General features: G+C 47.1%; 2 protein-coding genes across 2 annotated transcripts; both read left to right on the plus strand.

Moving 5' to 3' along the window:
• The first annotated feature begins 21636 nt into the window (after positions 1-21636).
• Positions 21637-112241, plus strand: LOC144152025 (sodium-coupled monocarboxylate transporter 1-like). Its single transcript, XM_077683217.1, has 17 exons — positions 21637-21822; positions 30832-30905; positions 34748-35149; positions 39849-39914; positions 44212-44263; positions 51030-51097; positions 52272-52429; positions 76482-76622; positions 81633-81762; positions 89819-89907; positions 91988-92097; positions 94171-94238; positions 95928-96014; positions 99883-100055; positions 101905-102008; positions 111292-111392; positions 111468-112241. Exons 3-17 carry the CDS (start codon positions 34811-34813, stop codon positions 111555-111557), a joined length of 1776 nt encoding a protein of 591 aa, XP_077539343.1. The 5' UTR covers positions 21637-21822; positions 30832-30905; positions 34748-34810; the 3' UTR covers positions 111558-112241.
• On the plus strand, positions 61677-63038 carry LOC144152400 (uncharacterized). Its single transcript, XM_077683668.1, has one exon. The coding sequence runs from the start codon at positions 61677-61679 to the stop codon at positions 63036-63038; it is 1362 nt and encodes a 453-aa protein (XP_077539794.1).
• Positions 112242-113604: the final 1363 nt, after the last annotated feature.

Here is a 113604-nt window from a genome sequence, read left to right on the forward strand (position 1 = left end):
TGACGCATGCGGCCGGCTCCACAATGGTAGGCGCTATCAAAGAGTTTTCTTGCACAGTCAGTGACAAAAGAGACTAAAATGCAATGTAGATTTAATGAAGTCTTTGATATTCGTTGGGTTTTCGCCTTCAAACCGCGTAAGAAGACCTCAGTGCCTGAGGAATATTCTCTGGGTTGTTCCCACTTTCAAACAGCTTGCTTCAGTGTACGCCCCGGTTCTCACAGCTTCGGCGGTGAGCGCGCAGTACAGGAAATACGAACCCCGGGACGCTCGCTTTCCCCCCACAACGCTGTTCCACCTGCCGAACTTGAGGACCCCACAAGAGGGCGCGCGAGCAGGTGTGGGAAGTGTTCACCGATGCGAACGGGTTCTGATAATGCTAGCACGGTACACGCCAAAAAGGAAGCTTTGATGATTCCTATATTTTCTTTCCAGCCATCATCGCATGGGTGTAATTTCTGTTGATTTCGTGTGGCAAAGTTGGTCGATTAAAGGTGTGCTACCACATTACGTGAGGGGAAAATTTCCGCGCTATGCAGATAAACCAAGAACCTTTGCTTTACTTTCAGTTTCAGTTCAGTTTCAGTTCAGTTCAGTTTCAGTTCAGTTTATTCATGTAATACTTAGCCGAGCGATGACTTACTTAACCAACCGATCACTTGAAGGTACCCTGCAACACTTTCGATAGGCGCTTTCACTCTTCCCTTCGCGTCTATAACCATTGCGAAAGCTATAGTTACCGCCATCACGGAGCGAACTGCGTGATTGGTTCGTCACACCAGATACGCCTTCCATTTCTGCTTTGTTTTTGTGGCTTTTTTAAGTTGCTATCGGAAACCGTTCATTGCTGCAACTGTAGGAAAACCGGCTAACAAATGCTACAGGGACGTAGTTCGAGCCGTCGAAGAACGTCAAGACCGGGAAAGAGAGAAGAAACTTTTGAACGAGTTTACTAGTTATTTGATGGGAATAGAGCAGTAATTTTTGGCTGAGGTATACTTTGCGACCCCCTAATCCAAGTACTGGGTGTGTTGGGTGACTACGTTCTGCAAGCATTTAGGATTTCAAAAAAAGTTGAAAGAAGTGTTGCAGGGCTCCTTTAAGACTAGGGGGGTCAACACAGAAACGTCAGCACGTTTGCATGTTTTAAAAATACCAATTTTGCAGGCAGAGGCAGACGGGAGGATCGTAAATCTCCCGCTTGGTATGCGCCCATAATTATAATCGTAATCATGGTGCAGATGCTATTCGTGCGACAAACTGTTATTCACGTTTCGGGCAGCTGTTGTATCGATGTCCGTGGCGTCATTGTTACGATGTGGCAAGAATTTGCTTTTTGATGGCATTTAAATTCGGAGTGTCGGTAAGTGTATGACTGCCGCTTAGCGCTCTCGAGTGGTTAGGTCGATATGGTCAAGTTACGTTGCTTTGCGAGTCGTCCAGCATGAGGTGACAAACGGAAGAGGGCAGAAATCCGTTCGCTACTCTTTTGTGATGGCAATTGCAAACCAAACTGAAGCCCATAGCCTCTGTGAGCGCCGTTATGCATTGATTTGCCGTTTACTGCCGTTCTTTGCACGTGTTCTCCTCGGATGTTCGTCGGGAACTGCAATACTTGGAGTAGATCCGATAACGACGACTACTCTTCGTTTCGAACAGCAGGCGGAGCAAAGCAATGCCGGTTGGACGAGAACAACATAAATTGCTACGACTTTGTTTTTGTGTGTCTGGATTTGATAGCAGTTTGACGGAATCACTTCCCGTACAAATGTTGTTTCGAAATGTGTATTCAAACAGCGGATTTAATTGCAACTCAACGAATTACAACACTAGGTCACGTTTTTTTCTTAGCTTGTTGCTTAAAGGGGCACTGACACAAAAAGTTTGCGTCTTGTTTTTTTGTTGCGATAAGTAGCTAGTGACCTACATATCACCCGTAGAAACCTCATGTGCTTCAGCGTGCGATGGTTGTTGAATTAGAGGCATTTTCAATGCGGCCAGTCGCAGTTTAGTTTTCAGCGGGTGCCGCGAAACGATGGATTTTGGGTGAACAAAGCTGGCCACGGGACCGTCGGAGGCATATCACAGAGCAGAGCTGCCGTAGCACTGTCGAATCTGCATCGCCGGCAGTTTCTGCGAATGTCCCCCCCCCCCCCCCCCCCGTACTGATCTCGTGAGCCGCTTAATTAAAAAAGTGACCCTGGACGTGACGCAGGCGCTGCAAGTGCAAATTCTACTGCGGCTAAAGAACAACGCGCGACGCTCGAGACAGTGGGGCTCTTCGATTTACAGTCTCGGACTCACCGCGGACTCCCCGAGAAGCAATCCGGCATTCGATTTTCCCAACTATCCCTATGGCTTCGGGGAATCCTCGGACTACCCGCAGACTAACCGCGGTGAGTCCGAGACTGTAAATCGGAGAGCCCCAGTGGGTGGCAAGACGCACACTGGGAGCAGCCGGCCGGTCTGCCTACAGGTCCGCCTACAGATGTGTTCGGCTTAGCACTGCGGCGGATATTCGATTGCCGCTCTCGTAAGCGGTGCAGATGACAATTTTTAATGCAACCCGCCAGTGCATCATTAACTGCTTTCTTATATAAGCTGCCATGGTTGGGACCTGGGTACAATTTCGTGCAGCGGTAACAAGCTATCACTCGAGCTACCTGCCTGCGATGGCCTCCGCCACTTCGCGGCCGTGGCCGCCGCCTGCACAGAGACGGTGGGGCTCGCTCAGTGGGCTTTTCGTGTCTACGGGCATTTTCGCGTCCAATGTAAACATAAAGTAATAAAAACGGAGTGCCTGGAATCGCTATAGAACTTTGGTTGCGGCCAGCTGCCCGATGAGCCGGCGAAATCATGGCGCCTCCGCCGCCAACGATCGGGTCGTTCGTTCTCGAGAGCAGAAGCTCCGCCCTCCGATTGGAGCGGCGAGCCGGGCGAACCGGCGATAAACGCCGGCAGTGCGGAAGCGGCAAACACAAACTCGTGACGTGTTTGGATGTTGTTCATTTACAAAATATCCACGGGATGTCGATTGCGGGTGATCCTCTGCTGGCTGCTCGGTTGCATTTCGCACACTTTAAAATTTATTTTAAATATGTTCTAGGCTGTATTCGCCGCTGATATTTTGCAGATGATGTATGTGTGTTCACACCAATCTATCTCCGACGTTATCTCGCCTTCAAAATTTTGTGTCAGTACCGCTTTAAAGGGACACTAAAGTAAAAATAAAAGTTGCTCTAGATCAATAGATGAACTCACCGAGAACACGAATATACCATGTGCACTCTTACGTGTAGCTTTAAAAAAAAATAAGGTAGAAAATAATGAAAGCGCGAGTATACATGTGCCACCGGCACTAGCTATACTACGCAACCTGCGCTGAAAGTGCTTAAACCGTCTGGTGTGCGGAACGTTTTATCTGGATGCCACTGGATGGCGCTACTTGTCCATACTTGAGGCCGCGGTACCGCTTTTTGAAGAAGTGTGCGAGCTACGCACGAGCGGTTGTTTAGACTCCATAATTTTTGGGTCCTTGAAAGGACAGTATGTTTTAAATGCAGAGAATTTCAGTAACTCACGATGTCACCCGCGTTGACGTCCGTAGTCCGCACCTCCCTACTATATAAAAAAAAATACTATCCGGCGCCCGGTTTCGATCCCTCGACCCTGCGGGCGGAACGCAATGTACATGGTGCTCTACCCACCGCGCCACAAAGCCGACACAGAATGGGACGCTACGAACGCGCCTTATATCGTTGACTCATTCAAATTACTGCTGACGAGCGCTCTCTCGTCAGAAGTTGCCACAAGTGCAACAACATTAACGTAACGCAAACTACTTAACGTCGTGCGCCCCCGTAAATGCTCTGCATTTGATCGTGCCCCTCGCGAGGGGGATGTTTCACTGCGTCTTCTCTCGGTCGCGGGACCCGTGGCGCCATCTGGCGGAGGCGCGGCACAACTCGTAGCACTTCGAAATTTAACATACCGTCGCCTCTTCTGGGCCTATAGCAGGGGTGGGGTACAGCTAAAAAAATCCAGGGCATCAAATGCAATGTGCAATGTATACAATATCATACCCCGGGATGATTTTTGTGTTCGCATTTAATTTGTTCATGACTGTACGTCAAAATTGTCTTGGCACCGTCGCATTCCTCCGTCTACACACAAAACATTTTTTTCTTCGACAAAGCGTCAGTACTGATCACGGGTCCAATGAGGATACATTTTGCTTAGTTCTTTGGAGGTGGAAAGGATGTCGCAGTTTGGGAAAGCCCGACTGATTTCATCGGAAGTGACCAAACCGCGCGGTACGTGGTAGCGTTGTATTCGGTTGCTTCTGTACGGCTATGCATCACCGCTGCCTCTCCTGCTTCCGGTTTATTGCGGCGCTAACAGCGACTGCAGCGGCCGCTGCTTGCGCCCAATTTGATTAGTGTTTGATTAGTGGTTTATCAGTAATTAAGGCATCTTTCGGCATCGAATCAATGCTAAAATGGTTGGTTTCCTTCAGTGTTCCTTTAAGCGCTTTAAGAAAAAGTAAGCTGGAAAGCAGGGCTGTTTCGGGCGTCGCGGAGGAATGTATAGTGGCGGTGATAAGACAAATATCTTCCATCGATGTTCTGGGCTTGTAAATGACTATAGAAATAACTGTTACTGAACGCTCAGGGTTACCTGTTTGAAGTAAGCGATGTATACAATACAAAAACTGGGCGGGAAACTAGATTTCTAAGAACAAAATCAAACTTCTCCTCTTTAAAGTTGAAGACACCACCTCACCTCCGAGACACAGACACACACACAAAAAAACTGTTGCATTTAGTTCTCGTTGCAAAACGATGAAGTAGGCTGCGTATAGCAGTCAGAAAGTAAAATGAAGATGAGGGGAGTGACACAGCGACCAATAAGGTGGAAACGATTGAAGAAACATTAACAAAAGGCGGCATAATGTAGAAGCTGGCCATTTGCTCGTATAACGCGCATGCACTGGAGGTCGAAGCTGTCAATGAATAAATAAATAGCATGCATGAAATATTTCAACTAAGGGAAAAGTTCCATGTCGATTTATACACTAAAAATGTCCGCCTAAGAAACAGTACCTACTGGGATAGGTTGGATTGCGAGGTTTCAGCAGTAAGAAAGAAGGAGGTGGAAAAAGCACCCACAAAAATGAAGAGAGGCAAAGGAGCAGGTGGAATCAGAGCAAGAGCGACTGTAATTAACGATGTCGATGATGTTTTACTAGGAAAGCTAGCAAAATGTTTCCCAGACTGCCTCGTAACGCTGAAGTTTTCGTTAGGCGGGAAAAGAATGCCAACATAATTCATATTCCTGGTAGGGGTGACGCCAAAGAGCTACAGAATTACCAGCCTACCAGTTTACTCTCTATTGTGTGCAACTTTTCTACAGAGACGTAGATACCCGCACAAGTGACGCCTTGAGTTTCTACGAACTCTGGAAACATGCTGGATTTAGGAAATGTTAGTCAAAAACTCATCACACGCATGATATTAGCCTCATACTGTAGGGTAAGCTCGCACGGCGACCCGTAAACGTTCATGGATTCAGTCTTTACGATCGTCGTCGCGGACCACAGACCATCTCAACCCGCAGTGCCAGGCCACAATTGCGCAAGCGGGCTGCCCGGCGAAGCCGACGCGTCTTCGTCGAGATGTGTTGCTGTTGACGTGTAGCCCGAACGTATTGAAGGAGGTTTTTCTTAAGTGGCGGGTGCGTAGTGGCGAGCTCACTCGCACAGAGTCTAGTAGCATACCTTTTTACAGCGAGGCTGTATATGTCTGCAGGTTTTCCCGCTCAATTTAATCCAATCGCCATAAAATTTAATCCAGGCGCCAGCGAATTTAATACAAGTGCCATCTAGTTTAGCCCAAGTGCCATCTAGTTTAATCCAGGTGCCAGCGAATTTAATACAAGTGCCAACCAATTTTGTCCGCTCGCCAACCAAAGTATTCCAACTTTCAGAAGGTTGTTCAGGAGTGTTTTGTGCGAAATGAGGCGCAGCTTCGCGGACTTTGTTGCACGTGGCGTGGTGAAAACGTGGTGTTTCTCGATCCATTATGTGAAAATTATCTTATGCGTACAGCTTAATGAAAATTTACTAGCACGAGCAGGCACGGAGAGCGGTCTTGTTTGATCCGTTGGTGCCGTGTGCTGATCGTCTGTGAGATCGTCAGAAGCATCGTCTGCTTGTTACGCCACCACACTCGTCACAGTAATGTTACGCGAACAGACGATACTTCTGACGCGAGCAGGCGGCATTATAATTTGGAAATATTTGACACTGCAGAAAAGCATTAATTTATCTAAAATCAGAATGCACAGGGCATTTAAGTAATGCGTTTTTATCAAAGCAACTTCAAAGGCGAGAAGCAGACGATACGTCTGACGTGAGTTATCGACAGCGCTATCGCAGACGATCAGCTCACAGCACACGGCACCAACGGATCAATCAAGGCCGTTCTCCGGGTCTGTGCGTGTTAGTGTTAGCTGCGTGCGTGTTAGCTGCCATGTAGAGATCGCGGTTCGTCGATCCTTCGTGTGCACAGTTGCTGATAACGAATGGGGATGTTATTTAAACTTTCGAACTTCAGTTCTTATTCAGCCAAAGCGACGCAGATCCCGGTGCGCTCAGCCTGGCGCGGCTGATAGCTATCGAAGCTATTACGGTGTGTGGAAATTTGAAAGACGGCCGAAAGAATTTCTTCGCGGGCATTGTGCAGGTAGCGGCAGTTTCGGCGTAGACAGTTTAGTTCGTTCGTAAGCAAGCAGCGGAAAAAAAGCAAAAAGAATTAAGAAAAAAGGCTCAACTAGTCACCGAAGGGGTTGTTCGACATGTTCGCTAATTTGTGCGTTTTAAAGGGCGTGTCCGTTTACAACGAACTACTGATATAGCGGCCACTTATCGCGACACATTCGAGTTCGTTATAAGCGGGTTTGATGTAATACCAGAATATTTGAGTCACTCAACATTTCCGGATGACATCCTCTTGCTCAGTGATGCAAGGATGGGTCCGCAATGAATGTTTCCTGAACTGTACTCAGGAAAGCTTGTCATAGGATAAAAAAAAAACGTATGCGTAGTACGAAAGTAAGGGTAAATATTATGCCGCGAACCATGCATTTGGTTTGTTTATTTATGTTTTGCTTTTACCGCCCCGCTGCGCCAGTCTGTTTTATCTTTGTGCCAAGGGAAGCGCGTGTTCCATTCTTTCTTTCTGTGCCGCATGTTATCTCTTCTGATAGGGAGAGCATTCCGATCTAACGTGAACGGCCTAGAATAATCTTCTTTGACCTTCAATGTTCTAAATGTGAATAGACGGTTCGAGAACCATGCGCGCCGAAAGATAAAAAAGCCTGCAGAGCACACGCCGGGGTATTCGACTCTCGACGCTCGACTACGCACGTCGCTTTCTTGTCTGCTGTTTCGCCGCCCTTGTATTCTTTGAGTTGTTAGAAGAGCACAAGTTCGCTCCAATAAACTTATTTTCTTTGAAGACAACTGCGTCGTCTTTGGCTTCGTGACATCTGGTGGAGGTGCTGGGGTGCGCACAAGATATTTTGCAGATAATTGACCAAGCAACACCACGTTTTTACAACACCACGCGCAACAAAGTCCGCAAAGCTGCGCGTAATTTCGCACAAAACACTCCTGAACAACCTTCTGAAAGCTGGATTAATTTGGTTGGCGAGCGGACTAAATTGGTTGGCCCATGGATTAAAGTCGCTGGCACCTGGGTTGAATTAGACGACAGTCGGATTAAATTTGATGGCGCCTGGATAATATTGCATGGCAATTGGAATACATTGAGCGCGAAAACCTGTAGGTTACCCAGTTCCAGCGCCCGTGTGGAACGAAAATTTTAGGACTTGTGTTCAGCGTGTGAAAAAAATTCAGAAAAATAAAAGGCCTTGCGCTCCCCCCTTATATTTTGATGAGCTGTCTTATTTTGCCTTTGTAAAATGTTTTCCCAGCTATTTAATGATGTTTGGAGGTGAAGCCTACTTTAAGAAAATTTGGGTAAGCTTGGTCATTGTAAACTGGCTTTCCCACATCGTGGCTTGCGCAGGGAAGCGCGGCCATTTGGTTACAACCCCACTTTATACCCCTGCGGCTTCGGGCCATCCTTTCTTAATAAAGTTTTCTTCCTTTCTTTACTCCTTACTCCTTTCCACTGCAGCCCGATCTTTCCAGAATCATGTATACAGGTTGCCACGTGCGGTGTCTCTCTCCCCCCTGCAATTTGTATGCGTGCATTTGGGGCGGGGGGTTCACACACAGGCAGGCTTCCCGCGTTGACCGTCGACACACCCGTTCTGCTTTTGGGAGATTCCAACGTGGACGTCTCACAGAAGGATGCGACTTGACTGCTGCCCCCCGTGGTCCAGCGGTTCAGTTTGGTGTGTTATACAGACAGTAAGATGCTTACGCTGCGGGAGGAAAACGGACAGCCCCATGCCTGCCCCCTGGAATAAAACAGTAGTCCTTCCATGTTTCATTCAGCCAATTGGCTAGAAAGTATGCTCAATCGCAGACTACAAACAAACGTGTTTTGCTTGGTGCAATCTTTGCACTGCACCGAGATTTGCCGGTCGTCTTTCTTCACAGAGTGAAAGGGCACCAGTTTGTTTAGAGTGAGCTGTACCGACAGCTTGTATCCTGTGTTGGGTCAGGGCTCCGCGGGGAGATATTAAAAGTACGGAGTGGATTCGCCTGTATGCTGGGTGGCGTCAGTCAGTGGCGGCCGCGTAAATTATTGTGGAAATTGTTTCTAACGTTGCTGAAGTTGAGGACAGGCCTTGCCTCATACGTACGAAGGGTCCACTATTACGTCTCTCTTGTAGGTAAGCAGTGCCCGATAGACCGGGATGTTCGCCTGTGGTAGTAACTCGGAGTTGAGAATTTGGTAACGTACTGTGCGTGCGCGCGTGTGTGTGTGTGTGTGTGTGTGTGTGTGTGTGTGTGTGTGTGTGTGTGTGTGTGTGTGTGTGTGTTTGCGATGGTAAGTGCGTCAGTAGCCTAGCGCGCACATGTTTCTTGTTTGCGCATTCCATGGTGTGTGGCTGTAAGTGAGCTGTCTGCTCTGCTTGTGTTCTATAGATTCATTTGTTTATCCGAACTTGACTACACGGGAGCTCTCTCTCGTACGTACCACTTTGACACACATGCACACGCATGGGTATAACGACCTTGCAAATCTAAACAGCGACCGCACCTGTGGGATGCGCAAGCGGCATAAGGCAGATGACATAAGGCAGAGGAACACAGAGCACTTACAGGGCATATACAAATAATGCACGGCGGCGACGATGGTTCATACGAGCGCGAAGTTACATGGTCGGAAGGGCGTTACACAAGTGGACTCTGTCCAGATATACCGAACGTATATTAAGCTTCCTACTTTTACAACGAACACTTCCAACAAGATCACGGTGAAGAAATGGCGCATACGAAGTGAAAAACAAAATCAAAACAGCCCTTAAAGCATGAGAGAGGGAGCGTGGTGGTGCGTTCACCGCGTCAATTTAATCGCGACGGAGATATCGCCGATATCGCGAGAGCCGCCCGCAGATTTCGCCCGCCGCGACCGAGGTCACTCACTCTCCAGGCATTTCGCCATCGGCAGAATGGTAGTGAGGAAGTAAAAAATAAGGATAAATTTTATTGTTGTTATTTTGGAAATGAGCATCACTAAATTGTACGCCATGGCAAAGGTAGTTAGGTGTGAACAAATTTGGAATCATAAGCATATGCAAGATGCTACAAATAAACATTACATTACAAGATGTAATGTAAATGTAAATATACATTATGATGTATATTTACACTTACATTACATTATATACACAAGATGTAAATAAACATTACAAGATGCTACAGATAAACCTTGAACTCCAACGAATTTGTGTTGAGGCAACTTGCAAAGCCCTGAAACGACAAGATTTGTTTGGACAGGGCGGATAAGCAACCCACGTGATGTTTGGTAAATTTTTTGCCAAAGTATTGCATGGTACCGGCTTCACTAGGGAACCAGGCTAGACAGTACTGATACTTCTACATTCCACAAAATAGGTCAGTGATCTTGCAGACGGAAGATGCGGCTGTTTCGGGAGCTTAGTATATGAACACCGCGTTAGTTGCGTGCCTTTTGCTGCTCCAAGCTTTGTAAATATTGTTTCCGTGATAATTTCGGGAGACGTGTTTCGCAGCCAGCTCATAAAGTGAAGGCTCTAAAGACCGCGCAAGAGCCTGTCGCAAGAGCTGCATATGACGATGTCATGAATTAAGAGGGGCCTTCAAGCATTATTTGTGGCGAAGAGGTCCAATCTCTTTCCACTGAGATGATGTTCTAGGAATTGAGGACAGTTGTAGAAACAAGGGAAAGGTCTGCGAGTATTTGTTAACTGTACTATGCTTCTTCCGCCACCTAACACAACGAGAGGTCCCTAAAATACATTGCATGGATGCGCTAGCACGTCTTCTGACTTCGCTTCAGCCGCCAAGATGTTTTCCGTTGGTTCTGGGTGTCCACCAACCGCAGTCCAGAGAACAAAAAATAAGTTTGACAGCCCATAGGTGGACGCGAACTAGTTAGGGGGATGGAGGGCAAAACCAAAGAAATATTGGATTTTTTCGATAGAGTGCCAAAATGGGCTGACATTCCTGGAAAACGTGCCCACGAAGTGGCATCCTTAGATGCGCACGAGAAGTGATTTAAAGTGGCGCTAAACGCACCCTCATGTGTCTCTGCCTAGTCACTGAAAGTGCCGTGTTATGCGCAATGGTATTTAGTTTTATTTTCCACTAAAAGCGCGTAATACGTATTTTAAACGTACGTACTAATATAGCGCATCGTTCATTGGAATGTTCTGTACTTCAGTATATGTCGCGATGGCGCTGCTTTAGTTGAAATACCCTTGCGCATGCATTGAGCAACACTCGTTTACGTCCGGTCGATCGTCTACCATCCTACTTGCGCGCACGTAATTGGTTTCTTTTTTGACAGATTAGAGCCATCTGAAGTGCACTGTGCTAGTAGCATTGTCTCGCTTTTCTAAGAATCCGCGAAAGAAGCGACAATTAAAAAAAAAAGAAAATGAAACCACAACTCTGGAGTGGGATTTCTCAATACACCATTTTCGCTGAGAAATCGAAAATTTTGTCTTCAAATTTTCGACTTTCCAAAACCATATTATTGAGAGCTGAATATCGGTGCCTTTTACACTGGAATGCATATTAACTGGAATGCATATGTTCACACAGAAGTTTGTCTTTTTATTCACACTTCGTTCTGTAGAAAATGATTAAAATTTGTTTGTGCGATGTAATTCTTTTTTAAATCAAAGGTTAATTACCCCAATATTACTATGGTTCAGAAGAAATCCTGAGGCATTCAACACAAATACAAAATGCTTCAGCTGTGTACCTCTAAAAAACATTTCTGTAAATGTTCCTCGAGTTGTGAAAAAAAAACGGTAAAAAGCTGTAGAATTTTATTTTAAAAACTACTAAATATGTTCGTATGAAATTTTGCACAGGGCTAGTCTGTATTTATTATACATTCCCTCCAAAAGTTCTATTTGATTGCCCAAAAACGAGCGAAGTTAGCCGCAGACGTAGTTGGACACCTACGTTCACTGTCCATCTCCCGTTGGACAGGGATGAAAGCCACGTCGCGAGGAATATTGTTGCATGAGAAGGAAGCAAGGCAAGTCAGTTGTAAACAAACCACCATACTCACGGTGCGTTAAGTTTCCTACATTTGGTGTGGATGAATGGAATAAACTTTATTTAACACGAGCTTAAGGTGCTGATGTTAGGGGCGCCTGCCCTGTGGGGGGTCTTCTTTAGTGCGGAAAATCCAGGTCCTCGTTGGCTGCTCTTGATCTTCGTACCAGGTCTCGCTGGTCGGAGAGGTCTGAGCTGGTCAGCTGGGCCGCCCACTGCTCGTAGGTGGGGTTGGGGATTGGGGAGAGGCTGGGGGTTTGTGTCAGAAATATTTTTTCGAGAGTATCATACCGAGGATTTCTACGAACGCTGAGATTAACTATGTGCAATTCCAAAACAAAAGACACACCCTATATCACGTGGTTCTGTTGTGTATTTCTTGAATTCTGCTTTCCTTTCGAGAAACAAACATTTTTGTTTCGTTCTGCGACTAATAAATACTCCTGCAAACCACTGCTTTGCTCTTCACAGTGTCATTTTCTGTCTCTTGATTAGAAATTCCTTCATAAATATGCTTGTCTAAGTATCGCCTCAAATTGCTTTAAGTTGCATTCCTCAAATTTATTCATCACATAGAGAATCGCTTTTATTATGTCGGGTAGCCTGTTGAGGCCGCATCTACTCATCTGCAGACAGCTTCATCTCGCCCCTAGGAGAAGAGTGTCATTACTCCAATAAGAAGGTAGCGGCTTTAGGGCAACGTGTTATTTCCAGGCGTCTAGAAAAAGAGCACTAAGCATAAAGAGGGCACGCTGGTATTGTACGGAGGGCTACGAAGTCTTTCTGTTTTAAAGGTTCTCTACATTTTCGTGCAACCCACTGTGAGGCGCATTACTCCGAACTGCCTTACTAGGTTCAAAGAACTGCTTGTTTTCCTGGCGAGGCTACCCTCGAATTCTGAGATGCACGTTCTTGTATACAGGCGAAAAAACAAATATTCTTGTCGGAAGCACTAGCGTCACTAAATAAGCGTAGCTTATTTAGTGACGCTAGTGCTTCCCATAGTCTGGATTATCTTTCTCGAGCGACGTACGACTCAACCTCGCATGGGGTATGTGCAGTGTGCGTGGCTAAAAGCCATCTCGGCTTGCGCGCCTGAGTTAAGTGACTTGCTGTTCGTCCCCGCAACCGCGCGCGAGGTGAGTGCCGAATTTACGACGGGCAGGAGGAGGCAACCCATCGTCTGTCAATCGCGGTTCAGACTTGCAACGCATGTTGTGATGTGACGTTGTGTTCGTTCGAAACGCATTTCTGGATTGTTTTGAAGTGGAATAAAATGTATCCGTCAAACCCGGGCATTCGGCTCAGGGCGTTCTCTGCGATTGCACGAAAGTGCCACGGGGCTTCAACGCTTTCTTTATGAAACGTACTCAGGTAAGAGAATATCCATGTCGTGTTATGGCCGTGTTGCATTCAATACGAACGGTTAAGCGTTTGTTTACACTTGTTTCGTTTGTCGTAAAATGTCCAAGCACTTCGACACTCCGCTGGCAGATCAGCGGGCGAGCCGACGCTGAGCAGACGACTCATCTCTTTGCCGGAAGTGCGTGAAAAAGCCGCCCAATAGCAGGATGTCTAGCTCATGACGAACATCTGGGAATCGATGATGTAGACATGTGAAGATGGCGGCGTCCAAAAACACGAAGGAAGGGTGAGAAAAAAACGACAAACTTTGCAACAAAAGTGTGAGCTTTCCGCTGCGCGTAAAAGAGTAATACTTGGCCCAGATGACCTTGACGACCCAATCTAACGATTGCGCTACTTCATTTAGTGTGCTCAAAACGCCTTTCAGGGCCCCTTTAACCCTGAGCCCTCCACTATGGTGCGCCTCATCACCTGCGTTGCGTCGGCGCAGTAAACCTATCAATCAATCAATCAATCAATCAATCAATCAATCAATCAATCAATCAATCAATCAATCAATCAATCAATCAATCAATCAATCAATCAAGCAAAAATTTCTACTGCTCGCAAACCTTTACATTTTAGCATGTTTGTTGTAGTGGAGACGCTTACAGCGCACAGAATCAGTGTCCTCACACACCGCACAAAGTCACCATAGGGAGGTCGTTGACAATATTGCCGCGAACCATACATTGGGTTTGTTTATTTGTGTTTTGCTTTTACCGCCTGGCTGCGCCGGTCTTGTTATCTCTGCGCCAAGGGAAGCGCGTGTTCCATTCTTTCTTTCTGTGCCGCATGTGTTATCTGTCGTGATAGGGAGAGCATTCCGATCTAACGTGAACAGCCCAGAATAATCTTCTTGGATCTACTATGTTCTCGATGTGAATCGACGTTTCGAGAACCACGCGCGCCGAAAGATAAAAAGCCTGCAGTGCGGACGCCGGGGCATTCGATTCTGCGACGCTCGCTGACGCAAGTCACTTTGCTGACCGCTGCTTCGCCGCCTCTGTATTCTTTTGAGTTGTTAGGGGAGCACAAGTTCGCTCCAATAAACTTGTTTCTCCTGCAAGACAACTGCGTCGTCCTTGTCTCCGTGACATCTGGTGGAGGTGCGGGGTACGCACCCTTCATGCCCACTGCAGCCTCGGGAAGCCGCCAAGCCAGTCCAACAAGAGCCAGCCTCCGCCTGCAACATTTACCACCCGAGTTCGGTTTGATGCCAGAAGGGCCAAAGAGAAGGAACGCTGCAACCAACACCATGGTACAAGAAACAACGTCGTCAATCATGCTGCAGCAGCCCCGGGAACCGCCATCGTTCCGGGGAGCCCCCGCTGAAGATCCAGAGGAATGGTTGGAGAAGCTGGAGCGCGTGCGGATCTTCAACAGGTGGGACGATGAAGAAACCTTCCGGCATGTTTTCTTTTACTTGGAGGATGTAGCCCGAACTTGGTTTGAAAACCACGAGAGTGCCTTGACCGACTGGACGCAATTCAAAAGCGAGTTCCTTAAGACCTTCACGACCGTGGTGAGAAAAGAACGAGCTGCGATTTTACTGGAAACTCGAACGCAACACCCGAACGAAGGAGTCGTAATCTTCGTCGAGGAAATGAAGCGACTTTTCCGCCGTGCGGACCCTGGAATGACGGAAGAAAAGAAACTACGGTTTCTGATGCGAGGTGTGAAGCAAGAGCTCTTCGCGTGCCTTGTTCGCAACCCCCCCAAGACCGTGTCCGAATTCGCGTCTGAGGCCGCCGCGATGGAGAAGACGCTCGAAATCCGAACGAGGCAGTACGACCGCCCGATCAATGCGCTGGTTTCGGAGACGCTTGGTGCCAGCGCTATCAACTCCGACTCACTACGCGACACTATCCGCGAAATAGTGAGGGAGGAGCTGCGGAAACTGCTCCCGACGCCGCCGCAACCACAAGTCGCTTCTCTTACCGACGTCATTAGAGAAGAAGTGCAGCAAGCGCTGGGAACTTCAACGACGCCAGTAGCACCTCGCGAGCCGCAAGCCATGACCTACGCGGCTGCTGTACATCGCCCTCGCCCACCTGCACCCTATCGTCACGAGGCTCCGTACCGTCGTCCCCTCTCGCCGGCCCGACCACCTGCGGCGCAACCCCCTGCCCCAAGGAAGACCGACGTGTGGCGAACGTCGGACAATCGTCCGCTGTGCTACCACTGCGGAGAGGCCGACCACGTCTACCGTCGCTGCCCCTACAGGAGGCTCGGTTTGCGAGGGTTCTCCGTCGACGCACCCCGCCCCCGAACTGGCCAGCGCCCATCGGAGATCGAAGAGTACCTGTCCAACACCAGCCGTCGACCAGCCCGTTTCAACCGTTCGCCGTCACCCTACCCATACCAGTCGCCGAACCGCCGTAGCAATGCTGAGTTCTCACGTGGAAGGTCCCCCAGCCCACGCGGGGGAAACTAAAAGCAGCAACTTCTGGAGGTAAAGTTGCACGATCGCGGAAAAATGAAAACCCTCCAACGACGCAACGACTCGCGGAAGACAGTGACTCACAACATGCCCTCATCCCGACGACCCGACACAGACCTGACGAGACTCCCGTACACGACGACAGCTATACGCCGCGACGCGCACCCGACTGGACCCAGACGTCCGTTGAGAAGACGACGACAACGACGATGCACAGTGCCCGACCGTCAACACGTACAAGCAGAGATACGACGCCCCGACGAACCCGGAACTCGAGGAAGACTGCATCTGACGTCAAGGTGTCCATCGACGGCTTTGACGTAGTCGCCCTCGTAGACACGGGAGCTGACTATTCGGTAATGAGCGGACCATTTGCGTCTAAACTGAAGAAAGTTATGACCAGATGGGACGGTCCGCACATACGCACAGCAGGAGGCCACCTCGTGACGCCAAGTGGAACGTGCACATCGCGCGTCACCATAGACGGCACAACGTACCCTGCGGCGTTCGTCATTCTGCCTAACTGCTCCCGCGACGTAATTCTTGGAATGGACTTTTTGATGGACAACGGTGCAATAATCGATCTGCAGACCAAGTCAATAACTTTTTCCCCCAATCACTCCATGACGCCGGAACCGAACCCCGAACGACGTGCTGCTGTAAGGATTGCCGATGATCATGTCACCCTGCCACCCCGCGCAAGCTTGATGGTCGCAGTCTACTGTGAAGATGCTGCTCCTGACGTCGACGCTATCGTAGACACCGATCAAAGGGTGCTTCTCAACCGTGGTGTGTCGGTCGCAAGAGGCATTGCGCGCTTCAAGGAACACCAATCCCACATTTTGGTTACGAATTTCACCGAGGAGTACCAGCATTTAAACAAGGGCGCGGCAATTGCATTCCTCGAAGAAGCGCAAGAAGCAAGTGACGTGATCGCGGTCGCCGACTTTGAACGCACACCCGTAGAAACCTTCAAGCTCCCGCAGCCTTTCGACGTGAATCCGGCGCTACCGCAAGAACAACGGAACAAGTTATTGGCTTTGCTGCGTCGCTATAGCGAATGTTTTTCGTCGAGCGCAAAACTACGTCAGACCCCTCTAGCGAAGCACCGAATAATAACCGAAGATGGAGCCCGACCCACCCGACAGTCACCGTACCGCGTCTCTTCACACGAGCGGGAAGCCATCCGGACTCAGGTCGACGACATGCTCAGCGACGACATTATACAGCCCTCGAAAAGCCCCTGAGCTTGCGCCCGTCGTACTCGTAAAGAAAAAAGACGGCACATTAAGGTTTTGTGTTGACTACCGGCGACTGAACAAAATCACGAAAAAGGACGTGTACCCCCTCCCCCGAATCGACGACGCCCTCGACCACCTCTGCCACGCGAAGTACTTCTCATCGATGGACCTGAAGACCGGCTACTGGCAAATTGAAGTGGACGAGAGAGACCGAGAGAAGACTGCATTTATAACCCCAGACGGCCTATACGAGTTCAAGGTGATGCCGTTTGGGCTGTGCACAGCACCAGCGACGTTTCAAAGAGTCATGGACACTGTGCTAGCTGGCCTTAAGTGGCACACCTGCCTCGTATACCTCGACGACGTAGTGGTATTCGCCCGGACTTTCGACGAACACCTTGCAAGATTGGAGTCTGTACTCGAGGCCATTCGTACGTCGGGGTTGACGCTGAAGCCTGAAAAGTGCCGTTTCGCATACGAGGAACTCAAGTTCTTGGGCCACGTCGTCAACGCCGCGGGAGTCCTACCTGACCCGGCAAAAACTTCAGCTATCGCGAACTTCCCTAGGCCGAAAGACAAGAAGGGCGTGCGAAGATTTCTGGGGCGGTGCGCATACTACCGGCGCTTCGTCGCAAACTTCGCACGCATTGCAGAGCCACTCACGCGCTTGACGAAAGACAGCACCCCTTTCAGCTGGGAAAACGACCAAGAAAAAGCATTCTCCGAGCTGCAAAAACGCCTGCAAAGCCCGCCCGTGCTCGCTCATTTCGACGAAAATGCCGAAACGGAAATGCACACGGACGCCAGTGATATAGGCTTGGGTGCCGTCCTTGTCCAAAAGCAAAGCGGCTGCGAAAGGGTAATCGCCTATGCCAGCCGTGGTCTGTCGAAGGAAGAGAAAAACTATTCTGCTTCTAAGAAAGAGTGCCTGGCTATTATATGGGCGATTTCAAAATTTCGCCCATACGTGTATGGAAGGCCATTCAAGGTTATAACAGACCACCATGCGCTGTGTTGGCTCGCCAATTTGAAGGACCCCTCTGGCCGTCTTGGGCGGTGGAGCTTGCGCCTGCAGGAGTTCGACGTTACAGTCGTTTATAAATCCGGCAGGAAACACTCCGACGCCGACTGCCTGTCCCGCGCCCCCGTCGACCCACCACCAGAAGACTCTGATGAAGACAGCGCGTTCTTCGGGATCGTGACGGAGAGCGACCTAGCCGCCCAGCAGCGTGCCGACCCCGACTTACGCGTCATAATCAAGTACCTCGAGGGATGCAACGTTGCCGTTCCTAGGACCTTCAAACGCAGCTTACCAGCATTCAGCCTGAGAAACTCCGTCCTCGTGAAGAAGAATTTCAGCCCCGGAACAAGAGCGAATTACCTTCTCGTCATCCCCGCGGACCTTCGTGACGAAATTTTGGAAGCGTGCCACGACGACCCGTCTTCCGGACATCTCGGCACAGCCCGCACTATTGGAAAAATCAAGGCGAGGTACTACTGGCCCGGCCTTACCTCTGACGTCACCCACTACGTCCGGAGCTGCCGTGACTGCCAGCGACGAAAAACACCGCCGACAAGACCCACCGGACTTCTGCAACCGATCGCCGTCCCATCGAGACCATTTCAACAGATTGGAATGGACCTTTTAGGCCCGTTCCCTACGTCACGATCACAGAACAAGTGGATTGTCGTAGCGACAGACTACATGACGCGCTACGCAGAGACCGCCGCTCTTCCGAGGGGGACTGCACAAGAAGTGGCAAAGTTCTTTATAAGCCAAGTTGTGCTGCGACATGGAGCCCCGGAAGTCCTAATCACCGACCGCGGAACGGCATTTACTGCGGAGCTGATGCAAGGAGTATTACGCTACAGCAACACGGATCACCGAAGAACGACGGCGTACCACCCCCAAACGAACGGACTAACAGAACGTCTGAACAAGACAATCGCAGATATGCTGTCAATGTACGTTGACGTTGAACATAAGACTTGGGACGAAGTGCTCCCGTATGTCACGTTTGCGTACAACACGGCTATCCAGGAGACGACGCAGCTGACGCCGTTCGAGCTTGTCTACGGTAGAAGGCCAACTACGATGCTCGACGCCATGCTTCCGCACGTAGAAGACGACGACCTCAACGCCGACGTCCACGGATATCTTCAACGTGCGGAGGAGGCCCGCCAGCTCGCTCGAGTTCGTATAACGGACCAGCAGCTGGTGGATGCGGGCCGCTACAACCTCCGACGCCGAGACGCCGAGTACCAACCAGGGGATCGTGTGTGGGTTTGGACTCCCATCCGACGACGCGGACTCAGTGAGAAGCTCCTGCGACGCTATTTCGGACCCTACCAGATTCTACGACGTGTTGGCCAACTTACCTACGAAGTGGTCCCTGATGGTGACTCCGGCACATCACGACGACGCAGGCGGCCTGAGGTCGTCCACGTGGTTCGCCTAAAACCTTTCTACGGACGATGATGAACTTTTATTTTCATTTTTTCGGACTGTCGCTTATGTTAGCATCGGGTCGATGCACTCTTAGAGGGGGGGTAATGCCGCGAACCATACATTGGGTTTGTTTATTTGTGTTTTGCTTTTACCGCCCGGCTGCGCCGGTCTTGTTATCTCTGCGCCAAGGGAAGCGCGTGTTCCATTCTTTCTTTCTGTGCCGCATGTGTTATCTGTCGTGATAGGGAGAGCATTCCGATCTAACGTGAACAGCCCAGAATAATCTTCTTGGATCTACTATGTTCTCGATGTGAATCGACGTTTCGAGAACCACGCGCGCCGAAAGATAAAAAGCCTGCAGTGCGGACGCCGGGGCATTCGATTCTGCGACGCTCGCTGACGCAAGTCACTTTGCTGACCGCTGCTTCGCCGCCTCTGTATTCTTTTGAGTTGTTAGGGGAGCACAAGTTCGCTCCAATAAACTTGTTTCTCCTGCAAGACAACTGCGTCGTCCTTGTCTCCGTGACAATATCAATACTTTTTTTTTCTCGTCGTCTACAGAATCTGCTTTTCTGGCGTTAGTTGGACTGATTTAGCAGCGGAAACAGTGTTTACCCTAAGAGCACCTGTTTGAAGCCCTTTGTGCACTGGTAAAGCGCCGCTGTACAAAAGCCTTCGTCAGAAAATATCTTCGAGAAAATGTCATGCTTTTCGGCATATAACGAGACCGGAATAATTTCGCTTGCTTACGTTTGCATTTGAACTTTATTGTAGCAGTGGTGACCACTGCCAATATAAAATATTTAGCAAAACGCACGAGATGAGAATTATTTATACCAACAATTGCATAAGATAGGAAAAACAATTGGCACTTAAGTCTGCTTACGAGCTTTGAGGGCGAAAGCCTAACTAAATCACAACTTTAGTACTGCTAGTACTGCGTCTCTAGTTTAGCGTATTTAACTTTAGTACTGCGTCTCTAGTTTAGCGTATTTTGCAAAGTGAACACATTGCCCATCAAAGCTCTCGATTTCATGCCAATCGTCAAGTGGGTGTGTGTCACAAAAAAGGAACAATAACTGGAAAAAACAACTTTTTGTTCTATGGCTTGTAACGTGCTGGAATAACGCCGTGGTAGTTTATTGGGCTTGTACTGTGGAGATCCGGGTTCAAATTTGACCAGATAACACACGTATTCTGTTTGATTACTCTTTGCAGCGGATGCCATTTTCCTGACCGCGCAACAGGTGGTTTTTCGCAGGATAGGGCGCTTGAGGCTTTCACCTAAAAAACGTTAACCGCGCCACTGCCCCTGCACGAAGAGTGACAAGGCTATCTGTTGTGACATCGAGAAATCAAAATGCTTGTTTTATTGTTGTCATGACACGGCCCACTGAAGCTTACTTATCCGTGAGTTTCTGCAAGAAACTGCAGCAAGCGACTACCTGTCTAAAAATTGCATTCTAGTTGTTGGCACAACCGCGTTAACAGGCTCTGCTATTTTTTTGTAGATGACGTTGCCCACACGGCCCGTGCGTTTCTGGCTGTGATTGATCGAACACGAAAATTGTACCACTTGACTTTTGCGGAATGTGGCCTTTTATAGATTTCAGTTAGGTCGTCCACATGAAAGGAAAGGTCTCTGGTTAGCCACTCACGAGAAAAACTTTCAAACGATGTTGTGCTTCGTACTAGGAAAATAAATGCTAGCACAATACACGTCAAGGCATATGTACTGAGAAAATCTAAGGTGCAGGACCAATATATTCAAATTTCACAAAGTAATATGAAGTAGTAGGGCTGGTGGCACATGTGGTGTGCTGTGGCAAAATTACATGACCTGATATTTTATGCATGAATCAATCAATGAATCGCCGCTTGTTAGCTATACCTAGCAGGCTATAATCAAAACATGTGTGCGAACCCGTCGCGGTGGATCAGTCGCTATGGCATTGTGCTGCTGAGCACCAGGACGCAGTCGATTCCCGGTCGCTGAAACCGATTTTCTGATGCAGGCGAAATGCAAAAACGCCCATGTGTCCGAAATTTTGGCGCATGTTAAAGATCCTCAGGGAGTCAATATTAATCAGGAGCCCTCCCCTACGGCGTGCCTCATCGCCTGTGTAGCGTCGGCGCGTTGAACCCTACAGTCACAAAAAAATGTGCCCGAAGTGGTGGCAAACGTTTCCCTCGCCATGACTTCACAAGCTTTCGGAAACTGTGTGGCACTGGCTGAGCAGGTGTTTCCATGGCTCTCAGCAGCTGTTCTTGCGGAAATACGGCATAGGGGCATGTGGGCCTCAGGTTCACATAGCAATGTATGTTTCTGAAAAGTGGTGTACGAGTAACATGAACGCAGAACAACTGTTTAAATGCTCCTGAGGGAGTAGAGGCTCGCCATTTATTCCTTTGTTGGCAGTGCAGGAAGACTGGTAGCCCTGTTTTTTTGTTGTGCCGTGACATTGGAGGCTGCATTTTCGCATCACAGTGAAGAAAGCTGCATGTCTGCGGCATTGCGGCCCTCCTAATTCACAAGGTAATGTGGCAGCGACGAGGAAGACAGAATTTCCTTAGGGGAAGTAAAGGCCTGTCTAAGGCGAACTATCGCCAGGATAAAAAAAAACACGGCCACACTATCTGACCAGGCCTCTCCTAGCCCGTCTATGCTAGTGCAAGGTGCATACAGGATTTTCCCATTAGACTTGACAGACAGTATTAGAATTAGGGGTCCCTAACGAAATGACTGTGAGTGAAGAACCAGAAAGTCATTTTTAAAAAGTGCAAGATCTGAGTTTAGGAAAGCGGCTTAACGTGTTAAAACATAAAAACAAATCGCCTGCTCATCTTTACGGCGACAACTACGGCCGCATCGCGGATACTGAGTGTGGCTCGTACACCAAGCCATTTGCAAACATTACGCGACTGTACAGACTTCATAATGTTACGTTTTTCGGGCAAGCAGACTTGAATGACGGACGAACGAAGCATTTTTGACGACTCCCATGTCAGCACTAAGAATTACGCTTGTGGTGCCTGCCAAGTACTCACCAGATAAAGCCAGTGAGTCATCACCATCACACCTGTTCACTTTGGCAACAAACCTGTATTGTTCAATGCCCGAAAACCCTTTTGTACAATCACAGAACACATTGCTTCAAGCTGGTAGGAATATAAACAGAAAACATTACGTCAATTTAGCCGAGGAATAGATACTACGACGTGCTTCCACACTGCCATGTAATGTCGACACGTGGCTCAGGCTTGCCAGTTTTCGGTGGGAAAGTAGTATTTACCTCGCCCCTCTTGTTTATGCTGATTTAGAAGCACGCAGCTGAAGCCGATCTCACATACCGTGCGGGAAACGGAACGGCATTTTCCGCATAGTCTCCTACGATGAACCGCTAACACAGATAGCCGAAGCCCAGTGGTACCACAACGCGGCAATGCCTTCAGGGCCAGGACTCAACAGGAGTACAGATGGTGTGGTTACGCGCATGCAGTCACTGGTAATGATGTGTGCTTACTGGTAATGATGTGTGCTTCACAAAGTTTGTTGTGTCTTTTATTATTTTACCTTTTGCGGTGGTATGATGGAGTAACACGTTTGCTAACATCAGAACATGTTGCAGATCATCACGTTTTCAATGTACGAAGATCCTAGCGAAGCAACAAGTGTACGCTATTGTGTTGATGAAGGAGTGCGCACAAAAAAGGAAAACGATACTTCTTGACAACAACGTAGTTTCCTAAAGGAAACGGACTCGCAGTTCATCAGCACAGAAACAAGTGGTGAACAGTTGCTAAGGCCACTGATTACACGCACGATTCTTTTCCGCCGCTACCATTCCAGCCGCCTCTTCCAATGCATAAAGAAAAAATGGGGAATCAGATGCAGAGGTTGGAATCGACTTAACGCGAAGCTGTCATCTGGCCATAACTGCGTTGAAATGAACTGGCATGCGACATTTTTTGAGTGTTATTGTGCATGGAATAGTTTATTTATTTATTGAATACTGCCAGACTGCTCAGGCAGGAGTGGGAATACAAGTTTACGTTCACAATGAGGCAATAGTTGAATGCATACATTTAAACCAACGCAGAAAAAATATAGACACTGATTGACAACATTTGTCGAAGAAAAAAAAGAAAACAAAAGTAAACACAACAATAAAGCGCAACAATAAAGCACATACCTGCACAGAATTTTACGCGCATGAAACTTTGACGCGCCACCACCGAAAAGTGTGCCGATAACAACTATTTGCAATTAGAAAAACACGGTACGATGACAAAAAATGCCACACAAGGAATAAATTTAAAAAAATGTGCTCGGAGACAAACTTTTACACATCGTTGAGGGGAAAAAAAGCGGCAACAATGGTCACATGAAAGAGAACCCGATGCACGTGAAACTATGTTTTGAAAGGCCCGGTTTACAGAAGGAATATCACTACAGCACAAAAAAACACAAAAATGAAATGCAGCGATTAGCACTCAGCTGTATAAAACATACCATAAAGGAAGAACTTGAACAGGAACACAGTGACAGCACTCAAATTGAGAGGCGTTTTATGAATATTTCCACAGTAGGGAATTCCATCATACTCTGCGGTAGGGAATGCCAACTAGCGAGTGTTTCAGGAAAGAAGGAATATATAAATACGTTTGTGCGAGAAGAAATATCTGTAACTTTTTTCGCGTGATATGAATGCGTCGGGTGACGATCGGTCATTGTGAGGTAGTTAGCTTTGTCTATGCCCACTTTATCATGGTATATTAAATAAAATAAATTTAGCCTGTCGCGGTGACGTGGCATTTCTAATTTTTCTAAGTTTGCGGTAGGAAGGAGACTCGATGGGGATATGCGCCAACTATAGGAATTAAAAATAAATCTGACGGGTTTTCTCTGTACTCGTTCTAGTTTGTCAATGTTCGTTCGTGTATACGGGTCCCATACAGGCGCATATTCTATTACGGGTCTAATGTAAGTTTTGTAGGCTAGCAACTTCAGTTCCTTCGTTTAATTCCGTAATGTTCGTCTCAAATAGCCGGGCTTATTCATTGCCTTATTTGTAATGTACAGCCGGTAAAAGGCTTGTCTATAACACAGCGTTCGTAATCTCAGCCCTATCCTGCCCCACTGGAGCGGGATTTGAATAAAACAACTGCGGAATTCTGAAGTATTAGCCCTTCGCTTTTGCCTCCGACATGTTTGGAACGAGTATGTTTCGGTAGTTTTCGGCTGTAGCTGGTTGAAGTTGAAATCGCTGTTATAGACAAGCGTTTTACCGGCTGTACGTCGTATGCTCAGTCTACCGCAAATCAGAATTGAAAACAACCCCTTAATGTTTGTAACTGGACACTATGTCTAAGAAACAATTACCGACATGATATCTAAAATTTAGTGGGTGTTTTTTGCGGGTTATAGTCATTGAAACAGTTTTTTGGATTAATAGTCGTTTGCCACTTCAGGCACCATTCCTGTATATTGTTCAGTGACGTGTTTAAAGTTTCTTGATCGTCAGCAGATTCGACTTCAGCACACAATGATCGGCAAATAGCTTAACTTTTATTGGTATGTTGCAAGCGATGTCGTTAATGAAAACTACAAACAAAAGAGGCCCTAACACGGATCCTTGAGGGACTCCAGATCGAACTACTGCAGATTTGAAATTTAAGTCGTCAGTAGGAACACCTTGTTACCGATCTGAGAGATATGCTTCAATCTACGAAAGTAATAAATTATTTTGTAAAATGCAGATTTTGTAAAAATAAGATTTGTTAAAACGGTGGGCCGTGGGCAGTGGTTTGAGAAATACGCGACATAACGAGAAACTTTAAATGACTCAATCTCCGTTGCAAAGGAGCAAAGAACATAATGCACGCAAAAACTGTGCTCCCCCCGAGCCCTCTGCAAGTCGGTGCTCCGGCACAACCCCTCGGACGCGGTTCGAGTACACGAGCGTCATCTCAGATACTCTCACCAGATGTCCTCCTTCAAGAGGCTGTCGTTCTCCGCATACGCGATAACCGGAGGTTAGCTGCGTGGGCTAGTGTAAGATAAAACAGAGGTGCACAACAGGCTAAAAAGCACGGCCAGCTGCAGCAGCCCTCTCAGGAAATTGCGAAATAGCCCAAGAAACCTTAGCTTTAAATTTCTTCAAGTGCATCTGCGTAAAGCGGTTGGTTAAGAAATCTCAATAAAGGGGAGGAGGTGTCTTGTCACACCCATCTATTCCAAACGACTTCAATTTCAATTTCAAGTCAATTTTAACAACAGAGCTGTTAAGGCTTTTGGTTGCACCGTTCATGCGCAGAAAATATACCAAGAAAAAGCCGAGCGCACGTACCCACCTAGGAATCGGGCGTAAGGACTAATGCGCCGCTACACGAAATTGAGAAATAAAACTGAAGCATCTGAATGAAGAAAAAGCATTTAATCGCAATCTAGAATAGGCACAAAATTCGGAAATAAGGGTTCTAACAAAAAAGTATTTGCCCGCATTTCCCCGCATTTCCCCGAGGGGAAGAATGTGAAAGTGCGAATGCAGGAGTTGAATTTGCGCGGTTCGGTAATGTTCGCGAAAGAGAGATCACACAGAGAGATCAGAAATGGACACGTTTTAAGCAAATCTACAAAAAAAACAAAGCTTTTTAGTCGAACGGGCGTGGGTTCTTCCAAAACACGTAAAACATTGCTTGTTCGTAAGAATGATTCTTTCCAAGGGCTAAATTAGCCCTTCTCACGCCCGATTCCTAGCCAATCCCCCACGTGGGTATGTGCCATGCACAGACACCTATTTGTGTTGTCGTTGTACTTGATTGCTAGAGCGGATCTCAGCTTTGAAATTTCGTGTCAGTACTCCTTTAAGCGGGTGCATTAGCCCTTCTCACGCCCGATTCTTGGCCAATCGCCCTAAGTGGGTATGTGCTAAAGAAATTAGGAACTCTTCTTGGCCAATCGCCCTAAGTGGGTATGTGGTGCGGACGGACGGACGGCGGTGGACGCGTGATTCAGATTACTTGGCCAATCGCCCTAAGTGGGTATGTGCTAAAGAAATTAGGAACTCTTCTTGGCCAATCGCCCTAATTGGGTATGTGGTGCGGACGGACGGACGGCGGTGGACGCGTGATTCAGGGTCGCTTAAGAAGTGCATTCGCACTTAATAATTAGCTTTTCGAAGAGGGAACAGATAAAAGCTAACAGGATGGGCGCCTAGTCTCAGATACGTATCCAGGCTTCCGCGTGGGCATGCGGACCGTAAGCGGATAAAAAGAAAAGAATACCTCCATGGAGGATTTGCCAGGAATCGATCGTAAGGGGAACTAATGGGCCCGCTACACAAAACTGTAAATTAAAAACGTAAGCACTCGAATGAAAAAAGAGCGTAAACTCACAAGCGAGAATTAGTAAAAAACTTCAGAAGTAAAAGTTGGAACAAAGAATGAGCTAAGCGAAATCAGTCTCAGATATGTAAACAGGCTTGCGCGGGGGCTTTCGCCACGTGAGGGGCTGACAAGAAGAAAAGAAAAAATACCGAGCACCTGTGCAATAAAGCGTTTGAGCAAACAGCGTCGCCGGCAAAACTACTCTTGTCTGCTCCTGATGTCATTCGCTCGGCGCTGCTAGGAGAAAACGTGTGCTCATAAAACTCCCCACCACTGAGGCGGTGGTGCCAGAACTCTATCGGATTCTGTGCCGTGCACATGGGGGATGGGATGACCAACGAATATACGGACGCCAGAAGAAGAGGCGACTTATCAGGAAGCGTGCCGCGGTGCCAGGAGAAGACTGCGGTGGCAGGCGATGCAGTATACAAAGGATGAAGTGGCCACTGTAGAAATAAAGCACTCATATAGTTTCCGTTGATTTAGTATTCTGCTGACCAGCGCGATATATATACACAAGAAAAATTGTTCTCAGGGACATATATAGCACTCGTCGAGTTTCTTTTAGTGAGACGAACACAGATCTGCTGTGACATCAAGTTTCCGCTGTTGTGCAAGCTGGATTTGATTTTTTTATTTGCAGATAAGACTTGGCAATTTGAAAGACAGAGCCTGCTATAGACTGCTATAGAGTGAAGTTGCAGCGAAAAACCGAGAGCGTCACCTGGCGGGAGCCGTCGGGTGGCCGGCGACGCTTCTAAAAAGGTTCCACTTAAAGCCGGCTGCCGCCCGGAACCGGCTCGCAAACGCTTGGGGGTGCAGAAAGGGAAGACCAATCTGGGCTGTCTACTCGCTGCAACTGCTTACAACTTCTGCTGTGTAGCTTCTGGTGATTTTTAGTCGTACGGACTACAGTTGCGTTCATAATGTACTGGATTTTGCGAGGCTGGAGAAGGGTAGCACGAATGTGATTTATGCTTGAGCAGAAGCAGCCGCCGAATGACTACAAGCTATTGTTGTACTCACTGCTTCAATGCACGAATAGAGCGTTTGCTCAATTTCGGAGCAATCGTTGGTAACAGTGCAAATTAAGAGTGGTACAAGACACTTCAACATGATGAAAACACAATCAAAGCCTCGATTTCTGTCGCTTCACGGTTCTGCGAAACCAAACGAGTTCTCCATTGCGTGGAGACCGCATAGCCAAAGAAATAAGCATACGCCCTTAAATATGTATTGGTGAACTACTTTCATAAGCAATTATTCACACTCTAGCACGTATACGGTATGCAAATCTGAGGCACTATTGTTGTTTCATCCCCATTTTTTCAAGCGCGATGCCAAGCTGACAAAATTGACACTGCAGCACTGAAGTTCGTTGCTTTTGAACCGCATGGGCTGTACGCGTACCAATGGTCAACTTTACGCTTCTGACACATCAAGGAACACAGAAACAGTTCACAAGCCGTGCCTTCTAGTATGTTTCAGGTAGCTAATCAGTCCAATACGTTATTGGCAAAGAAGCCGTGTGTAGCAAAGTACCCCACCGCATGAAATGTTCCGTATATATGGAAGCCTGCGAATAAGAAATTCGTAGCTTTGCTGATACAGCGCCGGCATAAAAACCTCGACATCTTCTCCCACCACATGACAATAGACTAGGGTATTAAGTTAAAAAACAGACATCGTGTTGATCATGGTACGACTGCTAGAAATGCCAAATAATGGTTCGTATAAATTCTGTATATACGAAGTATACGGAAAACATGCAGATAAAGTATTGTGCCGTATTTTGCGTTTTAGTTGGAACACAAACCCAAAAACTGTGTCAAACATTTTTATTCCATAAAATCATTTCTTCTTTCTTTTGTTTGTGGACACATTATGTGCATTAGGTATGCCTGGGTGCGTAATACTCCACCTGAGTTCTGCATTCCCATACTTCGGTATATACAGAACAATTTAATAGGGGCGAGGCGGAAGTCTGCATGCGACGTGGTAGAGTTGAATGGCATTCCATTCGACAGGTTTCTCCGCTACGATTTCTTGTAATTGTAGTCGACTGAAAGCTGCGCGGGCGAAGGACTCAAGACTCCGTGGTTGCATCTAAAAAAATTGCTGTTGTAACATGAAGCACTGATCTTACCTCTAAGATCAAGTTGCACGAAAACCTGATGCTGAACAGTATGCTTTATCAGCTGCTTCTAGTACCGCCTTTAGGGACACAACTGGAGCTTTTTGAAGCAGTGTACAGGAAAGAGCTTACAGTTTTTCAAGCCTTTCTCAGGCCGTGGGAAACAAGATGCCAGAGAAATCGCTCGGTCTACCTTTCGGTCCCCAGGTTTCGCCACAATTGCGCATGCGATTGGTACGTCACGGTGGTACCAACCTTGGATTTGTATAGCTGCGTCACCTAAAAACAAGCATAGAATGTCACGTTCAGCAATTATACATCCTCTTGGGGTGTTGTGCCGTCAATGGCCAGGAACAAAGGCTGCCTAGTACCCGCCTTTGCGATACGGGAGCCTGAAATGTGTGCTTACTGTCCCTCACATTCGCTCGAAGCGTTGTACAGCTCTGGAAGAACCAAAGTCACTTGTGCTGGAACTTAAAAGAGTAGTGGCACGAAATTTCGAAGCTGAGAAAATTATGTAAAATGCTTCTTTTGTATGTGGAGATCTCCCAACAATTTCGAACAGTAATCTTTCAGTATAACATATTGTCACGTGACAACGAAGAGATAGCATATCGGAAGGGGTCTATTTACAAAGCAGACACCGTAGTCACTGGCACAAAGGCAGGTTGATGGCACGGAGCCTGTCCAGCGGGAACTCGGACTTCGTCTGCCTTATGTTCTTTCCATTTGTCATCGACAAGTGTTTTTCCACCGGAGCACATGCCCAGACAGGGAGAGATTGGTCACATGGATATACGGTTATGCTTCGTGTATGTTTCTCGGGAAGCTGGCCATAGTCTGTAACAACATTTAAAATTCACTTTAATCTTCGCCCGCACGAGAAAGCCCAGAACGGGCCTACGTGATATTATTTGCTTCTTGCCCCAAACTGCCGACGTCGCGGCTCCCATGACGTACCCGACGCGCTGGCTGCGCTTGGCGCGCGCTGCAACGCCGTGTGCACACGTCATGGTTTTGGGACTGACGCCGTGCGGCTTAGGCGCGTGGGGATGGTAAGGCCCTCGTGCGGTCTGGGTGAGCGCGCGCGTCCAGACCGGCAGTGGTGCAAGAAAAATGGTGGCTTCACGGGCGCTCTCCTATCATGGCGGCTGCGCGGCGTTAGTTTTTTTTTGTGAAACCGAAGATGACACGAATAAACGACGCCGTAAATGATTGTGTACGCTGCGATCGACCGTCTAATGTGCCATTCTATTAGTGGGCTAGTAGGCCCCCATAGCAGCGTAAAAAAACGTAACACGTAAATTTAGTGTCAGTACTCCTTCAAAAGCGAAAAATGGCAACAGCTTGCACGTATGTACCGATGGTTTCGTTGATACAAAAGGAGTTCGCAGCCGCTTTTGTAATACCCAGTTAGAATATTTCGTTGGTTCTTAAGCAGAAGTCTGTGCGGTTTCATCTACCGGAAGCCAGTGCGTTGCCATTGAAGCTGCGTTGAAGCTTCATTGAAGCTGCGGCGGTTCAGTCAGCGCTCGCTCTCGTTCGACTCCGCGTGGCTTTGCTTGACGACTCCGTGCTTGACTTGATTCTTCCGATGAAGACGTGATGGAAGCGACAGTCCCTTTAGCGAGTGGGCTTACACAATCCAATACCAGCGTCAGCGCAAACGCTCAAGGCAACGTTACGACCAACTGAACCCCCCCATGCGTCGCATCACATCAGGGTTCTCTCGCGGGAAGATGGGCGTAATTTTTTTGCATGAACCAGCAAGTCCAAGGGGCCTGGTAAGGGTTAAAGCCTGCTTCTTCCGCTGAGTAAGAACAGCCTCACCGCGAACACCAGCTTGACTACACAAGGTCAGCCTTGCCCCACCCCCTTAATACCCCTCGTACGGTGTAGTTGGTCTCAATAATGGGTTCATTACGAATTGTTACAAGCACAACCTAGACCGGAAGGATTTTTTTCAGGATCTCCACATGCTGAGTCAGCCACGCACAACAGCCGAGTACATTATTATTTCAGGGGAGACTTGACATTGCACAATACTGGATACTGGATTGCCTTGAGAAGGTTCTTGCAGTCCACAAGGTTAAGTGGTGAGTGGTGACGTTCTCTATATTTGATACGATATTTTCTCACTTAGGCAAAGAGCTTCCCGGCAGTTTCATGCAAGGCTAGCTCCGCCTCAGGAAACCCTTATCTACTTAAAAGTAACATCTATATTAGGTAAAGTCTACAGCACGAGGCTGCACGCTGGCGAGCAGTTAGCTTTATTTGGCGGCTGCACCACGGAGCAAGAACGTGAGCCGTTTGCAGTTGTACAGTTTCCTCAAACCTGTCATCTGTCGGTATCCTTACCGGTGGGAAATGCTGAAGGAACAATAGCGCAAAGGACGGGACGAATGAACAGAGTACAACAGACTGCCGGTACTTGCTTAACATTGCCTTTGCTTGCTGTGACGAAACAACTTTGTCTCCATTTTCGGCTCCCTGCGAGGCTTATGTCACACTGTACTTCCCTGCTGACAAACTGAAGGAAAAAACGGCATCGCCTCTGCAGCAGCAATAACAGTGACACGGCAGGCAACCCTCGAATAATGAAGGTCAAAATGTGGCATTTGGTCATGGCAATAACAGGAAGCAAGTACGTGACTTCTGCTGTTCGTGTTACACACGTTCGTTTTTTTAGTTTTTTGTTGCTCCAACTCTTTTTTCTAAGCCTCCATGACAAATCTGCATTCGCCAGAATTTTGTCGTGCAACTGCTTTTGAGCACACCGCACAGCTGCTTCTACCGGCTGCTGTTTGTTATCGGCGGACCATTCCTGGCTTACACTAGATTTCAGTTTTTATTTGACCTATAATCAGGCTCTGTTGTCACTGAGAAAACATTTCAATGGAAACTGAAAAGTTTCCGGAAACCATGGATGTAGGGTATGTGCAAGGGAGTGGCCGTTGGGTCAGAAGGTCACACTGCCAAAATGAAAATATAATGAGCTGCTGCCTCAGCCCTTCACTGACGGAACAATCTCGAGTATCAGATCTTACCCGGCGACACCAGTGTGCATGACAAATCTGAGCTGAATGTGTCACCAAAGTTCGACTAGTTCGAGGCCCGTTTGGTGTAGAGAAAAAAGAACAAAACACTTTTCAAAAAAAGCCTGGCTAGCTTGAGAAAGACGCTGCAACTGTTTATATAGCTAAACTCGAACTGTATATGCACACGAACTTGGTTAATGTCGTCAACATGAACGTGTTGTCCCCGTTTAAATTTTGAAACAACCGCCACGATAACCGAGTGTCTAAAACGCTGTGCTGTGGAGCTCAAGGCGGTGTGTTGGATCCGCGCCGCGGCGGCCGCTTTTCTGATTCATGCGAAAAATTAAAACGCCCGTTTGTCGAGATTAGGGTGCACGTTCAGGGTCTCGCGGTGGACGAAATTATTCCGGAGTCTTAACTAGCGCGTTTAATAGCCTATGTATAGCACCGGTGCGTAAAACTCCTTAATTTGATGCCTTGTAGCCTATGGTTTAAGGCCCAGGTTCAGGCTTTATTGAAAAATATTTGCATACAGGAAAAGAACAATAGCAATTTACCGAAGGAGGTCCCAGAGTTTACAATGCCGAGGGGACCTCCTGTGCGAAGTACAGAAGAAACGCGCACACAGGCAGGTGAGCGTTACAGAGATCAGTGAAGCGATATTTGGCAATGAACAAAAAAAAACATAATATCAATACAACATAATTAAACAAAGGTATATTCAAAGAACGGGTTAGACATAATAAAACAAGGTTCACTGTAAATAATAGTCATTCATTAACCGCAAACTGTTGACCACAAGTGATTTTTAAGGATTTATGAAATAAGCATGCAGAGTTGAGGATGGACTTGTAGAAACCGGGAAAGACGATTTCACCTGAAAAAATGAGGCTTCCAGTAACGTTAAGCTATACGACAGCCTTACAGAGGCCCTCGGCAGAGCGAAGCAAGATGTCGGGTGTCATTGGCTCCGTAAACCAGCTACTGCGTGATTTATGGGCAGCAGCCAGTCCAGAAGTAATAATAAAAAAGGATGGGCATATCTGCCTAAACATGGATACATTGTTTTTCTAATTGCTTTCAACAGCGAAGGAATGGGTCAGCTTATCCGGTATTGCAGCGTCTGGCATTCCTACTAGAAATTGCACGTTCACACCAACAGCAGTGACCGGATGGTTGTTACACGTGGTAAAGCTGATCTTACTGCCTGCCTTGGTAGCGTTCGTACTCCTGCTCACTTGATTAGCAGTTTTATATTTGCAATGTCTGCTGAATTGGTGTTTCCCCAATTAGTTAACTAGTTCAGAGGTAAGTGTAACTATCTCTCTTTCATTTCAACGCTCGTGGCGTGCAAAATCTACGGAGCAAGATGTATGTACTCTAATTTACAAGAACTGTCCAATTGTATGGCTGTCGTAATGTAAGATTGCGCCAAACAAATTGTGTGGAATCGGTTAGGAAGTATGGATTGCCGTTTTTTCTGCGGTGATTTGCAGTCAAAATCGTTACCTCACGATGTCCATTATTGCTAATCAACATACTTCGTTTTCCTTTCGAAGTACCTCTTAACTGTAGACAAATATTTTAAGATAGGGATTTACAGAAGATAAAAGCCTTTAAAAAAGAGTGACCTATTAGATGCCGGGAGTTTTGTTCTGATAACACCGATGCTGATATAGGCCTAAATAAATTTGCGATATTCTTTATCCACTTATGCTATACATATTTTACTTAAAAAGGTTTGAAAAAGCACCAAATGGAAGAAAACAATGAGTCACTTGCGACTTCTATGACCCAATGAATATCACAACAGACTTGTTGACTTCGTTCTCAATTCCAAAATTGAGGGCGCCCTCAAACAACTTAAAACTCTGGGTAATAAACCGAACGCAGATGCCAAAGAGTTTAACTCTGAATAATATACATATTCTTAGGAAATATGGAAGAATATTTAGGAGTAGCAGGCAACTATCGGCACTTCCGTGCACAGTAAGGGTCTGTTAAATTATTAAATGAAATGGTAAATTACTGAAGTTTAATATCAGCCGCAACATAAAACCCGCAATGACGCCTAAAAACTTCACTCTCCCTTACCTGTTTTCGGACAAACCCTGAAATTACTTTTTATACATTGTTAAACATCACAGTATCCAACCGTTTTTTCGGACTCCCAAAACTCGAACTTTCCCGACGTGCCGCACCTGATTTGGTTACATGGTTGGATTACGTCTGATTTCAACGCATCTCGGTACGGCTTTTCAGCCGATAAGAAACGTTTGTTCAGATGAAATATGCCATCTCTATGGTAATGTGAATGGGCAGTGCAACGGGAAGTTATATCTTGAAGAATACAGTCTGGTTACATGGCCAAAGAGAGAAGAGAAATAATGTTTTTGTTCAGGTAATTGTTATCGTTTTTTTAGGTAACCCAGACTTCTCAAAAAAATAATAAAAACTTTCGTACAACTTTTGTTCTTTAACGCTCAGATATTTTACTGCCGTTCAGTCAAAGCCCTCTGAAAAGCGAAGGATCAGTTTGACGAACGGGTGAAAAATAAATAGGTGTCGCTCCCTGACGACGCCATATTTGCCTTTTTTACTACATCTGCACAAAAGAACCAGCTCTCTACAGAATTGCTAGCGCGGTCGAAATAGCTAATGCCCGACTGATATGACAATGTGACGAAAAGCGCATGGTGTATAGTGAAAAGGAACTCTAACTTACAGGTAACAAGAAAAATAGGCACTATACCTCGATGATTTTGCAGAACACTATTTGATTTTATTTTTAAAAGAGTAGGGGCAGTGAGTAGATGAAAAAAAACAGCCATGATTTAAGTTTCCTTTTATTGTGTGGAAAGCTGCGCTCACAACCTGTTTATCAATGATATATTTTGCAGGTCAATTGAGAGGTTCAGTAGCTCCCCCCCCCTTACCCAAGGGAGCTGCGGAACTCGGGAGTAATGGAAGCCATCGAATACGTGCTTTTTGGAACTCTGGTATTGGGAAATTTTGCCCTTGGCTTGTACTTCTCCGTCCGAAAACCTCCTGCTGGCGCTGCAAGTGCATCAACGGCAGAGGATGTGTTCCTGGGAAGCCGTCTGCTGAAGTTCCTGCCCTTGGCTGCTTCATCTGTGGCCTCGCTGTTCTCATCAACGGGACTGATAGCCTTCCCGGCCCATTACTATGCCTACGGAATGCACGTTGCTTGGTGCGCCGTGACGGCCCTATTGTACGTGCCTTTGGCCATGTACGTGTTTGCACCAGTGCTATACAAGAGCGGCGTCACATCAATATTCGAGGTTCGTATCGAACGTAAAATCTGCCGTAATACACTCCGCATGTTGTGCCAGATGTCCTAGAATTTCATTCCTGAGAAATATTATTTCACAATAGTGCCATTTCTTATCGCTATAAAATAAATGTGTGATAAAACCTTCGATATTTACTATTTAAACCGTGAGCAAGTGAGCTGTCAAACATTTCTCACCAAATACAATGTTCCTGCTTCAGCGCAAACTCCAAGACGATGCGTAGAAACGTTTTCACTGTAAAAAAAATGCCGGCTTGGATCGAATTTTGGAATGGTTGGCCTATACGCACAATAATTTCTTGGGGCGAATGCATATCGGCCAACCATTAGGAACTAAAAAAATCGATGCCTGCATTACTGATGAAAAGGTGCTGGGTGTGAGCAACAGAGTCAAAACTTCATTGAAACAACACAAAAAATCTCCAAACTCTCAGCGCAAGTTAATCTTCGGTTGGAAGATGCTAGCTTGAGACTTCGGAAAGCATCTTGACGCCGTGGGGCACGCAGGTGGGTCTTGACTTCCCTGGTTGCTGGTTGTTTTTGTGATTTTGGGTGTTATATATTTTTGGTGGTTGATTGGTTGCCTGTTGTTACTAGTCGAACGGGGTGAAAATTTTCATGTTTATTTGGGAAACAGAAACTATAAATAGGCTAACTCGTCTCGCGGGTGTCACAACTAACTTGAATATTACGCTCAGAACTTTTGCGACACGACAAATTACCGGATAGTAATGGCGAAGATTTCAGTTATAACTCTTATAACTCTTCATCGTAGCCAGGCAAAAACATCGAACTGATGACATGCGCTCGTCGGCAAAGAGGTGCAGCCCGCCTTACGTAAGTGTACAACGCCCATTAATTTGAAGCCAGCGAACCACCGGATTTTCAAGAAGAGAAAGTATTCCACCCCTCATCTTTTGATACAAAAGGTGCGCTTCCCTGGAAGGCACTTGGATTTATTTTTGTTACTGCTTCCACGTTCTATTAGCATAGAGATCCGACATTGCGTTTAAAGTTGTGCAGAATAGTGCCGCCCTGAATAACAGTTATAGAAAATAAATTGCTCGATCAGTGAAACTCACCAGCTCCCTTTTTGTTTTGAAAGGAAGGCTTTCAAAAATACCGAGCATCGCTAGATATTACCGTCGTATTCAGTCTAGTATGTTTGGTAGAGATTTAAATGCTTCTTGGTAAATATATAGCTGCGGCGTCCTTATGACAGCAACAGCAGATTTTTGTAATTAGAAGACAAAACGTCTGTTGGAGAGTGCAAACATAAAGGCGACGTTTGAGAGATCAAATTTGCTAAATTGTTGTGGAAGAGCACCAGGACGAAGTATTCTAAGGGAGCCGCTGTATTGTCCGGGCAGGTTCCTTGATTAACGACTGTCCTTAAAACCGGAGCTTATGTATGAATAATTTAAGTTTGGGCTGCCAGAAAATTGGTAGGGCTTTTACAAATCATGTGTCGTATTACATAAAGAATGTGAACAACACTGCAAAAATGTTGTCTGGGCGAAGTATGTAGCTCCTGGTGAAACCCAGGGAACAGATCGTTCCTAGAAGCGTCAATATAAGCTTAATCTGAGCCTATGTAATGCCAATGCTTCATGCGGTTTCGCAGGGAAAGCGTCTGACAGCTCTTTCGTTAAAACGGGGGAAGGTAGGGGAGGCGTTGCCTAGAGGGTTTTAGTGCAAAAGAGTTGGAGCGCCTGCCAGTAGAAAAGGGTACAAGGAGGCGCTGGTTGAGTCAAAGATCACTACGCGTTCGCACCTGCAGCGGTGACTATGTCGACCAGCATGTCTCTTCTTTGCGGTACAGGTTCACTGCGTGCTCTCGGTTTCCTAAACTAAGCTTCCGCTCAGAAAACTCGGTTTCGCTGTATTCAAAACGGCAAAATACATGGCTACGGTTCCATGTATGCACATATGTCCTAGACGCAAAACTTTTCATGAGATGACCGGGGTCAACGCTCGAGGTGATGATGAATAAACTTTATCGGAGACCAGGTGCTGATGCTAGGGCACCCGCCCGGTGGGAGGCTTCCTTAGTCCGGGATGCCTTGGGTTATGCTGGCCATCCGTGCCCTCTCCACCAATCATAGCTGGTATGGAAGGTCGGAGATGGTCAGCAGCTCCACCCACTGCTAGCGCTCGAGAGAAATAACAATTTGCTGATTCTTTATACCTTAATTATCTGTCACCTATGTGCCGTGTCCTTAAAAGAATCTACCTTTCCAAAATGGAATGCATCATGACATTGGACATGATGACCAGTGACAAACATTCTGGCGCCTATACGAGGGCCTATGCCGGCGCGCGAGCAGGCGCACGCCCGCGCGCCCCCACTCCTGCCTGCCCCGCCTCCTTATCCCCCCACACAAACTTCAATCAAGAATTTTGCCAATTGCGACATACAGTCCAATCCCGTTAAAACGATGTCCACGGGAACCGCAAAACACTTCGAATTAACCGAAATTCCACTTAAACAAAAAATACAAGAGCAGCCTTGTTTCTAGTCCGCAACAAGTCTCTTTTCTTGATTTCATTAGGAATATCCACTTTGGACCCCAAGTTGAGGGCGACGCGTGTTGCCATGATAGTTAAGATTTATCTGTAAAATCGAATCCTGAAGCGTGCGCCACACAAATTGCTCACACGGTGCACTGCGCAGCATAAACGGGGGTTGAGAACCTCAAAAACAAAAACAAAAGCGATGAATACGTTGGCGCGAACCTAAATTGTCTTGACGCTTTAGTATGTGTGCGCTGCCTCAGTGTGCGCTGCCCCTGCCAGTTGCGGTGAAAGGGAATTCAGTAAAGAACAGGGTGCTATTTTGTCGCTGGAAAAGTTTCAATTTTATCGAGAAAGGACGGTCACGGTGAGGCTTTTTTATCCGAAATAACCTCCAGACAAACGATGTAATGAATCTTAGCTTCGAATTACGAACATTTTCATTTCGATTATATGCAAAATTTCCGCGACTAGCACATAACTTTTAGTTAAGCGAAGGTCCCAAAGAGGCGACTTCAAATTATCTAGAGTCGACTGTACAGACAACGCTAAAGTCAGTGAAATTCGTATTAAATTTTCTAACGTTTCGGTCAGTGACTGGTTTTTGTCAAAGATGGTAGTAATGCCAGCAAAGACACTTGCCAATAACAGCGGTTTCTACTTCAACTGGTGAAACCTAAAATGTGCCGAGTGATGCTCTTCTTACAAATGTTGGGCACTAAAATAGTGATCACATTCTTCAGAATTTTGCAGTATTTCTTCCTAATTGACATAGGCCTGAACGATAAAAACCCTGAAGTACGAAAACTTTTGTCTTGTCGTCTGTACTTGGCAACTAAGTTTAAAACATTTCATCGTGTGGGCTGGGCGGGAAAGGAAAGAGCGTACCTTAAAGCGTAGGAGCTGACACACATACAGGCATTAGGGAAATAGGAAAGGGAAGGAGGGTTTGGGCGCAAGGCTGACATAAAATGGAGGAATGAGACCCGAACGCGACAGAAGAGAGGTATGCCTAGCGTCACTAAATAAAGGCTTTTAGAGTATCGGCACTCTTCGCCCTCATTGCTGTGTGCCACCGGGATTTTCATTGGTCAACGGGCACCACGTGATATTTGTTTACAAATGGACGCAGTAATTTTGTTTCTGGGCGCCTCTCTCCTCTCTGTCTCTCTCTCTCTCTCTCTCTCTGCTGCGCGGACCCACCCTAGAACTGCCGGTCCCATTCTGCCCGTTGCAACCAGCGGCGGTTTCGTTGGCAGAGATAGCAACAGTGCAAGCCAGAAACAAAACTGCCTTCACATGCTTCTGTGTGCGCGAAGTGGCGGTACTCATAAGCGTGGCTTATTTAGGGACGCTAGGTATGTCTTGAGAAGACAGATAAGCGTTTATTTCACCCCCCTCCGTCACCCCCCTCCCTAAAAAGGAGTAACGGATGATCTTCGGTACTCTAACGTTGATCATCCAGGGTGGGTGGCGTCCATAGTACCAAAGAAAAATAATTAGTAAGTACATGGGCGGATGCAATGTCGTTGCAGTGACCCTTTCCAGAAAGTTGCCATCCGGGGCGAACAGGAGCAAAGGAGGCGTTTGAGGTTAAGTTCGTGGCTCTTTACGGAAGCACTGCAGGCGTTTCCGGTGATCATCCAACCCGGAAATTCTTCAATGGTGGCAAGGCAGAAAAGCTCAAACATTAAAGCGGAATAAAAACGCATTCAAAATCTGTAAACAAATGAAAAAAAGAAAGAAAGGAGCAAAGGTAAACAAAGACGCCAGACAAACGCAAAGGAAATAAATGGAAAAACAGATAGGGAAGAAATATAAAAAAAGAAAAAGAAGAACTGGTTGGGTCGATAAGAAAGCAAGAAGTGGCACGAATGAGGAACTTTTTTGTAAACGCATGCCAGATGACTAACAAATGAACGCGAGAGAGGAACAAGGTAACATTATCTACACAGGACGCAGCACGCGAAAACCAAAAACACCAATAAAAATAACCATATTATTGGAAAGATGTGGCTGCCCATACCGATTGGTGTTATACCGTTTCGGAAACGTGTGCGCATTATACAGAGAATAGCGAGGCACCAGATGTTGTCAATTAAGAAAACGGGAAGTTTTGTTTCCATTGTACTTGTTGGTTTTCTGCTACAATGCAATCTAGTCTTTTTCCACAGTACATCCGCCTACGCTTCAACGCTGTGATTTCTTTGACTACCTGCGTTATCTACATTTTTCTAACGGTAAGTTAAGTTTTGTATAACTCGTGCCGCTGCTGTGCTTATAAAAACGGTAGCTTGCCTAGCACGATTTCCCTTCTGAGTGCTTGTATTGTATTGTTATGAAAATTAATATGCGGAAAACCAAAGTAATGATGAATAACCTCGGGGCAGCACAGTGGTTTGAGATAGATGGCGAGGCAGTGGAAGTGGTAAGCGAATATATCTACTTAGGCCAGGTTGTGACCCGGATCCCAACCATGAGGCAGAGATAATGAGAATAAGAATGGGGTGGAGTGCATACGGTAGACATTCTCAGATAATGAATGGTAGCCTACCATTGTCCCTGAAGAAGAAAGTGTATGACAGCTGCATCTGACCGGTACTCACCTACGGGGCAGAAACTTGGAGGCTCACTAAGAGGGTTCAACTTAAATTGAGAACGACTCAGGGGGCAATGGAGCGGAAAATGATAGGTGTAACATTAAGGGACAAGAAGAGAGCGGAGTGGGTCAGGGAGGAAACTGGTGTTAAAGACATATTAGTAGAAATTAAGAAGAAGAAATGGACGTGGGCAGGGCATGTAATGCGAAGGCAAGATAACCGCTGGTCATTAAGGGTAACAGAGTGGATCTCTAGAGAAGGCAAGCGTTGCAGGGGGCGGCAGAAAATTGGATGGGAAGATGAGATCAAGAATTTTGCGGGGATAAATTGGTCGCAGTTAGCACAGGACCGGGGTAATTGGAGATTAATGGGAGAGGCCTTTGTTCTGCAGTGGGCGTGGATAGGCTGGTGATGATGATGATGAATGTATTTCGGATGAGCTCTTTAAGAACTGGGGCTGTATTTTCGGTACCTAGCGCTTCAATTTCACAAAGGCAATGTCTGAATGAGTCAACTTCTTTTAATATGCGAATTTATGACAGCACGGTGTTAAAGACTTTATGTTCTTTCTAAAATTACTTGTCGCATACATTAGACCACTGATCTATTTTGCGCGATTGCCTCGATTACCGGCACACGTTGAATGTGAAATCATGCAAATATCAAATTCTGCGTTCTATGTCACATACACAAGAAAGCTTTCGATAATAGTCGAATGCTTTCGAAACATTCCTTTCATAAGTTGTGCGGTAGTCCAGAACAAGACAAGTATTCCAAACATTTGCATCCCGCTAAGAGATACTGATCGCGCATGCCGTTTAAAAGGCCTGGAACACTTATGCCACTTACACCTAAGAAAAGACTTGAAAGATGCTTCATATCAAGATCACTTAATCTTTTCTGATTTGTACATTAGTATTTTTGGGTGTTATGCTGGCAGCATTGATTAATGGATTGATTATGAGGTTTAACGCGCCGACGCTACACAGGCGATGAGGCGCGCCGTAGGGGAGGGCTCCGGATTAATTTGGACCACCTGGCGATCGCTAACACGTGCCGAAATCTCGAACACATCGGCGTTCTCGCTTTTCTCGTCCATCAGAAAAGCGGCCGCCGTGGCATTGAGTCAAACCCGTGTACTTGGTGTCAGCAGCACAACGCCTTAGCCACTAAGCCGCCGCAGCGGGTGTGCTGGATGGGTACAGAGGCCACACCAAATAGCTCCCTGTGAAGAGCGAAGCACCGAAATGACCTGTTTTTTCATTTGTTGAAAAATCTGTAACACGTGTGCACGGAAGAATTGATAGCTGTCGGAAAGTGTAGTGCTATCTTGTATTTTGCAGAACAGAATATTGATCACCTCGGTTAGAAATCGGTTCATTAAACAATCTGCCGCATTTCTGGAAGTTTAGAAACCTTTTACAAAAAAGGAAATTCCTTTATCAAAGGGCCCGATGGAATATCGGAGCACATTTTGATTACCCACGCTCATGCGTCCAAACATTTCAAGACTTTTTATCGCGCCAGTTTTTAACTCCAGCCTGTACTCATCTCCTATCATAGTGTGCGCAATCTGCTTGCCTTTTCGTTCACGCATTAAAGTATCTATACGGTCGTTTTTTTTAATACAGCCTTTAAGTGCGGCTATAGAAATGCCCGGTTATTTATTTATGTCTCCCTGCATTTATCTGTGGCACAGAAGTGTTGCTACTGGGGATTCCATCATGTCACGCAAGCTACCGTTTTGCGTGATCAAGTACATTAGCAGCGAGAAAAGCACGCGTACTCTTAAGTTGCATGTATTTTCGGAATGTGTGGCTTTTGTTGTTGGTTATTTACTCTGCCGCCGTAAAATCTACATTTTAAACATCGTCTGGACAGAAATGGCGCATAGATGCGCTATACGGAACATTATACACGTAAGCATGGCAGTTGCATTGAATGGAATTACGCGTACGCAGAAAGTTAATCTGAATCTCAAAGCTGGAAACTTGATTTATTCTGGGATTTAACGCGCGGACGCAACGCACGCGATGAGGCACGCCGTAGTGGTGGGCTCTGGATTTAGTTTGACCAGCTGGGGTCTCTAACTTGCGCCGAAATCTTGTAAACACGGGTGTTTTTGCTTTTCGCCTCTACCAGGAAAGCGGCCGCTGTGGCCGAGAATCGAGCCCCCGACCTCGTGCTCAGCAGCAGAACGCTTTAGCCACTGAGCCATGGCGGCGGGTATCTGGAAACCTGTGTTATTTATACCATTTATAGCTTAAACTAAGAATTTACACCTAACTAGGAGTGGTGATCTATAGCTACTGTTAAGGTTATTTCACTAGTCCTTCCATATAAGAAAATCACTGTTACTAATATAAAATCTGTCAGTTTAAAACATTTCGTACAATTTTCGTACTATATTAGAATAAACGGTAATTTTTTTCGGCAAAACACGTTCCTTGTCTGTGTTATAGTTCCCCATTCCCCGCCATGGGCATGTTCATTGTGACCATAGTTCCGCACTTTCTCACACCGGGTGCTGCCTCGGCATGCATAACCCCTCGCAAATCACTTTCGCCAGTGCACGCTCAATCATGTGCACAACGTAGGTAGAGTTCCGTAAAACACTGTTCTAACGCGAGCCGAAAAACAGCTATTTTTATAAAGCAGAAGCTCAGTTTCCGTCTGCCGTTTTTTTGCGCGCAAGGCCGCCTTGTACCAAGTAATATTTGCATGGACATAATCATCCACAGTGCCCAATGAAATACTGCAGAATTTGAAATAGAACAGTAGATAATGTGCTCAAAACGAGTTATTAATAAAAGCACATCAAAGGTTAAGCTAGAAGCTGCGGGCCACCGTGTTGTCACTCAGGAGAGTAATTTTGAGTGCATTTCCTAAAAGTGCCCCATTTGAGCGAATGTAAGGTACGCTAAAGCATTTTCCACACAAGAAAAAAAAATACACTACTTGCTCGAGCGTGGTTATAGAAGACACGCGGTACTTATCGTCGCCATTGTTATTTACGGTGGTAAAACGTTTTCCTTGTTACAGTCATTACCCCTGTCCTAGGTACGGGTGAGGCCTACCTCCCAATGAGAAAGTTTTTGAGGGAATATCATTCACGGGGGAAGTGTTATCTGAAGTATATTTACAACCTCCCTCTTCCGGTGGAATGCATGTATCTTGTATTCGTGGACGACAATGTACAAGAGGTGCATGGTTTTGCTTCTTGTGGCGTATTTTTAACTACGCGTATTGTAGAAAGCCGGCTTCTACCACAAAAAAGACGCCAATAGAGGGTGTTGAACATTTCGTAGAAGAAAATTTTGAAGTTGGGAAAGTCGTCTTAGAAATTTGAGTTGATGTTTATCCGAAAACAGCAGAAATTTATCGAATGCCAGGGGAGACGGCCCACACAGGGTAGTAAAGGGTAGAATTAAAAACTGATTCAACCGTTGCGCGATTTCTTGAAATATAGAACACTGGGTGAAGTTCAGTCATCCATATTTGATTGCGCTAGCAGCTGCGTCTTGAACGGTTCTTGCGTTTTTGAAATACGCTGAGCCATCTGGGTCAACCTACTCTATTCCTTACAACAGCCGAGGCTTGCAATACAGAGGGTAAATTTCTTTCGGGCAACAATACTGCAAGTAAAGTACGTAAAGCTAATCTGCATACTATGCACCGCTAACTCTACGCTACTTTGTGTAAATTGCACTTAAAGCGGCCACTATCGCGTGTTTTTGAATAAAGCATATCAGCACTATTTTTTTGAAATAGACCCTGCTACAGATACTCTAAAGTTCACCTATTTCTTCAAAGATGTTAACACTACATTTATCATCGTTCAACAACGTTCCTTCCGGCGTCGAGAAACTGAATGCCGGTCTTTTGTGTATGCAACCGCATCTACAAACGCAATTATACTGTTTCTTTATTTCGTCAGCAAAGCATTGGGGCCATCTCTATTTTGGCGGCGTCTCTAACGCTTGTTACAGGTACGTATATACTATCCATGTTTCACTCATCTTCTTCGACCAAAGAATTCTCGTTATACTTCGAATCCGTTTATTGTGCGTAAAGAAGAACCTCATTACCGTAAATTAAGGGCAACCCACAAAACGAAGACGCAGCACTGCAGAGCAGGGCCTCATGTGAAACAAAAGTTTGAATTTGGTTTCTAGGCCACCATTCGTTGCTTGGGAAAGTTTCTATATGTGGAACATATAGGACGAGGTAATTTAAACCTTTTGACCATAATTTGTGGAATGTGCGTCCAGGAAGTTTTTTTGGGGGGCGATGTTCTTAAGATATTTATTACTTCTTTCAGTTTGCTCAAAACACTTGCATTAACCGTACTCAGGCCAGCGCCCTTTCCCCAGCAGGCTTCACTAGGCATTCCAAAGATAAAGGAAATGGGGGGGGGGGGATAAAAAAGGCGTATCGCAAGAAGCAGCAGCAATTAGATAGTTTGCTTTAACACTACATGTCAAGAACATAGACCATTACAGAATGTTGAAACATCCTTGCGTCGTTAGAATCCAGAAACCGACAAGGGGAATTCATTTTTGTATTTGTAACAATCCCACAATAATGTTCACCATTAAACTGGGATGCGGGACACAATATTTCAATGTACAATTTGCTCCAGATTGAAATAGAAAGGGGCAGAACAAAATCTGTCCCATGACAGCAAACCCGCATGAGATGTTGAAGCGCAAACTAATTTCACTTATTGTTGACTGTCAAGCTACAGATGACATACGTTTATTTTCCAAGAAACACTTGCTCAGCGATGTTTAATATAGCTTGCGTACCAATGCACATAAGCTAGACCTAAGCCCTTGGGCCTAAGTAAAGTTAATTGGGCCAAGCCAGGAAATAACTTTTAAGCTTGTAGAAATGATAACCAGGTAGTGTCCTAGTGTAACGCTTATCCTTCTTCACTTTGTTACTCTAAACACGGGTCACGAACAGATAAGTTGAAAACATGAATCAAACAACTTATACCTCTCTATATGTCTGTATTGGACGTAATTTGTTGCATTCTTGTGCACAAATAGCATGTTCTATTTTCGTTGTTTTAATTTCTTCACAAGAAAGGAAAATGTGCGTAGAAAGTCTACGTTTTTACTGTTGAGCTTTAGTATTGTTTTTATTCATTACGGGATTATGCTTTTCACTGCTTTTAAACGCTCTAGAGCCTTCTTGATCAATAATATTTACTCAAAACTACGCCTTTATTTGTCAATTACGACAGTCATGTGGCTGCACACTGCTTAAAGCCTGGTGCCCGCCCCGTCAGAAGACAAGGACGCCTTCTTTTACCGCTCGTGATGGGGAGTTCCCATTTTTTACTCCTGTCCGAAAAAAACCTCTGCTACTGATTCTTCTATGGACATAAAAAAGTGTTTCTCTAGGCTGCGAGGAAGCTCATTTATTTTTGAAAGCGGGATGATAGATGAGCGTCATGGTGTTGATCGCGCTGTACTTGTTACTTGTAAATAGGGCCATTTTTCGTGCTCATCATTGAACACCATTATTTGACAGCAGTCAGTGTTAAGCAGTGGGTGGAATGATTTACTGGCCTCGTTGTGCCGATATGGGACATGATGCCGTCCTTCGAGAGGTAGTCGTATTGTGTCACTTGGACACTGGAACGGGCGCGCTGTTTCAAGGCAATGGTTACTCTGGAATCTTGGGTGGCAAACGGACAGACTCACGATCGGTTCACGTCTAGGTACACGCTGGTAAATTACAAAAGTATCCGCGTTCATATGTTCCGGACCTGAAGGGGGAAGAAGAGGTTGACCACGGTGATGACTGTACCGTGTCGACCAATGATAAAATGGGGATGTCTGCAATACAGCTCTCCTGGGTAACTACCTTCGCAGGACAGAATCTTCTTGGACTTATTCGTCCATAGCTATGATAGAAATATCTGAACAAAATGAAGAGCGATAAAATACAAAGGGGAAGAAAGAAAGGTTTGGAAAGAAACGTGAAACTAAGGTTTATTTGGAGCCCCACCTCTGATGCAATGCACGTGGGCTACCAATCGCACTCAACCGGGGGGCAACTTAGTTTCAGCACTGCAGCCTTGAATGTTATGTGGACACCTAAATTTAGTAAAGTGGTCGTTTTCTTGTTTAAAAAAAGCAAGTGTCCACAGCGGAAGGAATGTAACCCTAGTTTTGGTACTCAGACGTCATTCGCGTAAGGAACGCCGTCACCGCGGCGCGTGAGTCTACAAGGTAGTGCCTTACAAAATAAAAATATGGTTGAAAACCTTAAATGCAGCATGTAGAATAAAACAGGGGAAATAATACTTCTGCCTCTATATAAACACGGGGAATAAAAGATCGATGCAAGAATAAAAACCATCAGGAATACTAGTTTAAACGAAGTTCTTTTTAGAGATACATGGCGGAGATTTTGGAGGGTCGCTGGCGTTTGTTCGATGATGGGATCGGCTTTAGACCGGTGAAGTTCCGCAAGATAAACAAACAATTTTCGTCAACAATGGTGGTGTAGTTTTATGCGCAAGAAGAAACCAACCATGACACAAACCTCAAGACAAATGACAGATGAAGAAAAAGAAGAAACAATGCTCTAACTCTGAATCAAAATCAGAAATAAAACATTGTATGTTAATGGCAGCCATGCCCTGATACTGTTTCTGTATACTCAAAATGCATGAGCGTAGATAGATACCAGAACGAGAATTTAGTTGCACTCGCGCATTCAACAACAGGTTTCCTTTATGCCATTAGGCACAAGACATTCGGCTTATAGGATACATCAATAAGCCACATATAGCATATATCTATAGGCTGTAAAACGAGTTTAACGTCTCATGACGTCGCTGCAAGAATTGAATCATTTTAAAATCAAGGAGCCTATTTTAGAAGAAATGCCTGGGACGTTATAAGAATTTGTATGGCGCAGACACCTCCATTACAAAGCTAGGGTATTACTGCTAAGAAATGTGGCCGGAGAAGAACCCACATTTGTCGTAAGCTTACACTTTGCTTACATTGCAATATGATATATCGGCCGGAGAATTCATTGACGTCGCCGGTCTTTAATGTATGGGAAACATTTCAGGGCAAGAAAGTTTTGCCAAGTAATACTTGCAGGACACGCAAGAACTGATAGACGTGTTTAAAATATGATGTTTGTTACAAAAGCTTAGCAAATCGTTGAAAGTGTCGTTGAGCCGAACTGTAGTACTGATCGTTAGCTTAGATAAAATGTAGACCACTTCAAGAATAGTGCTTGTATTACACCTTCAGAATGATACAATTGATAAATAAATATGGCGAATAAATTTGTCTGCCGTAAGTACGCTATGATAACCACAAGTTGGCTTTCTTGACGATCATATGTTTATGCAGCCCTTTCAGATAACCAAACAGTAACCCTTACTGAAGCCTAAGTTTCAAGAACAATTTTGAAAATAAAACAAAATATCATATTTACCATCTATCCTAAAATATTTAACGCATTTGGTTATATTCAGCAAGGCACGGATGTGACAGCGCGCTATAATAAATTATTAGGTATTTTCGCTCTTGTAATACTTTTTGAGCTAACCAACTAAAACCTAGCTCGGAGTTTCAATTCCAGTTTAATATGACAGATTTTAAGTGTACAGTGGGGGCTGGATAATATTACAGAAGGAGGTTACAAGGTGTGGCCCCACCGTTAGATTTTTAAATAAATGATGATACAACAACAAAAAAAAAACACTAGTAAACGTATCCTTGTAGGCAAGTGTATGCAATGTAAGATTTTGCACACTAGTGCATGATTTTCACTTCATTTAGTTGTGAGCGATACAGCTCATTTTCATCTATAAATAATATGGAGTTCTTTTATTAGGAACAGAAGTAAAAAGCATGAACTATTTTGGCTGCATAAAGGGTGGACAGGAACACTCGGTGCAGCTTATTTCGTGGGTTTGGACCCATCGTCACAGCAGCGAGATGGAGCTATTTATATTCTTTGCTGAGCTTTCGTCATTCTCAATTGTACTCATAATAGATGGCCGAACTGAGTGGAAAATGATGTATCTTGAACCATGGAGCAAAAAAATCCCCTAATAACTTTCTGGGCTACCACGGGGCGGGAAATAGTGGTGATTAAAATACTAATCTTCTATGAGCTGTGGACTCAACTCCGGAAGGTGTTATATGCAGGAGATAAATAGATTAATATCAAATCTAACGAAAAACCTACGTAAGATAATAGTCTTATCGGTCTGACGAAACAACGGCTCGACAATATGAGGCGACAAGTTGATAGTCGGCTAAGACACCACGAGTTGAAATTCGTGTGCTGAAAATTAGGCAGCATATCTCGGCCCCACATATTTTAACTAAAAGGGTATTTTAGTGGTTTGAGATACTTGCTCAGGTTACACAAAGGAGCGAGCTAATGGTGGTGGGGATATTGACGACAAAACAAGGGAACAAATTAATCCAACTTGCGAATATTGATTGATTGATTGATTGGTTGATTGATTGATTGAGCGTTTATTACCACTTGTCACATGAAGTTTACGCACACTGATTGGACCCATAGCCAGAAGGTAGTGCAGGGTCTAATAAGAAAATAATGGACAGAAGCGGGAAATTTCAATTACACGTAATACAGGTATAGCTGTACAGACATTCTAAATATCACTTCCGCGTAATTATGAGTGTACACTTTTACACATTAGAGAAATATTTCTGTACTTAAACATTCGGGTCACAGAAAAACAAAACTACACGTGCGCATACAATCAAAAAGTTCCAACAGAGCACTTTGATGACACACCCAGAAACATGAGAGTTAAAATACAAAAAAATCACGATAGCTATCGTGGGTTTTATGTACAAGAAAAAAAGGCTAGGTTTACAAGATTCACCAGCGTATAATTGTACAAATAATAAGTGTTTAGCACTAAAAAAAGCAGTTACAGCCTGCTCCAGAACTGAAACAACCAAAACTGATTATGTCAGTTTTGATGTTTAAAAAACTAAATTGAGGTTTGTCAGCATGCATTCTGACAGACATGACAAACTATATTCGTGTAACCATCTTCGCCCATAAAAATGCGGAAAACAAACTGGTATCACTCACAACCGGGAATCAAAACATTTAGTAAAATTATCCAGTCTTCAGAGTTAAAACATACTGGTTTTAATATTGCTTCTTCGTGCCTATTTTTGGCTGTCTAGAATTTTTTACACAATTTCCTATGCTTGCATTTTGAACAGGCTGTAACAGGTTATCGTCGAAGTGACCTCATGCACTGAGTTTTTAACGTTGACTTTGTGAAAACCTTTCGCAAAATAATCCTTCAGTATTGAAAGCGGTTACTTTTAAATTAGATAATGTGGTAGCATCTATGAATTTGAAATGTCTGCGCCTTTAGAAGAAAACACACCTTTACTAAATGGTCAGGCTTACAAAAAAGCAGTTAAACCTCTTACGGGTATATTTATTTCGTGTTTTCCTCCGCATAATCTTCAACAGTCACTTGAACCATACACTGAAAAGCGAGAACAAGTGCTGAAATTATATATTCAAATAAAATTCACAGCAATGTGAAAACGCAAGCACATCTTGAGAGCAGTCCATTTAGTTATACCGTAACCTCCAGAGGTGTTTGCCGAGAGGTGTTTGACAGGAACTGGTCGAGAGGTAACAAAACCAACAGGTATTTTAAAGTACTCGTAAACAAAGAAAGTCGAAGTTGTAGTCGAGCATTTAAGAAAAACAATGGAAGTCGTGATGTTTTATTTTCTCCGTATATATTTTCTCCGTATATTTCCCCCGTATATTAGTGCCAGTTTGAGAGTAGTACGATCACTGTACTGAACATTCCCTAATATGTTTTTTTCTTTTCTGGCTAAAGAAAGCCCTGATTTCTCTAACAAGCGGTACAAATATATTGAACAAAAAATTTTCGATAAAAAATTCTCCAAAAAAATTTAAGGCCAATTCGCCCCGCGAGTGTGGATGACCAGCAGAGCTTCCAAGTTATGTTCACTTGCAGGGCGCTCCCAATGGCGTTGTTGTGCCCATGGTATGCGCTGATCGTCATACTTGAACTTGTGGACACATTCATGAATAATGCCAGATTGATGTACGTGTGCAGCCGGGTGGTCGGATGGGCCGTATCGGTGTTCCAGCGCAAGCGAAATGTCTGCAACAGGAAATGCTCCAACCGTTTTCTTTTTCCCTACGGCGCGTAATCATTGAAATCACTGACTACGACCAAGGGGGCAGTGTCGCACTGTAAGCGCAATTAACAAACGAAATGGTTGTTAATACGCCCTTTATAACGTATGGAGTGGGATAACAGTAATGTCTAAGAGTGCATGAGATGTTTTGTTTCCGCCCCCAACGACGTCGTCTCCTTGCCGCCTGACACAATCAGCTTCACGATTCGCTCCCGCCTTGAGCGGTTGAATGGCTTCGACCTGCCTCCTGCTCGTTGGGGCACTGTTCGTTCACTTTCTCTAGCACAAAGTTGAAGCGCATGCTGTAGAGCGCACCGTGCTATAGAACGGATGGCGCTTCTGGGACACCTGTAACCTCGGAGTTTGGATGTGAAGCCATCAAAAAATGTATTGAACCTAGTATAATACAGCACCGCTGTAAAACGTTTTAAAAGATTTTGACAAGGTCATTGGCCCACTTGCAAAAGTTTGTGCCTTCTGTATGTTTTGCAACGTCTCAAGTTCAAGACAATTTTCTGTAAAATTTCAGTATTCAAAGCACCACTTTTTTGGAGCATCGCGTGCATGGGCTTGTCAGGAACCATCTACACTGCCCTGGTGAGAACATGTCAAGATTGTTTGTTACAAATTGAAATTTTCTGTACCTTCAACGAGAATTAGCTGCTTTGGTCGACACAAAGCATTGCCAGCGTAAATAGTTCAATGTTAACTGGCGATGCATTACCTTTGTGCGTTAGAAAGAGGTAATGTAGGCCCTATGCATGGCGGCGTAATACTATAATATATCTTGGCGTTTATCAACCGTTGAAGCTTTGCGAAAAAATTATTTTACCACTACCGGCTTGTATGACATGTGCCCCCAGCGCTTATAACACCATGTCGGTTTCATTGAAAGTGTCATTTAAAATATTTTTGTAATTTTCCAGAACCGTGACGCTTGTCTCTTATATATGCGGTATTTAGGCCTACTTTGTAAAGTCTTTAAGGACTCAGGGTCGCATTGGTGCAACTGCTTTTAGGAGTGCCCCCACTACTATTGAAACGATGCACGTTAGTTTCCCATAACTCCTTTCGGAAATACACGATTGCACCGCCGGATACGTATAGGAATGTTTTAGGAATGTCTCGTAACTTCCTTGTTTAAACCAGCGTGTCATTGGTGGGCGGTGATCCGCATGAAGAACAGAAGCTGAACCTAAATTAGGAGAAGAAATTTTTGAAATTTGTCAATAGCCCTGCATATTCTTTGAAAAAACTTGATTATATGATGAGTCTCTTCTCATAGCAAAACCAATTTCCGGAGACGGGATGGAAAACATAAATTATGTATGGAATTTCGTTTTTGTAGTTTACAAATGTAAACAAAAAATTGCTGCAGCGTGCAGCAGTGGTGCAAGGCCGCAGAAATAGCGGGGATTGGGGTCGACTCCGCTTCCGATTTTGCCATGTTTTGCCAGGGTTTGCTAGGGTTTGCAAGGCTTCGCTAAGTTTCGTTAGGTTTTGCAATTTTCGTGCTATGCTTGGCTAAGTGTTTGGGGGTGAGGCCATGTTTATCCTAGTTTTACAAGACTGTTTTATTCCTTGGTATTCGTACACTTTGTGCGTTTTTCGCTAGCCATTTCATTTGCCCTGGACGCCTTATTCATAAAAATTTTTGTACCTTTTCGCATTGTAACGGTGCCATGTGCTATGCTATACAGTACAGATAAAAATGCTAATTTGTACATTGGATAAAAAATTGTAAGAGCGTTCTTCGTTTTGTTTTTCCTAGGGAGGACTTAGAGGTGTTGTCTGGACGGACTGCATGCAGATTGTGATTGTTCTTGTGGCTCCGACGGCATTTATTTTTAAAATAGTGGTTGACTGCCTATCACCAAACAGTACAATACAGCCCCTAGCTGACTTCCAATTGAAGAAATACGTTGCCGAGTGAGTAATTACTTATAATTCGGTTTTGTAGTTTGTTTGGTGGGCAAATGTATTTCTGATTTATGGGAATTTTTTACATGCACTGGACTGCATATTGTTATAGAACAACTGATAGCACATTTGACGAAACAAGAAAAACTGGTGCTTTTTCTGCTAACTTTGCTCCAAATGCCATCGCAAGCCTCAAATGTCTTAGGCACCCCTGGCGCTCAAATGCGTCTCATATTTCTCAAACCAAACTCTCACGGTGTTCCCCTCCTTTTTCCTACTTCTACTGTAAACACGGTGAAGGTTTGCTCGTCATTTCAATCTTCCAGCATTCGTACTGCTGGCGCGTGATCTATTGGAACTTTTTGTTACTGTTGTACTTGGAATGCCGCATTGAAGTGTATGCTCGGGGACGAGGTTTTTGTGTTTTAGGTGAAAACATTGTTTTTAGCGCGTTTGTTTCAATTTGCTATCAGAAAAATGGAGAGCTATTTTTATTTAATCAAACACTGGTAGTACCAGTTCTGCACTGTTGGTAGCCTCAAATAGTTTAATGGTGTCTCTTTGCTCAACAATGTCGGAAAGCATGAGATGCAGTACAAGTTTTAGTGGCTGAGAAGGGTTTTGCAATTAAAATACTCGTTCAAGAGATTATATAACTTTTGCTTGGGCGGCTGAATGGAGGGACCGACATACAGTGGACAGACAGACACTCAGAGAGACATGCAGTCGTACAACAGACCAACACTTCCAGGTTTAGGTAGCCCAAGGAAGATTATCATATTAAAAAATGGTAAAGCATTACTCAGCATATCACAATGTTCATTAGCAGTAGCGGCATAAATAAATAAATTGTGAAGTGTAATAACACCAACACAAGAGACGAGAAAAAAATATATACATGGTATGAAGAATCGTGACATAAAAGAATGCGAAAGAAAGCGTTGACAAGCATTGCCAACACGTAATAAAATTAAGAAAAGCATCGCAACTTTGACAAAGAAAAAGCATCATCATCATCATCATCATCAGAAGCTGCAGCAGCCTAATTAGGTTCCCTGCAGAACGTAATTCGAAGAAGCCTGTTTCTAATCCCTAATTGTTACTACTATCATCATTCCTTTTATTGCCGGTTGGGCCGACCTAACTTTGCTTTCCAGTTGTTTAGTAAGGCGCCAAGGTCCCGCTCCATATGTAGTCACCCGCAAGATGCATTAATTTTATATTCTATAAGGCAGCTTACTGACCTTTATTTGGGAGTGTTAGCCCAGCGCAGCCCAGCCCATACCTACTTTGCACCGGAATAGGAGCAGTCGAGGAGATAACCATAACCTAAGAACTGAAGAGTCATAACCTAAGGTTATGATACTTGAATTCTTCCCATAAACAAAACATTCTTCCGCAAAATAAGAATAGGAAATTGACATATAAAACTTGCAATGGTTCAACAAAAAATGAAATTGATTTCCTCGTAAGGGGGAAACCGGGGTATTGTGCAGGGCGTAGAGGTGATAGGCGAGATTCGAAGCACGGATCACAGAATGGTTAGCTGCAAGGTATTGCTGATTCTCATGACAAAAAGAAGAAAACCTGGGAAAAGTAAGAAACCCACAGTGAATCAGTCGGAGCCAGTGCGCAAGAACTGAGAATAACCCTTCGAAACAAATTCGCGCTTCTAAACGGAGAGAACGAGGATAGTATAGAAGCTTAATGACACCCACACAACGGCAATCACACAATAAGCAGCAGCTGTGGAATAAGCAAACATAGTGAGTGGCAAATAAACAACACAGAAGAAAGAAGACACAAACAGGCGCTATTGGCGCCACTCAGTATGTTTGTAGACCTCAACCAACACGCCAAGCAACACGCTCTCTTGGGGAATAAGCAGCATGTCGGAAACAGACGGGAAAACTGAGCCAGAAAACAAAGGCAGTCATTGCGAAATCTAAGAACATGAAGGTTAGGAGTACGGCGGCTCAAACTGAATTATCAGAGCTGTCGAAACCGATTAAAGGGGCCCTGCAACACTTTTTTCAACTTTTTTAAAAATCCTAATACTTGCAGAACGTAGTCATCCAACACACCCATTACTGAGATTAGGCGGTAGCAAAGTACCTCAGCCAAAAATTACTGCTGTATGGCAATCAGGTAACTTGTAAACTGGCTCAAACAATTTTGTCCCTTTCGCGGTCTTGACGTCTTTGACGGCTGAAATCACGTCCTTAAAGGCCATGTAGCGGCTGTTGGTTGGTTGTCCTTCAGTTGCAGCAACGAACGCTTTTCGATAGCAACTTGGAACGCGTATCTGGTGCGACGAGCAAACCAGGCGGTGCCGCTCCCTGCTGGCGATAACTGTACCTTTCGCGGTGGTTCTAGGCGCGAAGTAAAGAGTGAAAGCGCTTATCGAAAATGTTTCAGGGTCCCTTTAACAGACGTAAGACAAATGACATGCGTACATACAACATGGCAGGGGCTGAGGAAATGCTGGAAAGTGCAGGAAGCTTACAGGCAACTACGAGGAAGGTAGCTATCCGAAAAGACAGAATCTACGCTATCAAAGACACATTCAGGGTAACATTCCGCACACCACGGGCTTGATAGTAAAAGGAGCAGAACAATTCTACATCATCGTTTACCCCAGCGATGTTAGGCCATGTCGCATTAATAACAAAACACAAAGCATAAAAGGCTCTCAAGGGCATGAAAAGAGAAAAAGCTGTAGGGGACGACGGCATAACCGTGGATCTTCTAATGGAGGGAAGACACACTGTACTAGAAATGCTTGCTGCTCTATTTTAGGAATGCTTAATGATTTTAAAGGTACCAGTAGCCCTCGAAAACGCCAATACATTTCTGATTCACAAGAAGGGAGATAACACAGATTTTCATAAATGCTTGAGGAACTACAATCAGAAACCATGGCCGTGGGGCTGAAAATAAATACGAATAAGTCTAAAGTAATGATGAATAAGCATGCCGATAGCGCTCTCTTCATCATATGTAGGGACATGCTAGATCAAGATGAACAATACAACTACCTCGCACAAGTTGTCAGTACTGATCCAAATCAGGAGAAAGAAAACGCATGAATGACGCTACCTCCAGACAAGGAAAGCAACAGTGTTTTCACGTTTTGACAAATAATTCTGATGTAAATTACAAAGCAACGTCTCACGGCCGGACCGTACGTGATATGATTTGGAGGATGATGCCACAAGAAATTTGTATGTGGGGAAGTGGATGAATTTAACTGGTTTCGAGGACCAAGGATGTGCGTGAAGCTACGCTAATTCTACCATCTGCAAGATGTGAAAATGGCGCTTACAGCACGTATTACAAATTAAATTGTGTAATAAAATATTTGAATCAGATATGCAAAACATACTACATTTTTGCCGGGTTGGTAATGGCAGTAGTGCGACATACTGCTACATTTTGAAGATTTTTGAGTTCACTTCAATTCAGTGCAGTATAAAGCAAGCGATCACATTGGATTGCTTCCATTATGACAAATATATAACTCAGTGGCATAAGTACCAAGGAGTAAAACAAACAACAGCAATAAATGTAGCTTCTCAATAAAGCTGTAGGAAATAAGCGTAGCAGAACATCGAAATTAGGAGTTACAAATTTTACGCCCTGATAATAAAATATCGGTGCAGCCTTGTTAAGTTGTACGAAATCGAAACCTTAGATATAAATCAAACAACCTGGTCCCCCTCTAATTCACATTTCAACGGACAGAGAACTGCCTAACAATAAACGGGGTAATCCCAAATTCTTTCGTCATCCACTAGAGCTATACCTATGGGTATCGCGTTAAAATCTTTGGTGAAACCGCAGCAGCGGAATATGTCCCATAGCTGTAAAGGTTGAATTATAAGTTAGCCCTGAAGCACGAGTATTTCCTTTGAGATTCAATTAGCTTTGGCAGATTGGGCAAATGTTGAAGCGCACTGCTATGTAGACGTACTACAATGTTTGTCCAAACGTCGTTAACAGTGGTAATACTTGCAAGGGTGTCCAAACTAGCGCCGAACGTTCCAAAACAACGCTTGAAGGTTGTGGTATGAGAGGCTATACTAAAATATTATCTTTTCATAAAATTGTATCGCAGAGAAATTCCATATTGAATTCCTGAATCTTCCCTGTTGCCCTCTGTATCAAGCCTTGTGTTTATTGTGTTTCCAGTGTCCTTTTTACAGTCTTTACCTAAGAAGTGTGCCGCCTGAGGACAAAAGCTATTTAATGGGTTCGATATCACAAAAAATATCTGGCTTCTGGAGTAAGACCAAACAGCCTTCTCAGTAACCTACCGAATATGCAGCAAAGCAAGTGAATGCATTTAACGCCGAACTGGAGCCCCTCAAAACGGAGAGAAAGAAACTCAGAAAAGTCCTGGTTGTCAAAACGCAAGTCCGCAATCATATGAACTGTTAAAAAAAGTTAACGTGGGCCAGTAGGGCCTTTTTGATAAACCAAAAAAATGGCGGCGGCTTAGCTCAGCCAACCTTGATATGCAAAGCAAAATCTTGGCTTCGTCTGGTTGAGTCTCGGTTTCGCTTGGTTACCCTTTCATTTAGCTGTATTGCCGATCGCGTCTCAAAGCCTTTCGGTTCCGTGCAACGCTCACAGAAGAAGGCCGGGCAAACGCGGCGTTTGCCGGTGCGAATGCGGTGTTTGTTCACGGCGAACGCAGCATCACCGGTCGCGAGACGAGTCACGTTGCCCGACATGACCCAGCGCCGAACCTATGGGAGGCTGCCGGAGTGGTCGGCTGCCTCGGCCGCAGAGGCGGCGGCGACCGCTGCTCGTTCTGCGCAGAACGATGGAAAACGTGGCCTTGTGCGCAGTGCCGACAGCGGGCCCGGCGAATCACGGGATGCGCTTCGAGGGGTGTGTCGCCGGGGGTGTGTCTCCGGTCAAACGGTCACCTTGCGCATCCTCCGCGAAATCGCTGGACAAAAGTAGCCCAGCTTTTCTTTAAAAACTGATAAAAAAATTACACCATCTCCCTGAAGGGAACTATGTCGTGATGCAAAGCAGAATTGTTGGCGTCCATTCAGCTCATCAGACGGTGCAGCATGTCTGAACCGAAGCAGCAACTGGGGAAGCGGCGCGCGGACCGGGTTTATTATATAGAGCAGATGTAGTGGAGAGGAGGAGATGAGAGAGGAGACGCGCATGCGCGCTTACCGCGCAGCTGGCGTGTTGCCGTTATGTTGAGTGATCTGGTGTTTAGTAGCGCCAGAGGGAATTCCACGTCCGGGTCCACACCGGTGGCAAAGGCACGCAAGTACTGTTGTGTTACGGTGAGTAGGTGGGGGTGCTCGAGGCGTCGAAACTCGTCCATCATGTTCTTGTCGATGTTGTCGTCTCTGTCGCAGAATCGGTAGTCTCCGTCGGCGTTGGTCAGGTAAAGGTTGTTGACGTTGGTGCACCGGCTGAGAGCAACGTACACGCCCTCGGCTTCACAGCTTTGTCTTCTTCTCCTTCTTCTTCAGCTGTTCCCCTACGGGAAGATGACGACGGTGGTTGAACGCGAAGCTATCTGGTGATGGATTCTTTGGTGGGCCAACCTCTATGGGCATCCTGCCAAAATCATTTTCAGAAGCGCTGCTGACGGGGAGAGAGTAACATACACACCCTCACTTTCGCAGCTTTGTCTTCTCCTTCTTCTTCAGCGGTTCCCCTACGGGAAGATGACGACGGTGGTTGAACGCGAAGCTATCTCGTGATGGATTCTTTGATTTGCGCGTGCTCTCACCCACCGCGCGGAGGCGGCCGGAGGGACGGGCCCGCTGAACGCCTCCGAGGAACCGCACGAAGGCCGAACCGGGGGGTGTGTGAGTGGCGGTGTGGTGCGTGCAGCGAGTGCGAGTGTTCGGTGTAGCGAAATGTCGGGCCCCAGTGAGGTGAGCGAGGACGAAGAGGAGGCGGACCCGCTGCTGGGATACGCCGAGATGTTGGACTGGTACCGTGCCGGTCGCCATACCATGCCACCGCCTCATCCAAGACTCACGCGAGAGCAGGCAGTGCGGTTTAGGCAGCTGCAAACCAACTCTGTGCTCACGCCGGCGCTGGCGCGCTACGTGTGCCCGGAGGTGTTTGACAGTGAGCAGTGCAGTGTGTGTGGAAGTGCAACAGCGACTCTTACCCACATTCTCTGGGACTGCACTACGGACCTGTGCCCACCCGGGTCACACCCGGGGGGCTTACCGACGGACGTGGTGTGGGCTATGCAGTCAAGAGACTATGAAGTGCAGTTGCAGGTAGTCCAGCGGGTCGAGGCGGCTCTCGCCCGGCAATCTCGAGGGCGGGCTGATGCCGCGCGGGACCGAGGGATGCGAGCCCTGGGGACCGCCCGCGGTCCGGCCGGCCCGAGTGGAGGTCGGGGGGACACCGCGCCTTGACGACAGGCCTAGAATAGCCGGGCTGTGGGCGATCCTGCGTGGTCCGCCTGCAGCCTCCGTAGGATTTTTGATCCAATAAAGTCGATTTCTCTCTCTCTCTCTCTTGATTTGCCAGTCCCTAGGGGCATCCTGTCACAATCATCATCAGAGGCGCTGTGGACGGGGCACGCACGCGGGACATCCCCCCGAGCAAGAGACGCTAACATCCTCCTCTAAAGTTTTCAGTTCGTCGTTTCTACTAACCTTAAGCCTCGCGTGCCTTGGTTGTATAAGTAGCTTCTTGACGTAGTTTGAATGAGTCAAGGACATAAGGCGCGTTCGTAGCACTTGCTCCGGTCTCGGTTTCGTAGCGCAGTGGGAAGAGCGCCGCGTACCTCCCGTTGCGGCCAGAGAGTCGTGGGATCAAAACCGGGCGCCGCTAACTATTTCTTTTTTCATAGTGTGGGGGGAGAGGTGCGGACAACGTACGGACGCTGGACATAGCGACGAGCAAGAGATGCTTTGCATCTAAAATTGGCCCAGCTTTCACTACTGGTGCAAGGCTGGAGAAACAGCAGAGCTGGCGGCCCGACCAAGGAGGAAGTTCTTTGAGCTCCTTGTTGGTGTTGCGGATTCAAATTCGCTGCTCGGGGTAGCACGTGGGAATGTAATCGACTCTACGAATCTTCTTGGACATGTCCTGGTGGAGGAGAAATCACGCGGCTTCCTGAGTCGACACCTCGACCTCGTTGAACCTGTTCAAAGCGAGGGTCTTGAGACCGTCGGTGTTACCCATCTACCCGTGTTCCCCCAACATCTATGCCCTGGCGTAGTGCAGGTTCGACATTCCGCAAGGTCGGCCTTGATCACGTAGTCGACGACGTAAGTGGCACAGGCATAGTGATCAAGAATGCCCTGAATGTGCACCTTGGAGTCGAGCATGGTGGCAATGCAGGGTTTTAATGGGTTGACCAACATCTGACCCGGACGTCGCTTGTTCAAGACGCAGGGACACCCGACTCCAGCTCTGAGAAACGCCTTCGTTGCGTGCACCAGAGCGGTACCAGAATTGTTCGATGTCATTGAACGTCGTTTGTTACAGGCAGTCGTGCATCTCTTCGTAGAGGTCCTTTAGATCTTGAACACATAAGCGCTAATTTCTGCCTCATTCTTCCTAGTCTAAATTTTCGTCGTCTAAAGCTGGCTGGTGGACAATACGAATGGGGTCAGGTGGAGAGCCTCGGTCTTACGCGCCGAACCCAGGTATGTCTGCGGAAAGGACAGCTCCTTACCCTTGTTATCGTAAAGCAGAGAAATGGGGGCCTACCTTAACCCGTACCCACTACCAAGTAGTGACAAAACATGTTGCGCGGCAGTAGGATGGAAGACACAAACCATGGCAGACAAAGGGATGTTTTAATGGGCGATGTTGCGAATCAGCGCGCTGCTATGCTGCAAGCTTTGTGCATAGTTTTTGTTCTATGTGGTTAAAGCTCCGCTGTGTACGCCTTTTGAAAAGGCGCTTCTAGCGACCGCCAACTGATCCCAACATTCCGCAGCGCGCCTGGGAAAAGCCGTATCGCTTGCGCATCGCTGTCGGCGTGATTAAAACTTCGGATGTGGCAGACGAGGCGTGTAGAGACATGTTTGAACGACGTTAAGACCGTTGCGGAGTCCTCCTCTCTCCCCTCAATCGGACTGAGCATGCCGCCGCTACTAGCGACCGCTCACGCACTCTGGACAGAAGGTTGTGTGTGTCTGTACTGTTGGCGCCGTGTGCAAAAACTAGAGGGAACGTTTGTTTGAAGTTAGCGCTTTAGCTATAATTATGACCACTAAAGCGAAAGCGCTAAGTTCATTGCTGTTGGAGCTGTGAATCAAAGATATCACTCCGGTCGAGTCCTGTACTCTAACCTCGCCCGTCGGGGAATCGTTCTCGTCTTGCTTCGTCTCATCTCTCACCATGCAGTAAACAAGTTAAGTTTGCCTTTAAAGGGACACTGAAGTGATATGTAAACACTGCGGGATTACTAGCGCAAATTGTAGTCCGGAGTCCACCGGCAATGTTTCGACCACTCTGGGCGCGTTTACGCGATTTTATTTAGCAGAAAAATTATTTCGAAAATGCTGTCCTCCCCTCTTTACGCTCACCCATTTTCTGTGGCGTTTTCGTGTGACGTCGGGAGGACCCGAGCTCGCAATTGGCTGCGCTACTGCACGGCTCCCCGGCCTTCAGGCAGAGTCAGTCGGCCCAGCGTTTCGTCCGCCGGCCGCCGACGGGTCGTCGCAATTCGTTCGCTCAGTTGAAACGAAGCCAGGACACGTTTGTGAATGGAAGAATGTGCCTTTCTTTACTTGGTTAGTTTGTACACTGTATCTAGCTCCAAGTCCAGGTCGCTTCACACAAGCGCTGCACAAGCGCACATGCGACGCTTCGCTGACTGGTACGCCAGTAGGAAAATATAAGGCCTCTTGAAGGCGGGAGAAGAGTCAGCGAAGTCAATATAGGTACTAAGGAAATAAAATCAACTGATAGTTTTACCGTACAGCGTAAAACTAGGGTGCGGGAAGCACTTTTTTGCGCTGGGCGAACAAGCACAGCGGTCAGCAGCACGACTACGCATCTGCGTGCGCTTTTCCGTCTAAGAAATGCAGTTGCTAGACGTGATATATTGTGGAAACTTGGGGGATGCTTACTGCACGAGCGCAAAACAATAGTCACCTAAGCTGCTTGAAATGCCAAAACTAAATAAAAGTGTGAACTGGATATACAATATATACCTTATATTACCGAGCTTAGCAGAGGCCGTCCCGTGGCCGAGGGTAGAAGAAGAAGACGCCGTTCCGAGCGGCTGTGTTTCTCTATGCTCTCAGCTGGAAACAGCGCATCGGCCACTGGCCGAGGTACTACTTCGTCCGGAACTAACATGGATACGTACAAGATCATCCTTCCCCGTCTGCCAACCGGTAATGTTGTCTTGAACACTGTCTTCCTGCATGCGGACTTGAAAGGCCGGCCATACCGTGCTCCCGATTTTAGGGATGCTCTGGCTCGCGTGATCAACCTCCGCGACGTCTTGTGTATAGGGCAATACCAAATGAGCCACGTGTGGATGGTTACTTGCGTCTCGAGCGCCATCAAGCAGAAGCTAGTCCAGCTGGAGAAGTTCATCGTCAAAGGATTGCAGTGTATGGTGTTTGACCCGGATACAAAGAATGTTAAAATGAAGCTACTTTGGGTGCCGCGTCACATGGAAAACCGTAGAGTAACAGAAGCGCTCGAACCATTTGGAACCACCCAATCCATTACCAGAGAAATGTGGCGGTGTCCGGGAATGGACCATATGGAGACTGGAGCTCGCGAGGTGTCCCTTACACTAAAGGATGGAGTATCGGTCTCTGATGTGCCGCATATGATGGACATTTATGGGAGCCAGTGTCTTGTACTGATTCCTGGAAGGCCACCTCTTTGTTTGCGGTGCAGCAGGATTGGGCACGTGCGACGGCAGTGCCGAACACCCCGGTGCAACGAGTGTCGACGATATGGTCATACCGCAGAAAGGTGCGTCATGACGTACGCAGACAAGCTTCGGCATGGCCAGGAATCAACTACTGAAGATGACGTCTCCGCTCATGTCATGGATGTGACGGAGGTCGTTGACGCATCAGGTGAAGTTGGCCAGTCGGTGCTATCGGAAAATCCGGAGGCTGGGCCTCAAGATTCTTCGTCGGTGGATCGCAGGGAACTGGAGCCCTCCCCTGTGCCACCTGATCGTGAGCGGCAGGATGATTCCCAGTCTAGTAAGCAGAACCGGGAAGAGGAAATGGACACGCATTCGACAGCTTCGAATGACGCTTCAGGGGAGGTTCATGCTGCGGTACCTTTACCTGCCAGCGATGATGACAGCAGTGATGTCTCGTGCGGAGAAGGTGGAGATGAAAGTTCCGTCACCTTGCCGTCCGCATCCTGGGCGGATGCTGTGGCTCTACCAGATGATGTTCCGGGTGGTAACAGCGGATCGGTGAAGAGGCCAGCTCCTGCCGATGGCGAGGACAAGTCATCGAGCGCTGGCAAAAAGCAAGCGTCCAATGCTCAAGATTCTTCCGACATGGCTGTGGTGACTAGTGGTCTTGTGACGCGGGCTGGCTCCAAAAAGTCAGGAAAATCACTGTCATCCAAGACCACCCGCAAGGGTGGCACATCTGGAGGTGAAAAGGTCGCTTAAGAAGCTCCAACAAAATGGCAAGTGTCATAGCATTTCACGCGGCCACACTTAACGTGAGAGGTCTAAGAAACAGGAGAAGGCAATACCAGCTTTTACGCCTCCTTAAACGGATGGGCGTGGACATTGCGGCCATCCAGGAGACAAACCTCTGCAGTGATGAGGACACGGCGGCTGCATTAGAACCCTTTTTAGAACATTACAACGTATGTGTTAGTCCCTCTGCAGGCTTGTCTGGTGGATGTTTTTTGGTTATTAGCAAGAAAGTTGAGTTTTCCAGTCTCTCCTGTAGTATAGATGATGCTGGGCGTTTTATTTGCTGTGACCTTGTTATGGTAGGAGTTGAATGGCGTATCATATGCATTTATGCTCCAGTGAATTGTCGGGAACGTAACTCCTTTTTTATGTCACTGGGGAATTTTCTACGCACACAACGGAAAACCCTCCTCATGGGGGATTTTAATTGTGTCTGCTGTGAGCAAGACCGATCTAGACCACGTTCACAATACGACCAAAGTGCAGCCACCCTGTCTGATTTAGTGCATGATAATGGTCTTGTTGATGTTGGTCAGGTAAAAGGGAGTACCATGCACTTTACTCACTTTCAGAGCAATTCGAATGCCCGTCTTGACCGCATATACATTTCAGCAGAAGAGATGCCTAGCATTTCTGACTATATTGTACGCCCGATCTTCTTCACAGACCACTGCATGGTATCTGTTTGCTTAGGACGTTCAAGACCGCGTATCGTGCTGCCTCAATGGGATCTGTGGAAGCTTAATACCTCTTTATTGGCCGATGGAATATTTTGTAAACGTATATCCGATTGCTTGACTAGTATTCTTGAAACACACAGTCTTTATTTATATCAGAAATGGGATTTATTCAAACAGGAGGTAAGGGATTGCGCAATAGAAGAGTCCGCACGCCTTTCGTTTTTAAAACGTTTTTATGTACGGGAACTAACTCGTACATTGGTAGGGCTTCATGAACTCGAAGCGGTCAGTCCGGGATCGGGTGTAGAGGAAATTGGCATTGTTAAGGCACAACTTCAGCAATATGTTACCGAAAAATACCATGGCGCTCTAATTCGGTCGAGAACTGAAAAATTCTTTGATAGTTACCCCACTCGTCGTTCACTAAATGATGAGCGGGAGTCAGCACTTGCGAAGGAGGTAATCGAAATTCAACATAACGGTATTAAGTACACTGAAGCAGCTGGAATTGCTAGTGCTTTCCATGACCACTACAGCACGCTATTTGCGGGGTCAAGTCTATTAGCTCGGGGGCAAGAATTTAGTTCTCTCATTGATTTACTGCCAAAGCTGACAGACGATGAGTGCGCTCTGGTTTCTGGGCCTATTACACTCGAAGAAGTTAAGGCTGCCATCTCTGACCTCAAGACAAACAAGACCCCAGGGCCCGATGGTTTGAGCGGAGAGTTTTATCAAAAGTTCTCTGCTATCCTTGCTCCCGTTCTGTTAGACATATTCACAGCAGCATACGACCATGATGTTTTGCCGCCAACCTTTTATTTAGGACACACAGTTTTAATTCCGAAAACGCAAGATGAACAAAAGCTGAAATCAGTTGACGGCTATCGGCCAATATCTCTCTGCAATGTAGATTATAAAATTTTCGCAAAAATTTTATCTAGGCGCCTTCAACTTGTCATCACTAGTTTAGTAGGACCTCACCAAACTTGCGGTATTAGAGGTAGGAGCATTCAAACAAACATACATGTTGCCCGTTCAATATTGGAGTGTGTGTCTGATTCGGCAGAGCAGGTGGCCCTTATCCAAATTGACCTTTCAAAGGCATTTGATCGCGTTTCTCATGATTTTCTATTCGCACTATTGGCAGCGGTAAATTTAGGGGATGTGTTGTTAAAAGGCATTCAGCTTTGTTACAAACAGTGCACCACACAACTGGTCGTCAACCGCGTTCTGTCTAAGCCAGTTTCGATTAAGTCGTCTGTTAGACAGGGCTGCCCCCTTTCACCCTTGTTGTTTGCCATATATCTCGAACCTCTGTGCCTTAGTATTCAGCAGAGTGAAAGAGTACGGGGCTTTTCATCGCTATCCTGTGAGGTTAAGGTCCTTGCTTACGCGGATGACATTGCCTATTTTTGTTCTGATAAAAAAAGCGTTCAAGAAGCCCTTAATCTCACCAGGCAGTTTTGTGACGCGTCTGGAGCAGCTGTGAATATGGAAAAAACAAAGGGATTTTGGTTTGGTGAATGGGGTGCCAAACCGTCCTTATTTGGTGGCATTACTTGGGATAAGGACGCACTTCAATACTTAGGTGTACCCTTGCACCAAATACGAAACACCGGGCCTCATTGGTCATTGGCACTCCAAAAAGTCAAGCGAGCCTCTCAGGCATGGATGGGGCGAGAACTTTCTGTGTTTGCGCGTGCGCACGTTTGTAATGTCTTCCTTGTCGCAAAGCTTGTTTATGTGCTGCAAGTACTCCACTGTGCGCGTTCTAAAGTACAAGCTCTACATAGAGTTTTTGCGACATTTGTGTGGGGTCCCAATCGGAACCTATGCGTAGGGACAATTTGTTTCTTCCATTAGTGTCTGGGGGTGCTGGGCTGATACATTTGTTTGTACACCAGCTTGTATCTAGGTTTTTCTTCTATAAGGTGACGCATCATCCACTTCTGCTCAACGTTATTCAACAGCGCATAAGTTTTCATTTACCGTTTTTGCTTGTCTCCACTGGTGAAGTCAGTACGAAGCCGCCATGGGGGTTTTTAAAGGAGGTGGTCGACACCTTCAATTTCCTTACTGCGAGGTTTTCCCTGCAATATCTGTTTACCCTTTCCAGGAAGGCTTTGACGAACACTTTATTAGAGAGTCTGTTCCCAGTGCCGGTTTATCGCCAGCCTTACATTGGCCACCATAAGGACAGTGTTTTGAAGCGGGTCACACGTATGTGTCTTCCTCCAAATGCAAAAACGTTTTTCTTTAAGCTGCATACATCAACACTACCAGTGAAAACATGGTTGCGCGAGAAAGGAATGTCTATTCCTTGGTCTGACAATTGCCGTTTATGCAATCAACCTGAAACCATTGATCATTGTTTTGTTTTGTGCCGGGATGCGGTGTTTTTCTGGGATGTGTTGCAACGAACTCTTAAAAAGGACATAGACATTACCCCTTATACAATTCGGTTCTTGCCTTTTAGAGATGTTACTGGAGTGCCCTATGATATATTTGTTGTGATCGGATTGTATAGCTTGTGGAAGTGCCGCATGACGGACAGGCACGCGGAACCCCCTCGCCCAACGAAGTCCATTTTTCGGGAGCAAACTGCGTTGGTGCGGAGCATTTATGCGGCGCAAAGTGACCCACCAGAATGGCTGCATCTGTTGGACGCGTGCGTCTGCCTGCCAGAGTTTTAACGAACGGCTAATTTTAGCTGCTGTTATATGCATCTTCTTGGATGACTCATAACTTTTGTAGGCTGTATTAAGGGTAGTTTTCCATGCAGTAAAGAAAAAAAAAAGCCGTCTTGTGGCCGAGTGGTTTAGTGCGCTGGTTAAGTCATTGCAAGTGTTTTGCAAGTCGCGAGTTCGAATCCCCGCGGGTGCATGCTTTTTTTTATAAGGTAAGTTTTTCGTTTTCCGCCGATGTTTTCTATACTGAGTTCACCTTTTTTTGGGCCGCAACGTTCATTGGTCCACGGACTAGTTCACAGAACGCGCGCAGGCTGGCACTGGCGCGCTTGCGAGTTCTAGTTGTCGTGCTGTTGCCATAAGCACCGACTGCTTGGGGGCAGTGGGCACAGGCCAGAATCAACAGACACTTGGCCTGGTGCGAACACGCTTTTTACGATACAGGCATGAGTGAGGCAAGCTCCAAGTATGGGGGAAAAGCGCATGGCATTTGAGCGTCTGCGGGGACGCGAAGGGCGTTCATGCACTGCGTAGGCATCGGCTAGTGAATGCTACGATTCCAAGCCGTCCTGTGAGGCTTATCTTACGCATTTTACAGCCGACAACATGGCAGAAGCGCGGTACGATGATTACTGAGATATTGAGAATGTCCATCCAACAACGCCATCGGTTGTGTTTTACAGAACCGAAACAGAAACTGTTTGATTGTTAACCTTGGGCATCGTTCAATCACGGTGCTCCCTCCTCGCAACGTCACAGCTTTAGTTGGTGCGGCCGCCGCAAACCGCGCATAGTAGTTTTTCTTCTTTCGCGCTGTGTAAAATAATTACCGATTTGTCAACCGGATAAATGATGAAAAGTGGGCTAATTTGAGCCAGTCTACGCAGTGCAAGCAAAAACAGGATCTTGACAAATTCACTTCAGTGTCTCTTTAACTTCTTGTCGCCATCTTCAAGGCAGCAACATTTGCTGGGCGCTCGCTTCACCACGCTACCACACGCATGTCGGAGGCGACGGAGCTCGCTCGGGTACGCCTTCCCGTATGCAACAGCGGTCATATCAGCACGAGCAGTCGGGGTATGCGCTGTTCTGTTCGCCGTCTTCTTCTACATCGGGATAACATGGCGCATCGCGCCAGTGCCGGCTTCTGCCTTGTCGTAGCATTTTGCGCTCCGCATTTTCTTGGTATTTGTTTTGAGTATGGACAGCGCAGCCACTAGGTTAGGCTGCTCTGCTGTTAGAAAGACGACAGGAAGGCGAGACACAAGCAGTGCAATTAGATCCCGTTTTCCGAAGTACAGTTTCTTCCACCGTTGTCCCATTTCGTCAATCGAACTGATCAAAGCCTTGTTCTCGCCATGTGAAGTCCACCCGGAGCCGCAGTATCAAATAAGCCCCAACTCCCCCTCACGGTTCAGTCCTGAACTGACCCCGGTCCTCCATCGGATCCGAGCTGTCAGTTGGTTTGATTTGGCACTTGATTTGAAGTAACGTGAAAGGGCAACTCGGAAACGCTATTTCGGCAAACTCCCCTCTGAAATACTACTCCTGCCTATCAAAGCATTGCCGATAAAACTATCCCAGGAGGCACACACAAAAGAACACCACGAAATGTCTCATGTAGAAATACCCCATAGGTATAATTTGTCTTCCACAAATCCTACAATGCAACTGCCGTAGTATTTATCACAGTTACCCTGTTTCAATTTTACGAGGTAAACATATCTAGCCGTTAGGCTTTCTGCTTCCAAACACTGTTGTGCCAGAGCGCTTGGCCCAAAGGCGTTGCACGAGGCGACGCGCCGACAGCGAGGCTGAGTCACGCCTCTCCCTTTCGTCGCTGCGGCGCGGCCGAATCCTGCATCTCGAAACGCTGCGGCGCGGCCGAATCCCGCATCCCAGAACGCTGCGGCGCGGCCGAATCCCGCATCGGCGAACGACCAAGCAAGGGCATGTCGCTACGCCCGGAGGCGAGGTCACGGAGACGGCGGGCGCATCAACCTCCCTTTCCCCATTGGCGGCGCAGCTGACTCACCGCTTCGCTACCATTCGTCGGAATTCAAACTTCAGGCAGCGAGAGCCCTGATTGGAGCTTTTCGAACTTCTTGGGGCCACAACGAACTTCCCGGGCTATAAAAGAATCCCGGAGGCTCTCATCGTCGGCATTCCTCGGCGGCTTCTCTCTGGTACCAGTCTCTTCGGAAGCACCGAGTGAAAGGGGTGCTGTCGCCTTTGTGCGAGTTATGTAACGTTTGCTTACCCTGTACATACTGTATATAAAGGTTACTTCAAGTTTTCGTCGGCTCGAGAACTTCTTCGCTCGGCTCTGCGCCGCGTCGATAGCGGACGGAGCAAGGCAACATCGCTACACCGGTGACTGCGCTCGGGTGGCCAGTCGCAACAGCGGAGACAGCGTCGGGATGGCTGATTCCCAACCTCGGTGACGAGCAGGAAGGCGAGTCACAACCTTGGCGACCGCCCTGGGATAGTCATTCCCAACAGTGGTGCCAGCGGTGGCATGGTCATTCCCAACAGTGGTGGCAGCGGTGGGATCGTCATTTCCCAACAGTGGATGGCAGCTGCGGGATCGACCGGCAACGGCTACTACCTGGTGTGGTAAGCGCTCGACGTTTTCTCTCAGTTCACCAGACTTCTCTAGCACAGGTTATGGTAGTTTAGAGAAGGGCTGTGTGAAGCACTGTGTATAGCTTTGAGTGTTTCAATCCTAGAGAAAGTGTTTTGAAACCAAAGCTAGTGCCGAGAGGTAAACAAAGGAGCGTAGAGAATTACTTGCGCGTGCCTTACTAGTAGCTCGATAGTACAGGAACGGCAAGGGAATTCTAAAGCGGGTAAGTTGCAAGAGGCCAGTGCAAACGATGGAGGACCTTAAAGTGAAGGAACTCATCGAAATTTGCGAGGAGCTGGGCCTTGACTTAGGCCGTGCAAAGCGGAAGCATGCGATCCTTGAGATCATGCGGAAGGAGAACGTAACGGCTGAGGAAGTCAATGAGGCCAGGGCTGAAATCAAAGAGCGCCGTGAGCGCGAGGAAGACGAAAAGAAAGAGCGCCGGCAGCGCGAGGAAGCCGAAAAGAAAGAGCGCCGTGAGCGCGAGGAGGCCGAAAAGAAAGAGCGCCGGGAGCGCGAGGAAGCCGAAAGGAAAGAGCGCCGTGAGCGCGAGGAGGCGGAAAGACAGAAACGCAGGGAGGAAGCCGAAAGACAGGAACGCAGGGAGGAAGCCGAAAGGCAGGAACGGGAAGCCGTAAGGTAGCTCGAGTGGCTCGACTTGATGAGGCTAGAGTCGGGGCTCCGTCAGGGTTCGCCGGCGCCTAGCGTGACTTGTCTAACGGTTCAGGCGAGCGGTCCGAGAAGTCAGGACCAACGGCCGCCGTTCGTTGTTCAGAGGTCAGGGCCGGAAGATGGAGCGTCCCAGGGCAAAGGCGAAGCGACCGCACTCGTATTCTTGGCCAGAGAAGCGAGCCAAGAGAGCGAGAACGGCGCGGAGGCAGAGACGCCGCTTCGAAATAAAGATTTCGAAACGCGCGCAGAGTCCGCGAGCAGTGGCCAGTGCAAGGCACTTACGAGTTCGCAAGCGGGGAAGCTCTCGGAGAATGTTGACTCTTCCCCAGCGAGCGAGACGCGAAAGGACGCCGAGCAACGTAGCTCGAACTGCGAGCCGAACGAAAACTCTCGCGGTAGGTTAGTCGAACCGCCAGCGGCTGAGGCGGGTTCCGTGAAACCCTTCGGTGGAGAAACGGAGCCGGGCGACACGGAGAGTTCGTTGTCACCGTTTTCCCATCAGCCGTTACGCGAAGACGAGCTCAAGGTCGAAGCGCTGCCGACAGGGCCGACAAAGAAATCGGGTGAGCTCGTCGCGAGTGACGTTGACAGAGACCGTACCGCCGTCACGGAGAGCAAAGGGGTGCCTAAGCGAGGTAAAGCACTTGCTGAGACGTCCGACAGAGGGCCGTACGGGTCCGCTGATCGCGTTCATGTGACGGTCTCGGGTTCAACGATTTCGGCAGAACGCTCAGAATCAGAGGAAGCCTCAGAGACGGCTTCCAACAGGATCGCGCACAGTGCGCGAGATAGCGAGGTTTCGCGTGAAAGTTTGGACGGCGAGGCTAGCCAGACGAAGCCGCTAGAGCCCCCGGAAACAGAAGGTGTTCCTTCGGGTGTGAGCTCTAACGCGGGCGATGTTGTGGCTAAGCCTGCGAGCACGACACGAGAGACGAGCGAGCAACGAAGGCCGAGCGGCGAGCGGACCGAAAGCTCTGGCAGTAGCTTAATCGAGCCGCCGTCGGCCGAAGCGGGTTGCGCCATCCCCATCGGCGGGGAAACCCAGGTGGCCGCGCGTTGCGAGGCGAACTCTCCGTTGTCCCCAGTTCTCGGTTGCTTGCTTGAAAGCAAGGTGGGGCACTTTCACCCGCATTCCAGGCCAGTGGAACGAAGACGCTCAGGGCGAAAGCGGGAGTTGAGAGCTTTCTGCTATGAGCGGAAACGCGATTGCGAGGCATGCGTGCCGGCCGCTATGTTGGCCTTGAAGTCAGTTCCGCGCGCGATAACGGGCGTCTGCTTTGCGAGGCTTGTATATGACCGCGGAAAGAGAACGCGCTTCGAATAACGAAACTAGCCTTTGGGGAAGAGCTAGTTGTAACGCTGCGTTCTTTGTTTCCCCGTTCGGACAGTCCGTCCCGTCATGTTGAGTTTCGGTCTCAAACGCGCGCCGTGTGGCCTCTTGAGTCGAAACTAAGGGATCGGTGTTTTGTGGCCTGTCGTAGTGCGCGCTCCATTACCTCGACGATGGCGCCAGCTTTTCTAGCACATGGTAGGAGCAAGTAGAGCACTTGCGAGTCGTGCTGAGCAGGCTCAAAGCAGGACTATCAGTCAGACAGTCAGTGTCACATAGGTTGCGACGAAGTAAGGCAGGTGGTTGTGGTAGCGCGGCCGACGAAGACCGTCGGAAATCGAAGTGGCCGCAGTCGTAAACTATCGCCGATCAACGACTAAGTCAGAGATAAGGACTTTTCGGGTTTGACTAGATATGGCTAGACATATGTGAAATATTACTGCACACTGGCGAGTCCGTTAGTGACGCTTTCAGAAAGACTGAGCCAGTGAGGGTAGAATGGGGCACAAAGTAGGAGGACGCGTTTTGAGCGCTCAAACGAGCCTGAGCGAGGAGCCAGTTCGAACGGTCCCCGGCTTTTCGAAAGGTTCGTTTTCTGTGTGATCGAGCAATCGTGGCATGGAAGCTGTACTATGCCAAGAGGATGCGAACGGCCGGGAACGACCAGTTTTGTACTTCAGCCGCAAGCTAACTTGCAAGGAAGAGGCTTACAGTACTTAAAAAAAATGGAATGTGGTTGCGTAGTGTGGGCAGTGCAGAAGTTTGCGAGCTCTGTAGCCGGTAACGCTAACGCAGACGCCCTAAGCCGGGCGTTCTTAGTGCTACATTCGTCCTCCCCGTGTCTTTCGTTTCGTTTCTTCGTGAGCAGCTTTTATCTTAGCAGGTAGATGGGAGCAAAATTATTGCCCTCATTTGCTGCCTCAGTTGATTATTTCCGCACCGCGTGATTTCAAGTAATCAACTTTAGTTATCATTTAAGTTCGTGTGGTATGTTTGACACTTAGTGTGAGTTCTTTTTTTAAGAGTTTTCCGTCCCGCATGGGTCTCTTGGTGTAGAGGGTCCAAATTTTGGATAGACACTTAGCTAGGAGAGTTTGTCACGCTTTGGAGTCTGGTGTTCTGACAGAGGACAGAGGGTGCTTGCTTGCGCTGGGTGTTTTGCCTGTTGTCGGTCGGTTCTTTGCAAGCTCCAGAACGATGAGCACCGGGGCCGAGGACAGATCAGAAGAGCCGGACGAAGCTGGTCGAGACACCTGGGCAGCACGGCGAGGTACCTGTGATCCAGACCTGGCAGGCGGTACCTGTTCAAGAAGAGGAACTTGGTGCAGCCGCCCTTTTCCTGGGACACTGGAGGTGTACCTGGATGAGCCTGGCGAACGAGCGCGCCCAGCATCCGAGCCACGTGGAGGCAGCTCGTCTTCACGGCGCATTGTCTGGCGGTGGGGGTGCTGTTGTGCCAGAGCGCTTGGCCCAAAGGCGTTGCACGAGGCGACGCGCCGACAGCGAGGCTGAGTCACGCCTCTCCCTTTCGTCGCTGCGGCGCGGCCGAGTCCTGCATCTCGAAACGCTGCGGCGCCGCCGAATCCCGCATCCCAGAACGCTGCGGCGCGGCCGAATCCCGCATCGGCGAACGACCAAGCAAGGGCATGTCGCTACGCCCGGAGGCGAGGTCACGGAGACGGCGGGCGCATCACCCTCCCTTTCCCCATTGGCGGCGCAGCTGACTCACCGCTTCGCTACCATTCGTCGGAATTCAAACTTCAGGCAGCGAGAGCCCTGATTGGAGCTTTTCGAACTTCTTGGGGCCACAACGAACTTCCCGGGCTATAAAAGAATCCCGGAGGCTCTCATCGTCGGCATTCCTCGGCGGCTTCTCTCCGGTACCAGTCTCTTCGGAAGCACCGAGTGAAAGGGGTGCTGTCGCCTTTGTGCGAGTTATGTAACGTTTGCTTACCCTGTACATACTGTATATAAAGGTTACTTCAAGTTTTCGTCGGCTCGAGAACTTCTTCGCTCGGCTCTGCGCCGCGTCGATAGCGGACGGAGCAAGGCAACATCGCTACACCGGTGACTGCGCTCGGGTGGCCAGTCGCAACAGCGGAGACAGCGTCGGGATGGCTGATTCCCAACCTCGGTGACGAGCAGGAAGGCGAGTCACAACCTTGGCGACCGCCCTGGGATAGTCATTCCCAACAGTGGTGCCAGCGGTGGGATGGTCATTCCCAACAGTGGTGGCAGCGGTGGGATCGTCATTTCCCAACAACACGCAGTCAATCCCTGACCACTGGTTGTAGGTTATATAGGAAACCGTCCATAACCCCCCAGTCGAATTTGCACAAATACGACCACTGAAAGGCACGCCTCCAGTACTAGCGTCTGCATGCCACATGGCAATTACTAGTTCACTCAATAATACCGAATTTAATTATATCCTTCAACACACCTCTCAGTACCTCTGTTCTAACATTATTGCTGAAGGACGTTAACAGGAAAAGCCAAACGTGGGGCTATCTTCCTTCTGACAGGACGTGCACAATTTTCGAAGATAGAGCTATTTAGTCAACTACCACACTTCTGCCACGTGAGTGGGACCACATCGTTTTCGACGTTATACCACTTTCGATATGACATGGGGTCCAATATACCATATGGGGTTAGATATACCACATGGGGTCCAATATACCCACAGTAAACCTACAATACAACTTGGGGCAGCGAGCACTTCCTAATCGCCATCAATTTGCGCAGCAAGCGTCTGTTACTAATACCCCTACTACACGGCCACTTGTGTGCGGGTGTGTGTGTGTGCTTGTGCGGGCGCGTGTGTGTGTATGTGTGCGTGTGTGTCCGTGCATGTGCGCGCGTACTTGTGTGTGTGTGTGTGCGTGCGTGCATACGTGTGTGTGTGTGTGTGTGTGTTTGTGTGTGGTTGTTGAGTCTATTCTATTGGACGGTGAGCTCTAGTAATATTAATGACTTTTGCGGGGTATGGTAAGGCCTGCGGAATTCCCTCGGCCATTTGGGCGTTGGACTTGAACAATAGGTCAGTGGGTGGTCGGAAGTAGAAGGAGCCATGAGTTGTGGGGAAGAAGAGTAGTATTGGTGTCTTGGCTGTCGTGGTGATTCTTGTGGCCGCTAACTGGAGCGTGTATTGGACGTGAGCGTCACGGCCTGGGGATAGCCATACTGTGATGTTGTGAGCGTACAAAGCGTTGTGTACGGTGTGTATCTGGACCAGAGCCCGGGCGGTGGTGTTAAGACTTTATTGAAAAGAGCAGGTGAGAGTTAGAAGTCGTTAGGGGTGCCTTCGGCGGGCAGGAAAATGGAAGGAGGTTAAAGGACCAAGTCGTAGAGTTGCTGTAGAGTCCGTGAAGAAAGCTCGGACTTAACCATAACAGCGCTGCCCGAGATACGAAAAGTTGAGGTTGTCGAGAACTGCGTAATGGCTGACATTGTCGAAGGCCTTAGTGATGTCTACAGCTAATATTGCGCAAGTGTGTCCTTTGGGGAAGGGCGGTAGTAAGGCTCGATATTGGGCTAGTTGGTATCGGTATATACCCGAATGTAGAACGCTTTTAGCTTACAGCGAACAAGCACAGAGCGGAATCCACCTAGAGAACGAGTGAAGGGTGAACTAACAGGAGTTTATTCATAAAAGAAAAAGGAATGTATATGTTCATGAGCCACCACTGTAGCCAGCACCGTGAGCATGCCGCAAATTTATTTACTTTTCCCGGGGTTCTCATGCTAGCAAGGCAATGATGGGTGAGGCAACTGTTACGATGCAGCCTTAACTGCTTCACCGTTGCCCTCTGAGCGCGTGCTACAAGTTTGGAGCCCTGTGGTAAAGCTACGTGTGTGATGGTGTAGCCAGCGCAGCGGAAACCTTCCGGAAACTGGCTGGCGTGCACCGTCCAGCCGCAGATGAGTCACGGCAAGTAGCACAGGCGCTGCAGGAGCCGGCGGAATCCAGTTCGAGCACAGCGTGTTCTAACAAGCCTGCGAGCGGCAGGCGTCTGTTGAAATACTCCTTTTCCCCCACTCTCTGGTACAGCTGCGCCATCTATCACGAAACCAGTGGAGGGTGTTTTTGTGTGTTTGTACTTTTTAGTGCCGCGCGCAACCTCTTGAAAGCCTGTTGACCGTTGGCCCTTTTGGGCATAAATTCTCGCCTTTCGGCGAGCCGAGTCTGTACGTCGTCGGCATCGGCGCGAGATGTTACTCCTTACGAGCGACGTTTTAAGCACGCCAGCGAGCTGCCTCCTGTATCATCGCTGCTCTTATCTCGTCATGCATTAGAACAGTTATGTTCTGTTCTCAGCGCTTTGACGTCAACACCAAGGAAACTCTCCTGTTCGCCGCCCGTCAACCAAGATACCATCGCATGACGGAGGCGACGGAGCTCGGTTCTGTCACGCCTCCATTACCCGTGTTACATAATGCACTCCCGCCCTTTATTACCAATATTACGCAAAATGCGCCCAAAATATTTTTTTGGTTGTTTTATCGTTGGATTCCTCTGCCGTATGCATATCCCTAATTCCTCTACACGAAACAGACTTTGACCTCTCACTTAATGAATGTGTGCTACTTATCTACCTTTCATTATTGTTACAAACCTGTCCAATCATTGCGTACGCTTGTTACAGCTGCGAACGTCTCCATTCAGAGCCTCTAGCTTTAATTCCTTGTCAATCCAATACAGCGTAAGTTCATGCCATGGAGCTACACTCTAGGCGTTGTGGTGCATTGCTCCCGTATGTGGCCTTTTTAAGTGAATATGTGTGCTCACTTGATTTTTGCTTCAATGTATTAATTTAGGCTACAACTTCTCTGTTCCTATCTTTTTCAGTCTTCACACCGTGAAACGCAGGTGGCGAGGATTTATTGAGTGAATAAGCTCTGAGGTGTCTTTGATTCTTTGTTGTAGCGTGAGCTACACTGGCCGAGGTTGAGCAGTTTCGCGTTGCTCCTAGGGAGCCGTGCTGCGCATGTGCGAGGATCAGTGACGTCACACGGCGCACAGCTGGCGTGCCGGAGCCACCGCCGCCGGGCGGCGCGCCGCGCTGGTCAGCGCTTTCCAGAGTACTGACGTCATAGCCGCGGCAGACGCACTGGCGCCGGCGCTTGCCCAGCTGTGCGCCTCCGTTGCGCAGTCGCCAAGTCTGACGCTGCGCCAAACCACCGAGCGGTCTTTGTGGCAATAGAGAAGCAACCAGACGCTGAGAAAAAATAAATATACACTCGTCACATGATGCGTATACCGTGTGTGTGTGTGTCATTCAAGCAGCAATGAGCATGATAATCAAGCTAATCCTAGACAACCAGGAAAGCTAAGAATAACCTGCTGAACCTTAGCGCACGCTACGTATACCCTGGCATAGCCTAGCTAAGCCACCGCTTCTTTTTTTTCAGCTTCACCCTGGACTTCACAAACGACGAGAATGTGTGGTCCTGTTTATGGGGCACGTCAGCGCTTGCAATCTACCGACTTTCTCTGGATCAAGTTGTTGTGCAGAGACAGCTGGCCTGTCGAACACTTCGAGAGGCAAAAAGGTGTGACTACTTGTTAACACTATGTATGCACCGTGACGGAGAAGCTTCAGTCGTCAGATCATAGTTTAAGATATCTCGGGAACCAAACGGACGTTCAATTCTCACCAAACTTTATAATTAATAAATGTAATTTATTCTTAAACCTATACATTATTCCGACCTATAATCAAGCCTATGTATGAATCCGTTAACCTGAAATATGAAGGACATGTTACTGCTCGGTTAAAGCAACAGAGCCTCTTGATGAATGGTTCCAGGAAGAGTTAAACTGCTCAGTACACATTTATGATTTAGTTACAGATCTGGCACGAACAGTTGGATGCGGGGTGCCAAGCTGGAGTTTGTTCGGCTTTGGTTCTGGCTCGGATTCAAGCCTTTATGGTGTGGTTCCGTTTTAGGTTCCTGAGCACCATACCGCTCCGCTGCGAACTGGTTAAAAAAAGGGTCCTGAGAGAAAAAGACCAGTGTTTTTCGTGTTACTTTTTTAGTGCTGCGTTTTCGTTTGTTTGCATCTCTGTCAGGTCGGCATAAAAAGAAATTCATAACGTAGGTTTTTCTAAATGTTTACTTTGCCAATTTGATTGTACAATCCACTGCGAAATGTTTCCATGTGAGGCCAACGATAACAACACTATGTCGTGCGAAATAAAACGTTTGCAGGGGCACTTAAGCAGCCTATTTGTGATAGTGTGAAAGCCATACTTTTTGAAATGGCAAGTTTGTATTTATTAATCTATTTATTTCATTATTACAATTAAGTTAAATTGTAATAATGACGTACGCAACTGCTATTACGTAAATAGCAGTTGCTTTCTTGGGGAAAACAACAACAATGGCTCTACGGAGCCGCCGCGGTGGTGCCTTGATCTCCACTCCCAATCACCGTCCAATGAGGGGCCGCACCTCGTCTCCAAATAATGCATCCTTCGGCAGCCGCTTTGGCGGGCACGTAACTTTCCTGGACAGCCCAGTGTCTGGCCGTCCGCTATCTTTTTTCGGTACCGTCAAATGTCGTCACACGGACACGCACGCACGCCCGCATGCACACACACACGCGCGCGAGCCCACACGCACGTATATTCGCTCAATGAGACAGGTAATGCTTTTGCATTGAAAAGAAAATTGCTTGGTCTGCTACGCTTTTAATGTACCTATAGGTACCAAGGCGATAATCGTTAACGCGGGAGCATTAGCAGTGCGAGAAGTGGAAAACTTTCCGGCGTCGGCCTTAACCTCCACATATTGTTGCAGGTGGCGTTAGGAGGATATCATTCTCCCCACCTTCCACCGGCTAACGAACGGGTTTGAAGGAAGAACGGCTATAATGACCCACTGAATATAGGGTAAACACCGGCAATATTAACTTGCTATCGCCGGTGTTTCCTAGCGACAAGTAACAGCGATTGGGTTCTGATTGATTGATTGTAGGGTTTAACGTGCCCACGTAACGCAGGCGATGAGGCGCGTAGTAGTGGAGGGCTCCGCACTAATTTTTACCACCTTAGGATCTTTAAAGTGCGCCGAAATCTCGTACACACGGGCGTTTTGGCTTGGAGCGAGTAGCTTAGTGAATGCACAAGTAGCGGTAGTGGTCCCTGGCACTCCAAGGTTGCAAAACGGCAGCACAAAGTAAGGGAAGGTATTGAAGAATTTTATCGCATGTCTTTTGCATCAAACCAAATGATCTCCTCTAATTGTTTATTTTAGTTTAGTTGCTTCCTACAGTCTCAGCTAAAATATATATTTATTTAGAAGACTTAAATCTGTGTTAAGCAAGCAGTTATTAACTTCAGTGCGAGATGTGAATCTCACGCTAGAAACAATATAACAACGCAATACGTGCATAAAGAAGGACATTTTATAGAATTATGTTGTCGTCACCCAAAAGCTCAAAAGCTTTCCGGATTTTTGTGTGCAACTAAGTTTTCTGGTTGGTTGAGAGAGAAAGCGCTGCAAAATTTGCAAATGCCAAGGACTCCCAAGATATTAAGGTTGGTCCGACCGTCTCGATATTTTTCCGTTGTCTGTGACCGTACCCAGAACATATACACTAACCGTTCTGGGTAGGGTTCACCTTCAATTTGGGGCGCCGGTTTGTAACCGTTCCTTTGGTTCGTTTCGGCTCGGGTTGAATTCCGAAATTGTGAAAAAAATAGGGGTACCATTCGGTTCGTTTTCTGTTCCGGGCATAAATTGGGGTTCGGTTCTGGTTTTCCGTCCGGTTCCGGGTCGGGTGCGACACCCTGGTTGGATGTCTTTATAAAGTATTTCACTCAGTTCTGTCAGGGTTGAAAAGAAACGCCTGCATACAAGAACAAAGTAACTTTATTTTCGCAATGATCCCCTATTCCAAAGCTCCCAAAATAGTTGACAGGGCCATACCTGGGCGATGAATCCGTGTTCATTCAGTGTTCTTTGATCGTCCGCGCTCGAGTCGGCCAGCCTTTTTTCCTACGAAGTGGTGATATGATTCGGTATTCGGGAGTGGGGGGGAAGGGGGGGGGGGGTTAGGGTACTTTGTGCGCGTCCAGAGAGTACAATAAATGCTGGTGTAGTACCCGCAGTTGGGACACTTGGAGCATTTCTCTTCTTTATCTTCAAAGCACGCATCACTGGAGCTTTGACTTTCCGTCAGTTTAGCCCCTTGGCAATGGTTCAATTAGAGGCAGCTTGTTCGAAGCCTGATGGTCCGGCAGCCTATTGGAGCCCCTATCGCTCTGTTTTGCATGCTTAGTGGGGCTGACCTTTGTTAAATGCTGCTGTGACACGTAAACACCTTATGACTGTAGCGCCGCGCACGAGGAGAATAAAAGGGTGGGGAAGAGAAAAAAAAAGGCGTGGTACGGTGTTGGAGGCCCCATTAAAGGGACACTGAAGTGAATTTGTCAAGCTCCCGTTTTTTCTTGCACTGCGTAGACTGGCTCAAATTAGCCCACTTTTCATCGTTTATCCGGTTGACAAATCGGTAATTATTTTACAAAGTGCCAAAGAAGAAAAACTACCATGCGTGGTTTGCGGCGGCCGCACCAACTAAAGCTGTGACGTTGGGAGGAGCGGGACCGTGATTGGACGATGCCCAAGGTGAGCAACCAAACAAGTTTCGGTTTCGGTTTCGGTTCTGTAAAACACAACCTGTGGCGTTGTTGGATGGGCATTCTCAATAACTCAGTAATCATCGTACCGCGCTTCTGCCATGTTGTCAGCTGTAAAAATGCATAAAGATAAGCCTCCCAGGACGACTTGGAATCGTAGCATTCACTAGCCGAGGCCTACGCAGTGCATGGACGCCCTCCGCGTACCCGCAGACGCACAAATGTCATGCGCTTTTCCCCCCCTATTTGGAGCTTGCCTCACTCATGCCTGTACCGTAAAATGCGTGTTCGCACCAGGCCAAGGGTCTGTTCATTCTGGCCTGTGCCCACTGCCCGCAAGCAGTCGGTGCTTATGGACAGCACGCCAACGAGAACTCGCTAGCGTGCCAGTGCCAGCCTGCGCGCGTTCTGTGAACTAGTTCGTGGAGCCATGAACGTTGCGGCCCAAACAAAGGTGAACTCAATGTAGAAAACATCGGCAGAAAACAAAAAAGTTAACTTACAAAAAAAAAAGGACGTACCCGCGGGGACTCGAACTCGTGACTTGCAAAACACTCGGCGGCGACATGGCTGTTAACTTACAAAAAAAAAAAAAAAAGCACGTACCCGCGGGGACTCGAACTCGTGACTTGCAAAACACTCGGCGGCGACATACCTGCAGCCTTAGACAACTCGGCCACGAGAGGGGCTACGCCGACCACAGTAATATAAGGTATATATTGTACAACAAGTTTACATTTTTATTTAGTTTTGGCATTTCAAGCAGCTTAGGTGACTATTTGTTGTATTGTGCTCGTGCAGTAAGCGTCCCCCGAGTTTCCACACTAGCTCACGTCTAGCAATTGCATTTCGTAGACGGAAAAGCGTTCGCAGATGCGTAGTCGTGCTGCTGACCGCTGTGCTTGTTCGCCCAGCGCAAAAAAGTGCTTCCCGCACCCTATTTACGCTGTACGGTAAAAATATCAGTTGATTTTATTTCCTTAGTACCTATATTGACTTCGCTGACTCTTCTCCCGCCTTCAAGAGGCCTTATATTTTCCTACTGGCGTACCAGTCAGCGAAGCGTCGCATGTGCGCTTGTGCAGCGCTTGAGTGAAGCGACCTTAACTTGGAGCTAGATACAGAGTACAAACTAACGAAGTAAAGAAAGGCGCATTCTTCCATTCACAAACGTGTCCTGGCTTCGTTTCAACTGAGCGAACGAATTGCGACGACCCGTCGGCGTCCGGCGGACGAAACGCTGGGCCGACTGACTCTGTCTGAAGGCCGGGGAGCCGTGCAGATAGCGCAGCCAATTGCGAGCTCGGCTCCTCTCGACGTCACACGAAAACGCCACAGAAAATGGGCGAGCGTAAAGAGAGGAGGACAGCATTTTCGAATTAAGTTTTCTACTAAATAAAAGCGCGTAAACGCGCCCAGAGTGGTCGTAACATGGCCTGGGGACCCCGGACTACAATTTGCGCAAGTAATCCCGCGATGTTTACATATTACTTCAGTGTCCCTTTAAAACAGCTAACCCTCGTGCACGGGCCATCTTGAACGCGCCACCTTGCTTGCTCATTGTTCACCCTCCGGAAGCCGGCGGTTACAATTCTTCACCCCTGTCAACCACACAGTTAGTTGTACCCTACCGCTCCCCTGCAAGCTAGCCTAAAATTCGCGTCTATCATCCTCTTCCCCTGTCACGTTTTATCCTTGTTTTAACTTTTACTTTTCTCGCCTCTTTCTATTTAAATATACGTCACCGGCACTGGAGCTTCCCGACTCTGTGTATAAACAATTTTCCCTATGTGAGCTACAACTCTTGAAAAAGGACGTTCCCTGCCCGAAACGTTGAATTGATAAATAGTGTTAGCTGCGAGGAATTCTCTAATTAAAGAGTAACCATACAGTTTGTGTTGCACTGCTTCTTTTGCAGAACCGTCTTCACCGGCGCAATTCTTCTGGTTTTAATGTATACCGGGACATGCTCGATGGGATTCGCCCTTATTGTTTGGTTCCGTGGCTGTGACCCTGCCTTATTGGGTGAGATTACCAGCATTGACCAAGTAAGGCTTCAGCAATAAATATATCTTCATCATTTTTAGAAAACAAAGAAGTAGTTTTTAAAGCTGTCCGTGCAGGGAGCATAGAATAAGTTTAAAATAGAAATGAATATATAGGAGCAAATAGTTGCGAATCGTTTGCCTATGTTGGGTTGCTAACGCAGGGTGGGGAAGAATTATGTTAAGCCATGCTGAAAGCAGGGAAACAGTGTTGGATTATCTTGTTATACGGGTATCTAAACTTAGAGGAAAATACCGTAGCTGGTTCGCCACTAACCAGGCTGTTATTTGATCAGTAATCTTGCACACCTACGGGGAGATGCCAAACCAGCCTAGAAAGAGACAGCTGACTTCAACAAGGTCCCAATATAGGGTTTGCTCTCTTGCCTGAGAATACCTTTAAGAACGCAACATTGGAAACCTTGGTTACTGGTGCTTTGTACCCGGAAATCCTCAAGCAGCCGCAGGAGTCACCATCGTATAACGGGCTGCCTACGAAAAACCCGAACGAATGATTGGAAGAACTGTAACGAGTATAAATGTTTAACCGGTTTAACAACAAAGAAGCACCGCAGAAAATGTTTTTGCGTCTGTATGATACCTCGGGCTTGGTACGAGGATCATGAGATCATCCTAACTTCCTGGTGTCTATTCTAAAGGGAATTTCTGGAAACGCTGAATACTTGGGAGGGGAAAGTTCGAGCTTAGCTGCTGCATCAAGCCCGAGTTCTTCACGAACAAAAATGCTGTGCTTGTTGAAGAGAATAAGTGGTGCCTACCCTGAAGTTACAGAAGAGAATAAGTGGTTCCCGCTGTTGCTCAACGTATAAAAGGAGGTTTTCGCCGGACTCTTCCGTAAAGGCCGGACACCGTTCCTGATTTCGTGTTAGAGTCTGCAATGATGGAGGAAATCCCAGCCATGCGTTTGTGGCAGTACGACCAAAAAGTCGACGCGTTTACGGTGATCACCGTAGAGGCTGCTGCAGTCGCAGTGGGTGCATTACGGGAAACACTCCATGCTGTACTTCGCAAAGAACTGAGAAGAATCTTCACAATGACGACGCCACCAAACGTAGATGCCTCTGGTGACTTCATTTGACACGACCTCAGCAAACGCCGGAGACTTCGACATCATCGGGGGGAATTTACGAGCCACAAGCGATGGCGTCTGCCCCTTCCGTTCGTTGTCCCGGTCCTTCGGTCATTTGCAGACCGGAGGCCACGTCGCATCGTTGCCTACTCTCGTTCAACACTCCACCTGCGTTGAAGTGAAAGTGGGAGTGGAGTGTTGAACCTGCGGTTCAACACCCCACTCTAACAAAAATTGACGTGCGGCGAACTCCCGATGATCGTTGTTCTGCTACCACTACGGTGAGACCTGCCACATCTGCTACCCCTGCCCCCTGAAGCGACTTGTTTCGCAAGAATTTCCTATCGCCGGACGGAGGTGCTTGTCGTCCGGGTAGTACTCTAAAGCACCCGAGTAGAGCCCCTTCCAGATAACGCCAATTTCGCCGAGGGACGTCTCCAAGCCATAGTGCGGCGTCAACAAACAGACATTTCGTCGGTGATCTAGTTCACTTAGATGCATTGATGAAAGTAATATTTCCTTTGTGGCAGAGTGAACTAGAATATGTGGGGTACAGACGAGCGAGAGCCCGCGCTGCGCCCTCGCGGCTGATGCCGCTAGGGGAAGTTCATCGGCGAAAGTCGTACCATGTAGAACTGGCTTTTGACGATTAACTGCTCCAGACCAGCGCATGCATGGCACACTTCAGCCGTTCCTGGTGGCTCCATTCTTATGAATCCCTGAGTCACGGCAGTCTTGCGGACATCGTCGTAGAAGGTTCCCTAGCACACGCAGGGGATCCCAAAAGCAGCAGCCTTCGATGGTGACGTTTCTTTTAGCTGAAATAACCCGAGCACTGCAACGGCGGAGCAATGCTCCGAAGAACCGTCCTCACGACGTTCTCATAGCCAGACTCTCGATGTAAGCTTCCCGTGAGACCCAACTTACCGATGGCCACACGGTGCGACGCATGCCTGGCGTGACCAGGACCGCAAGTCAGGAGTGGGTAACCCGCAGTGAAGTACCTTCAGTGCCGCAGCACCCATTACACAATGGCCCGATGTCTCGCGAACTCTAAAACTACGTCCGAAGTACAGCTCTTTATCGACGGCCATGCATGGCGTAGTGGATCTTATATATCATATTAGTCACGTCGGAGTTGGAAAAAGTTACAAGCTTTGGCGCCACACCCATCTACATAACAGGAGGTCATCTCGCGCGACGAATTGAGATGGTACATAGCGAGTTATCATGAACAGCACCACATACAATGTAAAGCGCTCCTCACACGCTTCACAAGATTAACATGAGCGTTGCATACGGCTCATGCGCATTGTGATCGACCTAGTGAAATCGCATACGCTAGCTTTTACAATGGCGCTCTATTAGGCTACCCTCCCATGCACTTTTTCCTGTCCGTGGCCCAAACCTCCGAGCACCCAAAGTGAAAATTAAAAAAAAATAACTGCACAAATTTAGAGAATTGTGTACTAGTACGCGGAATTCTTACGTGGCTTGTAAATATTGCGAGTTCATTACAGCCAGATCTGGCTATTAGTGGCCAAATACTTCGGGGTATTTTATTGTTTTTCAGTTTGATTGTGTTTCTTCTCTCCAATGGTGTAAATTTACAATATTGTAGCCATTAGGTGCCTTTACTTCACTAATTACGCTTTTTCGCACATTCTAGGCGTAGTGCTTGTTTGTCCCGTATATGTAATTTTTTTCTTCCTATATTCAGTCTTTTTCTAAGCAATTTTAGTTGACGTTTGTTTGTTGGAGGAGATGTATAAGATGCATATTTTTTGACTTCGTCAATTCATTTGGCAATCTTTTTTTTAAGTGTTATTGTTCGGGTTTCAAACTTCTGTGTGACCGATTAACTCCATTTCCGAAATTATAACAATTAAAATTTTAATTCCGCCACTTGTGCACTTTGTGGAAATGCAGGGCAGTTAATTGCTTCCGCATTTCAGCTGTATTTTTATTTGTATTTGCAAAGTTTTTTTGCGGGCGCTCTTAATTTAGTCATCGTTTTTCTGAGGAGCTGTACGAGATGCATATTTTTGAATTTGTCAGTTCATTTTTGTAAAATGTAATTTTTTTTTTCTATTTTTCTTACTTTTTTGGTTTCTTGAAGTTCAAGTTGACCAGTTTTCTCCATTGAGCCTATTAAGGCGAGAAAATGTATTACTTCCGCCAATTTTGTATTTTTGCTGTAATACAGAGCGTAACAGGATTTGTTCATTTTTGCTATTTTACTTGGTATTTCCAACGTTCTTTTCTAGGCGCTTTAAATTTAGCCTTCTTTTTTTGGAGGCGTAGAAGCTGCGTATCGGAGATGTACAGAAGATGTACAAGCAGCGTACTGACGTTGCCAGTTCATTAAAATAACCTATTTTTCTTATTGTTTGATTTTTCAAAATAGTTTAAGACGAATAATGTCGTTTTACGCTACTTTTGCGATTAAATTTGTTACGTCCGCCAAAAATGAATTTTTGGGCAAATGCAGGGCGCTTTACGGTTGCGGCTGTGCGGGCACTCGACTAAGAAATCTACGCTATAAAAAACACGCTTGTGTTTGTTGACGTATGGAGCTTGGGTCACCCCATGTTAGGAGCCGGAGGGATATTACAACAACGCTACACGACTCGTTGCCTGTGGCGCATGGAGATTAGTCTATTGCGGGTCGTGTGACCGGTAAGCGGGACAGCCACTGAGTACAAGTGCAGAGAAGCCACACAGAGCTCCGATTATGAAGAACCGGTCACTTCAAGTGTGACCAGTTGCTCTGTCTAAGCAATTCGCACCAAAAGTGGAAGACACAAAATCGAATAGAGAGAGGCAAACGTGACGAAGCACGAAATGTTTTTGACAAGTATTGCTAGGCTGCCGCCTTTAACGCATACTAGCAGGCTTAAGTCTCCGATTTGTTTTAGAAACATGGTATATGCGAGTATACATTATTACTTAAGGACAGTATATGCGAGTATACAATACTTAAGGTCGGTTATTAAATTTCTCCAGAAAAACAGGGAACACGCCGAAATAGTTCTCAGCCTTAAAAAATACCTGAAAGCCTTGGAAAAGTTTTAACCATAACAAGAAAATTGCATAATTCAAACACATTTATCTGAACTAAGAGGTACCTTAAACTTACAGTAAAGTGTAAACTTTTGCCTCCTAGTTGTCACGAAATTGTAGAGTAGAAAGCTGATTAATCCATTTTCAAGTAAAAAAGTGACGGGGAAATAGCCCTATTTACCGCTAATTCCGGTGCAGCTGTGTTTGCGCGCATTCATTGCAAATGGTGTTATCACACCTTTAGTAGCCGTACTGAATTTCTCGCCATTCGTGTGCGCTCCTCTTTAAAGCGAACGGTAGTTAATTTCAAGACAAAAAACGAATATGAAAATGCCGATGTAAAAGAGGCGAAATCCGACGAAACTTGTACGCGCGCATAATCTTAAAACGTCGCTTCGGCCTTTTAGGAGTAGAATTCAGCACACCAACTCCTAAAATATGCACGAAAAGCTGAAGCACAATTATTAGCACAACGTATATTTTAAGTAGTACCAAAATTTGGAATAACTGTCCCGGAGTCGAACTGACTCTGGCGTAGTTAGAAATTGCCAGGCAAACACCGAAAAAAGGTCAAGTTGCACGTTTAAACTGCGCGGAACGTGCAAGGATTTTTTATTGCACGGTTTTCGGTGCCGCAGCTGTGTGCGACAACGGATGCGTGCACCCAGCGTAATTTCCATACGGCATTGCTGTAAATCCACCTTCGCAGGGCGGAATAGCGTCGAATTTTTTGTGGGGAGGAAGCTTCACAGAAAGCCTTCCGGTAGCTTCAACAACACGCTCGTACAGTGCCCGATTCTGGTTTCACATTTCGAGGTCGATGCTGCAGCGGAAATGTACACATACGGAAAGTGAAGTAGGCTTGGTTGCATTCGTCACATAAAAAACGGCCGGGATGGAGTAATCACGTACGCTCACTTGAGTATGATAAAATAACACAACTATTTAGCCTATTCGAATAGTGAATTGCAGTTCAATGGCCATTTCTAAATTTGAAGGACCTGTACAGCCGATACCTGCGATGTAGCCCGCCCTTGCTGGAATTCGACGTTGCTGTCGAATAACAAAGTTTGTGCAAAACTGTGAAACTCCTACGGCCTCCTATGAAGGCTACTGACTCCAACGATGACGACGCAATTTTTGTGACTGCATGAAATCAAATCAAATGAACTCAAATCAAATTCTTTTAATTTTCCAGAATGAATTCTGGACGGTTCCCTGACTAAAAGCTGTGACTCTGCTTCACGAAGGCCAGAGAACCTTTGCATTACATAGCAGCCAGTGTAAACACACCTGTGTACAGTGTTTGATAACGGGCTGGCAGACAAACACACAGGAAAGAAGAAAAAAAAAGTAAAAAAATGTAATAAACATATTTTCGCGTCTTGACGTTGCCGCTCAGCAGCGTGCAGACTGTGAGTGTCGTGGGATGCCACCTCGAATGACGCATTTCCACAGTGAAGAATCCTTTCTAGCATAACTTACCCGCATTAGGCTACACTACCCTCTCCCCTCGTACACAAAAAAGAAAATTTCCACCCGAAAAAAAAACTAAGTACATCACCGTCACCCTCATTCAGTTTCGCGACGAAGTATTGGAAATGTGCCATGAAGACCCGTCTTCGGGATCCCTCGGCCGAGCACGTACGCGACGCGCGGAGAACTTAAAGCGAAGTACTTACAATTGGCGCCTCGTGACATACCATATCACCCACTGCGTCAGCAGCTGCCTGGACGTCTGGATAAGTGACGCGGCACTGACGACACCCGCAAGTCTTGTTCAGGCTATCTGCTCTCATCAAGACCACAGAGACCTGCTGGGTCTAAATACCGAACATGTGTCTCGAACATCCGATGTGGAAGAACGTCAATGGAGACAAGGAAGGAGGTCGTCGTCAGAGGAAAGCAGATATATTTACATTATTTACATAGAACCGTACTGTGAGCAGCCATCTTGTCGCCTCCCCTAGTCGTCTTCTTCCTCGCCTACGCGTCTACTGAGCTTCATACCAGCTTCATCTTCTTGTTCCTCAAAACTTTCAACATCCCCGTCTGCGAGCAGTTGAGCATTGTATCTACTAACTACTGGACTCTACTCACAAACAGCCGCTCCTCCCAAGACGTCCCGGAAATCTTCACTCAATAAGATGTGCTACGCTCTTGGAACCCCGGATGTCGTCGCAGCGAACGCATAACGGCCTTGACTGGCAAGCTCGCAGCCGCATTTACGCAAAACAAACTCGATCGCCCAAGGACAACGCGGGAATACACGAATCGAATAAAAACACTTAAAAAACAACATCAGGGATGTGCTGTAAACATACGTCACCGCTGGATGCGGGGCGAAGCACTGCTTATGTCACGTTCACGTATGTTACAGCTATCCAGAAAGTTGATACGATGCAGCCTACTTAAAATACAGCAGAACACCGACAGACAGGGATACTTATAACGCGCGGTGGACGTTCGCTACTTTCTTCGCGTGCTCATGACGGAATAACAGACAGCGGACGCCGCACACTACAGCCTTCGACCCTGACCCCTCCAGTATTGTCTCGCCTAAAGTGTGTAGGCTTAGACTCCAATCAGACAAACAGATCTCAGCGGGATAATGCGGCGATAATCTCCGTGAATAAGCAGAATTCAATGACGTGTTGATCAATTTGAGTACGAAGTATTCAGCGACGGTGTTGGCATGGCCCCAAGATAGCGCGTGTGGCTCAAAGTCGTCATGTGGATTAGCTGAAGCCTTACAAGTGGGCATAATATACATATTGTGCTATCGACCATTGTTGAGCACCAGTATGAAGTCATCTTAGACGCGGATGAAGGTGCGAACCATTTTTTGAGAATTATTTTGCTTTTTGTGCTTTTGCAACCGCTTCGCCCGGCGAGCTCAGTGCATTTATTTCTTGCGGGAATCTTGTTTGGTAGGAAAGAAAAGGGTGGGACCTATTTGTATACTCTTTGTTTTGTCTCAGATGTTCTCGATAAAATTTGCTGATTCTCGGTGGGTGGGCTGTCCAGTATATTAGCATGCAGAAGAGATGCCGTTGCAATCAATTAGCCGACTCTCCATAGCACACGTGACTTTGTTGAGTGTCCATTTCACGTTTGTACTTTCCTCGCAGTGCTTTGCTGTGCAGACATATGTTCCGATAAATTTAAACTTCCACTTGAATGTTTGTTTCTTCTTGACTACGCGACAATTTATATATTCTACGGATGAATTCGACAATTACTTTTGTGTACTTCTACATCCTCTAAAATGACGCATCATTAATTTGGCTGTCAAGATTGCGCTCCAAATTGTCGCAATTGCTGAAATGTACATCCAACTTTTGTAGTGCCAATCCTTCGCCTTACTTTGCAAACAAAACGCAGTAAGAGTAAAAATATATTGTAGCGAGTACCGTTTTGGCCTTTCAGCTCTTTAAGTATATCGCGACCCGAAGCAACGCCGGCCATTCAAAATGATTATTTTCGTACCGCAAAGTAAAGCTTGCCAACAAATAGTACTCCCATGTGAGTATTATTTTAGGAAGGAAAATGTACTCTGTGATCCTGTGAAAGTACAGCGCCTGTGACAAATCGCAATGAAATCTCCAAACCTACCTTATACAATATTCTCAGGTAACTTGTGCGTAGTCATGTAACCTTGATCAAAGTATTTTTGCTCCGAATACTTACGTCAGAGACAACCATGTATTCTCAGATGACGTATTCACATCAGGTGCAGAATGTTTGCTATACATTGGTTATAAAGAACCCATACATATTGCCAGGAGACGTCTGCCAACCTTTTCAGTAATACGACTATAACAAAAAGCGTCTATGTCTTAAGTGGTCACCAGCTAAAATGAAGTTTGTGTTGGTTTTGATACAGTAATTTAAAAACTGTTTCAGATTGTGCCGTACTACATTAAGAATTACTTGGTGAAAATACCTGGCTTTTCTGGACTGTTTCTTGCTGGCGTCGTCAGCGCAGCTATAAGGTAAAGGTTTCGTCCTCAACACCGGATTTGATTGCACTTGACAACCCAGCTTCGCAAAAGCACAGCTATTGGCTATTATATAATGGTACCGCATTGAGATTCCACGACGAAATACTAGAACGATAGGAATACTACAATTTTACTGCGGCTCATGCAACGGCGACAGAATGTGAGACAAAAAATGTTCATTTGCGCTTTAGGGGTAGGAGTAAACATATATTTCAGAAATATGTAGGTGGACAGCATCGTTTTCCGGACACCAGGAATGTTTGGTTCAAGTAAAATGTGCTTTAAAGTAGCTACCAGAGATCAGGGAAGAAATTCGTAGAAACGAGTGGCAGCTTGGGATTTTTTTTGCAGTCCGTGTTGATGCAGTTTAGTCAGTCTTATTAATGCAATAGGAAATGGTGAAGTGAGCGTAGGCTTCTGACGGAAGCGATCATTTTTACTGGTTCAATTCCTTTTGTTGGTGGGAGGGAGCTTTGGATGGATAGGGAGTCGGCGCAGCGAAGTACGAAGGAGCGAATAGGCCATACGTTTCCGTTTACTCTCGACACGAACCTTCGCCAAAGCGTAACAAGGCGGATTTGTATCTATCTTTTTAAATAAACAGACATCTACCTTCACCCATATCAGCTGCCATAATTGTTGACCAATCGGCTTGATTGTGCATGTGACAACTCCGAATAACGTTCGGAACTCCTTAGAGTTAAGAATCGACATACAATATCTTCGTGGTATTAGCATGACATGAACGTTATGTAGCACTGAAGTATCACCGGAACAGCTAGAATGCTTTCTCTTAAAACTACGGAAGCCAAGTTAAGCGTCTCCTGAAATCCATGTTGGGTGGGCGTAGTCGTAAAGCCGTGTGAAGTCTGTATCCCGGCCCCTTGCGTTGAAGTACCTTCCACCGTTCTTGATTTGAAGGCACGTGGAATTTATGGCAATCTGCCGCATTAGCCCCGGGTTTTTCCCTTATGAAGCACATAATGCTTTATCATTACTAAATACCTTATGAGGAGGTATACAAAGGCGTACGTAAGCTGAAGGGTATAAAAAAACCGCAGTGATCATATACTGCATACTTCCTATATCAAACGAGAAGTAACCACAGGAAGAATCTTTACGCACTAAGTTGATTATATGCCTTGCGTCCCTTGTTCGATACACTGATGGATTCCTCCAAATTTGTTGGGGTTTAATGTAATCGCTGCGGGGTGCCTCTGGCTTTGTTAAGCTTGACAACTGCCAGTTTACACGAAGAAGTGGGTATACGAATGCAAACTCACAGAGCCAGAAATATTGTAATGGAATATATGTGGTCCGATGGCAGATGGTGTAGCTAATAAGGTAGCGCCAGGCTTTGTTGTGAAAACCCCATGTCTGCTTTGGGCAATTAAAAACCGCATTGACACTTTGATTTGGCACTGATTCTAGGGAATTGACCGACAGCCGCGGGTGCTGCTCTCCCGGTGAAGGAAAACAGTAAAGACCGCGGGCACACCCCTTTGTACCACGTAATACAATTACTGGAGACACCTGTATAGTTTCGTACCCAACAACGGCGAACCTCCCGCGTCCATTCTTCGTTTCGGTTGTGCGACCGAGAAAGATTACGCAGCTATTCTATTTATTGCAGAGGGCACTATAACTTGACGGAGTAGCGAGCGGCGGTATTAAGGAGGGTACCATTTGTGGCAAGTAGTACATCAAGGGTGATGCTGCTAGCAAATGCACCGCTGAGAGGCGACATAAATGCTTAGTACTCTTTATGTGTTCGAAACACTTCCAAACAGAATGTCTAAATAAAAATGCACCAAGTTACTAAAAGGGGCCATTTTCCAGTCATTGCGGCCAACATCATGCATACCAAGCACTAGAAACTCATTTTGAATGTTGGTGTCAGAAAAAAGGCACAAGGCCTTTGTATCCTTAGTCACAGTGCAAAAGCGAGGACATAAATAAGCTAGTACGTTCATTGCAACATCTCTTGCTTTTTGGGGCCATTTGGTGTCGCAAAAGTAGGACACCAGATGATTTTCACAGGTGGCTAAACATTGCCGTCGCGCTTTTGCAGCACCGTATCATCTATAATCAATTCACAAGCAGCCATTTTGTACGTCGACATTATTGCTCGTCATTTCAAGGCCCGTGAAGAACAAGTGTTGTGGATTACACGAGTATCAGGTGAGATATTATAATTTTGGAACGATAAAAACAAACCATTTCCGACGCAATACAACTGCGCAATATTCGTTCGACATTTTTCATAAAACTCTAATACAACACAAAAGAGATCCTTGTCGAATAAACAGCGTTTTTATAATTTTCGCACATGCGCTTATATGAGCCCAAATTTATGCCGCAACACACACATAGGTCTGACTACCAACAAACTGTTCATTTGCAGCGCGGTACCATAAATGAAAAGGCTTCTCCGTGATAAATGCGGAAAGACAGAATATACAAAAAATAAGAAGAAATACAGCAAACAGCCATTTACGTCATCATGATATCAGTTGGAACATTCGAAGTTAAATAAAACTTTTCTTTCTCTCTTGCTGCGGTACAGTAGGAGAGAGGACGCATGGGAAAAAGCTGCAATACAACGAAGCTTGAAGCCCCGTACCGGCAACCTGACAGTATTCGCTGGCTTAAGTTAATAACTACTGCTCTGTCAAGACGAGAACGATGGGGAAACGCGAAGCCTTCAAAAATTAAATACAACACCGAAAGAACCAACGCAGGAGCTATTGGTCCAGAGGAGAACGTATGACTGCGCGCTCTTTATGCGAACACCTGCTTCTTATCGGGACGGTCACTGAACTGCGAGCGGCTCCCCAGTGCTTTACTAATACGGTTATTACATGGCTTTCCCTAGCGTTCAACCATTATCATCGGTAAACGGAGGAGGTGCTTTTTCTGTCTTATTTTGCGGGTTCGTGCACCCCTCTCGAAATCGAAACTGCTTCTACGGTGCCGGAATAGTGCGAATGGATAGACGCCGGCTTCAGAGCGGGAGGGACCCAGGCTCGATTCCGAACACAGGAGAAGATATAATTTTAACACGAAAGTGTTTTATTCGGGGAAACACAAACATTTGAGTGACGTCATTTCCGTCACGGAAATGACGCCAGTACAACAAAGCATGCGACCTGTAAAGGGTGCACCCCTGCACACAGGGTCTTCTTGCGGGGAAGCAACTTTTAGACCCAAAGAGTGTGTTATACTTAGGGTTGTTAGTTTTCGGGTTTTATATTTTTAACAAGGAAGTGTTTTATGCCAGGATAAACCAAGATTTCACTGACGTCATATCCGTCAGGAAACTGACGCCAGTACACCATTGTCAAAGCGACCCGCCAGCAGGACGTCGCTTCCCAAGCACACCCACAAGGCAGCCGCCGACCCGCAAATAATACTTAGCTTCAGATTTTGCTGCACATTTCACTTTGGTGTTTTAACGATTCCTATGACAGAGGAATCAACCACATTTTTTGCTTCACTTCACCCACGATCACCATCATTGTCAGAAAAGTTGGCTTTTCTGCAGTGCGTTCTTGTAGAGCTACAAATGACATCAGTGAGACGGTGAGGGCTTCGCCTGAAAACTAGTCTTTAATAAACTCTACTTCCTTTCGAGACAAGGCTGGGGTGCTCACACGGCGCGGGGTTCTCGCGGAGATGGGGTGCTCACACGGTGCGTGCCTCTCTTGTGTATTGTGCAAATTTCACGCGTGCGCTGATTTGAGTAGTTCTTGATCTGTTAAGAACTTTCAATATTGTCTTTGGTCAGTCATCTGTTGTTGCGCCCTTATCGTGGAGCAGCCATCACGTTTATACTCATTTCGCCAAATAAACTTTGGTGGTAGTAAGCGCTATGTGTGTGTATAGGTTCCTTTTCCGTGCCGCCCTGGACGCTCTTTTGTTTTGACGACAACAGTGCATCAGGCTTTCTCAGACTCTAATGCTGGTTTACCAGAAAGTTATTACACTTGTCACTTATCTCTGTAATTCTGACTGACGAGTGTTGGTCGTTACTGTATATAAAGCGATTCTCCAGACTGAAAGCTGTATATAATGATGAAATCACAAAGTAATTTGTAATATTGTTGCCAGAACTAAAGGAAATAGAGCGATGTTTAAGCGCTATACGACAACCTGAGGAAAAACAATAATATTGTTTGCAAAAGCAATCAGCAAGCACAAAGAAAACAATGACCTGTGAAAATTTTTACATCAGCCCTTGTCGTTTTCTTCCAGCTGTTTTTCTAGGTAGTACGATGACCATTTGCAGCGGACTCTTCGTATACATGGGGTCATTGACAAGGGTAAGAATGAGTTAACGTTAGGCTGTGCTGACATTTTGGTAGAAGTCCACTCAGAATCTCAGGGGACATTGCTTGCCGTGCTGAGAGAACGAAAACAAAGTCTGTACTTGAACAAAAATCACATTTGTCGGTATACATTACTTGAGATACCGCTATTTAAATTTTATCTTTAAGGAAGACACAGAGTTACAGACGTTTTCTGCTGAACATACGGGATAAAGTTGGCTTTTTCTTAAGGCGCCGTTACACACGCAGAACGAAGATTCGGCAGAACCCAGGAACCATATCCTATGTCCGCCTGGAACTCGGACCACTTCGGCGTACAAGTTAGGTAGAATAAAAGAAAGAGGCGCTTTCTCCACGCGTTAAGGGCACGTGTCACACACGCGAGGTGAAGTCTGGAGATTCTTTCGTGAGGATAACGAACATATTGGTTGTTCCGCAACCGTGCAGTCCCCGTCAGTATATAGACCATTTGAAACATGAGGTAACACACACAAGGACGTTAGCTTTACAGCGCCTCGCCCTATAGAATGTCTCGCGCTTTAAAGACACATGAGGCATCGCGAGGTTTCTTTTACGGGCTATAAGAATGCATGATACCCTAACCACATAAGCTTCGCCTAATATTGATATCAACCGAGGGTGAGGATTTCGCAAATGTATCTCTAATGCTGATTGATTGATTGTAGGGTTTAACGCGCCGACGCGACGCAGACGATGAGGGGCGCCGTAGTGGAGGGCTCCGGATTAATTTTGACCACCTGGGGATCTTTAACGTGCGCCGAAATCTCGTACACACAGGCGTTTTGGCTTTATCTCTAATGCTGGTAGACGAGGTTGTGATAAGGTCCTGAGAGGGGAGCACAAAGTCCTGAGCATTGTTTTCTGATGCCCAAGCGACGGTTATTACTCGCCCTGCTGTGCTACGCGGACGGGATGATGTGTAGCGGTAAACACCATCTCCACTGTCCTACAACATGTTCGGCCGTGTCAGTGCCTTCAACTCCTCCATGAGGCTCGTATCGCACACACGGCCGGGGCCTACCCCACTACGGCGCTCTGCTTTGTTTTCCAGGCGCGCGTTCGGTACCACTTTTGCAGAATCCCCTGCTACCGGGCTCCTGCATTTCCGTTTCCGTTTCACGGAATGTGGTTCTCGGCTCGCGCTTGCTATGATCAGAGGTTCAAATTTTTTAAGCAAAGATTCTATTGACTGATGTGCGCACTCACTGGCCTATGCCTGAAACATTCCCAGGAATTTTTTCTTGTTGGGCGCATACGGCAATCACCGTTCGCAGCTGGCGCGGGCGTGTACGCACAAGTGTTGCGCTACACCTCTGCTAACCTATCAAAAAGTTACCCAGTATTACAGGACTACAAGACAAACGCTCCCTATTCCTCACACACCACTTAGAAAAAATGAAGAAATTACGCTGAGGCAAATTTAAACTGGCACTGTTGTACAGCCCCTAAGAATGCATTTATTGTTCTCGACACAGCAGGCAGTCGAATGCAAATTCTGTAATCAATTAGGCACGCTACGCCATATGATTGTGGACTGCAAAAAAAGCCCCGACCTGCTCATTCACGACACATTTATTAAGGTTTTACGCACGACAAGAATAACTACATTAGAGCGTGCTTAGCTACATTTCGGTGTATTTTTACCCACACGTTTATTTCCAGGTTTTTATGATGGCGTACGGTGCATTTGCAGCTCCATACGCTGGCATGTGCATACTCGCTGTCTTGTTTCCGTTCGTCCATTCTAAGGTGCGTACATGGTATTCATATTTTAGTGGTTGCATCTTGAAAAGGATAAATGCGTGCGTATTTTTTGACGGACCGTTTGTACGCTGTAGTTCTGACTTTATCTGCTAAATGCAATGCAGTGCTTACCTCAACATGAAACTGTTGATGGCTCAGAAGCACCAAGGCAGAAAAAAGTTACAATTTCAGTCTTACTTTCTTTAGAAAATGTATATCAGTTATAAAGAATTGTTTAAGTGACTGTTCGGTGAGCAGTTGGTTTTTAATAGTACCAAAGTAAAAATTATGGGACAATCTGAAGCACATTGGTTCGGTGTTCGCAAGCATTCCACATTTGGATTGGCACCAGAACCCTCATAACATTCTGTTGGGGTATCTTTAAACATTCGAAGAGAACCACTGGTCAACAACAGCTGCCACAATACCAACAACGAAAGTATTTTGTAGAATGAGGCACTGGCAGCTGTCGCCTTCAAAACCCCGTTGTTGTTGTTCTTGTGCGATCGAGAAAATGGCGGCCGCAGTAAACAGTAAACAAAAACACATGTGCGATCCTGTGGAAGTTGAACCCAGTTGTCCACAGCTATTTCCCGATGTGCTAACACTGCGCTATTCCTCCTTTTTTATTTATCATATGGTAATGATACGAAATTTATGCTCTTTCAAGGCGGACACTCTGAGCAGTCTAAAAACATTCGCAGTTCAAGAAGGGCAACAAGCAAACGTTCGAACTAAAAGACCGGCTGTTCAGTATTTGGAAATGCCGCATGATAACTTGTCATGCGGAGCCGCCTCGTTCAAGAAACTCGCTCTTGCGGTAGCAATGTGCGTGTCATCTAAACGTGTATGCTACCCAAAGGGAGCTCCCACAATGGCTCTACCTTTTTGAGCTATTCCCCACGTTGTGAGCGGTAGAACAAAAGTTGTTTTCGTCGCTGTTGTTCATTTCTTTCTGGCATATACCCACTTCAGAGAGTGGCCAGGAATCACAAGCTTTGAGGGGCTCGCTTCACAAAATTCACAAAGGTCCGAATTGGCATTGCTAATGTAAAATAGAGCGCGGTGCGTCGTGCCTGAAAGTGAGGCCACGTAGTAAAACACGTGCACACAAGGTCCGTAGAGCGCTTATGTTAGGAAGTCTGTGGCTTGTGCAAGTCTCCTGGCTGCCGTAGTTCACACCACAAGGCAAAGAAACGAAAGGGAAGAAAGATGCCAACACGGTGCGGAAGTGAAGAAGCCGTTCGAAACAATTCGCGCCAAAAGACAAACCAACAAAGAGAAGAGGTTGTCAATACGTATGCCTTCAAAATACGTAAGCTGACTTAAGTGCCGCGAGGAATGTTCCGTTCGAAATGTTCAGAAAATGGGAGTTTTTTGCTACATGTATGCAAGGTGAAAAACAATGAAAGCTTGACTGGTCGATGAAAAAAATGGCCAAGGTTTAACACTTCTACATATAGTTATCACGAGTGAAAGCAAACGCTGTGTAAACAGTGTTTCGTGAAAATTTGTCTTTGTTGAATTTTCTCAGCCTGCCGTCTAGATATATCTACTGAACGAGACAGAGGTTCCAAGCACCGATGAAGCGGCTGCTAAATCATTGCCTAGCCAAGTGGTTCACATGCACGGAAGCGCACGCAGCCGGTGCTGAGCTGTCGAGCGCAGGCGAGGCAGCCGTTTCACCCTCGCCTAATTGCGTGATACCGCATCTGCGATGTTCCGAGCGAGCGAAGAGATTTGAAAGAAAACGGAGCTTACCCGCCGGCGGCTGAATCTCATCTGATGCGATTAATGAGCTTGAAATATGCAGCATAGTAAAGCTTTCGCTCTGAAATTGGAAAGAATCTTGTTTCTCTCCCTGATGCGTATGCCTGGATCCAAATTTTGAAACCCACCACATATGTTCCTCACTCACCATTTGCATAGGGGTCAAACAGCAGTGCGTTGTAATTGCACACGTGGTCGTATTTGGAACGTTAAGCTGTGGTTGGCTGCACGCCGCTCTTATTTTCGTATCCCTGTCTGCCTTTCGTTTCCGTTATTCCAATGCCAACCTCTTTTCCGGCTACTCGGTCGTTGTTAAGACTCAATTTCGTAGCGAGTAAGTGGCGTGGGGCATCCAGACGCTGTGCACCGGGCGCCAGGACGAAAGATGGAAGCAGTTAACTTTCGAAGTGAGGATCGGTCGCCGACGCCGATGATAGCTGTTCGAAAAGATGATCCGCAGAAACGACGGCTCGCTGGCTCATTGGCCGATGACAGATAGCTGACGACGGTCTACTCGAAGCAAACTCAAAACCTACAATATGTACACTTTATTTACATTAAATATATACAACTTCTCATGGCTCATCATCGCAAACAAGAGGTCGGGCAAGGCCCGCGTCGACTGGAGCTCACCGCGCTCTCGTGTCCTCTCTCTCGATTTGTCTCTCCTGTCCCCTCCTCCCAAAACATCAAACTCTTCGGTTTTACCACTGAAACCCTGCCCACAAAAGGGACGTCGCAACTTGAAAGTGAGGATGGCTCATTGAATAAACCACACTTGGTCACTGATTGGCCGCTGTGACAAACAAAGCTAGGTGGGTTCAAAATAGTCACGTAACCAACCTATCTCACTCTCATACAGAAACCCAAACGTATTCAACAAAACACCAATATAATAGAAATGAAAACCAACAAACTGAAAGCAGACCTAACGACGGGAACCGGCTGTCGAGAGGCACGTCTTAACCCTTTCAGGCCTGAATTTTTTCTTTCTACTGAAAACTAGTGTCATACCGTGTGGGCCAACCACTGTGCTCCACGCCGCCAAAATTCCTTTCCTTTGTTAACACATGGGGCGCCTAAATAAGCCAAGTCGCCTACCTATTGACGCATCCCAGCCGCCGAGCCGCCAGGTTGAGACGCGTGACGAACGGAAACTTCACCTAGTAACTTTGAGCAGTGCAACGGTCACAGACTGAACGTCGGGTAACCTCCTCCTATGTCTGACCCAAGGTTTGACCCCTTGACCGACCTTCCGCTCCTGTCCGGTTCGGGGATTCTCGTGGCGGTAATCGCGGTCGTTAAAATCTCAACGGTCCCCCTCCGCCAGCTTCTCAAACGAACGCAAGCAAATTCCCCTTCGAAAGCTTACATCCCTTTCAGCTATTATGAAGTGACTGACGCGTTTGTATGCGTCGTCTCCGGGCCCGCTTGTCGGGTGGACCTAAAACCGCGGCGAATAACAAAAGCCTTCGCAGTTTCTCCTTACGCCCGTCGCACCAAACTCAGCTCGGCCGGAGAGGGAAACAAACACAATACAGGTAAACAAGCTAACCCCAGCAGAAGATATCTAGTTGCCGGGCGGTTGTAATTATTAAGTGAGGGGTGCGAACTTAACAGAAGCGATCGGTGGTGCCTCCACCACCCTGGCAACGATTTCAGCACCGGTTCTAACGCAGCGCATCGCAGCCAGTATCACCACCGACTCGCCGGACGTCTTTCGTCTCCACCAGACCTTTGTCGTTATATATTCTTCCGTGGCTCTCTGTCCCCGCATAAACGGCGAAAGTTTTTGCCGCATCGCACTATTTTGTTGCTCGCACGATAACGAACGAACACGAACGTATAAAGTATGACCCGTTGATTGTCCTTAAAATGGTCTGCACCAACCGGTACAACTATCTCAGAAATTTTTAAGACCAATTTACAAAATCTACCGACATGCTTTAGTTGGTGTATTTGTGGGGGCAGGCTTTCCTGGAATTTCCGAACTGCATTTGGAATTTCGGTGGCGGAAGGAACCTCGAAACACACTATTTTTAGCCGGAACAATTGCAAGCATCAGCTCACAAATTAGCGCTTCAAATCTTCCTCGTCTTTGCAGGGTGCAGGGACGGCGACCCTGCTTGTTGCAATTTATCAAGTTTGCCACTTGACTCTGACAATTCAGAGCGGAGCACATCCCGAAAGGATGCCTGTTTCACTTGAATATTGTCCGAAAAACATTATGAACAGAATTTCGATGACCAACGCTACCAGTTATGCAGAAGTCACAAGGTATGAAAGAGTTGAGCATTAACTTGCCTGATCTACTATTAAAGAAAACAGTCTTTTTTGAGACTACCTGAACTCGGAAATCTTGTTCCCTTTGTCAGCCGAATAGTCCTTAATTGTTACAAGAAAGCCTGCTCACTAGTGAGCTTCTGCACCACTTATATTGGGTGGATAAGTTACTCGTGATGGCAAGATGAGTGTAGAGGGGAAGGAGGAGTGGAGAAAAAGGGTATAGAGCCGGAACGTAATAGAGGAGGAAAAGAGAGAATAGTGTGGTAAGAAGGGTGTTACCAAGATAGTACGGGAAAGGGAGTACTCGGAAGTGACGCCAAAAGGAGGGGAGCCGTGGGTTTGCGCACTGATAAGGTGCAGTGACGATGTTGAGAAGAATGAGAAGGGAGAGGAAGAGAAGAGAAACTGCGCCAGTGATGGGGTGAGGCAAAAGAGAGAAAGGGAGAATAGGAGTGTAATGGAGAGTGGAAGGGAGAACAGGGACCAGAATAAAGGGAGAGGAAAATAGGGCACGTGGTCGATAGAAAAGTAGACTGTAGACACCGATGGCGGACTCTCAGAGCGAAGTGAAGTGGAAGGGAAAAATAGAGATTGAAATTAGGTAACACGGGAGGAGAGAAGAAGGAGGAAATGATTTATACTAAGAAGGAGGTACAAGTATGCTCCAAAAAGGTGTATTGGTGCACCAACGAGGCCGCACTAACACACTTTTTTAGTTGTGATGGGGTTACGTGAGTGGAGTAGGAGGAAGTGAGGAACAGAATGCGAAGAAGAGGAGGTAAGATTGAGAGATAAGGGAAAAGATTAGATCTAGGAGAGCAATGCGTACCGGAAGGGGTGGGGTCATGGGTTATAGGGAATGAGGACGTGGGATTAGTGAGGGTAAAGAGATGTATGAAAAACACTTATTTTAATTGGAGGTGCATTCGAGCGGATGGATTCTCGGTTCTGGTACACGGAATGGGTAGAGAAAGATGATACAAGAAGAGGAAAAGGTGGGGGAAGGGAGGATCCAAAGAGAGCGAAGGGAGTAGGTGGGGGGAGTGGTCGGCATTAGGGAAGGTTGGGGAAAGCGACTACACCACAATGTTGAAAAATGCGGAGAGAGAGGGACAGCGAGAAGGGGAGAATTGAAGCAGGAGGAGGAGTACTATTTGAATAAATCGAGTACGTGAAAGCTTGCTGTGGAAGGATTGAAAAAAAAAGAGAAGGAAGGATAACGAAAAGTAGGACTGATACACGGGTAGAAAGCCAGAGAAGGAGAGGGACACAGGGGATGTGAATGAGAGGATGAAGAGGAGAATACCGTGAGAGATAGGAGGAAACAGACGAGGCTTTAAATGGCGAGGAAGGGCAAAAAAATATCATCTTTTGGAATTACTTGCAAGGTGACAAACGGGTTCGAGGCCAATGTTTTAGTTACTCTACCAAAAAAAAAGAACAAATCGTTTTTTTCAGAAATATGAACATTTACCAGGCACGCTCAGAAAATGGTTTCAACTGGTTCATTTGAAGCTTACGAATGTCGAAAAAAATTCAGTGTTTGTTTCCAACAGCAACTAATGTGTAGATTCAGGATTGGGGCAAAATTACGCGTTTTTCCGCATTCCTCGATATTTGCAGGTTCCTTGTTCAGTAACACTCGGGCCCGTGACCAGAAAGATTGGCCAGTCCTGTTATATTTACGTGGGGTGATGGACAGGAAAGTACCAGTAAGGTTGTCCCAGCTCTTTCGAAAGCTTTTTTTTTATTCAGGGCCTAAACTTGGTGTTCAAGATCAATAAAAGACAGAAGTTTTCTGATAAAACTTCGTAAAACTAACTATGTTCCGTCTCTCCAGGCCTGACAACAGATTTCTTCTCTTCAGACTGTCATATCACTGGGCCAGCTTCTTTGCTATTATTGCTACAATTGTGATCGGAGTACTTGTCAGTGCAATTACAGGTGAGAGTTTGCAGAGAGTGAATAAATGTTCTATTTTGGCGGTATATGAGTCGGATCAGCTTTTACCTCCAAGCTATTTTGAATAGAGCCTTCTCTGATCAATGGCTGTAATTCAAGCATAATATCACTGATTCGTCATCATCATCATGATCATCAGCTTGGTTGTGCCCACAGGAGGACAAAAGCCTTCCACAAAAATTTTTCAGTGACGCCTATCGAGTGCTAGCCGAGTACATCTTTTCCCTGAAATTTTTCTGAGCACATCCCTTCATCGGATCCTTGGCCGACAGCAATTGCTTTTACAATCTATTCGCAGCCACATCGTTTAACGGATGCTCCTCCTATTTGTTGTTCCTCACACACATGACGTGATCCGCCCGCCCATGTCCATTTTCTTCGCCTAATTTCAACTACAATCTCTTCCACACAAGTCTCTTATATAATCCACAGAGCTGTTACCTTATCCCTTAGAATTATTCGTTTGCTAACTGATCAGGCAGCAAAAAAACAATGACAGCGGTACGGCATGGTATGAAAAAAAGGCCCATCTCCCCGCGAGGGGGACTGGAGTAAATGCGTCGCATAGGGAGTGGGTGTATTGCGTTAACGTTTAGTGTTTGGGGAGTTGGTGGTAGTGGATGCGTTGTATCAGCAGCTTCTTGACGTAGTTTGAATGAGTCAAGGATATAAGGCGCGTTCGTAGCCTTTCATTCTGTGTCGGTTTTGTGGCGCAGTGGGAAGAGCACTATGTACCTCGCGTTCCGCCCACAGGTAGTGAATGCGTTGTATCAGCAGCTTCTTGACGTAGTTTGAATGAGTCAAGGATATAAGGCGCGTTCGTAGCCTTCCATTCTGTGTCGGCTTTGTGGCGCAGTGGGTAGAGCACCATGTACCTTTAGTTCCGCCCGCAGGGTCGCGGGATCGAAACCAGGCGCCGGTAAGTATTATTTTTTTATATAGTGTAGGGGGAGGGGTGCGAACCTGTTGTTGAGAGCGAGGAGGGTAGCGTGATGCGGGAGAGAAGGAGTGGGGGAGAGGGCGCACCTGGAACGGCTGTTGCGGACGCCGAGGCACGCCAACGCCGGGTGACATCGTGAGTTAACGAAATGCTCTGCATTTAAAAGCGTTCCCAAACACAAGAGGTAGTTGACGTAAAGCGAAGCTTTGCATTTGTGCTTGTACACTGGCATCGTCAGCCGGATGTTGTTACTGTGGAAGTAGATTCTCTCGTCGGAAGGGTCATTACCACGTGCACCCCCTCGACACCCCAGTTTTAATTCGCAGTTTCCACAGCGAAGACGCTCCTACTGTACTCTGTTTAGACGCCACCAGCTACAAGAGCAGAGAACGTGCTACACGCATGGACTGAGGCTTTCCCGCTGCCAGTCATCTCGCGGTCGCGCGGGGGTGATACGCGGGGGCCAGCGTTATCTTATGTATATTCCCAGGCACCGCCACTCAAGCCGCTTCGCCTGCGCCGAAAGCGAGGTACGCCGAGGACGCAGCGTTATATTGTGTGAGGTAAAACGCAGATACGCGTCCTTCCTCAAAGCAGTACCATTACCACCACTCGCAGCAGTCGCAGCCCCCAGAAAGCGGGGGGGTGGCCAAAGAGATCGTAGCTCTAAAATTAATGTTTCATATAACTATGTAGTAGGTCACATTAAAAAAATAAGCTGCATGTAAAATCGAAAACGTTGGTGTGTTCGAGATTTAGGTGCACGTAAAGATCCCCGGGTTGTCAAATATATTCCGGATCTCTGCACTGCGGTGCTCCCCATCGCCTGTGTCGCTTCGGCGCGTTAAACCTCGCAATCAATCAATCAATCAATCAATCAATCAATCAATCAATCAATCAATCAATCAATCAATCAATCAATCAATCAATCAATCAATCAATCAATCAATCCACATTCAATGAAAAAAACTAGCCGAATTTCAAACCGACAACAATTGAGAAAGAAAAACTTTTAAAAATCAAGTCCCACGCTAAACGAATTAACTCAGACGCAAGCGGACGCTATTTATTCATGATAATTAGTATGGTCAATGCTCAATGCTGTTTGTTGCAAGCTTTTAAAAGACGCCTCTGTTGATTTTTATTTTTGTGTATTACGATATTCATGAGTTCGTTCCCGCACTGAACACGTTTTATGTATCTCCTTCAACAATGCCCTCTCGGCGAATGGAGTAAGCCGAATAAATAAATAAATAAATAAATAAATAAATGGTGGCACCTCCATTCCCACCTCACTGGTATGGTAAGATGCTGTGATGTGGGTCTGCTCGCTACTGGTAGGGGCATTCCATGACTTCCCCTATTGTGTAACCTTCGTCGTCGTTAGACGGAGGGGTGCATTTTCTGCCTAATATTGCACGCGCATGCACCCCTCTCCAAATCCAAATCCAAATCCGACCATGCGGGAATAGGGGAAATGGATAGACGGCAGCTTCAGAGCACGAGGAACCCTGGTTCGAGTCCGACCACGGAAGCGCTTTAATTTGTCTTGTCTTCACTTGCGATCATCATAATGGTCAGAGAAAGTTGGCCGTCATGCAGTCCGTTTTCGGCGGTCTACAGACGACATCAGTAAGAAAATGTCAGCTTCGCTAAAAATTTTCCCCGTGCGGAATGAGTGGGGCTCGCATCAAGAAATGTCTGTTATGGAACAGGACGCAGACGCGAGGCCGTGGCTGAGCCGGACCGAGTTTTTTTTGCTTCTTCCTCCTCTAGCCCCTGATGGCCATGATAGTAGGCGGTCGCCCTCCTCGTCTTCCATAATTCCGCAACATACTCCCACCCCCGACGGTGACACTAGTGGGTAAGTTCAGAACAGGTTAGTATAAGTTCTGCCGTAGATGGGTGGTCGAGTGTCATTCGTTTGAAGACGACAGGTGGCAGTTTCCGCCTGTTTTACCCTCCATCGATGCTTCGAGGCTCGATGCCATCTTCTGGATACTTTCTTGGGTAGGACGGGGCCCCGAGATTTGATTAGGTCGGGCTGTCTTATAAATGAGGCAAAAAAGTTAGTCCTCGAGTGAGCATGTACAAATCGTGTTCGGAATGCGGCCTGAACCTTCTGGTCAGTGGTGCCCTTTTCCTTTTCTGATCGCCTTCGACGTTCCTTTCTGCGTACTAGCTGAGTTTTAACCACGTGCATCTGTATCGTCGTAATGGATCTGCGTTTTCTGTTTTCTAGTGGTCGAGCGGACGCTTGTCTTTCACGTGCTTGAATTCGCTTCTTCAGAGACTTACTGCCGAGCCTCTCGATTCGTAACGCTGGCACACGGGTGAATGTCTTCTCGTTGTACGCGGGACACCTGTCATCCGTTGACTTCACCTGAGTTTTGCGCGTGCGCGATGGCCTTTTGGGTTTGGTTCCGAGAGAATGCGAGTCTGGGATGGTATCTTCCTCACTTCGGCGGAATGGCACGGCGCCGGCTGCTTCGTCGAACTCGGTATTGCTTCTGCGTCCCGCGGCCTGGTTCACCGACGACATTGCAAATGTAGGGGCGGTGTGCTGCTCCGTGTTCTCTTCCGCTGGACACGACGAATTCGTGGTTTCGCAAGCAGCCCTTGTTGCGAATGGGAGTATTACAATGGCCGCGTCCCTTTTCATGGAGGTGCCCCCTCTGAAAGGATCTTGCGTTGGTTGAGGTGGCGACAAAGTCTTCGTCGCGGTGAACGACGTCCTCAACGTTGCCTGAGAGATTCGTTCCTTTAACGAAACCTTCGTGCGACTTATCGCGTATGAGAACTCTTCGCCTTCTTCTAAGTCTGCCACAAAACTGTCAAAGTCGAGAAGGCTCTGGATATGACCGTCCAGCTTTCGAAGTTCGTCTTGTTTTTGTTCTGCCATACAGTGCAAATCGATGAGCATACTTATATTCGATGGTGACGATTCCAAGACCCGAATAGTGGTGTTGGCTAGTTCCGTTATGTCCGCCCGGAGGATGACCCGCGAACTGATAAGTTGGTCGACGACCTGCCTGTCATCCAAACCAGAGAGCGTAGCGAAGCAAGGGTCGGGACTGTCCGATGGGTGGGGTTCATCTCCGGGTTATAGGTGGGGGGTCTGTGTCCAGCACGCCGCCATGGCAGGCACCGTTCAAGGGTGAGGCCTCCGAAATGAGACGATCCGACGTACCTGAGGCCACGCACTACCTTGAAGGCGCTGCGCCGTGAAGCCGCTGGTCCGTCAATCCCGGGTTTCACGGCACCAGCCTTGCAAGGCACGAGCCTTGCACGAGCTGGACAGCCAGATTCAGGCGGCTCTCACAGAAGAGGAATTTGACGCAGACGTGTTGGATGCCATTGACTACGACGAGCGCATCTGCGCCCTTCGCGCGTGCGCTCCGTCACGAGCACGGCCCCTTCAGCCAGCGCAGCTACAGCCGAGTCTGGTGAGCCTTGCGGGAGCGCACCTTCTCAGCCTCGACCGGGCACCCCTCAGACAACGCAGGGGACCCGCTTCGCCGCACTCCCGAAGCTCCAGGTACCGAACTTCTCGGGCGACCGACGCGACCGCCAAGGGTTCTGGCACCAGTTCGAGTCCGGCATCCACTCGAACACGACTTTGCCACGCATCGAAAAGTTTAAGTACTTGCTGTCGTACGTGACCGGCCCCGCCAAGGACGCGATCGAGGGCATCAGGCTGGCCGAAAACAATTACGACATCGCTGTTAAAATCATTACAAACAGATTTGGGCGGAAAGACCTTCTCGTGGACGACCACCTGGACAAATTGCTCGCATTGGAGCCGGTGCAGAATTAGGCCGACACCGACAAATTGCGGGTCCTCTACGACACGGTCACGTTTCGCATAAACGCGTTGGAGGGCCTGGGCGTCTCCCCGGACCAGTACTCCGTCGTGCTCCATCACGTACTGCTGCGGACCTTGCCGCACGACCTGGGCCTCCTGTACCGGAAAAGGCTGAAGGAGGAGCACCAGGACGCATCCGAGGTGTCCGCGTCCCCTTCCACCAGATCCAAGGAAATCAAGGTGATCCTGGACTTTCTCCGCGTTCAGGTAGAGATCCGAGAGGAGAGCGCGTCTGATTGTTCGGTTCCGTCCACGCGCCGCGGCCAGAGGAGACAGCAGTCTTCGCCTCCGCGCATCGATCCGCCAACTGCGATGAGTCTCGGTACCCAATCGCCGTCTTCGGGGCTACACGGGTGTGAACTTTGCAACGCTCGGGACCACGACAGCGCCTACTGCAGAGCGCCAATGTCGCCCGAGGAGAAACGGAAGCGTCTGCAGGCAAGCAAGTGCTGCTTGAGATGCGGCAAGGGCAATCACTTAGCAAAGCAGTGCAGGTCAGCGACCAGTCTGGTATGCGGCCTTTGTTCACGTCGGCACCTTACGACGCTGTGCGACATTCAACGCCCGGCTGGAAGGTTCGAACCCCCCAGCAGAAGACCAGATCCCAGTCCCAGCGACAGGGCGACAAGCGGCACAGCCAACGCAGTGACGTCCGCTTCGACCAGTGCTGCAGGACTTACGCCAGTCCTTGTGCAGACAGGCCGTGCATGGGGCATCGGCACAAGCCGCCAGCTGCTCGTCCGCTTTTTGTTGGATTCTGGCAGTCAGCGGACCTTCATCCGACGCGATGTGTCCCGCGCACTCGATTGTCCCGTCGACGGGGTCGAACGTCTTACCATTGCTACTTTCGGAAACACTCGCACGAGCGCACCTGTTTCGTGCAACCGGGTCTCCTTGACGCTCAAAAGTCAGCACGATGGCCAGCGCATCACATTCGAGGCCCTAGAAGTCCGCAATATCTGTAACGTCACAAGCCCGCCCGTTAGCTTAGAGATTCTCACTTCGATGTCCGCTAAGTGTCAAGTTGCGGCTGATGCCCGGCTTTCGGGCACGTTTCAGGAGCAACAGATAAGCGTGCTGATCGGGTCGGACACATATTGGAAGGTGGCCACGGGACGAATTTCTCGGATTTCTCCCTCGCTAACAACCGCGGAAACAGTTCTGGGCTGGACTGTGCAAGGTGCCCAACTTGAAAGCCTAAGTTCTTCGACCGCGCACTCCAGCGCGTTGTTTTCGTCGCTCGGGGAAGCGCTCCCTGAAGACGCCACCGCTGACGTTGAATTGTCGTCCATGTGGCGCCTGGAAGCAATCGGCATTCAGGGATCATCGGAAAACTCAGGATTCAATGACCCCGCCATTCTCCAGTTCCAGCATGGAGTTCGCAAAGCAAGCGACCGCTATGAAGTGCCCCTTCTAATTCGAGAGCCAGGGCTCGATGTCTCCAATAACAATTATCGGCTTGCAGAGCAGAGGCTCTGTATGCAGCTCAAACGCTTCCGCGGTCAGCCAGATTTACTAAGGCAATATGACAAGAACATCCGCACATACTTTCATGAGGGCCATGCGGAACGAGTGACCTGCGACAAAGTGGATGGGAAACCGAAGACCTACTATATGCCACACCATGGTGTCGTGCGTTGTGATGCTGTGACAACCAAGCTTCGAGTTGTTTTCGACGCGTCGTCCCATGTTCCCTGCCATCCATCCTTGAACAGCGTGCTACTGAAAGGCTCAAAGTTAGACGCAAACTTACTGAAGTTGCTGGTTGAGTTCCGGTGCCATCACGTCGTTCTCGTGGCAGACATAAAGAAAGCGTACCTGCAGATGGTTATTCGCGAGGAAGATCGGGACGCTTTAAGGTTCCTCTGGGTGGAGCACCTTCCGAATGAAGAAGACCCTCTTCCTCAGATAGTCCACTGGCGCATGACAAGAGTGCCATTCGGAGCCACGTCTAGCCCATTCCTACTCGCCGCAACACTTCGTCACCACCTAAAGAAATGTAAAGAGCAGTTCCCAGACACGGTCGCCAAGCCGGTTGACGCGTTTTACGTGGACGAACTTGTCGTCGGGGTCGACAACGCCGAGCAAGCCAAGCGTATCTACGCCGAGTCCAGGTCCATTTTGGCGGGTGCTGATATGGAACTGAGGAAATGGGCCTCCAACCTTTCGTCCCTGCGAACCCAATTCCTTGAAGACAACGTGGCTTTCGAAACGGAAGGAGGGGACCCTTGTAACATGAAGGTGCTCGGTATGCAGTGGGACCGCTCAGACGACAGTGTCGTGCTAAGTGCGGACAATGTCGCCACCTTTGTATCCACAAAGCCAGTGACAAAGAGGACAATGCTCCAGTCGTTCGCGCGGCTCTGCGACCCTCTAGGATTTCTGGCCCCTTTCACCGTTCGAGCGAAGATTATTTTCCAAGACTTATGGAAACTGCAGCATCCGTGGGATTCACCACTGCCGACGGCTCAACTCAATGCGTGGAACAGCTGGTGCGGCGAGCTCAGCTACCTAAGACGCATTTGCTTGCCACGGCATGCCTTCACGATGAAGTACACGGAGCACGACACTCGAGAGTTCCACGTGTTCGCTGACGCAAGCCTGAGAGCTTTTGGTGCTGCAGTCTACGTCCGGTCGTTATCATGGGACACCGGAAGATGGGAAGTGAACCTGCTGCTCAGCAAAGGCCGCATTGCACCGATCAAAACCACCTCTCTCCCACGCCTTGAGCTCCTCGCCTGTTTGATAGCTGCCCGACTATTTGATTTCCTGAAACGGCTGCCGTGCCTGTCAGAAGTTCGGTCTTTCTTCTGGACCGATTCAAAAATCGCCCTGCATTGGATTGCGGGGGAACCGAGCCGATGGCCGCCATTCGTGAGAAATCGCGCGCCCAAGATACAACGTCTGACACAAGGCCAAGGGACGTGGGCTCATTGTCGCAGCAAGGATAACCCAGCCGATTTGATTACTCGAGGCCTTGCCGCATCCGCTGTCGCAGCCACAGAAATGTGGTGGCATGGCCCACATTGGCTCGCACTGCAATCTCAGGATAGGCCAACGGACAGAGAAACAGCTGCAGACGTCGGGGAGCTGCCATTTCTACAGACAGCAGAGAATGTGTAGCGAAAGGGAACCAGTAAACCAGACGTCCGGCTATCAGCGATGCCTACGAACGACTGCCGCGAGAGCCGCGCTCGTGGAGCGAGCCAACGCTGCCCGCCTTGTGGCGCGCTTCTTTCTCTTTATTCAACAATGTCTTCCTCATCCTTGATGGCACTTTGACTTTGCTAACAGCCTTGCAACAAGGCAAATCTTAACAAATTCAAAGCGAATAACGTCACCTGCCATGACATTACGGTTGGTAGCGCGGGTCTACGCGGTAAAAATTCTCATTTCATAATGTCAGCAATGAGGGCTTGCAAAGTCGCGGAATTTCATTATAATAATGTAAATGGTTCCATAGATGTTTTATACCCTTTAAATATTTTAACATAAAAGAAACGTTTTTTTGAAAAATGGAGTGCCACGGTTCTAGATGACATAAGAAGACATAACAATCCGTGAAAAGTCCACAATGAATCCGTATTGGGGCAGCCGCAACATGGCACAGTAGGATTGATTGAGGGACAATATTGATTTAAAGTAGTCTTTAGAAGTGCTCCTAAGTTTGTCATTCAATTTGTTTAGCGACAGACCACTGCTGTCGAGACTACTCATATAATTCGGCAGCTAGAGTGAATATGTTTCCCGAACCCCTGCACTCATCTAATGCCATTGGCGTGTAATTCGTTATTTTCGACTAGCACGAAACAAATGGCATCCTCACCTAATGCCATTCTCTGTTAATGTCACTACATTTGTCGTGTGGTAGGGATATCACATTTTGATCAGGGGTGTAGAGGCCTCTGCAGTGGCTCAGTGCAACATTCGTTAAAACTAAACATGGCACGCCTGCATGGTTTTATCAATGAGAATCGAACTTGCTCAATAGGTTTGCACTGAGACACATTCTATCAGTTTCCCCAGAAGATTGTGTTAACTTTCACTGCCCACTCCCCAAGTAAAGTCTTTAACAAGCCTTTTTGCCTTGAACCTGCTTTTGTGTTTCACGTATTTCACCAAAGCTAGACCTTACATGCTGTACCATTTTGCAGTGAAATTTCATGCACGTTTCTCTGAGCAAACGATTCTGGACAACGGTCGCGTAAAATGGTGTAAATAAGGTATATTTTGTGTTAATAGCTTAATAGAAAACAAGTAGGAAACAGTTGCTTGAATAAATGAATGTAACTAAGGACGTCGTATTTGTGTTGAAAACATACTGATTTTACAAAAGGCTCAGTGTTTCATCTTAGGAAGCGTTCTTGGGAATTCATTTGTGTAAGTTTATCAGTATGTGTGTGCCTCAGAGCTCGTGAACCACTTTCTAAAGCCTATGTATTGTGCCCTCTTCGAACCAGGTGAAATTGCAAGCAAACGAGAATCGCGGGAGTTGTCCAGCGACGTCTTCGTCAGAATGTTCCGGAAGCCGAAGCATTTGCATCCTGGAGAACAAAGTCAGGTATACAGCGGAGAGCAAAGCTGCGCGCAATAGGCACGAACCTTGTCAATTTCTAAATATTTGTCATTTTTTCAGGCGCTGATGGAAAGCTTCAGAAGTTTAAGCCGGGATGTACCGGTTGAAGACGTCGATTTCGTGAACCGGGACATGCAAACGAGCGCTTGAATCCAGTGATATGACCAGTACTAGATCAAGCGCTTTGCGCTGCGGAGTGGCAGTATCAAACCGGGTAGAGTTGGCAGTCGATAATTAGTGTATCAGGCATAATGCGTTTTGATTTTGGATCGCTGATTTTGTTACTGGGCTGAGCGCAACTACACTTTTCATGTGATATCTTAAGCTAGCGTACACATGGAAATTGAAAAAAATTACGGCGATAACATAAAGCACTAGAAGGCCCAACCTTACCCTCTTGATATTATCGAGTGACCGTCAACATCGTCCTCACCTTCATTTAATAACCCTGAAAAAGCCATTACAATGTATTGTAGGAAAAAAAATCGTTTTTTTGCCTGTACAGGAGAACCAATAGCTGAAGCGGTGGCTCGAGAAAGACAGAAGGAGGACAGTAAAGAATTGATTGAATAATTGAATGATTGATCAATTGACAATTTGCTTGATTGATTGCTTCATTGACTGACTGGCTCTAGCGGGAAGGAGGCAAGACGTCCTGCTAAGGAATAGTTTGGAACGAGATAGAAATCATCAGCGATAAAAACTTGGTATGGCAGTTGTGGCTTGAAGGGAATATGTGTTTGGAGCAAAACGAGAGGGAGAGTTTTGAAAGGTCACGCCGCGTCGGAGTTGAAATGGGAAATTGGAAGTCTTCAGAGGATAAATGGAATGTATGTAGGGTGAATAAAAGCGGTAAGTGCTTTGGACCCACAAAAAACGTGATGGTTTTTCACACACGTCAATTGAAACACGTTCACTGACTATTTGGTCACGCTAAGCGGTTGCGCCCCACATGTGCTCCCGCTGTTTTCTGCTTTGTACGCGTAAATAACGAGTCTCTGGCACCTTCTTTGTCTTTGTTATGTCTATGAGTATGCGCTGACTTGATCGACACCAAGATTCGCCCGATCAAGCCTACCAGACCATCGGAATCGACTCCGCCAGTACCGTACCCCCCGACAGGCCGCCAGTTAGGCCTAAAGGCCTGGCTGCGACGCTCATCAAGTGTTCCATCGGCCGCAGCTGCCGCGCACTCAGCGGCTGGCGCGGCTGCCACCCCAGCTGCAAGGAACGACGAAGCGTGAATGAAAGCAACGATGATGAGCCACGAGGCTCTGCCGTAACAGGTTCCCTACGGACTAAGTGCTCCCCAGAACGAATCGGCGACCCAAATGACCTCCCCACAGCACCAAGCACCGCCCTGCATTGACGCTTCAGAAATGGACAACCAAGAAGATGCCGAAGATGCTGAAGGGCACATGGAAGACTCCGACGAGCCATGAACTGGAGAAGACGACGACGACGGCTGGCGACGCGTCCATCTGCCAAAGAAGAAAGGCCTACATGCACAGACAGGGTGAGTCGGACGTGCTACATGTTACAATTGAGAGCACTCAACAAAGTCCGAATAAGTGAAATTCTCTGCCAAGATATAGCCACGGTCATCGGACGCACAGCTCCTCGTGCAGAACTGGCGGAAATGGCCGCGGTCATGTTCGACGATGCGGCCAATAGTGCTAACATTTCACTTTATGATAAATTTCATGCTACTCGCCTCGCGGAAATTGACCACCTCACCGTCCGACATAACGGCAAAGTTGAGACAATCGATGTGGTGGTAGAATTGACCCCTTCGACTAGGAGCACTGCTCGTGGTGTCATACAAGTCGATCCGACCGATAGCAACGAGACCATTCTAAACTAGTTACGCTGTGAACAAGCAGATGTCCTTAAGGTCCAAAGAAATCGGAAAGACAGATCGAGCCGTTCTAACATTTTATTCCCCTACCCTTCCCAAAACAGTCAAGTACTACATGAAATTAGTACAAGTAGCTGAGTACCGACCACTGAGATTGGCGTGCTTTAACTGCCACAGTCTGGGCCACATGGCCAAGGGTGTGTAAAGAGTGTGGCCGCTCCCCTGCCGAGACCGCTGAATGCGGTTCTACCACGTACTGCGTCGCATGTAAAGAAACCAGTCACCTTGCCGTTAGCAAAGTATGCCCGAGTCGCATGCCCAAGAAGGACGAGCGCAGCA

This window comes from Haemaphysalis longicornis, unplaced genomic scaffold (genome assembly GCF_048455015.1).
Source record: "Haemaphysalis longicornis isolate Haplotype H1 unplaced genomic scaffold, Haemaphysalis longicornis Haplotype H1 scaffold_9, whole genome shotgun sequence".
NCBI classification, from domain to species: domain Eukaryota; kingdom Metazoa; phylum Arthropoda; class Arachnida; order Ixodida; family Ixodidae; genus Haemaphysalis; species Haemaphysalis longicornis.

Coding starts and splice junctions, on each gene's coding strand:
- LOC144152025 (XM_077683217.1), top strand. CDS start 34,811: ATGGAAGCCATCGAATACGTGCTTTTTGGAACTCTGGTATTGGGAAAT. Junction 35,150..39,848: donor GCGTCACATCAATATTCGAG/GTTCGTATCGAA, acceptor CTTTTTCCACAG/TACATCCGCCTACGCTTCAA. Junction 89,908..91,987: donor GTCGTCAGCGCAGCTATAAG/GTAAAGGTTTCG, acceptor GCGCTTTTGCAG/CACCGTATCATCTATAATCA.
- LOC144152400 (XM_077683668.1), top strand. CDS start 61,677: ATGCTCTCAGCTGGAAACAGCGCATCGGCCACTGGCCGAGGTACTACT.